Source organism: Neolamprologus brichardi, chromosome 1 (genome assembly GCF_056152115.1).
Source record: "Neolamprologus brichardi isolate AB-2024 chromosome 1, ASM5615211v1, whole genome shotgun sequence".
Lineage (NCBI taxonomy): Eukaryota > Metazoa > Chordata > Actinopteri > Cichliformes > Cichlidae > Neolamprologus > Neolamprologus brichardi.
In genome coordinates this window covers 1,022,992-1,126,154 of record NC_142104.1, presented here as the reverse complement: position 1 = coordinate 1,126,154, position 103,163 = coordinate 1,022,992, and the positions used below count along the sequence as shown (strand labels likewise).

The following is a 103,163-nucleotide window of genomic DNA, read 5'->3' as shown; positions in this document are numbered from 1 at the left end:
CGTGGATCAGATACAGGTGGTTGTGGGACATCAGAGTAATCTGGTTTATTTTGGGATTTAAAGCTACACAATATTAGTCATTTCAAAATTACACTCACTAAAAACTGAAAGTTGTTCCTTTAACTGGAATCAGTCTTTCACCGTTTAAGTCACGTGACAATAAGGTTAAAGTGTTCATGAAGAGGTCAGGTGGGGACGGTCCCGTGTTAATCCTCACGTGTGTGAGAAATATCTGGCTGCCATGTTTGTTCTGTCTAAACTGAGCGTAGCCATGGCGATCCAGGGTTTACGTCGGGGCGTTCAACACCACCAACAGTAAGGTGGAGATCCCAGGAACTCTCTGGGTGATCAAGCGTGCATGAAGGCTTCACGTGGAGAGCAGCTCAGACTCGCTTCCATTTGCTCTCACAGGTTTGTCTGCATGCAGAGAGCTTCTTTACTGACATGAATGTTTCACAGCCGTTAACATGGTTTTAACGAAGGCGACATCATCAGCACTGCAGGTTCCTCGTTTCACCCTGATGGAGTAAATCCCAATAACTGCTTCAAACACACGATGCTGCTCATTTCTACATGCACTGATGACGTCTCTGCTGATGCTTCCTGCTCGCTGATGCTTGGACTGCAGAGGCGGCTCGCGTCCCCACGGCTCAGAGCTCGAGCTTACATGATGTTTATCACCCATCATAAACTCAGGTGTTGTCAGGTGCACGTCCTGTTCTGAGCTCTGCTTTACAAAAACATGAAGCATTTAAAAATTAAAGCTCGTGGAGAAACTAAACAAAGCTCTGCGTTCGGTTTCTGAGGTGGAACCTGACATCCGGAGGTCGTTTCATCTTGACCTTTGACCTTTCTGTTGTGGTGCTCTCACGCTCATTAGCCTGTGGCGCTTTCATGACAGGCTGTTAATCTGTTAATCTGTCTTTTGAGCTCAGCAAAGACGTCTCCATCATGGACTGTACATAAAAGATGGAAGCAAGGCAAAGTCCTGTTTTAAAGTCTTAAAATGGGCGTGGCTGAACTGAATGACCACAGATCAGAGACACAACGTGGCCGCGTCCTAAAAATGTGTCTCAATGTGTCCATAATTTACTAAATGAATGTCACGCTGTGTTAAAGAAGCCTTGAAACGACTGAGGGGGGGGGGGGGGGGGGGGGGGGGGGGGGTGCTGCTGAACACAGCCAGGCTTCCTCGGTCTGCAGCTCAAGAAGTTATCAACTTCCTGTTAAATCTGTTCTTGGCTTCTTTGTGTGGGTCATGTGACTCTTCTACCATCAGAGACGTTATCTGATGATGATGTTGATTAAAAATCTCTAAAACATATAAAAATCTGTGCGTAAACTCTGCACGGAGATTAAATCTAAAGATTTCTTCCCAGAGCGGTGAAAGAGAGCCGAGGCTACAAGCAGCCGATGATAGAATCAGTTAATCACCTTTGGGGGAAAATAAATAATGTGACAGGTTTCTTTCATTCAGGTTATCTAAAAATAATCTTGTTTTTCATCTCAGGAGGGCAAAAGAAATACGATGAATACAAAGTGAAGATTACTGTTATCAGGATTCTGTGTTAGCCGCAGGCCAAAGATGTAAACTGATGTTACAGGTTGGGCCACATACAGCACACTCTGGTACCAACGTTTAATCCCTGAGATGTGCGAACACGTCTCAGATACACGATGAAGAATCTGACAGCCCGACTCTTTGGGATGAAATAAGAAATGAAACAAACGTGTGGTCAGAGCTGCGATAGTAGAAAACGTCTGTTTGTGTGGAATTAACTGTTTATGTATTACTTCATTAGTAATGGTCATAGTGAGTCTTTGGCAGCAAGAAAAGCTTAATAACCTTTTAAAATACATTTAAAGGTCCAAACTTTTCCTGAAGCTGTCCGGTGGGCCGGGCTGGACGAGCTGATTTTGGGCCCTGAGCCTTATTTTTGACCCCCTGTGTGGGCTGATGTAGCTGGATCAGATCAATAATCTCAGAGGTGCAGACTCCAGCGACTTCATCCATGTGATTTGACCCAAATTTAACAGAAACGCCAGTTTCCCCTGTTGTCCATCACTATTTACAGTGTTTTCGTGTCTCCGTGTGACGTAACTGTGACGCTCGCGCTCCAGGTGAGTTTATCTGTGTGGATTAATGAACTTTACGCGGAGAACCGGACTTTCGTTGCTGGCTTCCTGCTCCGGCAGCTCTGAGCACGTGACTGTGCTGTGGGTGGAGCTTGACGGGCGCAGCAGGAGGAGGAGGAGGACTTCCTCCCGTCGCTGCTTTCTGTTTGAGCGCCTTCTTGTTGTTGTTCTGAAGTTTGGACGGACTCGACACTCTGACCTGAGCCGTCATGGAGACGGACAGCCTGCTGTCCGGCAGCCTGGACGGAGCCTCCGGGGATTATGGCTCCAGGACCGGCTCGGAGCGCGGAGGGGCCCCGGGCAGCAGGAGGATGTCGTACTCGGCGTGCGGGGACTCGAGCAGCGTGGACAGGGAGCCAGGTGAGCGGCTTTAAGTTTGCAGGTGTGGCAGTGAGCTGGGAAAAGTTGTCATGTTGTGAGTACCGGGAGTCACCGGATCAGCTGATTTACTCAGGTGAGCGCAGGCAGGTAGTTTTAGGCTCAGGTTAAACACGCCCACAGCTGCAGAGTCACACACAGCAGTTTACAGCAGGGCTGTGAAACATGAGGCTCGGGGGCCAGAGCTGGTCCACTAGATGTCTCTGAAAGTGCGCTGCTGATGACTTTTCTTTATTATTTTAGTCCAATCTTATTCGTTTGGATTCGCAGCGTTACTGATGAGAAAGGAAAGCTCAAAGATTGAAATGCTGTCGTTCCAGACGATGAACAACTGAAACTTTTTAAAGTACACCGCTGTGCAAAAGTCCTGAGCCACTGCTCTTCTTAAAATTGATTGAATTTATTGAAACATGTGCAGACAAACATATAAGACAGAAACAGAGTTTTTCTAAAAAGGCATATTTGGTGAGAGCAGCTTCCTCCTTCAGCTCTCGGCCGTCTCTGTGAGGACGTCCAGGCTGAAGGACGCTCACAGCTCTCCTTTGGATGTTTCCAACACGAGTCAGTAATGCTGAGGTCTGAATGTGGATCAGACCTGATCCTGTGAGCTTCCTCCGGTCCTCGTGTCATTTTCATTCCTCAGCCTTTCCTCCCGTTTCCCTTCATTAAGAACGTTTCCTGATAGCTGCCGTCCACCGAGACGTCCTGGCGAGGCTCCAGTGAGCAGCAGATAGACTTTATTAGGCCCACACTTCACAGTTCTCCACGGTGCAGTTTTCTTAAAGTTTTCAGTGTTTAGTGACTTAACAAGTGAATAAAAACAGTACAAGGACTGAGGATGAGGATGAGGATGAGTGAAGAAGCAGCCCGTGTCCAAAGAAAGACTTTCAGAAATCTGCAGAGCTGTTGCTTACAGGATCGTCCGGCTGCTTATAAGGAAGAAGGGAGAGGTGGCTCAAGACTTTTGCACAGTACTGCAGGGTTTTATTGGTTCAGATTGTGCTGTATGAGTCGGGCACGCCTGGTTGAAAGGCTTAAAGTCTGTCCTGTGTTCCCGTCTGTGGTTATTCCCTATGAGTGGAGACTGCTGATGGTGTCTGAACGAGCAGCCTGTGTCTGAGGCTCACGTGTTATTAGAGCTACCATAGAAACTAATGATGTATTTACACAGATCTTTAGTTATTGTAATAATTAGGCAGCACAAGTTTTCACCAGTTATTAACTACTTCTCTGGCTTGCTGGTTAGTCGGTGTTTGGTGACTGTGCGTGCTGGAGGGAAACAGGTCGTCAGTGAGTGACTCTGAACTGTGACGTGTTTGAGGAAAACTCAGAAACACCAAAGAAGAAGAAGCTAAATGACTCAGTGGACTCACTGATGGAGGAAGCATCAGATTTTACATTTAAACTCAGACTTGACAGCAAAGCAGTCAGAGGGTGGAGTTCTCCGTCAGTGTGACGTGGAGGACGTTTCCTAGGAAACACGCCTGACTCAGTCTCAGCCTCGTTAAACTCAATAAAATCAGGAGGGTTTTTCTGAACCAAACCTGCAGACACTTCCTGTTTTTATTTTTATTTCACTACAAATGTTCAAAATATTCTTTTTTTTTCTTTTTTCTAGATTCAAATTTATATTTTCAAATTACTTCAAATCAAAAACTAAATTTCACAGAAACTGAAATGACTTCAGTGGAGTTTTTTTTTTTTTTTTTTTTTTTACACCTTGCTGCTGCTGCAGTGTGTGTGTGTGTGTGTGTGTGTGTGTGTGTGTGATTACTGGAACATGTGTTCATATGAAACACACACACAGGGTGTGTGTGAGAGAGAGAGCAACCGTTTAAAGTGTTGTCCTGTCAGTGACACCCACCACAACCACCCCAGTGACACATTCTGCTGTGATGCATCGATCAGCAGCACTCGGTGTGTGTGTGTGTCTGTGTGTGTGTGTGAGTCATCATGTCTCTGGATGGAAAGGTCAGAGTGGTTAAACTTGATCACCTGACAGCTGCTAAACCGTCGACTCTCTGCGTCTCCACATTGTTTCTGAGCTTCTGTCCAAACCTGCAGGTTCAGCACGTGAGTGAAACGTGTCGCAGGTTTGAGTCCAGAAGCTCCACACAAACCTGAACCACGTCTGACTGAGGCTCTCACGGGGCCGGACACTTTGTTTCTGTTGATTTTTGTCCACAGGAAGTAAAAGTTTCTCTGTGTTGTATTACACATAGACTGTATATAAAAGAAGGACACAGGGCCTTACTGACACCTGTTGGTTTGCGTTGGCACCATGTTTGTTGGTTAAAGGTGCACGTTTTCACTCTGGTATTAAATACGAAGCTCCTGTGCTTTCTGTTGTGGTCCAGCTGCCCTCCCCTCCCCTCCCCCGGCCCAAACGTTTCCTTCCTACTCTTCAGGTCGTTGTATTTCACTCTTTTCTCACCATCCACAGGTGACGAGGAACTCTACATCCAGCAGGCTGTTGTGTTCATCGAGGACGCCATAAAGGTGAGAGAACAGATCAAATCCTCCACTCTCATCCTGCACTGTGAGAGCTTCTGCAGAGCCTGCAGAGCATTGTCCCGACACTTCTAGACAGAATAAAACAGATTATTATTGTACTGAAGTATCTTCCTGGTTACAGTACCGCTCCATCAACCACCGAGTGGATGCAGGCTCCCTCCGCCTGTATCGATGGTACTACTCTGGGATAATCCAGTGGTGAGTAACTCAAACTCTGCTGGAGTTCAGAGCTCGGCAACATATTTACATATGAAAATTCTGACCTTTCACCTCTGACCTCTGTCCCTGCTGCATGCAGTCGTGGAGCTCCAGACATTTACCATTTCAGTTATTTCCACACAGTAAATGCAAACTGTACCTTTCTGATTCAGGTCAGCTGAGACACTCACTGGAAACACCTGCTCAACTGCTCGTTAACAGTGATCTAATCAGCCAATCACGTCGCACCAACTCAGTGCGTTTAGGCGTGTTCGACACGGTGAAGACGACCTGCTGAAGTTCAAACTGAGCATCACAATGATGCAGAGATTAAAGGTCCAGTTTAATGTCAGATAATATTTTCACGGCCTTTAAGATGTGGCGGATAAATACAACAAAATAAACGACCGAGACATAAATATATAATAATAAATATGAATTCACTGTAATTGTGTAACTTTATCAGCAGCGTCCTCCTGAAACGCACCAACAACATTGAGAGTAACATCCTCCTCTCTGCCCCTTAATGCTCTCTGGTCACTATGGTAACACATAAATATTTCTTTCAAAATAAGACACAACTACAAAGATCCCAGGAAACCGAGGTAACGATAAAAACCTCAACTCTCGCGGCCCGGTACCGATCAGAGGCCCGGGGGTTGGGGACCGCTGGTTTAAGGCACTTTGAGACGGTGCAGAGTTCACCGAACACACGAGTCCTGCTTCTGCTGCATCGCTGTGACTGCACGAAACTGAACATGTGCACGTGATCTTACGTGTTGGCTACAAGAAGCCCAAATTAAGAGAAGTAAGGAGAACGGTCGTAGTGCTCAATTATCCTCTGATATCTGTTTATATAGATGATGTTTCACAGCAGGTTCACCAGGCCTGGGTCGCTCATTCAAAAACAAGAATGTGGCCTCCGCTCGACCCCTGCAGGCGTGCTGTGGTATCTGCAGCAGGTCCTGTCAGTCCTGTAAGCTGTGAGGGGGCTCGGTGGATCGGACTGTGTGTCCAGCACATCCCGTTCCTTCCCTGGATCACTCTGACAGATCCCGCCCCCCGCAGGCCGGGAACACAGAGCTGCAGGTTTGCAGATGCTCTGACCCAAACTGTCAAAGCGTAACAATCGCACGTTTGTCTTCCTCTAACATCAACTTTGAGGACAAGCTGTTCACCTGCTGCCTGATAGATCCCGCCCACCAACAGGTGGGAGGTTGACTCTCTTCACCTGTCAGTGCTCAGAATGTGTGATCAGTGTGTTTTTGAACAAAGTCTCTACATGTGTGAAAACTAAAATATCACTGACACGAAACAGTCGACTTAGATGCTGCATCAGCTTCTCTTCACTTCCTGTTTTTCTGCACTCAGTAACTTTGGCGCTGAGACAAAACAAAGAGGCTGAAAAAACATGTTCCGCTCTGTCGGCATTAAAATGACTTAACAATTATTAACAGAAATAACAGAGTTCATTGTGGTGCCTTATAACCAGCTGCAGTTCTGCCCACAGTAAAACCTGCTCCTTATTTACAGTGTCACAGACATGTCCCACGGTGTCCCACGGTGTCACAGACATGTCCCACGGTGTCACAGACATGTGTCACAGTGTCACAGACATGTCCCATAGTGTCCCACGGTGTCACAGACATGTCCCACGGTGTCACAGACATGTCGCACAGTGTCCCACGGTGTCACAGACATGTCCCATAGTGTCCCACGGTGTCACAGACATGTCCCACGGTGTCACAGACATGTCGCACAGTGTCCCACGGTGTCCCACGGTGTCACAGACATGTCCCACGGTGTCACAGACATGTCCCATAGTGTCCCACAGACATGTCCCATAGTGTCACAGACATGTCCCATAGTGTTCCACGGTGTCACAGACATGTCCCACAGTGTCACAGACATGTCCCATAGTGTTCCACGGTGTCACAGAAATGTCCCACAGTGTCACAGACATGTCCCACCATATCACAGACATGTCCCACGGTGTCCCATGGTGTCACAGACATGTCCCACGGTGTCCCATGCTGTCAGAGACATGTCCCACGGTGTCCCACAGTGTCCCACCGTGTCACAGACATGTCCTACAGTGTCCCACAGTGTCACAGACATGTCCCACAGTGTTCCACGGTGTCCCATGGTGTCACAGACATGTCCCACAGTGTCCCACTGTGTCACAGACATGTCCCACGGTGTCCCACAGTGTCACAGACATGTCCCACAGTGTTCCACGGTGTCCCATGGTGTCACAGACATGTCCCACAGTGTCCCACTGTGTCACAGACATGTCCCACGGTGTCCCACAGTGTCACAGACATGTCCCACAGTGTCCCACGGTGTCCCACGGTGTCACAGACATGTCCCACAGTGTCCCACGGTGTCACAGACATGTCCCACGGTGTCACAGACATGTCCCACGGTGTCACAGACATGTCCCAGACATGTCCCACAGTGTCCCAGACATGTCCCACAGTGTCACAGACATGTCCCACAGTGTCACAGACATGTGTCACAGACATGTCCCAGACATGTCCCAGACATGTCCCACAGTGTCACAGACATGTGTCACAGACATGTGTCACAGTGTCACAGACATGTCCCACAGTGTCCCACGGTGTCACAGACATGTCCCACGGTGTCACAGACATGTGTCACAGACATGTGTCACAGTGTCACAGACATGTCCCATAGTGTCCCACGGTGTCACAGACATGTCCCACGGTGTCACAGACATGTCCCATGGTGTCACAGACATGTCCCGTTGGCTCTGAGTGTCCTGGCTCTTTCCGTGGACGCTGCTTTAAAAATAGCTGGTCCTATTCTGAGCTGTGAGCGAGAGCGTCGAGACCTCAGATCAGTTTTCTGTGAGACGCTTTAAAGAGTCACAGTGACCCCAGCGGGGGGAGGGGGGGGTTCATGTTTACAGGCGAAGCTGAAACAACAGAAGTGTTCACATGTGGTCTCCTTACCAAATGTTAAAATAGAAAGTTAATCCAAAAAAGGGAAAAAAGAGTAAATCTCCCAGTGAATGAGGCCGTGTGGGAACCTGAGAACAGCTGCTGATTGGTTAGCAGCCAACAAGCTTTTTATTAAAAGTCATGTTTCTGCTTCTCTCAGCCACAAATGAAGAACTTGTTGCCTGTAGTGCGACAGGCTGATTGTAAAGCATGCTGATCACGTATGACCTGCAGCCCTGCCTGATGGTGCAGGAGGAGCTGAGGATCCGTGTTTGTGCTCTAAAGCTACACTGATGATGGTTAAAGGTCGCCCTGAGAGCGCTCGCGGTGTTTCTGTGAGTTTAAAGAGCCCTCCTTTCTCGCCTTCAGGGGTTTGGGTCTGACCATAGCGGCGGTGCTGCTGCTGGCCTTCATGGAGCGCCCGTCCTCCTTCTCCATCTCCTCGGACCCCCGGCATCGCTCTCCAGCCTGGCAGCCTCCCTGCGGCCTCACCGAGAGCATCGAGATGATCTGCCTCATCATCCTCTCTGTAGACGTCGCTGTTAAGGTGAGCGGGGAAAACCCGGGAGAACCCGTTTAATCAGAGTGAACTTTCCCATCGATCCGGTTCTGGATGTGTGTTTTTTTCCCACAGAGCTATTTGATTGGCTGGGAGGAGTTCAGGAAGAGCAAGTGGCTGATTGGCTACACGGTGGTCATTTTGATCTCTGTCATGGACTGGGTGCTGTCCGTCAGCATGGTGTGTGACGAGGTGAGGATCAGTCCAGGTTTGATGTTTCTGCTATACAGAAAATACACAAAGGTCAAAGGTCAGGGGACATAAACCAGTCAAAATAAAGTCCCGGGTTGATGTTCCTTCCTTCTTCAGAAACTGAGGGTGCGGCGGCTCCTGCGGCCGTTCTTCCTCCTGCAGAACTCCTCGCTCATGAAGAAGACGCTGAAGTGCATCAAGAGGACGCTGCCGGAGATCGCCAGGTATCCCAAACATGTCAGCCTGTTTTACGTGCTCTGCTGTTCAGGAAGCACAGCTCACACATCCTTTGTGTCGCCGCGTTAAATCCAAACGCCAGCGGTGAGATGGAGAGAGCGTGAGCAGATCTCAGAGTCTGACCATCGCAGAACAAATGAAAGATTCAAAGAGGGTTTGTTGCTGGGTGTCAGCTGACTGTCAGGAATGAACCTCGCCTGCTTCACCTGCGAGCTCTCAGACCGCCACAGCTGTGTGGTGAGGTCAGCCAGCACAGAGCGGCACGCTGGTCGGTATTTTCTGTGATCTGTGCTGAAACTAGAACGAAACTCTCACTCGGTTTGTTATTTCTAATTTCACTTCTGACTCGTTGAATAAAAACGCCGCCGCAGACATCAGCGCACTCTCACTTCTGTCGCTGCTTCCTCAGCCTGTGGCCGCGGGCTGCTCATTGAGCGAAGCAGCGACTCTACAACTAATAAATGATTGCTCACCTTTTGCTTTCTAAACTGTTACAGCTTCATTCTTAAAAACCATAAAACTGCTTCAGGATTTTTGCCTCCGTCTTCCTCCTTTGAACATTTGGTGCCGTGTGATTGGCCCACACAGCTGATGATGCTGCTCAGTGGGCACGCAGGGAATCCTCAGTCTCAGACTACGTCTGTTATCATCCTGAAAACAGGATGAACGTGATTAATACTCAGTTTATGATGAGGAAATATTTAAAAGGACGACACTGTGACCACAGGTCAGTGAACGAGACGGCGTTTGAATCGAGGCTGATTCAGTCTACGAGTCAGAGCGTCTCCCAGTATGAGTGTCAGCTGGATGATGATGATGATGATGAGCTTTAATCAGAGTTTAGGAGCAGCTGTGGGTCAAAGGTTAAACATCGTGTGTGTGATGTCTCTGCAGTGTCATCCTGCTGCTGGCTCTCCACCTCTGCCTCTTCACTATGATCGGCATGCTGCTGTTTGCTAAGAATGAGGTGAGTTCAGGTGTTCATGAACACGCTTTGTACAGGTGTGTGTGTGTGTGTGTGTGTGTGTGTGTGTGTGTGTGTGTGTGTGTGTGTGTGTGTGTGTGTGTGTGTGTGTGTGTGTGTGTGTGTGGACACACAAAGTAGTTTAAATGAAACATGACACTAACCTCGCAGCAGCCATAATGCTAACCACATGTGCTCAGGGTTTCTGAAATCATATCCCAAAACTGGAGCTCCGCCTTCTTTAATGGTCTGTTAGTGCAGTGACCTCACAGCAGCCATGTTATTGGTCACATGATGTCATTAAAATGCTCCAAAAGGCTCCAACAGCACAAACACGACGCAGAGGTCCAGCTCAGGTGAAGCTAGCAGCTTCAGCCGCCTGTGTCACCGTCCACCTGCCAGTCAGAGAGGCCACGCCCCTAATAATGCAAAATCAGTTTAAAGAGTTGAGTTACAGAAACGTCCTCCCCCCGTGCAGACGTGATCCACAGACACCAAACAGTTTGTTTCAGGCTGTAAACGTGTTTATTTCTGCTGTGAAGTTTTAACATGGGAGTCTGTGGGGACTGACACTGCTGCCCCTGCTGGACGTCAGAGGAACTGCAGGTTTGGTGTCGGCTCATCGCTCCATGTCTGTTTGTGCTCAGGACCCGAAGAAGAACGGCGAGTGGGAGTTACACTTCAGAAACCTGCCGAGCTCCCTGACGTCTCTGCTGGTGCTGCTCACCACAGCCAACAACCCTGATGGTACACGATCGGTCACGCCATGATCACGCCACGGTCACGCCACGGTCACGCCACGGTCACAGACAGTTTAATGCTAATGCCATCATCTTTTTCTGCCACAGTGATGATCCCCGCCTACTCCCTAAACAGATGCTACGCCATCTTCTTCGTGGCGTTCAGCGTCATCGGTAAGCAGCCGTTAGTTACGACCAGCATTGACGTGTTCGACAGTCAGGCTCAATGTTTGTCGTCCCGCAGGAACCTACTGTCTGATGAACCTGCTGACCGCCATCATCTACAACCAGTTCAGGGGATATTTGCTGGTGAGTCACACATGACTGAGCTCTTCCACTCTTTGCTTCAGGGATTTATTCTGACTCAAGACGCGGCGGCGGCTGCGCCCAGCTGGAAAAGTGGGCGTGTCCATGAGCTGTGATGTAGGTTTTGTGTTGGAAACGGGGAAAAACAAGCCCGGAGTGTGGGAAGTAGTCACGAGGAATGGGCTGAGGCTTCATCCTGTGAGGTAATGCTCTCGTTACGAGAGGCGGCTCGCGACCTCAGGCTGCCGACGCCTACATTTCCCACAATGCACAGCACAGTCTCACTGTGGATTGTCAAGCACTTTTTAATCTGCTGATTCATGCTCTTGGATTTTGCTTTTGATTCACAGAAAGGTCTCGTTTGTACTTTTCACACTTCACTCGTGTTTTCTTCCACTGCTTCCTTTCGTGTTTACTCATTTGTGCAGCAAACGGGACTCTGTAGGTTTGGGTCGGTGGTTCAAACTCAGTTTCAGTGACGACCACACAGGAAGCGAGAATCAAGGGCTGCGCAGATCCATCGTTTATTCATTTGTCACGTCGAGTGTGGCTTTAACGGCCTTCACAGGTCTGCATGTGGACCGCTGCACGCCCACAACCACGTCAGCTCGGTAGCTGCAGGACGTTTGATCTAAACTGTGAAACTTCCTCCAACACCTGGAGATTTGATTTCCTCCTCAGCCTGACAGGTTTGCAGTTCTGTTGTCACCTCATCGGGCAGCTGGTGGGCAGACGTCTCCTATGATTTTCAAACTGCGTCTCCTAAAAACTCTCGGACCAGTTTAGTAATTCTGTGTTGTAGAACTTGTTCTTCTGGATTTGTCCCAGCTGAAGGTTCTGCTGCAGCGGCAGCGCTGAGCCACATCACACGGACTAAACTCCAAAAGCAGGATTTGTTTTATTGTGAATACGCGGCTCTGTCTTTACAGGTGCTGCAGGTGCGCCTGTGCAGACCAAAGCTCAAAGCTTGATCAGCAAGCCAGACTCAAAAACTCCAAAACTGTCCTCCTGCTGAATCACATGCATGTCAGCAGCTGACTCTAATGCAGAACAATGCATTGTAACCAGCAGGCCCTGCTGCACGCTGCAGAGCGCCATTCCCCACATCTGTAAGGTGACCTTACAGATGTTTGCAGTTTACATCCTGCAGAATCACGTGTTTACTCATCAGTTTGTAAAGTAATCCTGACTCGCTCGCTGTGAGTCACACGTCTGACTCCAGCGTCACACAGAAACAGCAGGAGGATGATCGCCCTCACAGCCCCACACGAGGCTCTTGAAACACTGCTTTTTACAGGTGAGTCAGTGCTGCCACCTGCTGGAGGATCAGAGGCGTCTCAGTGGACTTTAAAGCTGCAGCGTTCAGGCCGTTAAGTCGCCTCATTGCAGAAACAAAGAGTGGCAGAAAAACCCCACAGACGACCTCAGACATCCAGGGAAGTCTGCACGTTTGCGTTTTGATAGCGAGCGTCCACGTTTGTCTAACGCGCTCTGAGCTTTGTGCCGTTAAGCTGCAGCAGAGTCGCCGTCAGAGAGCTTCACAAAATCTTTCCGCTGCTGCTTTTGTCCAGATGTCGGTCCAGACCTCATTCCTCAGGAGGCGACTCGGGATCCGGGCAGCTTTCCAGGTCCTCACCTGCCGGGGACGGGCTGCTGGGTAAGACTCGCACAAGCCGGCGCAGTTTTGTCATCGATTCAGAGGAAACGCTTCAATACGAGGAGTCATCTCACACACACACACACACCTGTCTCTGTTGTAGGGAGCGCGCTCGCGTTGACGCCGTGCTGGAGGTGATGTCCAGGGTCAAGATGAAGAGATACTACAGAGCAGCCATCACTACGGTCAGAGCACACTCATACACACAGGCAAACACACACACACACAGGCAGACACACACACACACTCACATACGTCTCCTTCACTACATCCATGAACCTCCTCTGAGGTCTTCCTCTCCTCCTCCTGCCTGCCAGCTCCATCTTCATCTTCCTTTGTCCGATACCTCCATCCTCCCCCCTCTGCACACGTGCAGACCCTCTCAGCCTGTCTCCAGTCGGACCTCCTGAAAGCCTTCAACATGTCTCCATGTCTTCTTCCTCCTCAGGTGGCGCAGCAGTACGAAGACGTCGGCTTCATGGATCGAGAACAGTTCACCAAGATTTTTGATGAACTTGATAAAGACTGCATCAAGGAGGTAGAAGCAGGGCCAGACGTGTTCAGCATTACATCTCAGAGACTGTGTCTGACTGTGTGTGTGTGTGTGTGTGTGTGTGTGTGTGTGTGTATGTGTGTGTGTGTGTGTGTTTCAGCACCCTCCTCTGCCTCAGTACAGCTCTCCCACCCTGCAGAAGCTCCAGCTGATCTTCAGTCACTACTATCTCATTTTGTTTGGAAACGCTGTGGCTCTGGCCAACGTAGTGTGTATATGTGTAAGTAACACACACACACACTCACTGAGCGGGTCGGCCTGTTGTAACATCAACTGTGTGTGTGTTTGTGTCTGTGTGTGTGTGTGTGTTTGTGTGTGTGTGTGTGTGTTTGTGTGTGTGTGTGTGTGTGTTTCAGACGGTCCTGGTGTTGAACTCTGAGAAGTCCACAGCAGAGAGAGACAACTTCATCTTGGAGGTGAAAACAGTCGCACTCACTGTGTAAATGACTCAATGTAAGCGTTGTTAATGGTTGTTAAGCCTTATTAAGGCTTAAAGTTTGCATTATTAGGGGCGTGGCCTCTTTGTGGTCTCTGCTAGCTGTCTGTTAGCTTCACCTGAGCTGGACCTCTGCACCCTGTTTGTGCTGTTGGAGCATTTTAATGACATCATGTGACCAATAATATGGCAGCTGTGAGGTCACTGCACTAACAGACCGCCCGTGAAGGCGGAGCTCCAGTTTGGTGAAATTCTAGGCTTTTATTTTGAAGGTTAATGATTAGCATTAGCAAGTATCTGCTGAGCTGCTCCTGAGGTCCGACTGTCACAAGGAGGTGTGGTTAGGTCTCACTGCAGACTGTTTTGGATGCGTGGCTGCAGTAAACTCACTGACAGACATTTGCTGCCATCGCTTAATAATAATAATAATAATAATAATACATTTTATTTAAAAATAGCGCCTTTCAAAGCACCCAAGGACACTGTACAACAGATAAAAACACAAACTGAAAATATACACAATAATAAAAATAACAGATAACAGATAGCTTAAGTCGACATGTTATCAGCATTAATCTAAATCTGCATTTTTAAGAGACGCTAAGTTAGTAAAGTCACACTGCAGGACTTTGATCACAGCGTCAGAGTTTGGACTTCCTCTGAATGACTTATTCAAACTTGAGCATCAGCAGTGACGTGACTCTCCCTGATCTCCCCTCAGATCATCAACCTGTGCTTCATCCTCTACTACCTGTTTGAAATGTGTGTGAAGATCTTTGCGTTCGGCTGGCGGGGCTACCTGTCCTACAGGAACAACATCTTCGACGGCTTCCTCACCGTCCTGTTGTTGGTAACGTTCAGCATCAAAGCTCAAGTTTTGGCAGTTTGCCGTCTATTCTCCAAATCTATGACATCGCAGTCAGTGATTGGTCACTTTCATTAGTAAGGACGCTGTAGGAGCCACACTGGGAGGGTAATTTGTGTCCCCTGCTTCCTTTCAGGTCCTGCAGATCACCATTTTTATCACCTACAGGCTTCCGTACTCTCAGTGGTGAGTTCATGTCTGTTTCATTTTGTGCCTTCTGTGTTTCTGTGGGAGGAGTCCCAGCGGCGCTCTTCATGTGTGACTTCACACCTGGAGCTTCAGAGACACTCTGATCAAACATACAAAGACGCGTGTTTTAGAATCGCTGACCTCTGACCGCAGGGAACCCTCCGCTCACGGCGTGCTGTCGCTGTGGGAGATGATCCGTCTGGTCAACCTGCTGATTGTTTTCCGCTTCCTGCGCATCATCCCGGACATCAAGGTACGATCCCCGATTCAAACACGGCGTCTGTCTTTGACGAATCACAAACACTGTTTTCAGTTTCACGTGGAAGGTCAGAGAGAAAGATATAAATGCTTTATGTGACAGTCGGGTCAGCAGGTGTCTCGCTGCTTCTCACATCCTTACATCAATGTTTCACCATCGAGCTTCATCGGCTGTTCAAAAAGTGAGAACAATCCAATCATGGGCGCTCGCATAAACTCAGGTTTTATTAACAGCAACACAGAAAACAGAGAAACTAAGAAAACGTCTGTCTGTGCAGCTCCTCAGTCCTCCAGCTCATCGAAGTCCAACGAGCTCGGAAACAAACGCGTCCGGACGTCTTTAACTTTCTTAAATACGTTTCTTCAGCTCAAAGAGCAGCGATTGGTGGAGAGTCCCAGATTTAAGCCCTGTGGGCGTGGCCAAGAAGGCCGTGGACCCCCTGTGGATCCTCCACCTGATCACACGAGCCAAGGTGTGAAAACGGGTGCAGGTCACAATCAGCCAGGGACTGTATCCCTGCAGGGTCTGCAGCCTTAAAGGCCGCATTTTAAGGCCGATTACGTCACAGCGACGCGACGAAGGCTGTCCCAATTCGAAGGCTGCTCGAAATGCGGCCCTCAAACGCGTCCTTCATTTCCCTGAATTTTAAGGACGTGGCGGTGTAGACTTCGTGGCCCAACATATCCCAGAATGCATAGCGCGGCGGTGGGTGTGGATAATATTGCAGAAAAAACGGTGGATGAGGGGCGGCCGAAGAGTAAACTTTAAGTAAGTACTGAATATTATGTCACTTATTTATGTGCAAATGTTTAATAATGAAGAACATTAAAACATTCCTGTTGGCCACATGTCGGCAAAGTCATGTGACATTAGTGACGTTTGTACTAACTTGGTTTTAAAGCCTTTACTTTAAAATATACGCCGTTCAATAGCTGAGCTTAATCAGAGAATGATCAAAGCTCATGTAGAAACAAACAAACAAATGAACAAAAGATTTTCTCCTTCATTTCTGTCAAACAAAGCTGTATGAAACGTGTCCAGCTGTTAGTATCATGGTTGCTAGGCAACCTGGGCAGGCGACGGAGGCTAGACCGTCCCGTTTCACAAGCCTCGCACTTCCGGCCTTAGTGGTCTTTGAGTACCCTTGAGGATCGTTGAGGCTGCGTACTTGAAGGCTGCAGACCCTGAATTGGGACACAGCCAGGGTTTCAGGTGAAACCTAACCACACCCTATCATGTGACTTAGTGAGGTCACACGGCCCAGGATGCGAGTGGGCGTTGCCACATCTGGGAAGGATCTCAGACTAGTTTCAGATGGCACACACGTGTGAAGAAACACCAACATATCACTGCCGTGTTTGCTTCCCTTCATCGGCTTCCAGCACGTTTAGAATTAAATTCAAAATCTTTGCCTTATAAAGGTCACCGGACTATTCGTCTGACCTGTTGCAGCTGTAGACGCCCTCCAGAGCCCCTCGATCAAGCGATCAGCTGCTCCTCACATGAGTCTCGGCTGGTTCATAGAGGAGCTGTGATCTACCTCTCCACGTTAGAAAGACCCGACTGTCACTCTTTTTAAATCACATCTTAAAACATATTTTTTACTCTGACTTTCGAAACTGTGAGAGTTAAAACTTCTTTTATCCTAATTTTCTTTTAATTTTCTTACCTGTTGTTGTTGTTAATGTCGTTGTTTAACTGTGACTCTGTGCAGGTCTTTGGTCAGCTGCCTTGTTATTAAACGTGCTTTAGAAATAAATGAAAGCATCTGTCGTCTCTGTCCAACATGTGGACATCGGTGTGAGGACGCCACATGTTGGACAGAGAGGACAGATCACCGTGTGCGCTGTGAACGACAGCAGAGAATCAACAACAGTTTTTATTGATTTCAAATAATCGTTCTGCACGCGGCAGCTTTAAAACATGAACTTCCTGCACAGAGGAAACAGCAAACGCAGTGACTCCTCCCACTCAGTCTGCACGTTGCTCTGTCCTGCAGCTCATGGCGCTGGTTGCCAGCACGCTGTTGGACCTGGTGAAGAACCTGCGAGCGTTCGCGGGCATCCTGGTGGTGAGTGATGTCAGCGCGGGCGGGTCAGCTGATGTGCTGTGACTCTAAAAGCTGCTGACGTGCTGTTTGCGTGCAGGTGGTGTACTACGTGTTCGCCGTGTTTGGGATCTGGCTCTTCGAGGGCGCCATTAAACCTCCTGAGTCGAGGTAAGAAGTCTTGTCGTGAGCTCTGAGCTGAGACGTAAACTCGGACGTGTCGATGAATAAATCCTAATGTTCAGTTTCCTGTCGTTCTGCGTCAGCGTGCTGACCAACGCCTCCATGGAGAACATCACCTCCAACTTCAGCGTGGCGTGCGGCACCTACGAGCAGCTCGAGTATTGGCCCAACAACTTCGACGACTTTGGCGTGAGTCACACCTGGATGATGTTTTCTTTCAGTGCGCCGCCTCACGGCTCCGTTAGAGGCTCGGGGTTAAAATGTGCTGAAGCGTCTGTCCTTCCTCTCGCAGGCTGCCGTCATCTTACTCTACGACGTCATGATCGTCAACAACTGGCAGGCCTTCATCGACGCCTACAGCAGATACACCACAGAGTAAGAAACATCAGCCCAGCGGCGTAATGATGGTTACCAGGGTGATGATGATGATGATGATGATGATTTGTTTCCCAGGTGGTCCAAGATCTACTTCGTGTGTTGGTGGCTCATCTCGTCGGTCATGTGGGTCAACTTGTTCGTGGCGCTCATCTTAGAGGTGAGAGACTCGCTCGATGCAGGCGAGTGCAGACAGACGGACGCCGCCTGAAGCAGGTGTCGGATAAGAAGGTCGGCAGGAAGTGAGAGAGCGCCGTTTGTTTGAAACGAGCTTCTCTTCCTGGTGACGATCAGACCGGCCACGTGTCCCGCTGGGATCTGCACACGCCGCTCGTAAACGTTTGTTCGCGGTTTTCCAGTTTTTTGCTTCGAGGCTCTGACGTTTGTCTTTCTGTCCTCTCAGAACTTCATCTACAAGTGGGACCGCAGTCACAGCTGCTCTGTGGTGGATGTGGAGAGGATCAGATATGAAACCTCGGTTCAGCTCATATTCAGGTGGGAATTTATTATTCGTTGAATTTCAGTGCTTGACAAACCCGAGTCGGCGCTCACTGCCCGCCGTGGGTCCCGTGTCTCTGCAGGGAGCAGATCCAGGAGCCCACAGAGGAGGAGCTGGTGTGCCAGCTGCACCAGCATCCACACTTACAGCTGCAGTGGTGACGGCGGCGCCCTGCGAGGCTCTGCCGCCAGTTCGTTTTTAACTTCCTGTAAAATATTAAATGCAAAACGTCCGCTGAGTCAGCGGGAATCCCACTCTGAGTATTTCCAAGTCAAAGCAGCGACGTCCCGTCCTGAGGAACACCTGCGCTCATTTAAACTGAGATCACAAAAAGCTGCGGCTCGCGTTTAAAAAGTGTGAGCAGCTGCAGCTTTTAATTGGCCGACCGGAGCGCCGCTGAGCAGAGCTGGAAGCACAGACCCAACCGCAGCGCGAGTCCGTCAGATTTGCATGCAGACAAACGGCCAATCAAATCCAAGAACACCGATTCATCAAACCGGCGCTGTAGCCTCCAGGAGACGCCCGTCTCCTTCACTGCAGTCGTGTTACGCAGCGCACACATTCACCGCCAGGTTTACTTCAGACTTTAGTGTGAAATCCTCGCAGAGGCGCTCAGGTCAGAGGTCAGAGGTCACTTTAGCGAAACACAAAGGTTTCAAAACTGCACGTTTGCTCTGCAGCGCTGTTCATTCATGGAGTTCAGGGCGGAGCCAGAGGCTGACACCTTTCACGTGTTTGATGATGACATCACAGGTCACTGCAGGGTCACAAACGCACGTCTTTCTACTCTTTCTGAGCCAAACATCAGACGGAGACGTGTCTCCATCGCTGCGAGACGCCGAGCAGATGGTGACGACTTCTGGGCTGATCTGTGCTGTGAGTCCAGCTGTGGAGATGACAGGAAGCCGTGTCCCCACGCGTGGACAGAGACATCAGCGCTCGGGTTTTTGTGAAGGTCCAAGTGTCTCAGATCTGTTCTAAGAAAGAAGGGAGACGTCTGGATGCACAGCAGCTACGGAGCACCTTTATTTAATCTGCACAGAGACACGAGCTGTAGGGCCCGGCTCGTCCCACAGCTCCGTGTTTCCTGACTGTCTTAGCGACGCGTGTGTCGTCCGTGGACACTCGCAGCCTGAGCTGCTGAAGCTTTCCTCACTTCCTGCTCTGACCTCGTCATGAGCAGCGACAAACACATCAGAGGAAAATGTTCCAGATCGAGACGTTTAACGTAGAAGCGCTGCCGTGTGCACAGGAAGGACATCGCTGATGTTTCTGATGCCCGAGCTGCAGCTGCAGCGTCGTTCTTTAGAGGTTTCCGCTTGGTTCGACTCATCGGTGCCACGTTTGTGGGGTTTCCCCTCATGTGAAGGACAAATTGTCCAGAAACCAGGAAACACCTGAAAGCAGTGACCTGTCTGAGACCAGATCTGATCTCTGAGCGTTGCAGAGGTTTCCCTGAAACCTGACGTCAGACAAACACACGGCCGAGCCATGATTTCTGCTGCATGTGGCGTTCAGGGCGTGCTGAGGCTTTAGACGAGCGTGTTCTGAGAGTTTAGTGGTGCAGAGCTGCTACCTCTGAGGGTAAAAAGGGAAAAACTCACTTTTTGTACGAATGTCCCAGAAACAGATTTGAAATAAATATTTTTCTGAAACTCAAAGACGTCTCGTGTTTCACTCCATCAGCTCGCTGTAGTGTGCAGCTCAATGTTTTTATGTATCTCATGACCTTATTCAGTAATAACAATTATTATTGTGATGATCTAATGATCCTGTAAAATGCTCTGTGTCTTTTCTGCATCAGTATAGTCAGCATCTACCTGCAGCTTCCCCAACTCTGTGTTTCTGTAAACGTCCCTCCACCCTCGCTGTGAGCTCCACCCTCTCTGTGAGCTCCACCTGCTCTCACAGAGCTGCATGTAGTAAAATGGGACAAAGAGCCTCTGCTGCTCAGTTCTGTTGTTATTAAATCTGTTTAATGTTTGCACATGAACAACGAGGGCTCCAGTCCGCACAGAGACTGAAGGACAAATGTGTGGAAACGATCCGGCCTCAGGTCTCACAGCAGGAGGCAAACCAGAAGAGTCCCTCAGACGGGGGTTTGTAAAAAAGAAGGACCCACGGGGGGGTACGCAGGCAGCACAGCGCTCGCTTTGAGCTGCTGTGGATGAAACTGTCTGCAAACACTTTTCTAACACAAAGGGAAACTTCATACTGCAGTGTGACTGCAATAAAGTCTGCTGCTCTCCCTGAAGCTCTCAAACATCTGCACCAAACTCAGCAGCTGCTCCACGAAGATCTGCTGCAGGTTCCTGTGGAAGTGTCACAGCAAAGCTCAAGACCGTCACAGCACGGAGCGAGAAGGACGAACGGAGCTTTAACAAACAGGAATAAGAAACAGGAAAAGCCGATGCAGAGGTAAACCGGAGACTGTGACGTCATATGTTCACAATAACGAGCGAGATGATAAAAAACAGGAAATATTTAAGTTTAATAGACAAAATAAATAAAACTGCGATAACCGGAAAAAATGTCCGAGAACTTTTACTGTTGAGCAGCAGGGGGCGCTGTGCGCGCGCCAGCGGCCGCTTCATCCTCTAAATACGTGACGAAGAAGAGCGACGCGGAAGTGAGCCGGGCAGTGCTGAAAACACGCGTGTCGGAGTTTCTTCGTGGATCCTCAGAGGAGATCGGCTCAGGTCTGCGACCATGGAGGGTGAGTGAGCTGCGCGCGTGAGCACACACCTGGACACGCACTCGGTGGGAGGAGGGGCTCTGCTCCGGTCCGAGCTTCGTTTCTGTCCGGTCGGCTGCGTCTCCGGGGGGGGAGGGGGCGCGTTATCGATTATTAATGTGACGTCATCACTTTTGAGTAGCACGTGGAGACCTAAACAACGTGTTTACATCACCATTTCCTCCTTAATGCAGCTGACCACAGAAGCCCCGCCCCCATTTACGTGATCAAAACTTGTTTTTCTCTAATGAAGCTAAAACCGCTCCAGCTGTGACCAGCGGAGGAGGTGGAGGTCAGGAGGCTCTCCACCTGTGTGTGGAGCGGTGTCATCCATCATCCACTCGTCAGCCTCCAGCTGTGACAGGTGTGATTACGTCACAGGCTAAACTTAGACTAAACCTGTTTTAAGTAACTGCAGGGAAGGTAATCAGAGAACAGGTGAGCTCCACCTGAACGTCTCCACCTGTGGATTCATTCAGGTCAAAGGTCACCTTTCCAAACCGAGAAGACAATAAAAATAAAACCCCACGGCACCGTGAGAAAGTGGGCGGGTTCGATGCTCGCGCAGCGCCGAGTTACCTGATTCATGAAGGAATCGAAGGTTCTGCCAAACTGACAGAGAAGCTGCATCTTTTTATTTTAGTCAAACGTTTTTATATGTGTCCCCCCTTTGGACGTGTGCCCCCCACCCTTGAGGCGTGTCCTCTGTCGTTCCCGCCCCTCTGTGTGCTTCAGCGCCTCAGTGACCGTGTCTGTGTCCTCTCCACAGAAGGTCTGGTTCGAGCCCCGATTCCTCGTGAGCTGGTGGACGTTCTTGGTGTTGAGGTAAGCGACGCTTTGCGCTGTCTGAAGAAAGCGAGGAGGTTTTGTAGCTCCGCCCTCAGGGTTTAATGGGACAGCCAGTAACGTCCTTTAGATAAAAGTCAGCAAACAAACTGTCGTTCATGTTCTGTGCTGAGCGATGATGTCACTCGTGCTCTGCCAAACACGCTGTCGTGACTCTTTAATAATCACCTGACGTCCCTTCTTCAAACATCTTTGTCAGCCTCAGAGCAGATTCAAAGCGAAGGCGTTCACCGAGGCGTTCCTGAAGAACAGCCTCCAGCAGCCCAGACGCCACGACCTGCAGAACATGCTGCGCCACAAAGCCGTGATCCTCGGCTACAGCCGGCCCAAGAAGGAGCGGAGGAAGAGCGCCAAGGCCCGAGGGCTGAACGCACGGCAGAAGAGGGAGCTGAAGGTCTTCCAGGTCAAGCCTGAACACCAGAGGTTGGTGAGAAACCCTCCACCTGCTCCTCCACCTGCTCCTCCACCTGCTCCTCCACCTGCATCACTGTCTTTGTCCTCCTCACTGCAGATACGAGCTTTTCCTTCCTCTGCATGAACTCTGGAGACGCTACATCATCGACCTGTGCGGGGGATTGAAGCCGACGAGGTAAATCGGCGTCCTCGACAGCTGTTTGTCCAGATGTTTGTCCAGATGTTTGTCCAGATGTTTGTCCTGCTCTCGCTGAGTCCTCATCCTGATGTTTTCACAGCAATCCACAGGTCGTGCAGCAGAAGCTCCTGAAGGCGGATTTCCACGGAGCCATCCTCACAGGTACTCTTCTTCTTCTTCTTCTTTCATTTGTAGCAGAAACTCAGGAATGTAAAAGGTCAGTGTTCCAGGCGTCCTGTGCCATTCCCAGTCATCGATTTGGTCTGAAATGAAGTTTGTGGTTAAGACGACTTTTGGCCTCGTTCACGTCAGTAAGTCTGCTCCTCTGCAAGCGCCACGAGTCCCAGAGGTGCTGACTGAGCCTCGAGAGGACGTAAGAGTGCTGCCCTCCTCTGAAAGTGCTCTTTAACTCACTGCTTTCCTGAGGACACGAGTCTTCTCAGATGTTCATCTGCATCTCAGTTTTATTCTTTTATTAGGAAATAACCGCGTGAACAGCTGCGAGCACGCTGCGAGCACGCTGCGAGCACGCTGCGAGCACGCTGTGGTACCTGAAGCTCCTGGTTTCCTTCTTTACTCTCCAAACAGGCCGAGTCAGTTTAGATGTTTAGCATGAAAACATCTGGAAGTTTAAATTGATATAATATTTACTGCAGCAGCATGTTTGAACTGTTTGAGCTGCTTGCTGCAAGCCTCTTTGCAGCCCCCCCCTCCTGGTTTTCCTGCTGCTGCAGAGACTGAAGCCTACTGACGCTCGTGCAACATGACCGTCTGTTCTTGTCCCGCTGCAGTGGTGCGGTCCAAGTGTCCGTCGTATGTGGGGACGTCTGGGATTCTGCTGCAAGAGTTCAAACACGTCTTCAAGATCATCAGCAGAGACGACAAACTGAAAGGTGAGGAGTGTGTGAGTCTGTCCGTGTGTTGGTTTGTGTGGATGTGGCGGGCTGACTGTTACAGATGAATACGATGGTGTAATTGTTTGAATGTGGTCTGGAAGAGGATGTGTTACGGCTGAAGACAGGAAGTGAAGGTGCGTGTGCAGCAGTGAATCTGCTTCATCAGATTGAAACGTGGTTTCCTGCTTCGGCCCCTCAGTGATCCCAAAGAGGAACAGCGTGTTTGCGGTGGAGATCAACGGCTTCGTCTCGCACATCTACGGCAGCAAGTTCGAGTATCGAGCCAGCGAACGCGCCGCCAAGAAGTTCAAAGTGAAAGGAACCATCGACCTGTGAGAGCTTACAGCTGCTGCCCCCACAGGCCGTCGCAGGAACTGCAGCCGGCGACAGCCGGAGTAAATGCGCTCGCCTCGGCTCTGCTCCAGCTTCACAGAGCTCGAGGAAAAACTGAGGTTTGGACTGAGGTGTCGTACACAAAGCTGCAGGTGTGCAGTCAGAGAGACGCCCCCCCCCCCCCATCTGCTGTTACATGAACTGTTATGTAAACCCTGCAGCTGGTTTGGCGTCACCATACCTGAGCAGTTGTTCACAGACGCTCCCGCCTGTGCAGAGCGCCGGGGTTAAAGAAATGGAACGCTTCCTGTAAACTGATCCCGGCGTTCCTGCTGCGAGCTGCTCGTCACATCTGAGTTTATGTTTCTGTAACGTTGAGACAAAGTTTTCTTTTTCATTTAAACAGAATAAAATCATCTGCCTGTTATTGGTGTCGACCCTCATTAACCTCGCCAGCTGTTGTCCTGTGGACGCACAGCTGCACACGTCAGTGTCTGCTCTGCTGCTTTCACCAGGGAGGAGATCCCGTGTGGTCGTGGGAAAGATTGGAAGCATTTTGTGTCTGATGTCGTGACGGCTGCACCGGTAACTCGCAGGAAAACCTGCTCGACAGCATTCAGGACAGTTTTTATTCAGCCGTCTGTTTTTCTGTGAACCTGTGGAAAAGTTCATGAGGGGACGTGGACTGACATGATCATTGTTCCTAAAAACCACGGGCTGGATTCTCTCTTAACCTCCTAGGACCTGGCGTCCACGTATGTGCACATCACATTTTGGGTTGTGACTAAAATACAAAATGTTGCTGCTGTTCTATCAAAATTTGAAACAAATGTCCTCTCATGTGGATCTCATTTTTCTCAGAAACAAAAGTCAGGTTAAAAACAAAAAAATGAGGTAATTGTTTGAGACTTGATGAAAGTAAAAACAGCACAAATAGCAAAGAGAAATTAAAAATGCATTCAATGAAAGAGTTCAGGTCTTAGGAGGTTAAAGGATAAAGTTAGGAGGATTTCAAGATGGCGCTGGAGTGACGGCAGCCTTTCCAAGTAGCTCTGCAACACCGAACTTGTTTCTTAACTTTTAACTGTTTTAGACTAGTCTTTCAAACTTTTTTTTACCTTCCTTTAGTCACCTTACTTTCTACCTCTTAGAGATACTATGGATAACACACTTTTTAAAACTGGAACCAGCTCCCTCATCTACTCAAGAGCGGAGCTGCTGGCACTTAACACAAAGGCACTTTATCCATATTTTATATTCTGTATTTATATATGTGTGTATATATGGTGTATTTATGCTTATATCCTTACTCTCATTCCCCTTAATGTATCTGTAACATGCAACTTCTTTCGGTGCTATGCTACTGGAAACTGAATTTCCTGGAGGAACCCACCCGAGGGATTAATAAAGTTTCATCTAATCTAAAGGTGCAGAAAGTTTCCTTCTGCTCGCTGCAGCCAATGATCGTCCCGATGTCGGAGCTGAGCAGGAGTGGAGCTGTTCAAGTTTTCAGGGATTAAATGAATGTAAACATCTGGAATCATCATTTGAAGATTCTGTTTTTAACAGCTGGTGTCTGATTCTTACATCTTCCTTTATAGAGTTAATTTGTTTATTTATAAGGAACCCCATTAGCTTCCACAACAGTGGGTGCTCGTCTTCCTGGGGCCCAAACCATCGAATACCACCAAATAAAATGTTACACAATGAGTTGGATGCAAAATGTCCACATAATTTGGCTGTTACATCCACAATAAGGTTTTACAATTCTGAAAATGTAAACATGTAAATATTAAAAGTTATAAAAAAAACAAAACACTCAAACAAGTGACATCACCCTCTTACAATTTTTACAAATAAATTAAAAACTGCTTAAATTGGCTTTTAGGTGATTTTTAAAATTATGAATAGAAGCCGATTCTCTGATTGCATAAGGCAACTTATCCCACTGATGCTCTAAATATAACAGTTTTTCAAAAAGTTACTTTTAACTCGAGGAGTTACTAAATTGTGGTTAGTTGAGAATCGTGTAGCCTGATTTTATATTTCATCTGGATGCTGCAACTGAGCATAAAGAAGTGTGGTGTGTTTACCAGTGTTGCTTTCTTTAAAAATACAAGTAAGCCATAGTATAATTTAGCTTGTACAGAAAGCCAAGAAAGCTTATCAGAGTACATCAGGTGACGTCTCTGGCAGACGTCTGTACTCGGGTCCTGATCCTAAAATCTCAGCTGAGTGTGACACAAAGACGACAGGCAGGATTTTCACGTTTGTGTCAGGCGTCTGAGGGAAAACGACTAAATCGAGATGCTTTTAAAACATAAAGGCTGAATAATCCAAACAACGTTAGTGGCTCTGTGTTTAGGTCGACTGACCCCTCACCTCCAACCAATCACAGCAGATGGCCCCGCCCCTCCCTGAGCCTGGTTCTGCTGGAGGTTTCTTCCTGTTAAAAGGGAGTTTTTCCTTCCCACTGTCGCCAGGTGCTTGCTGATAGGGAGTCAACAATCATATGACCCCCTATCAGCTAAATGTGAAGCGTGTACATGACAAAAGTTTGAAGACGCTGAAAGATGTTTGAAGGTATAAAAAGAACTTTGATGTTTGTGACTGAAGCGTTTGGCCGTCACGCGTCCTCGCCGCCTTTCAGAGCTGCTCGTGCACGTTTGTGAGCTGCAGCCGTCTCTGCACAGTCAGGCTCGTTTCACTCAGCTCAGATTACTGACCCAGGTCAACACAGTCCAGACCTTCAGGTTTGTGGCACGTCTGTCCTGTTTACAGTAAAATACATTTAAAGTGTTTCTCGCTGGGAGTGACTTTCATTTGAACCCTTGAGCCACAGAACGACTTAGTAAGAAAGCGTGATTATAGACACACATGAGATGAGATTCCACTTCTCTTTAAACACCATCACGTCAGGTTTGAATGACTCAGCTGTTGTGTCACTGATGTGGTGTTTGTGTTGTTGAGCGTCGCTCAGCCGAGTCGATGTCATCAGGAACCTGTTATGTTTCTTTCTGCAAGGACGAGTTAGACATAATTTAATATTGCTCAACAGAAACAAAAGTTTCTTTCACTCTTTGTTGTTGTTCTGTGATATAAATAAAGACAAAACTTTATCACAGCCATCACCTTTAAAAAATGCAAATACCTCCGACTCCTAATAAAAATAATAAAAAAAATAAATAAGATGAATCCACGAAATATTTTAAATGTGTTATATATAAAACTGCACTAGTTCATAAACGTAATATTACAAATTGAACATCCACACACTGGTGATGGCAGCTACATTGTAGCCACAGCCACCCTGGGGCGCACTGACAGAGGCGAGGCTGCCGGACACTGGCGCCACCGGGCCCTCTGACCACCACCAGGTGAAGTGTCTTGCCCAAGGACACAACGACCGAGACTGTCCGAGCCGGGGCTCGAACCGGCGACCTTCCGATTACAAGACGAACTCCCAACTCTTGAGCCACGATCGCCTCTACTGTTATGTTTAGCCGGCTAATCATCAGCTGTCACGTCTAATCTGATCAACTAGTTGTGGCACTATTGGGAATAAATGAGCATGTCTATGATCATATATGGAGAGAATGCCAAGAGTGTGCAAAGCAAAGGGCAGCTATTCTTAAGAACTCTGAGATGTAAAACATGATATTTCACAGGTTTTTGTTTCATTTTATGAACATGAAGAAAAACCCTTGAATGATACGGCGAGTTCAAACCTGGTAGTTTACATAAAACTCATTATTTATTTTTAATGAATTAACTCTAAATTTATGAGTTTGCATCCACTTTGTGAAAGATGTGATTAAACACTACTTGATGTATATCTTTTAATATTAATATGTGTCCCTGAGCGTTTGATCACTTGCAGAGTTGACATTTTTAAATACTACTAATATTTTGTCCGCCTACAGTTTCTTTCCTTTAAGTCGTGCTGTGACGTCGTGCTCGTGCTTCTGCAGACGCTCACTTTGGGGAAAGGATGGAGTCCCCTCATAGAGCTGCAGGGTGCTCTATCACTGACTCCCAGAGAACACGATAACATGCACACGAGGTTCACATGGGCTGGCGTCCTGTGAACTGTAGGTGCAGCTGTTAGAGATGTAAGAGTCTTCAGTCGACGATTTGTTTAACGCACACAGGTCGGCCTCAGCGCACCACGATGCTTTGTGCTTTTGCTTTACGCTCAGTGTTTCATGGATCCTAAAACACACTGCACAGCTTTCCTGTTCTTAGACACCAAAACACAAACTGAGACTTTATTCACCACAAAAGTTGAGAAACTCCTGCGTTAAAGCAGCCGAAACTGGAAAGAAGCCAAGTGACAAAATAAAAGAAGAGCTTCATGAAGTGTGACAGAAAACAAAGCAGGACATGACTCAGCTTCAGATAAACAGCATGAAATAAAAAATAAGTGGAGAATGAGTGAAGGAGGCCTGCAGAGTCGCACACTGTGCAGCTGCAGCTTCTCTGCTCATCTGCTCCTGATGCTGTTGAGACGATGCTGACAAATACTAAAGATTATTAATTATCTCAAATCTCAGGGAAGCAGGAAGATTAAAGGTGGTGTTTTTTAGCTTCTTCGTCTTCTTCAGGCTGCCAAAAATGAAGGCGTCTCTGGAAGTTTGGGAAGGTTTGCCGCTGCTGGCACAGAGTGTTTTGCTCTAACCGTAACTCTGCTGACCTGCATTCGTCTCGCATGCTGGAAGGAAGAATAATTAAATAGATGAAAAGATAAACAGTGAAGGGGATGATTGACAGCATTTCACCGACGCTCGACCGGTCTGACGGCAACCTGCTGCTGTGCGAGGTGGGCGTGCCCGTCAGCTCACTGGATTTATAGCTTTTAGTGGCAGCAGGCCAGCTACAGGTGGGAAAATACCAAATGTGATGCATGAATGTAAAACTATCCAGTTGTTAAGTGATTACGTGATGAATCCTACTAAAGTAGCTGCGTTTAATATGGCTTTTGTGTTGTTAACATGTTTAATGTTTTGTATTTTCTTCTATTTAATCTCAAAAAGCTCCTAAAACAGTCAGTGATCACTGTTGACCTCCCTCGGCTTTTATTACCGCTAATCATTTATTTAAGCTCAGTTTTTAAAACCTTAGGATGTAACTACAGCCCAGCCCATGCAGCAGTATATGAATGACTAACCTCGTATTGTGGATGGATTATCTCAGTTGTTCTTCTGGCTGAAGTTTGGTCCTTTTACAGCATCCTGCCATGCGATTACATTTGTTCCTGACCACCGAGAACACTCACGTTAACTTTTATCGAGTGGAAAAAAAGTTAGCTTGTTTATATTATGCTAACATAGCTGTGTAGCTAGCGGTCACGTAGCACAACATTATATACCAGCTAGCCAAACTTCAGTAACCCTACAAACGTCACTGCTGTTTAGTTTTCTGTCTTCATTTATGTTGGAAGTGATAACAGAGCTGTACGTTTGAATTTGTTTCCAAAACCCCGCAGTCAGGACATGCTATATTGTATTTAGCTAGAAGCTAGCGAGCTAACTTCCTGCTAACTTCTAACTCCGTTAAATGTCATAAATTCAGTTTTCATGGATGCCTGGATGTTAAACTCAGTTGTTACACCTGGTAGAGCAGAACGCTGATCATTTTATTAAAGATGAAAGACTTTAGACAGTTTTTAACTCTCAGTAATGCCATAGTGATCGTTTGATACAAGGGCGTAGATTTGGTTTTGGCATTGGTGGGGACGGATGATTCAACCACCGAACCAGCGTTGCCAACTCCTCAGTAAGGAAAATCGCTATTGGCTGTCCTAAAAGTCGCTAGAAGTCGCTAAATGACGTCATCACCTAATTTGCATAATTGGTCATGCTAATGTAATTGTAACCTATGCTGCTGGAGAGAGAAATAACATCGTGGACGAGACATAAAGTGAGTAAAAAACGTCCTAAATGCATTTAGAGTTTATTTAGAACTACAAATTAAATTTCTTTTAGCAATTATTGTTTTTTTAATGTCACAATTCCAACCCTGCTCCTTTACCCGGGCTTGGACCGGCAAAAGTGACCCGAAATAGGCACTCTGGTGGAGTTACTGTGTGTGTGTGTGTTTATAAATAGTTTTAAACCTTGTGATCCACAAAACAGCATAAGAGTAAAAGAGTAAAAGAAGAACTGACTGCGTTACAGCACCCGCTGCTTGTTGAGAGTAAAAGCGATATGCGCTTTCACGTCTTTTTTTAGCGACGTTTTTTTTCTAAAAAAAGTCGCTAGGGGGTCTGAAAACTCGCTAAATATAGCGACAAAGTCGCTAAGTTGGCAACACTGGTCACACTCACTTCTTGTTTTTCTCCAAATTCAAGTGAAGCTCCGCCCCCTTTGCTTCTTACACAAGTCTTGTTGTGGAAAGCCCCGTGATGTCACCAGAGCGTTCAAAAGCAGCCTCTGGGATCCTGACCTTATCAGAAACACGAGAAGCCCTTCGAGCTCACACCTACAGAGGCGTGGAGCTGCCGGCACGAACGCTCCGACTGCTGGATTTAACGGCCACTGCTGACATGGATCAACTGTCTGATCAGGAGAACTGGGACCGGGTCCAGGCTGTGGCCACCTCCTTCGGGCCAGCGGGGAAGTTCTTGGTTCAGTCAGGTCGGGTTCTGGTCGGAGAGGGCAAGCTGGTAAAGCAGAGCCGCAAAAAGCGGCAGGCCAAAGCCTTCTTCCTCTTCAACGACGTGCTGGTGTACGGCAGCATCGTCCTGAACGGCCGCTGGCACAAAAAGCTCAAGGTCATCCCTCTAGGTGAGCGACGATCCTCCTCTGCACATCGCTGATGCAGCTGTGTGAAAAGCAGACGGCGTGGCGGGCAGAGACAGGTAGATGCTGCAGGTGGAGCAGGAGGTGCTGCACCGCCTGCAGTCTGTCTCTGACCGCTGCAGCAGCTGCAGGAAACACTTTTCTTTTCCTTCAAAGCGTGCACACCTTTGTTTCCCGCACTAACGTGCCCTTCTTCTTCTTCTTCAGAGGACATCCTGCTGGAGGACCTGGAGGACGGCGTCAGGATGAAGAACCAGTGGCTGATCCGCACGCCCAGGAAGTCTTTCTACGTTTCCGCCGCCTCCTGCGAGGAGAAGCGAGCCTGGATCGAGCACATCGAGGAGTGCAGGGGCAGAGTGACGCAGGCCGGTGACCGCAGGCTGGACTTTGCCAACACCTGGATCCCAGACCAGGCCTCCGCCGTCTGCATGCGCTGCTCCAGCAAGTTCACCAGGACCCACCGCCGACACCACTGCAGGAAATGCGGCTTCCTGGTGTGCGGCCCGTGCTCCAGGAAGCGAGCGCTCATCGCACACATCGACTCCACTAAGCAGCTGAGAGTCTGTAAAACGTGTTACTTGAGTCTGGGGGTCGAGCTCCCCGAGCTGACCCGTCAGAGGTGGGACAGCGGCGGGAAGTCGGACGAAGACGAGCTGGAATGCTACAGCGAGGAAGAGGAGGCGGAGCACAGCCTGGAGGAGGAGGACCCCGGCAGGTGGATGGACTCCTGGTCCCCTTACATCTACATCAATCCAGAGCACATCAGGCCCCGAACATAGAGCCACGCAGAGGCTCGGCGCCGGACTCTTTGTGTCACACGTGGACTCAGTGCTGCGCCGCTGCGTGTGACACGCTCTGCACATGCTCTGTTTATGACACCATGTTTATGTTTCATGGAACATCTGCTGCTCTTCTCTTTGTGCACAAACACTACTGTGAAGCTGTTCTCGTCTCTGCGCCAGCACTCGAGGCATCGTCGCTCTGACCTGCTGCGTTTCCCTCAGCCGTCCAGTGTGTGTGTGTGTGTGTGTGTGTGTGTGTGTGTGTGTGTGTGTGTGTGAACCACTGAAATAACAACGAACAATAAAGAATTCAATAAGAGAATCTTTGTCTGTGGTTTTCTCTCAGGATGGTTAAACGACTCTGAAATACTTGAAGACGTTTGAACTTGACACTTATTCTCGTCCCAATCAGCACATTTACACACGACTTCCTGTCAGTCAAACTCTCCCTGTGCCACAGATTGATCTATACAAACATCTATAGACAGATTATTCATGAGAATATTATTTTGTATCTCCAGGTTGATCATTTGACCCTAAACCATGAAAACATCCTTTGACTTCAATTCAGTTTTACTCATTCAGCACCGAATCACAACAACAGTCGCCTCAGCGTGCTTCATGTGCTGAGGTAACAACCCGACAATCATGCAGGGAAACTCAACAACCATCGAACCGGCAACCTTCTGGTTAAAAGATGAGCTTCCCAACATTAGGTATTAATTATGTGTCCCCTGAGTCAGGGTTTAATGGCGTTTTATGATTACAGTGTACTTATATTTACCTACAAGTATTTAAAGTACTTTGTGGGAAAACAATATTTCCCCGTCTTACATCATAAGCTGTACTTTTTCACAACAATGGCCGCATTATAAGTTCAACCTTGTCGAGCTTCCAGGTAGTTTAGACGCTCTTCCTGAAAGTTATGTTTGAACGGTGATTATGAAAGAAACAAACGAGTTTGACAATGACGTGTTTATAGTTTCCTTGTAAGCTGATAAGGGAGAACAGTCCTTATCACATTGTGTTGTTCATTCACATCAACATAATCAATTAAAGATGTAACAATGAATCAATAAATAAAGATATAAAAATGCAGGATTAATATGGCCCACACCCTGACAGGTACAGCATAGTTACAAAGTAACTTGTTTCTCTGCAACATCACTTAGAATTACTCAAGCAGTATCTAAAGTTACTTATGATATAATTACTTTTACTTTCCTGTATAAACCTCACTTGTTTCCCTTTTCCGGTTTACACACTGTTATATATATGTAGGTAAATATAATTACACACTAATTTAAGGACATAACAAAATCTAAATAATATAATTTCAGATAAAAAACACACTGAAAGTCGATTTAATTGCACAGTGATCACAGCTGCAGTCACAGAGTTTAAGTCTTATTGTAGTGTTTGTAGTTTTGGACGCAGCAGATAATAAAAGCTCGGACGATGCTTCACACGTTTTATGGAGGAAAAAGGGTGAAAACAAACAAACAAACAGCTCCATGGTCAAAGAGACTTTTTTGAAGTTTAGTGTAGCAGCTTTGTTAGACAGCGCAGTGAGCAGACAGGGGGAGGGAGCTGGCCCCCACACCGCCATACTTTAGGCGGTGCAGTCGTTTTACCCAGAGGTGGGCACACCTGTACCTGAGCTCCTAATGCTCGTCATGAAAAACCGGTTGAACAACAGTTTTCTACAGTGCTGCCCATGCACGCCGCCGGCGTTTGCTTTGTAGAAAACATGTTTGCAGGCACGACCATAATCGAAGGTTTTTTTATTTCAGTACATCTCAAAGTCGATGAGATTTCAGGGAAATACCAGGATGTTAAGAGGAACTGCTGACCCGGTGAAACCACCAAACCAATCGACTGTGAATAACGACAACAACCTTTCACCTACAATACAAACAGCTGACTGCCGAGGGCTCACATTACCTGCAGGACCTTCACTCTTCACTGCTTTGTGTTGCTTTTATTTTACCTGCATGGTTTCAGGCAAAGTTAGCATTACATCTAACAGATGGCCCCGCCCCTCCCTGAACCTGGTTCTTCCTGTTAAGAGGGAGTTTTCCCTTCCCACTGTCGCTCATATAATTAGTGATGGTAAATTTGATTCTTTTTACTGAATCGAGTTGTAATGAGTCACTCACCAAAGTGAATCGGGTTTTTTGAGTCATTTGATTCACTGAGCCAGTTAACCAGAGAGTGCAAAAAATTTACATTTTCACTCAAACTTAATTTTTTTCTCTTTTCATGTAAATCCTACTGCTAAGATGAATGATTCTAAAAAAACAACTATTTTATAGAGCAAAAAAGAGCAAAAACATTTCTAAAATTAAGCAATTTCCTATCAAAATTGCTTAATAAACATTTATTTTGTTTATTTGTATTTTAGTAGTATTTTCCTTAAGTGTGTCAAATATATATTTTCTCATCTAAATGTCCACTGAGCTGTGAGCCAGGGGGCGGTAATGCGCCTTAACATTGGTTGCCAACCAAGAAGAAGAAGAAGCTATGAGCCAGGAGGGAGGGGGTGAGTAGCTCAAATGTGCTGTTAGCATGTTAGCTGTTAGCATGTTAGCAGAGCGATGCTACTGTGAACCGAGGAGCTATTTTCTTGATGTGAGCTTCTACTCAGGGTTTTTTCTTCCAGTTCAGAGCAGAAATGCTTTTGTTAAGAAACTGGCTGTTGTTTTTACCCCCCCACAATTTTAATTATAAGCTAGATATATTTTTACTAATGGAACTAGTTTGCTAACAGCAACAGGGATGAGTCAGTGAGTCAGTTGGGCTTGTGAATCATGATTCACGAGTCAGTAAAGTGATTCACGAGTATTGAACGATTCGTTCACGAATCGAACATCACTACATATGATTGTCGGGTCGTTTGTCGGGACTGTTGTTGTGATTCGGTGCTGAATGAGTAAAACTGAATTGAAGTCAAAGGATGTTTTCATGGTTTAGGGTCAAATGATCAACCTGGAGATACAAAATAATATTCTCATGAATAATCTGTCTATAGATGCTTGTATAGATCAATCTGTGGCACAGTGAGAGTTTGACTGACAGGAAGTCGTGTGTAAATGTGCTGATTGGGACGAGAATAAGTGTCAAGTTCAAACGTCTTCAGTATTTCAGAGTCGTTTAACCATCCTGAGAGAAAACCACAGACAAAGATTCTCTTATTGAATTCTTTATTGTTCGTTGTTATTTCACACACACACACACACACACACACACACACACACACACTGGACGGCTGAGGGAAACGCAGCAGGTCAGAGCGACGTCTGCCTCGAGTGCTGGCGCAGAGACGAGAACAGCTTCACAGTAGTGTTTGTGCACAAAGAGAAGAGCAGCAGATGTTCCATGAAACATAAACATGGTGTCATAAACAGAGCATGTGCAGAGCGTGTCACACGCAGCGGCGCAGCACTGAGTCCACGTGTGACACAAAGAGTCCGGCGCCGAGCCTCTGCGTGGCTCTATGTTCGGGGCCTGATGTGCTCTGGATTGATGTAGATGTAAGGGGACCAGGAGTCCATCCACCTGCCGGGGTCCTCCTCCTCCAGGCTGTGCTCCGCCTCCTCTTCCTCGCTGTAGCATTCCAGCTCGTCTTCGTCCGACTTCCCGCCGCTGTCCCACCTCTGACGGGTCAGCTCGGGGAGCTCGACCCCCAGACTCAAGTAACACGTTTTACAGACTCTCAGCTGCTTAGTGGAGTCGATGTGTGCGATGAGCGCTCGCTTCCTGGAGCACGGGCCGCACACCAGGAAGCCGCATTTCCTGCAGTGGTGTCGGCGGTGGGTCCTGGTGAACTTGCTGGAGCAGCGCATGCAGACGGCGGAGGCCTGGTCTGGGATCCAGGTGTTGGCAAAGTCCAGCCTGCGGTCACCGGCCTGCGTCACTCTGCCCCTGCACTCCTCGATGTGCTCGATCCAGGCTCGCTTCTCCTCGCAGGAGGCGGCGGAAACGTAGAAAGACTTCCTGGGCGTGCGGATCAGCCACTGGTTCTTCATCCTGACGCCGTCCTCCAGGTCCTCCAGCAGGATGTCCTCTGAAGAAGAAGAAGAAGGGCACGTTAGTGCGGGAAACAAAGGTGTGCACGCTTTGAAGGAAAAGAAAAGTGTTTCCTGCAGCTGCTGCAGCGGTCAGAGACAGACTGCAGGCGGTGCAGCACCTCCTGCTCCACCTGCAGCATCTACCTGTCTCTGCCCGCCACGCCGTCTGCTTTTCACACAGCTGCATTCAGCGATGTGCAGAGGAGGATCGTCGCTCACCTAGAGGGATGACCTTGAGCTTTTTGTGCCAGCGGCCGTTCAGGACGATGCTGCCGTACACCAGCACGTCGTTGAAGAGGAAGAAGGCTTTGGCCTGCCGCTTTTTGCGGCTCTGCTTTACCAGCTTGCCCTCTCCGACCAGAACCCGACCTGACTGAACCAAGAACTTCCCCGCTGGCCCGAAGGAGGTGGCCACAGCCTGGACCCGGTCCCAGTTCTCCTGATCAGACAGTTGATCCATGTCAGCAGTCGCGTTAAATCCAGCAGTCGGAGCGTTCGTGCCGGCAGCTCCACGCCTCTGTAGGTGTGAGCTCGAAGGGCTTCTCGTGTTTCTGATGAGGTCAGGAGCCCAGAGGCTGCTTTTGAACGCTCTGGTGACATCACGGGGCTTTCCACAACAAGACTTGTGTAAGAAGCAAAGGGGGCGGAGCTTCACTTGAATTTGGAGAAAAACAAGAATTTGTACAAGAGGAAGTGAGTGTGACTGATCGCAGATGTGTTTGTAAAAGTGCTGCAATCACTGCAGTAACCTGTAAACACAGTTTAAAGGCTGCAGCTCTGAGGTTTGTCTGAGCAAAGTGAGGACGTGCTGCTGTTGGCAGCTTCATAGCTCAGACCCACAGAGACATGGAGAGCGCTAACACGGGGAACAGACTGAGGCCTGTGTGGGCCCTCATTCAACCATTCACACACTCACACACATACACACTCCTGGTGCCTATGGTACGACAACTTTTCTCCGTGCCCCTGGTACACTGCGCAGAAAAACCTTGCCACACACACACACACAGTTTCTAATATGCTCGTTAAATATTTGGGTGAAACCTGCTATCGCTCCGTCAGGTTATTCCCGAACATTTCTGTGTTCGGTTTTTGATCCAAACGGCTCTTGTGCTGCAATCAAAGCCTGAACTCGTTGTTAAACCGGTTAAACAAAGCGATAAAGATGCGGAACAGCGGCGTTTACCAAAACAGCTCCAGGCGCTGTCTGTGGGCTGACAGTTGTGTAACATCCACTCTGGGGACTTTTCTGAACCCGGGCACATCTGAAGGAAAGACCAGTTTGTGCCAACAACCTACTTTAATGGTTCCAGTGAAACTATCCACTCTGACCTCCCTGCCTTCTCTGTGCGAGTGTAGGACTCGACCTTATAACCTAAATGCCCTCGAGCTGTCATTTGGCACAATATTAATCAAACTGAATATAACTGAGCTGTTGTCCACAGTTCCCAGCTTCATGGCACAGCTGACATTTATCAGCCGGTTTCAGGAAAATGAAACGTCTCTGAGTTCAGTTCAAACTCGACCGTGTGAAGAGGCGAGCCTCAGCACAGCCTGAGTGTGAATGTTTTAATAGCTCTGAATTTGATCTGTAAGCAGTGAAAATATGCGTTTCTGCAACATTTGTGCAATAAAACTGTAAAACTTTATAACACAGCTGCAGTGAAACTGAATTATAGTGTTTTTTTATTTACCTACAAATACATAAATGTAGAATTTTTTTATTTATCACATTTAGATCAGTGAAATAAAACATTTGAATTAAGGAACATCATCATAAAACATAACGAACGATGTAAAAATATAATGAAAAATATGTAAAAAGTTAAAATCCCCATAATACAAAAATACAACATAAGACGGGAAATATTGATTTTCCATGAAATTAAAAAACAACATTATTTAAAATGACTTACAGACTCCTTCAGTGTACTTACAATTAGAGATGGCACGATACCACTTTTTTATGTCCAATACCGATATCATAAATTTGGATATTGGCCGATACCGACACGTGATATCAGATCGTCCATCTCTACTTACAATATCATGATCAGTTTCTATAGTAATCTGATTGATTCCACTGTGTCTCCCTGTAAGTATGTGTAGGTGAATTTATCAAATACAGTTGTGTTTAATAAGGCTTTACTGAAACTAAGAGCATCCAGCCTCTGACATGTGGTTAAAACTACAGTTTGTAAAAATCCAGAAACACTAAAACAGCCGTACACGTAACATGAACTCTGACCTCCTGCAGAGTCACACTTGCACTGATCCTCCCCATGTGAATAGATCAGAATAGATCTTTGTTACAAACTGGTATTCCCCTGAGACTTTGTAGTGAGAAATAAAAATAGTTGTGAGTCTGACGAGCGGTAAAGTCGGAGCTGCGGCTGCGATCGAACCCACAAACCGGTTTGTCTGTTTCTGGAACAGCTGGATGACTAAACGCTGCAAAGCTGGAAGGAACCAGGAGGAAGAATGAGCTGCAGATTTACTCGACAGTCTAACTGTGCTTTATTGAAACCAATTAAACCTTTCACACGTTAAACTGGGCCAAACTGGGAGCCAGGGGTGTCAAACATAAGGCCCGGGGACCAAAACTGTCCGCCAAGTAATCAACTAACGATTCAGTTCATTTGTCTGCTGCACGTGGCCCCCCCTGCTCTGCACAGCTGTACAGATGCAGATGATGATGTTACAAACAAATAAAAATAATTCCTGCATGTGGGAAACGGACGACATGGCAACACGCCATCAAAGGTAACGGGAGTGGGTTTACCGCCATGGACAACTTTAAAACAGGAAATGACGGATATTCAACCTCAGCTTATAAAGTTTACATGAATTTAGTTTTTATAGCAGTTACGCCTGTGCTGTAAACGTTTACACATGAGCTCAGTGTTATTGCTGCGCAGCACCAAAGGTGAACAGCGGCTCTGTGCACGCGGCTGAAAACACGAGCACGTATAATAAGCACTGAGATTTCTGATAAACAAGAAGGAAACGACGATGCAACAGTTTTACAAACATGTGGTCAGCAGCTTTCATGCTCCTTCACTTCTTCTTTCCCAAAGAAGATTTCAACAGAAAGGAAATCAAACATGTAACTTTGTTCCAGAGAAAAACGAGCTTTTCCTTCATTGCAGCGTCGCTTTCTTTCTTTGGAACGAGCATATTTGCAGTCATATATATTTATGAGACACTGCAGGCGGCAGCAGCAACACTTTTACTGACGACCATCATCAGTAAACTTCTGTCAACAAAATTCTACTTTTCTACAGAAAGCCTTTTATTCTGAAAGGCAGGGACAGACAGGGCGTAAAGCGTCGCGGGTCAGCCCACTGTGATCTGAAGGGAAAGCGGCGTGCTGTCAGTGTGACAGTTTCACCACACGTTTGATTCCTGAGTGTCAGAACAAGACAAACAAGTTTCCAACATTTCTCCGCAGTAAAGAAATCTGTCAGCACGACTGCAGGAAGCAGCTGATTGGCCGGGCTGTCCTCTAAACATAAAGTTTGTTTCATTTACACATGTATGGATGTTTTCTTTATGTGGATAGATTGGTAAAAACAGACATTTCTCATGTGACCTATGCGTGACCTGACGTCCTGATAAATCTGTAACTACATGATGGCTCGACGGAGCCGCAGCGCTTGACGGGGCGGTTCCTCCTCAGGGTGTAAATAAAACTATATGATCCAGAGTCCTGTGATAATAATGGGGGCGATCGTGGCTCAAGAGTTGGGAGTTCGCCTTGTAGTCGGAAGGTCGCCGGCTCCGACAGTCGGGCGTTGTGTCCTTGGGTAAGACACTTCACCCGTTGCCTACTGGTGGTGGTCAGAGGGCCCGGTGGCGCCAGTGTCCAGCAGCCTCGCCTCTGTCAGTGCGCCCCAGGGTGGCTGTGGCTACAATGTAGCTGCATCACCAGTGTGTAAAGCGCTACAGACCATTTACCAATCCTCAAAGTTCTCGTACTAATGAGGGGTCATATATACAGCTGATTCACTGCTATGTTACTTCAAATTGGATGTGAGCCACTGTTTATTCGCCTCCTAATGTCAGTCTGTGTTTTTATTTCTGGGAGAACTTTCTGATTGAAACCGGCTGCTGAGCAGCACGAGGACGTCCTGATGTCTGAGAGGCTGACAGTAGGAACAGAGGCTCGGTGAAGTTTTGCAGCTGCACCAGGTGACGTGCAGATCACTGCTGGATGCAGTCGCGCCTTTGAAGCAATCCTGCAGGGATGTTGCACCAACAGGCTGATGAAGTTTCTGCCTGATTCTCTGGAAAGTGGAGCAATGCTGTGTGCAAACACGATTTCAACAGGTGGCATTTACAATAACGGCTCCCAGCTGGTGATTTATTTCTCTGCTGAGCGACCGAGGCCACAACGTCTCAGAACGAACACTCGGCCTGCGTGAGTCTCTGCAGGTGGACGGACGTCTAAACGCTCCTATTGGTGGAGCCGTTCTGCTGTGTCAGTGTCTGATCCTCCCGTAAACTGTAAACAGGCTGTGACTCACAAGTGAAGGACGTCCTGCCCTAAACAGAACTATGACAACAAGCCCTTCAATCAAAAACACGTTGAAGGTTTTCAGGAGAAAAGTGTTCACATCCTGAAACAGTTTTGTTCTTTGTTCATTCGCTGTGGGCGAGCTCGAGGGCGCAGGGGTGAAACCCACGCCATGTGTGAAAATGCTTCTGTAGGTGAGACTGGTTATGTTTGCTAATGCTAATAATCACTGGTTTATATCAGCTGCACGCAGAGTGAAGCAGCAGGGCTGAGACGCAGTAAACAGCGCCACCTGTGGGTGGTGTCAGGAAACGACACATAAACACGCCCTCTGTGTGTGATGTGGAGCACTTACATGAGTCACTTTAGCAGCATAATGTTTCCATCTCTTATTCCACTGTGGGTGGTCTCAGAGTGGACAGCTCCCACGCTCCTGTGCTGGAGGTTCATACATGACCTGCTGGGGAAACACGATCGCAGATGTTTCTCACGGCGGGAATGAGGCGAGGCTGCGTTCTCTGGCCACACCTCCTCAAAAACAATGTTTGCAGCTTCTAACACGGCCAATAAGAAGCATCCAAAGACCTTCTGTTAATGCACAGTATTTATTGACAGTTTAGAAACATCCACGCATTTGATCGTTGATGGTTCACAAACCAACCAATCAGCAATCGTTGTTAATCTTCATTTCAGATACAGGAGTTAAAGTATTCACTTCAGTTTTATTACCTTTTATTAACAGTTATCGTTAGAAAATGTTCCTACACACAAGATCATCACGTCTACATTTCGACTCTCTGAGCTTCTCTTTAACTCAACTCACACCTCTGCTGTGAAAAGCAGAAGTTGCAGAAATCGGTGAGCAAACCGCGCGAGATCTGCTCGCGACGCGAGATCTGCTCGCGACGCGAGATCTGCTCGCAGCTTTCCGACAAAGTCATCCCAACAGCCGTCGCCCACGGAAACAAGTCAGGCTAAACTAAACCGAATCATCCTTTAACCTCTAAGCACGCCCCAGGTCGCCGCTCACCTGCCAGAACGCACCTGTGAGACGTCGTTAGAGTCTGAAGATCTGACCTCTGACCTTTGGATTAAAAAAGTAATGAGTGAGTGGTGACCTGCAGGTCTTCAACGGTGTGTTCACAACAAACGTGGAGTGATTACATACAAACTTCATGCAATGAGTTCATGTTGGGCGATACAAATGGCGGCGAATCTGCCTTCACGAGCCAAAATCCTCCAGCAGGAACCGCAGAGCCGGGATTCTCCTCCAGCGCCACGTGGACGCCGATGCTCCGGTTTCCACGGTGACTGCAGTCACATGAGGTGAACCCTTCATGTTTGATGTGAACACACCCTAAAATATGTGCATCAATATTTACAACGGTAAGTGAACGCATCGGCAACCAAAGCTAAACTCTACGAGCACCGCACGTAACGCGAACACGTCCAAGGAGTCGGACTCTGACGTGTGTCCGTGTCGGAAAACACGCGAGCTTCCCATCAGACTCTCTGCAGCTGAGCGAACGCACAGCTGCCAAACGCCACGTGTGTTTGCACGTCTCCGGGTCACTATCGCCTTCCTGGAAGTCGGTCGCAGTCACATAACGGGTTCGTCAACTTCGTCTTGGTCCCGAGGTCGAACGCTGAGCCTAGAAGGATCCGTCTGCGAAGTCTCGTTTGCCGAATCCTTTCTGAAAAAAGACACAAACAGAAACTCATCAAGTGTCCCACAGAGCGACTCGACCGTCATCATCATCATCATCATCATCATCATCATCATCGTTCGTAATACAAAAAACGTCCCAGTTTTACTGTTTACATGATTTCACCCGCTGCCCCCTGCTGGACACCAGCCTTCATGTGTTTGTCTCACACTCAGCTCACTTTTATTTACACAGCAGCAGTCGCCTAAGGAGCTGTAAGGCCGACCCTACAATAATACATACAGAGAAACCCCCAACAATCATACGACCCCCTATGAGCAGCACTTTGGCGACCAGCCTCAGGGAGGGGCGGGGCCATCTGCTGCGACCGGCTGGTGTTTGAGGCGCAGCCTCGCCCTCCTTTCTTTGAACCTCAGCAGCGTCTCTGACCAAAGGGCGCTCCCGGTCTGCAGGATCTTCCTCAGCATACTCCAGTCTGTGTTTTAGTCTCGTGCTTCCTGGTGTGCAGCCTCTGTGCAGTGATGTCACTACATCGGCTCAGTGAAGTTATTGGTTTTCTCTCCAAGCCTCTGAAATCTCTGCTTCCTGTCTCTGCAGGCGTCTTCTGTGAGACTGTTTCTCTCAAGTCTGGACTTTTGTTTTTAGCCTGATGTTCTCAGTGACAGCTCGATCCCTGCTGAAGTCTTTTATTCTGGAGACCCTCAGCTTTCACTGGAGCATTACAGAGTGAAAGCACATCCCTGCACAGCAGTGGTTTGAGCTGTGCTCCAATAGAAGCTCAGTGTCTCAGAGGATAACAGTAATAATAAACTGACTCTGTAATTTGTGCTAAAACAAAATGATTTATGTTTGATGAAGAAAACTGTGATTACAAGAATCTTTGGAGGGTAAAACATGTCCTGCTCTGCCCTCTAGTGGGCGACTACGTGCCCACACCGACCCACCCAACACAGCTGATGTTGCAACAGAGACGCACCCACAGTTTACAGCGTGAATTCCTCTTTTTTTTTACCGCGTACGAGTACAAATACTTAAAGTACTTCAGTGTAGGGTGAGCAGGACACGCGAGTACTACAGGAGCTTTTAGAGGAAATGAAGAATAAGCAGCAGGTCCAGAGTAGAGTACGACTAACACTGAGCCGATCAGGTGGTAAGATCCTTAAAAGCTTAAAAATCATCAAAGGTTGATGAAAGATTTGGTTTCAGCAACGACGAGCAGAGATCGTTCAGGCTGCAACCGTGAATCGTTAACAGATGAACAGCTCAGTGGAAGTACAGCCTGTAGCTCACTCCACAGGCCGTCGCTCCACTGCTGCAGCGCCGTGCAGGCGGGTTCCTGCGTCGCCCACAGATGGACGCCCGCACGAAGCCTCGCTGTGTGATGGTGAAATGTCCCTCGGACCTCAGAACTCACAGACCGACAAACGTCAGCCCACAGCAGCTTCAGCCCACAGCAGCTTCAGTCCACAGCAGCTTCAGTCCACAGCAGCTTCAGTCCACAGCAGCTTCAGTCCACAGCAGCTTCAGTCCACAGCAGCTTCAGTCCACAGCAGCTTCAGCCCACAGCAGCTTCAGCCCACAGCAGCTTCAGTCCACAGCAGCTTCAGTCCACAGCAGCTTCAGTCCACAGCAGCTTCAGCCCACAGCAGCTTCAGTCCACAGCAGCACTATTATGAGCGATGTGGAGAGGAGCAGCTTCTGAAGGCTCTGTGATCTATCAGGAATTTTGAGCGTTATCCTGATGTGGACATCAGCAGCTGCAGGAATGCCACGCAGCCGTGCACGGTGTACTTTTGAAGGACTGGAAGTTTAGATTTTCTGTCATAAACTAAAGTGTCTGTGTGTGTCCCTGTGTGTCCCTGTGTGTCCCTGTGTGTGTGTCCCTGTGTGTGTCTCTGTGTGTGTGTCCCTGTGTGTGTCCCTGTGTGTGTCCCTGAACTTGCTCCAGGTTGCTCTGCATCGTCTCCTGGTCGCCTGCTGCAGGCTCAGAAGAATGAAGGAGCCCATCTATCTGTCAGCCTCCATCAGGCGCCCGGAGCCGTTTCCACGGCGCAGCAACATAAACTCAGAGAAGTTGCACAATAAACGAAGCTGGGCCGCCACACTCAGCGTTACCTAACAAAGCTGTTTGTCGACAGTTTGCAGAGAAGAAGTTTCACCATCTGTAAACCAGAAATATTCCTCCTGTCATTTTGTTTCTGCACAGCTGTGTTCCAGATGTGTTATCTGCACAACTGGGTCTGTGTGAAAGTGCAGGGAGATAAAGGCCTGGGTTTGTTTGTGCTGGGCGGGTTTACGGGAGGAGGATCGCCAAGTTCACCTCAGCAGAGACACAGCGGCGAACCCAAAACGTCTGAGCCAGATTCTCCACATTCCTGCTGCAGCTCAGCGGACACGAGGAAAGGATTCTCACAGCAGGAGGGGGCGGGGGGTCTGCTAATGCCTCCACAGAAGGAGGGGGGGCTACAGACAGACTCGCATTTAGCTTTTCATCATCATCATCATCATCATCATCATCATCATGTGGTGTTCTGGGCAGAGTGAGCCCCTGTCAGCCCGATCATTAAGTTTAATTTCATTTTCAGTGGTTTTAAACACACGTGCACGAGGACAGCGCGAGCAGCTGCTCGAACGAGTCTTTCCTCGCTACGGACGCAGCCCTGGATCCTTCGACTCTGCTGTTCACGCGTTCTTTCACTTCTGCTGACGGTTTAAAGCATTTTTCAGCAGAAATGACCAAAACGCACTTTTAGACAAACGTGGAGCCGCAGAGACGGAGTTTAGCAAGTCTCCAGTCTGACTGCTGCTTACTTCAGAGAAAATATTTGCTTTTGCAGAACTTCCAGATAAGCACGTCCATGGACTAATGAGGGCCAGGCTCGGGGGCAGAACAGAGGAGGGAGGCAGCGAGGAAGAGGAGTTACGAGAAGTGGAGGTCAAGTGAGATAAAAAGCAGATGCAGGCGTGAAAACCATCTGGTGCAAACAAGCGCAGCACAATGACAGCCCACGCCCATAGCTTCTCCCCAGCTCAGGCTGCAGGAAATAAAAGAGCAGGACGGGTTCAGGCTCTTTGACTTAAACATAGCTGCAACCAAAAATGTAACAAAGGCTCCCAAAGTGAGCACAAGCACGCCGCCTCCGTCTTCGCCTCGACGACACGTTTGAGACCCATCCTGTTCGCCCTCGCTCTGCTGCTTCAGCCTTTGAGGATGAAGTCGCAGAGAGAAACCTGGTGAATGTGGTGCTGGTTTGTTTTTGGCACAGCGGCTCGCCGTCCCGCTGCAGCGTCCTCACACACACATGATCCTGATGCGTTATTGTCACACTCGTAAGCGGTGCACGCTTGATGTCTCTGCATCATCGCTCAATCATCCAGGTAAGGAAATCCAAACAGGTTGATTCTGGATGTTTGCAGTGGGAGAAACGTCAGCTGACTGCAGGTTTCCAACCTTATAAACAGCACATTTACACAATGACTCAAACAATGGCGATGAGGTCATGACCATTAACATGTAAATTGACCACCGATCAGTGGCCATGAGTTCACAGAGAGTTGGGGAACGGCTGCAACCCCTCCTCCATTCAGAGATGGTCTCCTTGACTCCGCCCTCAAACCACTGCCTTCTGATTTGTCACAGGAGCTACCGTCGTACGCAGTGAGGAGGTCAAATGATTAACTAGATAAGATGATAACAGCAGGTGATTTATATCCTCAAGCTCAGTTGCGGCACTTTCAGAAAAACATCTACTGTGACGAAATCGACTCCCCGCTGCTGGAAATAATTAGCGGGTGAATCAACAGAGAGTGTTCTGGATGAAGCGTGTGAAGATTCCACATGAACTCACCAGTCTGTAGTCTCTGTGCAGCTTCTTGTACTGGAACATGTTGCAGAGGACGGTCGAGGCTGCTCGGGCAGCTTTCTGACTCCCGGAGCTAAAAGTGAAGGACAGCAGAGAGCGAGAGAGGACAGGAGGACTAATGAGGCGGAAATACCAGAGCAGCAGGGACTTCATCACAAACATGTCCCGCAGTGTGAAGGAGAGGTTATAACAGACATGTGAAGTCCTAAACAGGACACAAAGGTCGCAGAGGGGTCACAGCTTTGTTTCAGCGGAAACATGAAGAGTCTGAAGAGAAACGGCGGCAGAGCCGGCGACATGAGCGCGACTACACGTACCTGCTGTCGTGGGACGTCTTGATGCCCACCAGTTTGGGGATGCCGTTGAAGTGACAGACGTCGCGGGCTGCCGAGGAGCTGCAGGTGACCAGGTGGTTGAGGGCTCCGCAGAGATTGACCACCACGTCGCTGGATGGCGTTGTCTGCAGGCCGTCTGCGGGAAGCTTGGACACCAGAAGCCCCACCATGTTCTTAGCTGCCACGACACAGAAGAAGGACTTGAATAAGAAAGACTCTGGAGCGGACCTGGACGGATGCACTGACACCCTTGAAAGCAGAGCTGCACCTGTCCCAGCAGGGCTCTTACCCATGTGCTGTTTGTCGGTGGCGTGCCGGGTCAGATTCCTCAGCAGGCCGCTCAGAGGCCTGAGCTCCGTGTCGCTGTTGGTGTCCAGCCGGTCCAGGAGGATGGGAAGCATCCGCTCCTTCTCTATAATCACCATGCTCAGCACGGACGCCCACTAACAGAGAGGAGCAAAGGTCACGTGAGCCTGCAGAGACCGCACCTTGCATTAAAGCTGACGATCGGGACGAGGCGTTACCCTGGCATCTCCCGCGGTGATGTTCTGCAGGGCTCCGATGGCGGCCTCGCGGCTGCAGGAGCTGTAGTCGCTGTTCTGCAGGATGAGCTTGTAGAGCCCCACCACCTTCGGGTGCCACAGCCACTCGGACCCTTTAGGCTGAGACAGGGTGGGCAGGTTCTGGTGATTCTGCTGCGGACGGAGAGAGAAATCAAGTACAAATACAGAATTTGGGGTCAAAAGTAGCAAAAATATATAAAACAAAAAGTTTATTTATTCAAATAATTCATAATTGAAGAAAATCTGCTGAGTGTAAACTCAAAGTAAAACTAAACTAAACCAAACCATGCTAAACTAAACCATGCTAAACTAAACAAAGCTAAACTAAGCTAAGCCAAGCTAAACCAAACTAAACCAAAAGAAACTAAACCAAACTAAGCTTAACCAAGCTAAACTAAACTAAACCAAAAGAAACTAAACCAAGCTAAGCTAAACCAAGCTAAACCAAAAAAAACTAAACTAAACCAGACTAAGCTAAACCAAGCTAAGCTAAACCAAGCTAAACTAAGCTAAACTAAACCAAAAGAAACTAAACCAAGCTAAGCTAAACCAAGCTAAACTAAGCTAAGCTAAACCAAGCTAAACTAAACTAAACCAAAAGAAAAGAAACTAAACCAAGCTAAACTAAACTAAACCAAAAGAAACTAAACCAAACTAAGCTTAACCAAGCTAAACTAAACTAAACTAAACCAAAAGAAACTAAACCAAGCTAAGCTAAACCAAGCTAAACTAAACTAAACTAAACCAAAAGAAACTAAACCAAGCTAAGCTAAACCAAGCTAAACTAAGCTAAACTAAACCATGCTAAACTAAACCAAGCTAAACTAAGCTAAGCCAAGCTAAACTAAACTAAGCTAAACCAAACTAAACCAAAAGAAACTAAACCAAGCTAAGCTAAACCAAGCTAAACTAAACCATGCTAAATTAAACCAAGCTAAACTAAGCTAAGCCAAGCTAAACTAAACTAAACTAAGCTAAACCAAACTAAACCAAAAGAAACTAAACCAAGCTAAGCTAAACCAAGCTAAACCAAAAAAAAAACTAAACTAAACCAGACTAAGCTAAACCAAGCTAAGCTAAACCAAGCTAATTAAACCAAGCTAAGCTAAACTAAACTAAGCTAAACCAAGCTAATTAAACCAAGCTAAACCAAGCTAAGCTAAACTAAGCTAAACAAAAGAAACTAAACTAAACCAGACTAAACAAACCTAAAATTAAACTAAACTACTTTCATGAGTTACAGTAGCACTTGTTTGCAGACTTTGTACTAAACTGATAAACTGTGAGAATCAAGTTGAGTCATTCAATAAAAACAAAGACTGTTATGAATTTATCTTTTAGGCGCTCGTGTGATTAAACTGCTTACGTCTGTCTGCTGCTTAGTTTTCCAGTTTCACATTTAAGTTAGATTTTAAACAAACACATTACTATGAAATCTAGCAGACCGTAGCTACTCTAATGGTTTTTGGAGGTGATGGGGATCCAGCCACAGAGCACCACACGGGTGGATAACACCAGCACCCTCTCCTCCTGCTCGTACCTCCACGTTCTTCTTGCTGTACAGAGTGAAGCAGCCGATGGTCTCGATCTCTCTGTTGGCAGAAGCTCTCGACGGGCCCTCAAGGCGGAGCTGGACTGAGGGGGGAAGCTCCGAGTACAGCTGATAGGACAGATTTCTCATCACGCACAGGGAGTTCTCCAAACCCTGAACACGCAGACAGGAAAGAAAAAATAGATATCAGTTAAAAGAGCGACCGAAACAAACGGGCTCAGCGAGTCTTAGTCACCATGCCGACTCTGATGAGCTTTAGACACTAAAAGCACATTACAGCGAACATCTGCATCCACACAGAAAGAAGTCTGAACCCTTTTCACACTCGACCCAAACCACTGCACCATTAACAACGTGGAGAGTCGGCCACCATGGAAAACTGGGAATGACTGAGGATTCCGTCGCCCTCGTCCTTTAAGCTCGCACATCACGATATCCCGTTTCAGTTGCTCCCGCCTCCGCTCTGACCCGAGGACAGATCAAATCTATTTTTATTAACAAGCTGTTTTCTTTCTCCCAGCCTTCTTTATGATGCACTGCTGCCGTTTTACATCTCTGCACTTTTTAACAACAGCACAGAGATGATCTCAGAGGAACAACTGGAATAACTGGAATACTGGCCACAATAAAAATAGAACAAAGACACGCAGGAAATGTCTTCAGTTTTATTCATTTAGTGACACATTCCAGCACAACCCCCCCGAGGAGACTTTGGGAAATCCGTTGAGTGGGACGGCAGTGAGTCAGCGACTTCCTGACAAACACCAGTCCAGACTGCACCAGACCCACTCGTCACTTTAGTGGGTTTTCACACAGAAACGCTACTAAAGAAACTAAGAGCTGAGAGTAAAATCAGCCTGATAGTAACGCAGCAGCAAACACGATGAAGACGAGCAGATGATCTCGATGATGATCGACCGGTTCTCAGATCTGTGGGATCCTCGTTTATACAAGTTCAGAAGTAAAGCCTCTACAGTCGTGCAGTTTACTGGAGTCCTGATGCTGAAACTGTGACGTGAGGCAGCGATGAATCAGAGCAAACGTGCACTTCTTTACACTCCAGGTTAACCTCACTGAGCCGGTTACTGTTCTGCTGTAAATGACAAACCCCGTCTCCGGCGTCTGTGGTTTGTGCTCACGGCTCCAGACGCTTTAAAGCGCCTGCGCTCAGACATCATTATCCACGCGCCTCTGTGGCTCACCTTCTCGTCGCCCTGTTCTTCCTGCTGGATGTAGGTCACCAGAGAGTCCACGAGGCCGGGCATTTCTCTCATCTTCTGCCTCGTTCTCTCGTTCACGGAGCTCAGGTTCCTGTCGGAGCAACACAGACGGAGACATTCAACCCGACCAAATCCTTCACTTACATCAAACATTACTACAATGAAACAGCAGCTGCTGCTCTGTGAGACTGCATTATGTGACGTTACTTTAAATAAACATCCATTCAGTTCATCTTTTATTTCCTTGAAATGACGCATCAGAGCCTAATTGAGGTTAAAATCCAGTCTCACTGTCATTAAACAGCTCTGGGCAGTTATTTTGAAGCATTATCTAAATTTACTTTAATTTCCATGTGCACAAAACCATCCAGTCTGAGTGGAACCTCTGAAAGGTTTGCAGACTTTGTACTAAAAGGATGAAAGAAGCAGCTTTCTCCCTCCAGTGAAGCGTCTTCCACCTTCTTTGCTGTTGCTGATCTCTTCACTCTCAGTGAAAGAGCGTCTCTGAGACGTCTGCTGAGACGGCCCAAATCCTGGCATGCCTGAGCTCTGCAGCAGGGTTTGTGGTTATTAAGGTAACACCAGGTCCAAGCCTGTGGTTCACATCTTATATCTGAGCAGATTATGTTCCAGATGAGAGATCACCACACACTAAACCTTTTATTATTGACCAATCAGTCCCTGGAAAAGCCTCAGAGTGCACATCGCACGAAGGTCTGAAAATGTGTAAATGTATGCTATGTCTTCTAATGATGCTGGATGAGGGAAGCATGTATAATGTAAACAGAATTGGTCCTAGCACTGAACCCTGTGGAACTCCATAATTAACCTCAGTGTGTGAAGAGGACTCTCCATTTACATGCACAAACTGGAGTCTATTAGACAGATATGATACAAACCACTGCAGCACAGTACCTGTAACACCTGTGTACAGATTTATCAAGCTGATAATCAGCTGATGATGGTAAATGAAGAGAAGCCAGATAAATAAAAGGTATCCTGGACATGTTGAGCTTCTTTTCTAGTCTCCATCAGATGATTTAGTTTTTAAAACTAAAACACAGAGCAGCCCATCACTGACTGACGGTACCTGAGGCAGCCGGTGGTGCTGTTAAAGATGTCTCTCTCTGATGGACTTAGCGGGACGCTCCTGCACAGAGGAATCAGAACTTTCTGTGTCAGCACAGGTAACGCCTCCCGGGACAGCTTCTCCTTCAGGTTATCTCTGGAGGAGAGATTCCACAGGACGCCTGCGGACGGCCACAGTGAGTTTGTGAGACGGGTTCACGTCGCTAACATCTCACACTAGTGCAGAGCAGAGGGTTCCCACCTGTGATGGTCTTTCGCAGCTCCTCGTCGGGTTCGTTCAGGAGGCTAATGAGAGGTGTCAGCCCGCCGGCGTCGATGAGAGCCACCTTGTTCTCGGCGCTCTCGTAGATGAGGTTCCTCGTGGCGGCGGTAGCGTAACGCTTCACTTCCTGGTTGTCGCTGGAAAAAAGTTGCACCAGAGCTGGAACACCTTGCAGAACTCGGACCTGAGAAAGAGAGCGAGTCACCAACCACCTTCACCTCATGACCTTCTCTTCCTCGTTCCCCCGCAAACACGGGGAGGACACGCAAACGCCACAGGGAGAGGCCCCGCCTGCGAGGTGGAGTCAAACTCAAGACCTTGTTGCTGTGAGGCTAACAGCGCTAACCGCCGTCACCGGTCTGCCCTTTATGAGTCTTCATGTTTGTCATTCATTGGACAAAGAAGAAGAAGAGTTCCTGCAGACACGCTGACGTCACAGTGCTGTGTGTGTGTGTGTCTGTGTGTGTGTGTCTGTGTGTGTGTGTCTGTGTGTGTGTGTGTGTCTGTGTGTGTGTGTGTCTGTGTGTGTGTGTGTGTCTGTGTGTGTCTGTCTGAGTGTGTGTCTGTGTGTGTGTGTCTGTGTGTGTCTGAGTCTGTGTGTCTGTGTCTGTGTGTGTGTCTGTGTCTGTGTGTGTCTGTCTGAGTGTGTGTCTGTGTGTGTGTGTCTGTGTGTGTCTGAGTCTGTGTGTCTGTGTCTGTTTGTGTGTCTGTCTGTGTGTGTGTGTCTGTGTGTGTGTCTGTGTGTGTGTGTCTGTGTGTGTCTGAGTGTGTGTGTCTGTGTGTGTGTCTGTGTGTGTGTCTGTGTGTGTGTGTGTGTCTGTCTGTGTGTGTGTCTGTGTGTGTGTGTGTCTGTGTCTGTTTGTGTGTCTGTCTGTGTGTGTGTCTGTGTGTGTGTGTCTGTGTGTGTCTGAGTGTGTGTGTCTGTGTGTGTGTCTGTGTGTGTGTCTGTGTGTGTGTGTGTCTGTGTCTGTTTGTGTGTGTGTGTGTGTGTGTGTCTGAGTGTGTGTGTCTGTCTGTGTGTGTGTCTGTGTGTGTGTCTGTGTGTGTGTGTGTGTGTGTCTGAGTGTGTGTGTCTGTCTGTGTGTGTCTGAGTGTGTGTGTCTGTCTGTGTGTGTCTGTGTCTGTGTGTGTGTGTCTGTGTGTGTGTCTGTGTGTGTGTGTCTGTGTCTGTTTGTGTGTCTGTCTGAGTGTGTGTCTGTGTGTGTGTGTCTGTGTGTGTCTGTGTGTGTGTGTGTCTGTGTCTGTTTGTGTGTCTGTCTGTGTGTGTGTCTGAGTGTGTGTCTGTGTGTGTGTGTGTGTGTGTCTGAGTGTGTGTGTCTGTCTGTGTGTGTCTGTGTGTGTGTGTCTGTGTCTGTGTGTGTCTGAGTGTGTGTGTCTGTCTGTGTGTGTCTGTGTGTGTGTCTGTGTGTGTGTGTGTCTGTGTCTGTTTGTGTGTCTGTCTGAGTGTGTGTCTGTGTGTGTGTCTGTGTGTGTGTGTGTCTGTGTCTGTTTGTGTGTCTGTCTGAGTGTGTGTCTGTGTGTGTGTGTGTGTGTGTCTGTGTCTGTGTGTGTGTCTGTGTGTGTGTGTGTCTGTGTCTGTTTGTGTGTCTGTCTGTGTGTGTGTCTGTGTGTGTGTGTGTGTGTGTGTCTGAGTGTGTGTGTCTGTCTGTGTGTGTCTGTGTGTGTGTGTGTGTCTGTGTGTGTCTGTCTGTGTGTGTGTCTGAGTGTGTGTCTGTGTGTGTGTCTGTCTGTGTGTGTCTGTGTGTGTCTGTGTGTCTGTCTGTGTGTGTGTCTGAGTGTGTGTCTGTGTGTGTGTGTGTGTGTCTGTGTGTGTGTGTGTGTCTGTGTGTGTGTGAGTGTGTGTGTGTGTGTGTGTGTGTGTCATGCCATTTTCTGTCGTCACTTCCTGTTTTATTTTGGTAAGTCATTTCCCCCCCGCCTGCTCCACTCTAACTGCTTCCATGTGTCCCTCCTGAGGTCGTACCTGGTGTTTGGCGTCCCTGCTGTGGTAGCACTGATGCTGGATGAACGCAGCTCCAACAACCTGCAAGTGAGCGTCTGACTCGGACAGATACTTGACAGCCGTGGGCATGTCCAGATTTTGCATCCTGCACACACACACACACACACACGCACGCACACACACACACACACACACACACACACACAGTTGCATTAAAAGGCTTCCTACCAGCAGCTCAGCCTGCAACGATCTAATGCTGCTCTCTTCATTCTTTTTTTGCTTTATCAGAATTTTTACCGATTTGTTTTAAGATCAAATAAAGACTCTTTACTGTCGCCGTCTTTGGGCGTTGGACAGAAAGCTCGCTGAAAGATCTTCAGATATTAAACTCCTCCCACGCCCCGGGTCACCTGTATGTGATCCCGCCCACTTTAACACTTTGCTGCAGCGAGTCAGACAGCAGTATGCTCTTCATGCTATTTCCAGGTTACCCCTCAGTGTAGCGGCAGCTAGCTAAGCTCAGCCAATCAAAATTCACCTTGCACATGATTGGTTGTTCCTATGACAACGGTGTATTGCCCTGATCACATATGAAGTGATCGACACGTGTCCTCTGAGGCTTATGGTTGGTCACGAGTAGTAGTAGGGCTGGGCCTCTGGTTGCCTAGGTAACCCTTTAATTACTGCCCCTCACATGTGAGTCGCATGGTCACCTCTATTAACCTTAATTCTGGCCCCGCCCACTTCACATCTCTAAAGCTGCGTACATACTGGCAGCGATTCGCTCACGCCGACGGCTGGTGGCTCTGGTTGCCTAGGTAACCCTCTAACATATGTACTAGCAGGTCATCTGTCAGTCGTGGTATTCTTTACTCGATCGGCGCACTTCCTGTCGCTCACAGTGTCACAGAATGCTGTTCACCTACTGCGGTCATGGGTCGCCACTTCCTGTGTGTAGTTTAATGGTTATTGTCCCGTCTGTTTCGTTTAAGTGAGCTAAAGATAAATCTGATGAAGGCTAAGCTAACTAGCTAAATAGAGGAAGGTGTCTCACTCTCCCAGCGGGTCGTTGCTGTGGATCGACGCTCCGTCGAAGACGTCCACTCCCTTCCCGACACTCCTCAGGCTGCGGAGCGAGGCGGCGCGGTGCATGGTCCCGGAGGTCCTGGACACGTGCTGCTGCTGCTGTTGCTGCCACTGTGTTCCCCAGGTGTCCCCCCCAGGGGGGACGCCCCTGCCGTTCCCCACCCAGCCCTCCTGGCCTAGGCTGGAGCTCTGCTGCTGCTGGTAGTGCTGCTGTCTGTTGGTGATGCGGCTGATGGTGCGGTGGGAGGGGCCTTTATAGGTGTACTGCTGTGGAAGCTCCTCCTCCTGCCAGCAACCTTTCTCCTGGGCCAGAATCCCACTGAGGCTGCGCCTCAGGGTACCTGGTGGCGGCGCAGGGAGAGGAAGCAAAGGGTTCTCTAGACGGCCGGAGGAAGTGACAGGAAGCGCCTCGTGCTCGCCCTGGGTCAGCGACTTAGAGCGTCTGCTTCGGCTGTACACCTGGGAGGTCTGAGAGCTGCTGTGGACCACAGCCGCACCTTTGTGGGTCAGCCGGGAAGTGGTGTCCACAGAAGAGCGAGACGAGAAGCCCGAGGCAGGAAGAGGCACAGCGGGCACCTGGAGACAGAAGGCGTGGGGAGAAAAAAGGTTAGAGGACGGACTGCTTTCAGATCAATAATCAGTCAGATCAATCATTTGTTAACAGCTCATTAAGTGTTCAGTGAGATTTGTTCCCGGTTGGTTTTGGACTGCGCCCGGTCCTTCCACTTCAGAGGGGGAGGAGCAACGATCACGGCTGCTTGTTGTGGACGACGTCCTCCTGTTGGCGATGGAGCTGATTGCAGCTCGCCGAGAGCTGTGAGGCCTCACAGGGCAGAGATCCTTCTCTGGAGTTCAGAGGAGCCTCAAGTTTAAGTATCTCCGGGTCTTATTCCCGGGGGAGGCGCGAGAGGAAGGCGTGATTGATTGGCGTGACACCGAAGCTGCTGATTTACTGGTGGATCTACGTTCCCACCCTCACCTATGACCACGAGCTGTGAGTGGGACTGAAAGAATGTGACTGAGGATGCGAGCAGCTTCCTCTGAAGGATGTCGGTGCTCTTCCTTAGAGATAAGGTGAAGATCTCGGTCGTTCAGGAGGAACTCAGATGTGCTTCAGGATGGGACCTGGATGCTTTTCAGGTGCGTCCGACTGGGAGGAGACTCCGAGCAGAGGAGGTGGCCTGGAGCGAGTTTGGCTGTGGAGATGTGTGGCGGCGTGTAACACAGCTAACAGGAATGTGTAACAATACAAATGTCTAAACTCTGCTGCGAGCAGAACTATTTTCGTTCCCCAGAGTCGTATCAAAGCTGCTCACAGCAACCAAGGTTTGTGCAGATATCACTGCACGCCAGAGCGAGGGAGTGACACGGAGCTGTGCGGGCGCAGGGAGGAGCATTTTACGGCTCTTCCTCTCCTTCGTTATAATCTACAGGAAACGCCGTGCAGCCTCTGCATTGTTAAGCTGCAGAGGTGCAGCAGCGGGTCGATGTCCTGTTTGTGTTTTTCTTTTCTTTACATTGTTCTGACACACAGAGGAAACAGTCCGACACAATGGCTGCTCAGTGTGAGCACCGTGCTCGCAGCACACGCAGGTCGAGTGTGGCACATTTCCAGACGGCACAGGGCAGATGTGACCTGATGAAAAATCATTTCTTCATAACGTTTCTCTTCACGGTTTCATGAGTCCCGCCCCCATCAACTTTGAAAGGTCGTCTGAGCCGTTGGTGGCGTCCTGCAGAACAATGCTCTTTGCTTCTGTTGGAGGTCAGAGGGAGAAACGCCGCGGGGCACTGCTGTGGGTGGGGCTGATGAAGAGTTGAATTTGAACAGAAATCATCGTCAGTCTCATCTTTGCGCCGTTTTGTGCCTGACGTGGTCAGCTACCGACCTCCCTTTACAGTCTTTTCACCCTCTGCTCCTGTTTCGCCACTAAAAGCTACTCGGCGATGGAAAAGATGGCGGCTTTGGCTAAAATACACACTGCACACCTGTGGTCCTGTTTTTAAATAATAATGTGCGAGGAGCGACAGCAGCGTCTCATTAACACGGAGCGTCACGCTCCAAACGACAGCTTGTGTGTAACTGGGAATTATTTCAAATCCCAGGAATGAGGAGAAGCAGCTCAGCTGAAGCTTTGTGCTGCTTCAGGATTCCTGAAAGATCACATTTAGTAATAATAAGAAAAACATTTTATTATTATTATTTTCCTCTGAGCACGAGGCTCATTTCCTCATAGGCTTCTATCCAATGGACGTCTTTAAAAGTCGCCCCCTGCTGGATGTTACAGAAATGTCAGGAAAACAACTTTTATATTTATTTACATTCAAATTCTAATTATTGACGTCCCTTCTGTGTTGCAGTGGAGCTGCTCCCACCACAGTGACTCACGATGTGTGTTTAAAGCTCTTCATCGTGTGTGTGGCGTGTACTCACAGCCATGACGCGACTCGGCGTGTTTATCATGGATCTGGAGCTGAAACCCTGAGCGTGGCTGTAGCTCTTCATCTCAGGAGGCTCTGCAGAGAGAAGGAAGACAGTCACTCTTACAACTGATGCATGTTCTTACTAGAGCTGCCACAAACGATTATTTTGATAGTCGACTAATCAGATCATCATCCATTAGACATACAGCTTATTGCACCAGCAGCATCTGCTCTTATATAACTATCATTAGCTTACAGCTTTAAGTGTTTAAGGTCTGTGCTAACTAAAAATAAAGACAAGATGATAGTTTATTAAATTTTAATGAAATCTGCAGATTGTTTCGGTGAAGTTTAATAAACTCCTTGCTATCTAAAATATAACAGGACACCGGAGTAAATTCTCGAGCATCTCACACTTCTGATAATCAGCTGTCTGCTTGACGTTTATTCAGCTGTGTAAAAACTATAACTTTAATCTCAGCCAAACCGATTTACTCAGGAACAAATAAAATACTGAAAAAAGCCAAACAATAACATTTTTAAGTTATCTAAGTGACTTATATATCATGTTTAACCTGAGTAGCGAAAGACGGCGGTGGGTTTGAAAACGATTTGCGGGAGTCCGGTGTTCTCGCGGCTCTAGTTAGCCTAGCCCCCGGCTAGCTATCGAGCTAGTGGGTAACAGACGTCTCCGAAAACGTCGGAGCGCTTTTGAAAATATGTGGTGTCTTGATAAACTGAGCAGATATTTGAGGTTTACACAGCTACATTCTCGCCTGAAAATATGTTAAACGTTTATTTTGTGACCCAGAAAGAATAATAAGAGTAATATTAAAACTAACTAGCTGCCGCCATTGTTGGAAACTGAGCTGGGCTGCGCTATGAATTCTGGGACAGAGCTTCTTCTTCTTCGGGGTTTAACGGCAGCTGGCATCCTTGTACCTGCAGTGCTGCCATCTTCTGTTTCAGTCCGTTATTACACTCTTAAATCCTACTACTTATTCCTGCGTCTTTTGTGATCTTACAAAGCTTCAAATGATGCGTCGACTATTAAATCAGTCGTCGACGATTTTGATAGTCGACGTAATCGTGACTAGTTGACTAATCATGGCAGCCCTAGTTCTCACCATCACCTTCACACACACTCCAGCCACTTTATTAGGAACACATGTACATCTGCTTATCCAATCAGCCAATCATATGGCAGTGCATAATATCAGCTGCAGATTACCGAGCACCAATCACAGTCAGAGGAACCGCCTCTGGGACCAATTCAGTCCAGAGCTCATGAAATGCTGGAGAGGCTGAGAAGAATTTTGGGCACTCAGAGAATAAGAGGAGGCACTCAGGCCACAAATACACTCAGTGTGACATCATTTAACAAGAGGAAGAAGCACCGGGAACGTCCCCAACTCGGGCCAAAGGTGGACCAGCGTCGCCACTGAAAGACCGTCTGTGTGCAGGAATATGCCGTCCAACAAACACACCGCACGCCTCAAACACAAGCTTCAGCTGCCGCCACGCGAACCCCGAGCAAAGGCCATTTATCCTAACACGTGATGCAAGCTGCTGGACGCAGTGAAACAGCGAACAGAAAAACATCACACACCATCGAGCAGAGCAGGAAGGAGGGAGGAAATGCTGCTGGGCGGGCCACGGGGCATGCAAGCATCAACACGTCAGAGACGAGGGAGCGGCGGTCACGCACGGCGTACAAACGGGACTCAAACCAGATCAAAGCAGAAAGCATCGACCTGCAGGTCAGCGAAGGTCGTCTGTACCCGACACACACGACGCCTGCAAAGACCCAAAGTTTTTATGGGTTTGTGTAAATGTCATAAATGATGACACAGCAACAGACACATGAAACTGAGGTGAGCTCATACCTGCACCCACCTGCAGAAGATCATCAAAGCAAAAAGATGGAAATAAACTCGACCAGCTGAGACTTCAGGATTGAAACTTATTAATCCCAAAATGAATCTTATTCTCGTTTTGGCAGCAGCAGCACAGCCTGAACTGGGGCTCATTTTAACTCTGTAATTTTTGACTGAAAGGACAAATAAACCTTTCTTCAGATTAAATGCAGTTTAGTTATTTCATAAAGCTAACAAACAGAAAGATATGACATCGTGTGTGCAGCGACTGCGGCTCAGGAGGTGGTGGATCCATCCAGACTCCAGTCTGCTGAACCCGAGCTGTGCGCGATGCATCCATGTGTGAATGCTTGTGATTGGCTGAAAAAGGCTTGCAATAAAAAAAGTGCTTTGAGTGCTCAGAGCAGAAAAAGCTCCATCGGTACCAGAAACACCACGAAAACGAGGAGCTGGGGTGGAGGTGGGTTACAAAGCAGCTTGCAGAATGCAGCAACTGCAAGGAGCTAGAGCAGGGCACTATGACCAAAAATATTTATCACGATATACATTTGAAAATTTGCAATATAATTGACACGAGACAAAATACTTTACGACTTTATTAGTGCAAAAAAACCCCATCAATGTATTTTCACTTAAACAAGCAGCTGTTTTTTATCTGCATTAACATTATATAAAAATGTAACAGTGCAAATGCAGATTCGTTGCTGACAGTTTAACCAAAAGGCATTTCCAGTGGAAACTGGCCGACATATCCTCAGCATAACCATGTATAATATCCACAACACTTAAAAAGAGGTTATACACACACAATACGGTAATATTATGTTGAAGCACAGTACGTATCACTCCGCGAGGCTCCGCCTACGATAGCCGTAATGCTCCGACAATCCATCAAGCGGTGCGGCTTCGTAGCTTAGCAAAGTCGTACTGAAACATTTGACAGATTTTCGAGCGCCGTGCACATAAAATCGTTTCGAGGTCAGTAAACACAACCAGAGTTCATACATAAGGCGCACGGGATTATAAGGGGCTCTGTCGACTTTCAGAAAAATCAAAGGATTGATTTTAAGTGTCGTATTTTCCAAACAACACGGTAATAACGACGGCCCGCTAGCATGCGCTACCAAAAATAGTGCTTTGTTGTGTATCTGACGGACGAAAGCTAAACCAGTTCCACACCAGTGAAGCTGCAGCATTTTTACAAACCAGTTCAGGTTCATCTGTTTCATTCAACGATCCGCTTTCGCTCTTCTCGTTCTGCGTCGCCGCCATGCTTTTTCCGCCATGTGCGTATGAAAACAAAGGCACTGCGCATGCGCGTTTTACCCATATTCTATCGCCATATTTCATTTTCTTATCGTTGCCCAACATCATACCGGTGTTACCGTGAACGGTATGATATGGCCCAGCCCTAGTATGGAGGCAAATGCAGCTTCAATAATTTATACTGTGAAAGGTTTGAGCCATCAGCTGATTGGCTGCAATCTGCAGGCTTCCTGCGCTGATGACAGAAATAAAAACTTGGTGCCGCCAACAGAATTTATGCTAAAACTCAAATTACAAACTCAAACTGAAGATGAATGAAAACAGAGAAAATCAGCCTTGCTGTTGTGTTGGTTTGAATGTGTGTGGAAAGTTCACACAGTGAGAAATACCAGCCACACTGTGGAAGAGCAGCAGCCGACCAACAGTCTAAAATAGGCTGTGATAACACGCTGAGCTGATTGGAGAGGAATGTTCCCCACAGGAGGTGGTCCATGAGCTTACACAGGACCCTTACTTTCATTTCTTTGGCCTGACTGCGTGAAGGTCGTCAAACTTCATGAACGTTTTACCTCAAACCGTCCGGATCGCTGCTTTCCACTTCGCTCAGGCTGAATCTGGCAGCACCTGTCAGAGACACAGCTGTGCCTCCAGCTTCCAGCAGAACATTGCTGAGTAAGCAGCACAGTGATAATAGGAAACATGACATCAGAGCTTTCTCACAGAGTGAAGCTGCTCTGCATGTTTCTTTCTATTTCATCTGAACCAGGATTCAGAGCCGCACGATCGATACATCAGAAAAGGTCGGAGGTCAGGAGAGTCGAGGACCGACCCTCAACACCTTTATAGCTGTTGCATGTTGAAACTATGGAAGGCAAACTCGTGAAAAGATTCAAGGTTCGAGCTTCAGAGCAGAGTTTGGATAAAGAGGACGAGACTCTGTTGGGACTCACTGATCTGTAAATATCTGCTGAAGGCTTTATTTGATATGTCGCTCTGAGCTTCCAGTGAATCAGATGCTTTAAATCTCAAATTCTCCAACAGGTCAGAGACTCGAACAACACCGGCTCTTTGCCAAAGTGTAAGGTTAGTCCTGCTCCCTGCAGGACGAGCTCCGGGTCATGTGTCAGTGTTGTTATAGGACAGAGAGCGCGAGTAATTCTGAATATTGAAGATAACAGTTTTCTCCAAGCCTGCAAACATGAAGTCGTGTGGCTCCTCGCTGTCCACGGGCTCAGACCCCCGTGCTGCTGCAGCAAGAGTCCTGACAGGGACTAGAAAGAGAGAGCAGATTTCTCCTGTTTTGGCTTCCTGTTAAATCCAGAATTCAAAATCCTGCTCCTCACATACAAGGTCTTAAATAATCAGGCCCCATCTTATCTTAATGACCTTGTAGTACCATATCACCCTATTAGAGCACTTCGCTCTCGCTCTGCAGGCCTACTTGTTGTTCCTAGAGTATTTAAAAGTAGAATGGGAGGGAGAGCCTTCAGTTTTCAGGCCCCTCTTCTGTGGAACCAGCTTCCAGTTTGGATTCAGGAGACAGACACTATCTCTACTTTCAAGATTAGGCTTCAAACTTTCCTTTTTGCTAAAGCATATAGTTAGGGCTGGACCAGGTGACCCTGAATCCTCCCTTAGTGATGCTGCAATAGACGTAGGCTGCCGGGGGATTGACCCTGAGCCTGGTTCTGCTGTAGCTGCTAGCTGTGTTAGCTTCACCTCAGCTAACTGGAGTCCCTGAACTGGACCATGAAGACAGCATGTCTTCATCCTGTCTTCCTTCTCTCACCCCAACCAATCACAGCAGATGGCCCCGCCCCTCCCTGAGCCTGGTTCTGCCGGAGGTTTCTTCCTGTTAAAAGGGAGTTTTTCCTTCCCACTGTCGCCAAAGTGCTGCTCATAGGGGGTCATATGATAGTTGGGTTTTTCTCTGTGTGTATTATTGTAGGGTCGACCTGACAGTATAAAGCAGCTTGAGGCGACTGTTGTTGTGTTTTGGTTAAACAAAGAAGGAGCAAAGGAGGCTTCAGCTGCAGACTCCTCTCACTTGTTTTTAAGGGACTAAAAATATTGACTTTAGTCATTTTCGTTTATCCTGAGATGATTTTGTTATCATGTACAAACTGAGATCACTGATCCTTTACACTGATGACAATTCCTCCCTCTTAAAAGAGCACTTGGAAGAATTTAGACTAAACTTTGAATTTCATTGGTGGGCTAATAATTGTTTCCTCATCTGTGGCCTTTGCAGCATTAGCTTTAGCTTCCTTGTTCTTGTTTCCTCTTCCTGATCAACCAGGGTGTGCAACAAATGTGCTGAGTGACCTTAATTACACCGAAGGGTTTTTCCCAGAGTTCGAAGCTTGTTGATGAATCTGGGTTCGAGCGTGGCTGCAGGGAGAAGCATCAGTCCGGCCTCCAGTTTGATCTTTACGCAGGAGGAAACTGAAGCAAAGCAAACACTCCTCAATATCTGAAGAACAAAGAGGATTTCCAGCACAGACCCCTGACCCGAACCCCACGGAGCTTTTCTCCGAAACAAAAACAGAGGCTCTGCGAACGCCGCCAGATCACGTCAGGGTCAGGTGAGAAAGAGGCGATGAATCGCTCACGCTGGTCGTGAACGAGGCCCGCTGTGTTTGCGTGCTCCTTGAAGCAGTGCTCAAAATACCAACGGAGCAGGAAGGGGGAGGGGCTCCGTCATCAGTCAAATCCCATTGGCTTACTGAATACTGAGCTCGGACCAGGCGCCGTTATTTCATTGCTGATATTAAATATGAGGAGATTCGCCTCTTTTTACTAATAAGAGAATATTTGCTTCCACGCAGACACATCCTGACTCTGAGGGTCAGACGAGGGGTCTCTTATCAGCCGAGAGACGGAGCAGTGAGGGGGGGTCTCCTTCCTCTCCCAGACCTCCTTTGTGAAAACAGATGTGGATCATCACAGTTCCCCTCCTCACCGACTGCTGATGTCCAAACAGACACCACGCCGTTCTTCTTCTTCTGTGTTATCAACGTTCTGGGGTCGAACGTCCATGTTTAACTTTTTATCCGGGAATCTGTGATGTCACACTGCACTTTTCCGTAAAGAGGGAAAAAAACAGGAAGTGGTGGAAATAACACCCACACGGCTTCACACACATTCACATCTGTGTGAACAATAAACCGGCTGATGTTCGGCTCACAGCATTGAGCTTTGCTCTCATCGTGCAGGGTTGCTGCTGCATTTGACCACAACTCACCATCGAGCTTCTTCTCGTTTTTACCCGAACCAGAGAGTCAAAAACGAAAAGCATCCAACGTGACAGAGGCGAGCTTCGCCCACCTCCACCCCTGTGAACACCCAGCACGGACTGGTCGTCTCTAAAGCAACAGTGTTATCTGCTGCACCCATCAGTTTCATCACGGCTGCTGCTTCTTTCTACAAAGACGCACACATGTTAAACTTTGTTCACTGCAAACTGTCAGATTAGCCTCGATCTGTCTGCACAGGCTCGACTAAATCCTGAGAAAAACTTTCAAAGAAGTAGAAGAAATGTTCAATTTCCCCAAAGCCAGCTGGATCCCGTCTTTCATTATTCCCTCTGTGCCTCCTAAACATCACTTTTAAACTCCAGTTGTGACATTTTCTGCTGATGACCCTGATAAGAAGGTCGAGTCTGTTAAAGCTCTGCGGTCTCTTCTAACACGCAGCTCATCATTTCTGGATACAAAGTGAAAGCTGAGCTCGCGCTGGGACTCAGATCTCAGACTCAGTAAAACTGGCTCGTGTGAACATCTGGAATAAAGCTCCAGCAGACACACGGAGGAGGCCATTAGAGGCTGAAGGAGCCGTTTGGCACAAAGATTCAAACGTGTTGGGAAGAGCTCAGAGACGCAGGATCTCTAAAGAAGCGCCGCGGCCTCCGCTGGGTCCAGAACGACACCGTTAGAAGCAAACGTCACAGATTTTTGGGACATGAGCTCACAGTCCAGATGTTTCACACTGGATTAAACAAACCTGCCAAACCTTCAGCTTGGAAGAAGAACATGAACATTCACCATGTTTGTTTGCATCATACAGAGGGGCGGGGCCGGGGGCGGGGCTATATTAATGTGCTGCTGCAGCTCATGAGCTGCGGTGTAACTGAAAGTGGGCGAGTACTGACTCAGAGTACAGCTGGTATCGGGGTTCAGCACCTCACCCACAGACAGCGCACGGACCCGGGTATCAAACCACGACCTTCTGGTAACCAGATCGCCCGCTCTACTTCCTGAGCCACAGCAGGAAGCAGATTTCTGCGTCCGTTTCTTTGAACACGTGCAGATACTGAGGTGGGAAGACGATGCGTCCACACTGAACGAGCTTCTGGTGTCTCTGCAGAACGATGATCTACAGCCCAAAGTATTTAGACAGTCACGCCTCTTTACGGCTGCCATGTTTTATATGCTTGATACTGACTTCTCGGTAACGCTGACAGGAAGCAGTGTGTTTGCCATCTGCTCTGTACAGACGTAACAAAGGGACGGAGCTGCAGGAGTTTCAGGCTCTGTCTAAGCTGCCAAACAGCCTCGCTCAGCAGGTCCAAACACACCAGCTGACCTTTCACGTCACCGCACACGTCTCAGAGAAACTACACGTTTCACCGGGGCTCGAGTACCAGGTGGCATCAGCTCACCTTCAGACATGATTTACCCCCAAAGCTCCTGGATTACAGCTCTGGAGGATTTGAGCATGTGGTCATTTATTCCCACAGATCAGATAATGGAGGAAAATCCCACAATTAGGGCTGGGCCATATCATACTGTTCACGGTAACACCGGTGTAATTTTGGGCAACGATAAGAAAATGAAATATGGCGATAGAATATGGGTAAAACGCGCATGTGCAGTGCCTTTGTTTACATGCGCACATGGCGGCGACGCAGAATGAGGAGAGCAAAAGTGGATCGTTGAATGAAACCAATGAACCAGAACTGGTTTGTTAAAATGCTGCAGCTTCACTGGTGTGGAACTGGTTTAGCTTTCGTCCGTCAGACACACAACAAAGCACTATTTTTGGTAGAGGATGCTACCAAAAATAGCGACTTCGTAGCTTAGACTTTGCTAAGCTACGAAGCCGCACCGCTTGATGGATTGTCGGAGCATTACGGCTATTGTGGGCGGAGCCTCGCGGAGGGATACGTACTGTGCTTCAACATAATGTTACCGTATTGTGTGTGTATAACCTCTTTTTAAGTGTTGTGGATATTATACATGGTTATGCTGAGGTTATGTTGGCCAGTTTCCACTGGAAATGCCTTTTGGTTAAACTGTCAGCGAGGAATTTACATTTGCACTTTTAAATGTTTATATAACTTTAATGCAGATAAAAAACAGCTGCTTGTTTAAGTGAAAATACATTGATGTTTTTTTGCACCAATAAAGTTGTGGAGTTGTAAAGTATTTTGTCTCGTGTCAATTATATCGTCAGTTATATCGTTATCGCAAATTTTCAAATGTATATCGTGATAAATATTTTTGGTCATATCGCCCTGCTCTAGCCACAATCACAGGTGTGGAGCAACCAGCTGGACGCCGTGACCTCTGACCTGGACAACAACTGGAGCTCTCCCTGATGTTTCAGGTGAAGCAGCGGTACGAGGATGAGTGTGAGGCTGACTCAGAGTATGTTGAGCTTCTGATGGTGAAACAGGAAGAACGAGATTTAGCCCCCACGGAGGATAAAGCTCCCCTGTGGGGGGAAGTCACCTCAAACTCAGAGTATGGAAGTCAAGCCCGGTGCTAATACATGGTAATGTGTTACTGTACGTACAGCATCGGCACATGCGTCACTAAAAGCAGCTGTAACATTAAAGCGACTGAACATAAATAATGGAGCATAAACCCACAGAGATAAATGTAACATGAAACCAGTTCTTTGGTGTCAGTCTGATCGTCACTGTCAGAGGAAGTTATCATCTGTGAACTCAAACCACATTTTCCTTCCTTAAGTTTGGAAAAGTTCAGAATAAAAGTGAGCAGAGACTCACATGACAGTTAAAGCAGGTTAAAGCCTGACGATCATCATGACTCTGATGTGGGAGGTTACTGTGAAGCTCACACTGGCTGCAACAACTATTTTCCAGTGAGTGCACATTTTTAACCCCTCAGCACCAAGCGAGTCACAGCTCACACATCACACTCCCCCAGAACCACCTGACCAAATGATCCGATCACTACATCACTCCTCGTTTTTACTTCCATGCACTCACCGACCGTGGACAGAAGGGTGTGAAGCATTAAATCTGTGGCTTGTTGTGCTGCATCGCTGCTTCAGTTCTGCCCCCCCCCTTCAATAACAGACAGACTTTAAATGGCTCTCTGTGTTTATCATCGTTACCTCTGCTCTTATGCTCGCTGCTCTTTTTAAAACTAAAGCCAACTCATTACATGTTTCTGTGGGGACCCCTGTGGCCCCAGTGAAAAGAAATCCTGGAAACGCCCCTGATCGCTACTTTCGGGTGGGGGCAATGAGCTCAGGGAGGTGTTGGTTAATTCCAGGAGGAGGTAACAGATACTCCACTGTCCACTGTGGACTTTACTGACTTTACCGTTACTCTGCGCTGCTTTCAAGCTCTCACCTGTTGATCCTTCCAGCCTGCTCAGGGAGGACGACTTCCTCTCAGCCAGCCGCATCCGGACCTGCTCCCGGACCCTCCGAGCTTTCGCCACCGGGTCCGGAGACGGGCCGTCCGAGGGGACCACGTAAGCAGTGCAGGAGGAGTTGGGCTGCAGGGCGGACAGAAAGCAGCCCTCCGGGATCCCCACATTCATCCTGACGCTTCACCGAGCGAACAAAGAAAAAAGGCTCCAGGCGAACTCCGGCGAACAGCGGACCGTCCGGTGCGCAGCGCAGCTCCGAGTGTCTGCAAAGAAACGGCGCTCCGTCAGCCCAGCGTCTGTGGGCGGGGCCCAAGAGTGGGGGGCGGGGGGTCTAAAATCCACCTGCTGTCAAGACAACCAGTACACAGGAGGTCTGACCTCACACGCTTACGTCACCGCACCCCCCGTGACCTCTCATACTTGAAATGTGCAATTCACTTGTATTTTTATCTTTATTCCTATTTATTCTATTTATCCCCTTTGTATATTTTATCTATATATGTCTTTGTATTTATATATGTGTGTATATATATATATATATATATATATATATATATATATATATATATATAATATTCTGTAACTTCTGTCGGTACTGTGCTTTTTTGGAAACCAAATTTCAGGGAGGAACCCACCCGAGGGTTTAATAAAGTTTTATCTTATCTCTTATCTTATCTCTCCGTTCCCGCAAATATTAATAAACATGAACCAAATAAAAACAGATTAGTGTTCAGCAGTGTAGAGACCACATACCTGCTTCACGTCAAACTCCGGTGAAGCCATCCACCTACCAGTCAAAGAGGCCACGCCCCTTTCCTACTCTGAGGCTCAAAGCTTTATACAGCTTGGACATTTCACTGACACGAGCACATTTGTCTGTGCTGTTTCTAACACACACATTCATGCGCCGATGGATGCGTCTGACAGCAGCTTGGGGTTAATACCTTTCTCAAGGACACTTGGCATGCAGACTGGGATCGAACCACCAACCCTCCAGTTAGTCGGTGACCTGCTACCACCTGAGCTCATAACCCCCCTACAGCTGTTATGAAGGACTAAATTACCTATAGAGACCAAACGTGTCCCAAACGTGTCGGCTGCATCCTTCGGAGGACCGGGCCTTCGCGGTCTACGTGGGCCGGGTCCTTCAAAGACCGAGGTCGGTGTTGTGCCAAAAACTGATTTCCAATGTTTGCGTGTATTTTTTATGTGTAATATCTTTACCTATGTTAGTAAATAGACTTCGGTGAACAGCGTTTACAAAGGGGCTATATATGGAATTAAAATATTTGCTGTTTTTTCAAGCATCTTTACAACTCTGTGTTATTGTACTTACATTATAACCAATCCGGTCCTTTATCCCCACTTTAAATATTTTTACAGAACTATTGTAATATTTGAGCCATTTCTGCTGTCCAACTACTTCTTACAAAAGACATTTTTAATGTTAATTAGACTTTTTTTTAACGGCATAAATAAAGGTTATATAAAAGTCACCGCCAAAAACTGATTGCGGCTTCTACCTTGTTACACTAATGTTGTTTGTAGCTCAATATGACTTTATGTCATCCATGAGGGATGCATTTGACATATGTTTCACATATTATAGCCCAACAAGTTACTTATAGCAGTTTGAATACGAGCAATCACTTTTTGGCACAACAGGTGAGTGCGAGGCTGTGAAATGTGACGGTCTAGCCTTCTGATCTGCGTCACCGCTGTCTTGGTGGAGTTTAATAAACTCGGCCGTCTGCTCCTTGCTATCTAAAATATAACAGGACACTGGAGTAAACTCTCGACGTCTCACACTTCTGTTTAATCAGTTTTCTGTTTAACGTTTATTCAGCTGTGTAAAAATCCCGGAGGAAACCACCCGATGGATTAATAAAGTTTTATTTAATCTAATAATCTAATAACTTTGATCTCAGCCAAACCGATTTACTCCGGAACAAATAAAACACTGAAAAAAGCCCAACAATAACATTTTTAAGTTATCCGAGTGACTTATATCATGTTTAACCTGAGTAGTGAAAGAGCGGGGGTCTGAAAACGATGAAGCCGGGAGTCCGCTGCTCTCGCCGGCTGGAGTGACCATTGAACCCCCCGGCTTGCTATCGAGCTGGTGGATAACAGACGTCTCCGAAAACGTCGGCACACTTTTGCAAATATGCGACGTCTTGATAAACCGAGCAGATATTTGAGGTTTACACAGCTACTTTCTCGCCTGAAAATATGTTAAAAGTTTATTTTGTGACCCAGAAAGATTAACAAGGATAATTTTAAAACTCAGTAGCGGCCGCCATTGTTGGCAGCTGAAATTTGGCTGGGCCGCGCTATGAATTCTGGGATATGGTGGGCCACGAGGGACACACCCGACTTTCCTTCAAATTCGGGGAAATGAAGGACGCATTTGTCGGCCGCATTTGAAGGAGTCGACGAATTGGGACAGCCTTCCTCGCCTGGCTGTGACGTAATCGGCCTTCAAATGCGGCTTCAGGAGGATGCAGCCGACGTTTTGGGACACAGTTGTATCAGGCTGTAAACATGTTTGTTTTAACATTGGAGTCTATGGGGACTGACTCACTGCTGCCTCTGCTGGACGCCAGAAGAACTGCAGGCTTCGAGTTTCAGAGTTGGCTTCATCTCTCAGGTCGAGGAGTGGAAACAACCTGATAAACTGAGTGTTGTTTAATATGAACATCCACTAGTGGAACGGGAGATACGTGAGTGGAAACAAAGAGTAGGTTTGAGTTTAACCGCCTTCAAGAGCGGCTGTAAATGACTCATGAAGAAAAATGGTCACTTTGAACTTTGGTGCCGTGAACATGAGTAGAAGTTAGAAAACATGTCTGTCATCAGTTTTGGTGAAGCATGATGTCAGGCTTACACATCTGTACGTTATGCAAGCCGATGAAAATAACCCTTCTTACCCAATCGAGGAGCCGACAGAAGGGCCGAGCCGGGGTCAGAGGTTCAGCTCCAAACTCGACTGTCGATTCACAAAAACAACGAGCTCACACTCGGACGTGTGTTTCTAATGTGTACCGACAGAAAGTTAGCTGGCTTCTGCGCTTCTTTAGCAACTTTTGAACAGGGGTACGAGCGGGATTGTGAAATAAGACGAGAGATTGTGATTGTTTAAGGGTCCAGGAATGTGGAAATGGTTGGGGGAGGTCTGGGAAGGCGAGAGTGAGGAGCAGCAATACGTCAGGAGGGAGCAGGGAGGGATCCTGCTGCAGAAACCACGGACTTTCACACAAACCACCCCATCTGGGTTTGGATGCACACAGGACTGCATTTAGCAACACACACACACACACACACACACACACACACACACACACACACAGGTCACGACCTCCTTGTGTGACTTTCACAAACCCAGAAATATGTGCAGAGAGACCTGCGGTGTGCAGCAGAGGACACGCTGCTCTGATTTTGTTTAGAGGCAACAAAGCTACAGACAAGTTTCAGCCCAGAAGAAGTTTCACTCGTTAGATTCTTTCCAGTTTGTTTTCTTACTGTTTGTGATGAATCTCAGCTAAAGAAAACAGATAAAGAGCGAGACCGCCTCCCTAAAAAGACCCCTTTGGACGAGGACTGGATCACAGAGCATCTCAGGACAGGAAATTGGAAAACCGGCAGGAATATGAGGACAGGCTCAGCTCATGGTCTGACAGTCCTCGTGATTAGTAAACGACCTCACACATCCTGTGGAAACAAATGAAGATGGTGTGGGGCGAAAGAACAAAAAGGATGGTGGGGGAGGAGGAGGAGGACGCCACAAATCAACCTCCCAGCCAAGCGAGTGTAGGAGAGAGGCCGTTTGTCAGCGCTGCCCAAAGACCTCGACTCCTGTAACAGGGAAACGTCTCCGCCGTGATCAGACGCGATGCTGAACACGATCGTCCATCGACTGAAACAGTTACAGAACTTTAAAATAGGTTTTTAACTTTAAACACTGAAATGAAAAATGAATACATGGTGGAGAAAGGGTGGAGGAGGTGGGGGGCACGGGGGCCATAAAGCGTGTTTGGCGAGCGTTTCAGCGCTCCCTGCTGATCTGCAGCATCCATCACAGGATGTTTACAACAAGCAGGCTGCAGACGAAGAGCCAGCAAGAAAAGAACTATTGATACATTTTTGTTAAGGTCTGAAATTCACAGCCAGCTCTGACATGGAGACGTCAATCTTTGAGCGCTGAAAAAGCAGCAGTGCAGAAAACACATTATACGCTGCAATAAATGCAGAGTGTCCCCTCTCACACGGCCTTTCAGCGGCAGCAGCAAACAGGTCGTCAGAGGCCGATGTGATGATTAAGTTTAACATTGTCTACAATATTGCCAAAGCACTTTAAGCTCGAGCAGTTTTTCAGTAACTTTCTGGTAGAAATGTGCTTCAAATAAAGGACTTTGTTAGTTCATCATTTACAGATGAATATTGTCTGCATGGACTGAATTTCCCCTCCTTAAAGGTGCGCATGTAAAACTGCGTGTTGAGCGATGCGGCTGAAAAATTTGGGCGCGCCTAAGAAAAAAACATTAGTGCAACCGTGACAAACGTGACAAACGTGAGTCTGTAGCCCTGCCAGGTGTTTTTTGCAATATGAAGTTTTTTCTTAGCGCTTCCTCAAATGTGGGAGTTTATCCGAGTGCTGACCAACACTCACTGCACCAGTTTACACCCTGACCCACTTTTATGGTAAAGGTCAGTGAAACTTTCAGACTTTAATATTCAAACGTGTAAAAAGGTCCTGAAAGGTCAAAACACAGTTTTCCAAAACTATTGATGTTCAAAAATATTTGATATCTGAAGCCAAAAACTTCCAGAAATAATCCGACTTGTTCAAACTTTGTACCATGTTGATGCTGATCAGAGATGGAGCAGAAAATACTGTAAAAACTGCTGATGTGAGATGAAATGTGTGACTTATGTTGAAGTATAAAAGTTTGACTTTAATACGAGGCTGAAACAGAACACGCAGCAATCGTTTACTTCCTGTTTGTAAAGCAGGACACATCTGACTGTGTGACTGCATGAGACAAAGAACCTTCAACCTTTAGATGAGGCGCCACGATAACTCAGTTTCTCTGAAAAACAGGATTTTTGATTTTGTGACGTTGAGATGAAGAAGATTTGGTGCCATCGCTGAGACGTTTGAAGCAGCTGCTGGTCTTCTACGGTTGCCGGGGATCATCAGCAGGTTCATCCGTGTGTCAGCGTGGCCGTGAAACTCTTAGCGGGAGGAAAAGTGACAGAAGATCAAACAGGACCTACCAAAAACCCTGCAGGAGGCCACAGGTAACGCAGGCTGCACCAAAAAGGTTACACAACTGAAGCTGCAGTCCTCGAGGCCGCTTCGCTGAAACGTTTCTATGCGTCGCTGCTGCAACACACCTGAATAAAACCGGCTGCACGCTGAGGTGCCCGCCCCCACTTTAAATAAGTGTTTAGAAAACTGTACTTTTACTGCACCACGTTCACTCGAGCTGCTGTAGCATGAATCAAACGGCTGAATCACCTCAGCATCGAGAAGCGACCCTCTTACAACGGTCACCTCCTCAAACAAAAGACACGAAGAGCTGAAAGGTTATTTGTAAAATACATTTATTCCCTTTATATTTGGGCCAAAGTCTACAGAGCAGAGAGGAGATTTATGCAGCGGTTATTCAAAAGGCAGCATCAACGCTTCATCGGCGCTGTCACAACATCTTCCTCTTCCTCCTGCGATGACGTACCAGACACAGATATTACGATACAAAGAGAAGAAAGGCATACACTGTTTCTACAGCCTTCATTATTTTCATTAGTACGATACATCAGAGCTGTACGTCGCGCTGTCGAGCGCCGCTTAGTTAACAAGGCAAAGTTTTAATTGGTTGAGAAAAGCTACGGTTATATGGAGGGTTACACGAGACGCTATGAGTGAAAGGAGAGGGTGGAGGGCCGCGGGGCTGCAGCTAGCGTCGGCCGATGAGGCGGGAACACGGGAACTGCGCGTGCACGGGTCAGCTCGGACGGCGCTGATAGAGCCGCGCTCGTTACCATGACGACGAACAAATAAACATGTCAGATTAGACCGACGAGGCTCAACCGGACGAGGCTGCTGCAGTCTTTTCAAAATAAGGGCACGATGCACAAAATGACTCAAATATGACATGAATTTAAGATGCAACATTAATTATTATTGGTGGGCTTTTAAATTTCTGCTTTTAATCGTTTTTAGTTTTATTTGTGAGCAAACACAACCAGCTCAGGACGACCGGGTTGCTGGGAAACACGTGACCAGTACACGACTGCAGGAATGAGCGAACATTAAACTCTGAGGCGTGTTCTGATGATCATCATTTACCAGCGCACGGGGTCAGAGGTCACCGACTTTGGTTACAGCTTCAGATTAAACATTTCATTCCCTGACAACATCCCACAGTATGACCAGAGGGGTGTGTGTGTGTCTCTGTGTGTGTCTGTGTGTGTCTGTCTGTGTGTGTGTGAGAGCGCCGGTCATGCACGCCTTCAGTCTGGATCCACAGCATGTTTGTGAACAAAGCTCGTGATAAACAACATCCATGCTCAGGCAGACGTGGACATATACGTCCACATATTTATATACAGTTTATACAGGAAACGGGGATAACATCGAGAAAAGGCCGATATGAGAGCGTGGACGTAGGCAGGAAAGCAGTAAACTAATCAGATTACAGCACCTCGACGGTGTGACAGTGTGACAGCATATCTACATTAAACACTGCTCTAATATGCAAAACAGCATCTGTGACTAACAAAAATAACAATAAAAAATGATCTTTGACAGTGTAAGAAAAACAGGATATTGTCTTTAACAGCTGACTAAAATCCAGCAAGCAATACATGTGGCATTTCCTGGTTATAAAAAACAAACAAACGAAGGAGACGGCGAGGTCGTCCTCTCCTCGTTCGTTGGCCGGAGCCCCGGCGCTTTAGTACACGGGGCTGTTGCGGATCCCGCAGCACAACACCATGCTGAAGATCATCTCGAAGATCTGAGGAGGAGGAGGAAGCTGTCAGGGCTGCGTCACAACATTACATCATTACAGCAGCTACGATTTCCACTCGGCAACAGCATTTGTGCGCTCGCGCCGCCTCCTGATTATCACTGAGACTCTTGTAGGTGGGATGGTCATCTTTGACCGAGGGAGCAGCCGTGCATCAGCTTCACTAACGCACCAGGAAAGACTTCAGTGCTGTCCTACATAAAGCTACAAAAACCAAAAGACGACCCAATAAAATATGATTTTTCCTGCTCATGAGCTAAAAAGGGCCAATGGTGCTTGAGGAAAGGTCAGGGGTCACCTTCATCTTCAAGGGGGTCTATCCCGCTCATATTCTAGCTTCATATTTGCAGCCGTGCGTTCGCAGTTTGTAATAATCTTTACTTTACACTGAGCTCAGTTCAGTCATCCTTCTGATTGGCTGCCCCTCACACAGGAGGTTTAAATAGCAAGTGGGTGGGGCTTCTACGTGGCTGAGGATGACTGTATAAGGACGTATCCTCTGTTACTTGTACACACACTGTATGCATGAAATAAGCAGAAACGCAGCCTTCAGCACATTTACGAACAGCAGCGCTGTGTGATGTTCTCACCATAATGACGGCGACCACCAGCGCGGCGATGCCGATCAGGTAAATCTTATCGTGGAACAGCTCGTTGATTCTGTCGTGGCAGTTCTGCAAAGCAAAAACAAAACATTCAAACACGCCATCTACTGGAGGTCAGAGAGAATGCATCCTGCTCTCCTGCTGCTGCTTCACATTTTTACAAACACATTTTTTCTTTATTCTCTTAAATTTCATTTGAGGAATCTTTGATTTTAAGTTTTGGAAAGATGGAGGAAAAAATTATTTTTTTAATGTTTAGGAATTTCACTTCCTGTTTGTGGACCAGTCTAAGGCTACGTTCACTCTGCAGGTCTTGATGCTCAATTCAAATTATTTGATCAAATCCGATTGTTTTGTCTGCTCGTTCACACTACAAATAAAATGTGACAGCAAACGCACTCTAGTGTGAACGCTCAAAGCGGCAAAAGAAGACGTCACACACAACGCGCTCTGTTTAGACCCAGAGCAAACAGTATTGTTTGACTGATGGTCTTAATATAAAGACTTCAGACTTTACGTTAAGTTATAAAGTTATTGTGTTATCTACATTTGGCCTAATAATGATCCTTATTGTTGTTTTAGAGGAGCGCTGCTTCTAGCTGCAGATTTCTGTCAGAATCTGCAGATTATATAGTACAAATAAAATGTTCACGTTTCTCCAACGTTGTCTTCCCAACAGTTTCACTGACATCTACACGGGACGGACAGGAAGCGTTCACGATGCCTTCTCTGGCGCTGATAATTAGCGTCTGTCTTGTGTCAGTGACGTAAAAGACGGATTTAATGCGACATGACCATCAAACAGCAGCTTTCTAAATGTATCGGATTCAGCACCACATACGAAAGTGACCCAGATCGGATTTGAAAATATCGGATTTGTGCCGTTCACACTGTCACACCATGATTGGATAGATGGTCGCAGAGGCTCAAAAAGCCGTATTTGATGCGCTTTCGCCTGCAGTGTGGACGCCGCCTTAGAGACAGCTGATCACACATCATCTGTGAGCTTCTCTCTTACAGCCACCTCAGCTAACACACACTCATTTATTTATCAGTCATTAATATTTCAGCTCATTTATTCTGTAACACTGCTTTCATTTATTCATGCTAACGCTACTTTAGCTTCCTGCTGTGTCCACGTGTTCAGCGCGTTAGGCTCCACCTCCTCCTGATGAGTTTACTCTCACAGAAATCAGCAACAGACAAAGTAAAAAGTGCTTCTTTTAAACACTTCTGTGTCCTGGCAGCCGCGCAGCTCTGCACCGACCTTGGGTCACCTCAGTGACGTGACTGCGCTGCAGGAGGTGGAGTTCAGCCTCGCGTGAAGCTGCAGGCTGCATACAGAACAGCCTCCTGCAGATCTTTGGACTCTCAGGTTTTTGGTGTCTCGATGTTCTCTAAATCTTTTATCCAGCGAGTCTTTATTTACTCTGCTGGCTATGTGGTAAAAAAAACGTGTGACACAAACTGAAAATGGAGAAGATCTACCTTCAAAGTAAAAGTCTCAAAAGATGTGACTTTTACTTTGAATTGAAATGTTCTCGGTTTGTGGAGAGCAGCTGCACAGACTCAACCACTTCCATTCATTTAACTGAAACTAAAATATACGTTTTTATCTCAGAGTAGCTCCATTCACTTCTGCTCAGTGGACTAAAAGCGCCCCCTGCTGTGCTCTCGGGTGAACTGCAACTACTTTTGATACAATGGTTTAACAGGAAGTGGAACAGCCCCCCGTGACTGGTTACCAAGAGGAGATTATTTTACAGCAGCACAGGAGAACCCGCCAACGCTATCAATGCACCGAGTCGTGACGAGAGGCTCGTGTTCCTGATGGTGAGACAGGACGCAAACATGAATGACCCCGCCCCCTGCACACCTGTGTTTGCCTGGTGCAAGTATACAGCCGAGAGAAAATGTCTCACAGCAAAGTTTCTGGAGCTTTTCTGACTAACTTCATGATTTCTGCAGAGAGCTAAATGATGGTCCTGCTTTTTCTCCCCGTGAGCCAGAAGCACGCGAGCAAAGATTAAACCACTGAGATAAATGATTGTACTTACCGTGAATGTATTACTGGGGCAAATATCGGTCCCTCCAAACTGTGTAAGGAGGTTCGTGACTGTGCCTTTACCGCAGCAGCTCAGCTGAAACACAAAGACAACACAGTAAAGACCTGGAAGCCTCCGACAGGGCCAAACAAGCACCACAGCTGCAGTTCCCCTGATGTCCAGCAGAGGCAGCAGTCATGCGTCTGCGCATCTGAGCGTTCCAACAAAGGTGGACATCGAAGCTAATATTTACCTGCTGCTCGGTCTGCAGGTGTTCGTCACACTCGGGGGATCACGGCGTTGTTTTGCAGCCGAGTTTCAAAAATGGCAGTTTTGATTTTTGTGAACGAGACGCTCTCGTGACTCGTCGAGTGACGCTACTGACCAGCCAATCGGTTGCGTGCAGTCTGACGACATCACATTTTAGTACCTGTCTGGATCACGTAGAACCCCGGCCGAGCAGGTACTAAAAGAATACCTGGTTTTTAGTTTGTAGTACCTGATACCAGGTACCACAAACTAACGGAAAACGTGGCAAACTGTGCCAAGTCAGTCCGAGGAGGTACTCTAGGAAAAGGGGGCGGCAGATTCTTTATAGCAGAAACAAACATGTTTACAACCTGATACACAAACTGTTTGGTCTCTGTTTCCTGTACAGAGGAGGATGTTTCTATAGCTCACCTGTTTAAATCCTATTAAGGTTTAAAGTTTGCATTATTAGGGGCGTGGCCTCTGTGACGAACAGGTGGATGTAGCCGCTAGGTGTCTGCTGCTAGCTGCACCTCAGCTAACTGCACCGTGTTTGTGCTGTTGGAGCATTAATGACATCATGTGACCAAAAACAGGACTGCTGTGAGGTCAGTGTACTAACAGGCCGTCACAGAGGGCGGAGCTCCGGTTTGCTGAGTGAAGTGTGAAGATTCGGACTTAATGTTTGTGATTAGCAGGTTTCTGAGGGTCTCGTGTTAGCTAGCGTTAGCTGATAACTCAGGGCTCCACCCTCTTGTGAAAACGCGGTGACAGACGAGACGCTCCCGAGGGCGTGGTGCAGACCCGACGTCTGCCTGCATGTCTCTGATTTGGAGTTTAGTTTCTGCTAATTCCAAAGTCAGCCCACCTGGTATTCCCAACTTTTATTCCCAAATTCAACACGTCCAAGTTGTACGTGACCTTCAAAGCATGCGTGTGATTATCACAGCTCTGCCGTTTTTCATGCATTACGCCGTGTTTGCTGTACTTTAAGGTGACGAGGTTCAGGACGCCTCAGAAAAACCTTTCTAAGAAAATATTCACACGATCATTTTGTTATATATCTGCATTGTACCGTCTCATGGAAGGCCTTCAGGACAAGGGAGGCGGCGGTCTTCTTTTCCTGCGTATCGCTGTTCATTGCGCTGTCGTAGGCGTTGTCGTAGAAGTTTTTCATCTCCTTTGTAACCTGCAAAAGTTTAAATAAAGTTATTAGTTGTTGCCTGGTGACAGAAGCACACTAATGACTAATAACTCACACAAGGTAAAGAATATGGAGACATGAATTTTGGGTCATATCCTAAGTACAGTCTGAGGCTGCTGATTATATGAAGCATGTTTAATCCAGGTGTCAACCAGGACCACACGCTTCCCGATCTGAGAGGTCGTACTTTGGCCGATTTAACCTGCAGTGTCAGCGTGCACACTCACCGTGTCCCTGTTCATGTAGCCCCAGATTCCAGCTGCAACCTCACAGGCGAACAGGATGACGAGGCAGGCGAAGAACTGCGGGACGGGCCAGAAACACAGCAGGTGAGCGCGAGCATCCTTCTACCTGAGCTCCGACTCAGAGAAACGTGCAGGTAACTGTGCAGCTGCTGCGTTTAACTTTTTTAACTCAATTTTTATTCTAATTTACAACCTTGCAACTTACACTTGTCAATGTTCACAAGTTGAACAAACACAGGCAACGTTAAAAAAAACTTCAGATAATATTAAATAAGATGTGACGATGTTAGCAGCAGTAAAAAGTGAACCTCTGCTGGATTAACAGCACGTGTGGGCTGAACGATCCTCTGCATCCACAGAGCAGATGTTATTCCTCCATCTGATCAATCTTACTTTATCAATCCACATATTACATGAAGGTGATGATTTAATGGTGATACACTTTAGTGCTGCTGTAAGCAAGTCTTAAGAGAGACTTTGTTTTGCTGTTGGTGAGACTCACTAACTGCTGGTCCTTTGTTAACGGTTGCTGGGAAACTGTAGTGAGCTTTATTCCAAACTGAGCTAATGTTTGGACACGACCAGGATGTGTGAGTGGGTTCCACAATTTCACCAGCGAGTGTCGGGAGTTGGTTCATTTTAGCAACGATGTCTGGGGGTCTAAAATATCTCATGACCACCTTCCCTTTAAATTCTCTCCACAGCCCAGAATTAGTCACCAGGTGAGCTTCACCTCTCCCCAGGTGTCCTCTGAGACTTGAGTGCCAGTCTCAGCTTCCCACCTCGCCTTAATATCCAAAGTTGCACTTGTATTGAAACTCATAAATGCGTTATAGAAATGACTGATCAGTTTTGGGGAGGAATTACTTTGAAATATTTTAGAGATATTTCCTCGATGGCTGAGGCTCCAAACTTGCCTCCAGTCGTTATGTTTTGTCAAAAAATCTAAAACAGTCTGAAGAAGGAAGCTGAAGCCGACGTCTCAGCTGTTCAAATGAGCTCCGGTCGTCACAACATGACGACGTTTATGAAGCCTGTTATTTGACCTGCTCTGAAGAAGAAAACCCTGCAGGGAGGAGAGGCTTGATAACATTTTGGAAAACGAAATGTTTGTTTGATTCTGCGCCAAATCTTTAGTGTGACCTCGTCCGTTCCCCCGTACGCACATGTTTAAGTTAGAAAAAAGCAGGGAGCCAATGATCTTTCACATATCGTCTTCTCAACGTTTAGCCACTGAGTTTCAGACCGATCCCGTACAGTCAGGAGTCTCATAGAACAGCCGACCCCCCCCTGCAGTTTAGTTTTAATGTTTAAAACTTGATCCTTGGCGTTTGCCTCGCCATATCAAAATCTAAATGATCAAATGTACAGTTGGGAATGTTTATAGGGAGCATCTGAAAAAGGTCTAAAAGTCTCAGTAATACATTCGTTCTATACTCTCGATGCGACGCAGCAGAGACGGAGGCAGGACTGTCCATCGCTCTGAATCTGTTTTTATTTACTTTAAACAAGTCTGAGAATAAGTGAAGGATTTGAATTCATAAATACTTCGTTTGGCCATTTAAAACCACTTTGACTTGAATGTTCGTGAGATATTTTCTCCTGTATCCATCCCCAATATTAACTTTACCCGTATCTGTAATGTTCCTGAATCGGTTCATCTCTTTTGCTGCTGATTCCAGCAGTGTTTTTAAAATGATCTTTCCTAAGAGATCAGACAGTGTACTGTCATCCTCGCATGTATCAGAATTTTTATATAATGACTGAAAGAAATTGGCAAAGCGATTTGGTTTGGTTTAGTAATCAGGCTTTGATTGGATCTCAACCTTTGGACCACTACGACCGTGCTCAGAATACTTTTGTTTAATGAATCTTAAATTGCCCTCAATTTTTTCGTTAATGAAATTAATTAAAATTAATAAATTAACAGATCTGTGTGCGGCCATGAGGGTGCGAGCGCCCTCTGCGGTTTCAGGTGTGAGTCCACCTCAGGTCAGCTCAGCACTGATGACATACTGTGAGGTTCAGTGGGGATGTGTGTGGGGGGGTTTACGTTTCTCTTGCTTATGTTTTTGGATTTTACAGTTTCCCAAAACGTTGATTCTGTTCATCAGGACGCAGCGTTTTTTCTCTGAATATGTCCGGATGAACAGATCCAACTGTTTGGGATTTGCCTGGATGCTTGAGCATCCTGATATCTTACAGTTTATTTCGTGGGCCTGCAGATGGAAACGAGTCGGGAGCTAAACCTGGTGCGAGGCATCTTTTCACGTCATTATTCGTGCACCGTCTCACACATAGAAATATTAAAACTATTAGCAGGTGTGAACGTCCACAGGGAAGCTTCAGAGTGACTCACAGTTCCCAGCAGGCACTGCGACTCCTGGATGGCGCCGTAACAGCCGAGGAAGCCGACCACCATCATCACCGCGCCGACCGCGATCAGAATGTGGACACCTGGAAACACAGACGGACGGTCGTTAGGAGAGGGGTGGAAGTCATGCAGGACCACAGACTCACAACATTTTATAACACGTGTAGTGACGCGTGGCGGACAGCAGGTGGCGCACTTTTGTTTTCATGCCAGGGTGGTGAGTCATGTTCCTGTTATGTTCACACTTTTCTCGGTTTCTAACACAAAGCTGCAGCTCTGTAATGTAACACGGATCCATCATCGGGGCACCAGACAGATTTTTCCACAGAATTCCTGGTAAAGACGGAAGACGATGGGAACAAACGCGTGAACGTGCTGCAGTCTGTGAGTGTGTCTGTCATCAGTGAAAGTTTTTACAGCGTCAGAGAAAGTCTGCATGTTAGAATCAACAGCTTGTACTAAAGAACAGCAGGATCCCAGCTCACAGGAGCAATTTCACTGGAAAAATCTGGAGACGCACAAATCTGCCGCCATCACTCATTTCCTGCAGATTCTCACTTTCACGCTTTAAGGCCAACAAATACGTTTGACACCATTCAGCTCAGAACAAACACAAAGAAGAAGAAGAGTCGCTGAAGTGACAACAGACGACAGACCCTCGGAGCAGCTTCGGACACAAACAGGAAGTCGAACCCAAACAGATTCCAAATTGTCGTCCCGGCAAATGTAATCAAACACTGAGCGAGACCGCCGCAGCGGGGACGGCGGTGTCGCCATCACCGGCGACAGCAAGAGGCCGATAGATCAGTGACAGCAAAGTTCAACACGCACAACGTTTACAGTGGCACAACACAAACGCTGCTTTTCACAATAAAAGCCTAAAGAACTACATTCATGTTTATTCTCAACAGCTGTGGAACCCACAGACTGTACGTAGATGATGGAGCGCCACATTTAGACCCACCTTACAGTTAATGACATCAACGATAAACAATAAAAAACTAAAATGTAATGTATAATGTAATTTATTAAAATAACACGCACGCTCAACTCGGATGCTTTTATTTGGGAGGCGTTCATCCCGCCCTCCTTCCTGCTTGTCGGCTCACACATTATTGAATTATTGGACCACTAACTGCTGCTCTACCCCCCTCCCCCCCTCGGAGCCACAAAACTACAGGTAATTTATAAATCGATATCTTGGCAAGTGCTCCCTCCATCTCCTCCATTACGGCTCTCCGGTGTCAAACTCCTCCCGGCGGTTTGCCGCTCTTCATCCCTCGCTCTCCTGGCGCTCGGCCATCAGTGCGTCCTCTCTGCGTAATGCATTCTCTCATTCAGATTTATGCTCTCAACCGTGCATTTACTTAAATGTCTCTTCCTGTCTCTCCTTATTTAATCCTCTTATGGCTTTGCTTCCATTACAGCCTCTCTGCTCCGTCCTTCAGCCCGCTGCTCCGCAGGAAGAGGAGCTGATGGAATGTGAGATCCTCGGCTTTGTGCCGAGATCTTCTCAGATGTCACAGACGAACGTCCGCAGGAAGAATCCGTGGTTTCTCATTTTTATTTGTCTGGAGAAAACATATAAAACTGCATCTGTACAGGCCGCTCGCTCTCAGCTCCACTCCTTCCTCGCCAATCAGATTGCCGCTATCCTCGACGTCATTCGTCGAGGATAGACTCCACCACCTCTGCGAGCTGCAGCAGGTGGAGAGGTGGTTGTTGAGCCACTACGCTGAGCAGAACCAGAACCTGGACCAACAGAAGGACGTGGAACCCGCCAAAGAGGGAGCGCTGTCTCTAATCCCACGGGAATGACTCGTGGCTGGTCAGAGTGAAAGCCAAACCCGACACTAGGGCTGTGCGATATGACCAAACTCTCAGACATTTCTCATCCCGATAACGATATAAATCACACAATAATGCATTTTCTGTAAATTCTGTGAATCTCGAGCAGCTCGACTGGCGTGAAGTGTTTCCAGCTGCGCGTCGTGTAGCTGGAGTCGAGTGTTTTGACACTCGAAACGATACATTTTTAGACATAAGTTGTAACGGCCGCCGTTTTCTTTGTGAGTATTTATTACACGGCGTGCTGCGGGGAAAAGCCTGTTCTAACGTTTGAGTCTAAGGTTTATTTTGAACTCTTTTTGCTTCTCATCCATAAACTCTGCACACTCTGTCATGTGATTCTTGCGCAGGTGGTTGTAGAGGTTTGCAGTGTTTGAGTCTGTGGTGGGGGCCGGTTTCCTGCATAATTTGCATAGTATCAGTTTTCTGGTCCGTGTTTCATAACCAAACCATGTCCAGAATAGGGCTGCCACGGTTACGTCGACTATCAAAATCGTCGACGCCTAATTTAATAGTCGACGCGTCGTTTGAAGCTTTGTAAGATCACAAAAGTCGCAGGAATAAGTAGTAGGATTTAAGAGTGTAATAACGGACTGAAACAGAAGATGGCAGCACTGCATGTACAAGGATGCCAGCTGCCGTTAAACCCCGAAGAAGAAGAAGAAGAAGCAACCTCCGGCATCGTAGCTGTGTCCAAATTCAGGAGCCGCATCCTCCAGAGGGCACATTTGTAGGCTGATTACAGGACACGACGAAGACTGTCCAAATTCAAAGACTCCTCCAAATCCTTTTCCCCAGATTTGAAGGATGCTGGTGTAAAACCTTCGTGGCCCTACATATCCCAGGATTCATAGCGCAGCCCAGCCAATTCCAGTTTCCAACAATGGCGGCAGCTACTTAGTTTTAAAATTACTCTTATTATTCTTTCTGGGTCACAAAATAAACTTTTAACATGTTTTCAGGCGAGAATGTAGCTGTGTAAACCTCAAATATCTGCTCAGTTTATCAAGACACCACATATTTTCAAAAGCGCTCCGACGTTTTCGGAGACGTCTGCTACCCACCAGCTCGATAGCTAGCCGGGAGCTCGAGGGTCACTGAAGCCGCAGAGAACCGCAAACTCCCGGCAAATCGTTTTCAGATCACCGCGGAGTTTCGCTACTCAGGTTAAACGTAATATATAAGTCACTTAGACAACCTAAAAATGTTATTGTTGGGCTTTTTTAGTGTTTTATTTGTTCGTGAGTAAATCGGTTTGGCTGAGATTAAAGTTATTAGATTAAATAAAACTTTATTAATCCCCCGGGTGGTTTTCACACAGCTGAATAAACGTCAAACAGAAAAGTGTGAGACGGTCGAGAGTTTACTCCAGTGTCCTGTTATATTTTAGATAGCAAGGAGCAGACGGCGAGTTTATTAAACTCCACCGAGACAATCTGGACATTTAATTAAAAGTTTGATAAACTATCATCTGCTCTTTATTTTTAGTTAGCATACACTGAAACACTTCAATGCTGGCTGTAATCAGCTGTTTCATGTCTGATGGATGCATCATCTGATTAGTCGACGAATTGCAAAAACAATCGTTTGTGGCAGCCCTGGTCCAGAACCAGAACAGCCTGTGGACTCTGTCTCAGGACGTTGGCCTTTTGGAGCTTCGGGACTTTGGTTCCTTTACATTCGTTTCGTTCCTTCATCCAGTTAAAAATGTAACCGTGGTTCAACTTTCAGACTGATGGGTTCCTCTCCTGGAAACCTTTACTTTGTCTGCTCCAACAATTTTGATTCAACCGTCCAGAAAACAGACGGTACTGTTGTGAGTCCACAGACGTCACCCTCACAGTCACTGTGTCAGTAGCTCTGCTCTGCCTCAGTTTGATTACAGCAGCACGACCGGCTTCTCCCCTGTGAGCAGGACTTGGTGGTGGTGGGTGGAGATCTGCCTCCACCCGGCTCTCTGTGGGTTAGCCTCAGATTTATTATCATTTGTCTTTTCTGATGAGCACAGAGTCGCCGCTTCCACCATCGTCCGTTTGTTTCTCCGCTCGCTGCTGAAAATAACCTCGGAATTTCCCTCTGACGATCCAGCCTTTATAACCCGACCTCCAAATATTTTACCCATGTGTGAGGTCATCAGGGGATTGTTCCTCGTACGGTGGAAACCTTCCCTTCTGCTGCTTCCTGTTACTTTTTCCTTTTATTACAGTTATTGTTGATACAGTAGTCCAGCCTCGGGAGGAAACTCCACAATGGAACAAGCGATAAAGACCTTTAAGGTGGAACTTTAAGGTGGAACTTCAAGGTTGATGCTAAAACACAGACATGGCGGTGCCCGCGCTTCCTGCCTGAACCCTTTCCCCCATAAATACGACCTCAATGACAAATTGTGAAACCTCAGCGTGCATCAATAAAGTCGTGCTTTGGCGACCATTAGAGCGGTTTGTGCGTTTTTCTCGGGGTATCTGCAGAGAGCGCTCACTCAAGCAGCCTCAGCAGAGCGTCAACGGTTACTGAAGCCAGTCTTCACGAGTCCATGACAGTCGACGGCATTTTAAAACCTGCCTGCGTTAACCAGCTACAGGAAGCGCCTCCACTCGCTCAGTGAAACCGAAATGACACAAACAGCTGCGATAAGCAGACGCGGTTTCTTTGGTTGGAAAAGGAAGTCGAACAAAAAACCAAAAGGGGAATTTCTGATGTAATATTTGATTTCGTGTAATTTAAGAAAACTTCTGTATTCCTAAGAAACGACAAACATTTTTAAACAGCAATGACGTGATGCGTGGGCATCAGCGAGTCTCCATAAATAAATCTGCACGTCTTTGGATGTGGATGTGCGTTCCCGGGAACGTTTGATCTGGAGGTTTCTGCATCAGAGCGACGAGGCTCCTGCAGATCCACCTGGAAAGGTTGGATGCTCTCTGATAGGAACCACAGTGAACCCACATATGACGCAGTCACATGACTAACCAGGTGGTGGTTTCATTTCTTTATTCCCAGTTCATGATGCACCATTTTTGTACCTTTGAGCACAAACCCAGAAAGGCACTAAAAATAAATGTGGATGTGACTCAGCTGTTGTCAGGGGAGTTTTCCAGTAAAAGAATCCCCCACGTAGTGGAATATTTACTGCTCCATTTTGGTCCCTCCTGTGAATGTGGCCGACTGTCGGGACTCTTTGGGACTTCCTGACACGTCGGTGTCATTTCAACTCTTGTGGGAGTCAACGTGAAACCGGGGGGCTCAGTTTACTCATCTGGGTGCTGGAGGTGTCGCTGTGTGAGTGAGCTGCTGCTGAACAGGAAACTGAGTCAAGTGGAGTCAAGTGATCTGAGAGCACGAAACTTCCTGAAGCCCCCGTGTCCTCAGACATTTACTGGAGATTTAAAAAAAAAATAGTTTAGAGGCTTTTATTGTGAAAAAGGTGCATTTCACCTGGTACAGCTCAACTAGGCCCCGCCCTACACGTCCAGCATTTTTAAATTCATAAAGTTTACTGCAAATATGAAATGTTATGTTTAAGATAAAGGAGAATATTTGGTTCCGAGTCATAATTTAAAACATCTGTTTCCACAGGATGTAATCAGAGTACGTCAGAGTCACCTGTCGACAGGTCGTCGTGTACACGGCTGGTTTCTGAGACTGTAGTGCTCACAGAGGGCTGCTCATCTTCCACATCAGTGTCTTGTAAGAGTCGCAGAGGACGTTTGTGCTGAATGACAAACGAAGTGTGAAGATCTGCGAGAGCTTCAGAGCTCGATGGAGCCCGTGAGAGAGAAGTTCAGACCAAAACTTGAGCCGTCTCTGACCCAACGTTCGCCACGAGCTCGTGAATAAATGAAGACTGATGATCTGATGGATGCGAGCCTCTGCCGCTGACAGCATTCACTCGCACTGAGTTATTACAATGATTATTACATCATACACGGGCCTTGCAGAGTAACTGAGAGTAAGTGGGTAAGTAGCTTACTCTTGAACTGAAGCATATTCATACCGTTCTTCTACACGTGCGTCACAGCGCCATTAACGCCTCGCTCCAGAGCTCCGAGCGAGCGCCATGCTAACTTTCCATCAGCAGCAGCTGAGCTCTCAAAGACGACTTATGCAAAGAGGAATTATTCTGATCTTACAGAGCAGCTTTGCATGATTAACAGTTTGAAATATTCAAAATAATCCTCTGACACTGGGCCTCAGCTCATCCTCCGCAACACGCCATTTTAGCTCCTCCCTCTTTGAGACAACTTTCTTTTAATTGGCTACAACTCACAAAGAAAAAAGGGTGTGGCTTTTATCCCGGTTCTGTGACATCATTCAGATCCAAGAGTAGAAAAAACACCATCAGAAACTTTATGTTTAATTGGAACATCTGCCACTGGAACAGGAAGTACATGACAGGAAGTCATTTCAAAATAAAGTTCTCAACGTTCCACTTTGTGACAAAGACAGAAGAGCTGTTGGGAACGATCCAGAGCAAGGTTTACAAGATGAATCTACGTCTGACTCATCAGGTTACACTTCTTTATTCTTTCCAAGAAGTCTGATTTTTAAAAAGCATTTGTGAGGTCAGATAAAATTCTTACTAACTGTGCAACAAAAGATTATGCAACCTGCAGGAAACCAAACCCCTGACTCCTCAATCACTGAGAAATCTGCAGCACGGCAGCGGAGGAAGTGAGAAATCGTGTTTGAGCAACATTAGTTTCTCCAGAATTAATTTTTAGAATCACGAGCACATTTCACGGCGACTGTTCAGGCGTCTGTCGCTGCTTCAGAACACAGTTTAAAGTGTGTGCGTGTGTTTAATCGTGTAGAACGGCGAGAGGAGGGTCACTGTGTCTGTGAGCGCCGGGAGAAAGCAGAGAAACAGATGTAGGGGGAAAGATGGCGATGGAGCCGCGGAAAAATAAGTTGAGTTGAACGCTAAACACAACCAGATGGGGACGGAAAGCAGGAGCAAAGGAGACTCTCACAGAGGAGGGGGGAGGAGGGGTGGGGCCACTGAGGAGGAGGAGGAGGAGCAAGTGAGGAATTTTTTCCTATCCCGACAGTGTTTTTTCCTCCCCTCCTCGGGAATGAGAGGGAGGCTTTATGTAATGTGAGGGTGCAATCATCGAGGCCGCTGCAGAGAAAGTCCCTGAGTGGATCCTCTCTAATGAGCGCAGCTTTTCCCCTTTAACAACCGCAGCCCGACGGCGCCGTCCAAACAGCCACGCCTTTATTTTCCCTGCGAGACTCTTCCTCACTTTTCTTTCGCTAAATCACACCAGTTCTGCTTTTCCTGTAACGCCAGCTTTCATCTCTCCCTGAGGTGACTCACAGACGGGGGAACGACTCGCATCTCGTCACAGCCGTTTTTAAACGGGGTCACGTGGCGGCCTGTGTGCGCTCCATCAGCGCTGATCACAAGTAGCTGTTGGTTTGGGCGCGGCGGGCTGAGCTCTCAAAACAGCCTCTGACCTACAAGTCACGAATACCACGAGAAGTTGAGAGCGTTCAGCTTCACTTCCTCCTGACTGTGTCACATGACGACCGCATTCATGCTGCGAATCCCACGCTCCACCCGAGTTGCAACATGGCGGCGTTACAAAACCTATTCGTGTCGTCCTCTGACGGTTCTGTCAGACAGCAGCATGGCGCCAGGACCGGCCATGATACCTGCACCAGCACACACCTGGCCCCCTCCTCTGGATGACCACACTGACTAAGTTACAATGAAAAGGAGGAGCTGTTGGGTTGCAAAGCAGCTTGCAGAGGAAGCTGAAGCAGCTTAAAAGTGGGCTCTGAATGCTCCACCAACAGCAGCTTCCATACTGTGTGTTTGTGACAGAACTGCACAGCACGAATGGCCCCGCCTCTCTGCACTGGACTCACTGGGATGTTCAAAAACCAGTCTGGCTTTCGCTGCGTGAGCGTTTTCCTGCAGCCATTAGAGAACGGAAAGCCGTGTCCATGAAGTGATGCACATCATGGTGAGCAGCAACACTCTGCCTCTCCCTGTGGTATTCAAACCATGATTGATTGGTACAAAGAGGCCTGCAGTGGGCCAAGAACCCCCCCCCCCATCACTGCAGCAGCTGCAGGCGGGATCGACATGCTCTGGCTTCACAGATCGGGCACGCCAAACCCTGAATCTGTGGGACTCAGCAGGAAATAACATTCATCATATCAACTTTTTCCATCCTCAAACTGTCCAGCGTTTCCTGAGCCCGTTCCCAGCTGACGCCCGACACGATACCATCATCCTCGCGCTGCAGCAGCCTCTCTCTCGTCTACAAGGCGTGGTGGCCGCTCAGAGCCGCCGCTCATGATTTCAGTCAGAGAAAATCCACGACTGCAATTAAAGAAGCCGAACATTTGGAGGACGAGGATGTTTTAGTCGTGTGTCGGGAGGATTTAAAGTTCTGGTCAGGTTCCTTTGTTGGTTCTTGGTCCAGGAAAGAACCACAGGAGTTGATCCAGGAATCCAGGAGAACTCCACACAGCGGGACCCCACCGGCGTTCAAACCCAGGCCCCTCCTACCACGCTACAACCTCATCTGTTCGTTCTTCAGAACATCTGTTGGACGGCGTTTTAAACCCATTTGATTTCATCTCAGCTTTAATAAGAGCGAGGAGGACGGTGAGCTTTCATCGCAGCGAGCTGATGTGTTTCCTCTGATAGATCCACATCAACTATTTATGCCCTGATAAGTGGAACTACTTCAGTCCGTGAGGCAGATGCACGATTGATTCATTATTAATGTTAAAATAATAACGTTAAACTATGATAGTGTCTAATAAATAGGTATAAACTAAGTGTTAGGGACATGAAGGCTTCACTCACTAATATATTTAATCATGAGCTCAGTAAAACTGACCAGGTGAGCAGGTGCTCACAGAGGACAGTCCTAACCAGCAGGGGCAGCAGTGAGTCAGTCCCCATAAACATGTTTGGTCTCTGTGGATCATTTCCTTCCTCATGACACCTGCTTCTATAACTCACCTGTTTAAATTGTATTAAAGTTTGCATTATTAGGGGCGTGGCCTCTTTGACGGACAGGTGGCTGTAGCTGCTAGCTGTTTGCTAGCTTCACCTGGACCGTGTTTGTGCTGTTGGAGCATTTTCAATGACATCATGTGACCAATAATATGGCTGCTGTGAGGTCACTGCACGAACAGGCCGATTTTGACTGGAAGTTACTGAGCTGCTAAACACGAGGACGTTTTCACGCCTGTAGTTGAACTCTGGCTCGAGTCCCGTGAACTCCAAGCGAACCAAAAATGCAAGAATTATCCTTCATCTCAAGGCTAGCTGCTAGCTAGCATCTGTAGTTCACACGGGATGTTTTTCAGCTCCAATGTCTAGCTGCACGCTACACAACCAGGTGCATCCTGGTTCAGATCGGTGCGAATCACACCTGCACCGAGCTAATGTTTCACATACATATGATTGTAGCACTAAATGAATCCTTCTGCTTTCATATCTAACAATGACTGACGGCAGGAAAGTCCGCTGCATTTGTTTTTAACCGTTTCGACCTTTGCTGCCATGAACCAGGGCCGTGACATGTTACCTGGATAAATAAAAGGTTCATAAACAGACAGGAGCATGACGTGGTGACGTGATATGAAGCAGACACAGATGAGTACGTACTGATGTAGAAGGTGCTGGGGGCGTGGTTTCCATCATATTCGAGACCCAGCAGGGTGGAGATCTTGGGGTCGTGTCTCAACCACAGGGCCACTCCCAGGATTACACCTCCGGTGAGCTGCAACGCAGAACACGGCACATGTAGTCATCCACGTGAAAGCTGTTTGTATGCATCCACACTGAAACACCAAAGTCACACAGCTGCACAAATCAGGGTGGAAGAGCAACGAGTTAAATTAAGATAAAATAAAACAGAGTCTGGTGGAAAGTAATGGTTTCACTTCCTGTCTGACTGCAGGTGAAGCACTAAAAGTTCTCAGCATCCACTTATACTCCAACTAATTCTTTCAGGGGTGTAAAATCACAGTAGTCTACTTAGGGGGCGTGACTTACCACCACCTGTTGCAGGTAAAACACAGACTGTAGATATGAGGCTCCTCAGAGAGACTGAACCATCAAAACTGAGAGAAAAGTTGAACACATCTTCATATCTCATATTTCTGTATAGTTTTTCATATTTATATCCTGTTCATAGCCTGTACATACTTATAGTTATAGCACATTCATAACATACTTCATACCGTGACCATATAACATACCATAATAGACCCATTTCTGTAATATACTTACATATATATATATTATTGCTAATATATATTGTAATATATCTATATCACTAAAAGCACTTCTGGATGGATGCAAACTGCATTTCGTTGCCTTGTACCTGTGCATGTGCAATGACAATAAAGTTGAATTCTATTCTATTCTATTCTATTCTATTCTATTCAGCCCATCAATGTGAGATTCTGGTGTATGCTCCACCATCGGTCTGAGAAACATCTGCAACCGATCTGAAGCGACACGTTCCCCCAGTCACATGGTCACATGGTTCCCCCAGTCAGAGGAAATCTCTGTGAGCGCCTGATAACAACAAGCCGGCAAAACACACGTTTCCACTTCAAATTAAACACACAGACGAAGACGACTGCAGGAAGAAGTCAGAGTGAGGAGGAAAGTTCAATGACTGCTTTCCCTCCTGTATCCATGACAGCATGTTGGGCTGATGTAATCTCCAAAATCATCCTGTTGGTCTGATTTCTATAAATGCAGCTGTGATCTAAACGAGCACAATAAGACCGAGCTGCTGAAGCTGTGAAGCTGAAAAATGACGCTCATCATCTCCATTTTAAACTCAAGCTTCACTGAAACCAAAACAACCCCCATCTTCCTCCTCCTCCTCCTCCTCCATTATCGAGGTCCATTCCAGCTCTACAGCATGCTGCTGCCTAGCAACCAGATCAACACCACGACACACGCACTTGGAGCATGACTCAGGGAGGCCGAACAGCCTCTCAGAGCGGTTTCCTGAGGAGCACTTAACTCTTTACCCCCGACAGCAGCAACCCCACCAACAAGACCAGTTTACATAACGGGTCAGCATCAGAAGTGGGCGAGGGAGGTCTGAGGGTACGAGCACGCCGTCGTTACGGGGTCAGAGTGTTTTTATTCGTTCTGACTGAAGTTTGTTTAAAATCAGGTGGGAGACGGCGGTCGGATTCGTCACTTCATTTTTCCGCTGCTGTTCCTTTTCTGATGGTGACATGTCCTCATCTTTCACAACACGGGAGTGAAACTGTGCAGAGCGTTCACATGCAGCCGTGTTTAGATGGCGAGCAGCTGTTTGACTCATTTACTGTTCAGTGGAAACTGTCGGTGTGACGTTTGCAAAGACGGCAGACGCTCCGAGTGTGGAAAAAGTTACGCATATTGATGAGAGTCGCTGGACGCGCCCACCGCATCCTCATCGCAGTGTCACAAGTGCTTGTTGCTAGGTTACAAAAACCATCACTTCTGCAAGTCTGACCCCATCACTTATCCAGGAAGTGAGGGAGAAAACAAAAACATGTCCGCCAGAGACGCCAGACAGAGATCAGGTGAAGACAAACCGAGAACAGGCTTCAGGTTTCCGACTGAACAGGATCCAGAAAGTCCTGCTCAGGACGCGGCCTCTGACAGGATCGAAGAAAAGCACGAGTCAAGCCTCGTCCAGAATAAACGTCTTCAGACGAGATCGTCACGCGTCCCCGTGAGACATAACGCACACCTGTCAAACTGATGATCTAATCCTGATTGGAGGAACAGATTCTTGGCACGTTTACACAAAGCATTTTTACTCCAGTCAGGCTTTGAGTCCATGTGTCCAGGTAAACATAGATTGTGTCATAAGCCCCGCCCCTTTTGAAGCGCAGCAGATTTTCACAAATTGAACATTTATCAGCGAGCAGAGCCGGGAGAGCACCGAGGACTCGGACTGCGCTCAGGGCGTCTTTCATTCTGACTCCTGCGGTCATTAGTTTGACCAACAGTCCCGCCTCTTGTTGCCAAGTAACCTTTTAAGGTGTTTACTACCTTTGTCATTTAAAAGTACGAACGCAGCTTTATACTCGTGGCGAGGCGACGGGGAGTTCCAGCGATCATCGTGTGGAACGTGAGCTAAATGTACGATGATGGAGTCTCAATGAGCTGGATGCGGCTCAAAGGGAGCCAGCTCGACCGGGGTGCTGGTGAGCACGTGAACCATGATTATGGTACCTGGGATCATTTCAGGACAGGTTGAAGGTCGAGATTGCAGAAGTCACAGCTCAGTAAGTCGTTTGCTTTTTGGAGTCCGAGTCTCATCAGCAGAAGAAACTCTTTCCTGTTTCAGAAACGAGCTCAGGCCTCACTTTCACTGAGCCGAGCCGCCTTCTCCTCTCTCTCCATCACGCTACACAGTTGTTTAGAGAAAAAAACATTATTCTAACAGCAGATTGGAGGCTTTTATAAAATATATAATTTCAGCCAGTCCTGCTGAGACATTCCACTTCCTGTTGGTCCCATTGTGCAGACACTGCAGGAGCTCTGCCAGGAAAAACACTTCGTGATAAGATGTTAGCTGACTGACTCAACCGTACTTCATAATAAATAAATGATCCAAGTCGGACTTCCTTCCAAAGATCAAAGTTTGCTTAAACAGGTTCTTCCTGCTCTGAAACGAGCAGATCTGGACTCGGTGGGTCTCTCGCAGAGACGCACCGAGACAGACCCATCTCAGCCTTTATCGGCCTGCAGGTTACCGTCGAACGCAGGGAGGGCTGCGTGTCTGACTCTACATTCAGTTCAACTTTATTTATACAGCATCAAAGCACAACAACAGTCACATTCAGGTGCTTTACATCGCAGGTCACTACAGTAATGTCACTAAGTGATGCAGGAGGTCTCAGTATCACTGGAGCTGAACCAGATGTGTCACATAAATGACAGAAGCCTGCAGTTGGACTCTACGTGATCACAAACACAGCCGGACTCTGAGCTCTTACCTGCAGCAGCTCCTCCAGGCTGACCTGGATGAATGTGGAAATGACCGATGGTTATTCATTTACATTTTAATTTGTATTTATGAGGCGATATCGTTGATGTTATCACTGCTGTCTGTGGGTTAAAGTGCTCGCCTTAAACTCGCTCGTTTACACAAACAGGCCTTCGCAGCAGCTGCAGCGCCACAATCACGGCTTCTCCTCTCGCATACTTGCTCCACGTTGTTGCAAAGAAGAAGAACATCTTCATTATTTTAGCTGCACCCGAATATGCACTGCAGGAATCACATGTGGTGCAATGTGCTGGGAGACTCCTGACAGGCTGGAAAGGCTCAGGTTTGCACGATGATGTGCACTTACTCCAGCGCCGAGTTACACCACCCAGACTCCACCCACCTGTAGCTGGTGGTCACACTAACTGCTCCGGGCTGTTCCAGCATCAGTGAACACGCTGCGTGTCCACAGTGAGGTGGTTTACATGCCTCCACGCCACTGTGGGAAGCCCCACTGTGGCGAGGTCTTTAAGCACTTATCAACATTTGTTTGCTTCTTTATTCGTTTCCTGAAACTTGTGCAGAAACTGATTCGTAGCTTTTCTTAAATGTCAAACGCCGTCAGCGCTGAAGGACAATAAAAGGCAGCGACTGGCGAACCGTTACTGGTTTGGTGCTCTGGCCAGTTGGCCTGCTGGGATTACGAAGTTGCTTGGCTGTGTTTGACCAATCCCATCACAGTTTAATCAAACCCAACGTGACTCACAGCTGCTGCTGGAGGATCCTGACACTCTTTGTTGTCCAAAAACAATTAAAGGCGTTAATGACGACGATTTCACAGGAAGTCAGGCGGGACTCGAGCTCGTCGGTGAAGACGATTCCAGTTTGAGAAATCCGGCGGGCAGACGTCCCGTTTGAGCGAGAGCGGGAAGAAACCTGCAGCAGAACCAGGCTCAGGGAGGGGCGGGGCTCATTCACCTCAAAGTAGTGTCAAGTTAATCTTAGGACACGCCCACTTTGCTTCCATTTTTTTCACCCGCAGTTGTCTGACATCATCGACTTTCTCTGGTCACTTCCTGTGTTGACGCAGCTTTATGATATGTAGAGCTGGGCGATAGAACGATAACGATGTGTATCGCAAAATAACTTTTTCTCGATAGAAAAATTAAACTATTGCGATAGACCTCACCGTTTATGAACCTTCTCAAAAAAGAAGAACAGCCAATCCAGATTAAGTAGCGCAGAGCCGAACCAATCACAGCCACAGCGTCACGTCATGTGACTTGTTACGTACAGCACAAGTGCCAAGCCGCACCGCCCGGGTAATGGAGGAAATGAGTGTGCCGACTAGAGAAAAACCAACCGAGAGCGTGAGCGAAGGTTACCGAAGAGAAAACAGATGATGGTGATGATGCCGGAGAGATTGTTGAACGGAAGAGCCACAGAAGTTCTGTAGTGTGAAGGTATTTCTGCTATTTCAAGTCTGACAAAAACAGAGTAGCGCACTGTAAATGTGCCGAAAGCAAGTCTGGAAACACAATAAAGCGGTGCATGCTCAATCTCTGACTGGAAGCGCTGATTCATCATTCGGCTTCTGTCAGACTAAAGTAACTGTTAAACTGTTTGAAAAGCTCAGCTATACAACAAGGAGAGATCGAGAATTTCCTTTTAGTTCTCAGTTTATTTGATGTTGACACAAGTTAGTCAATTTTGTTCTTCTGTAAAACAAACTAAGATTTATTTTTAGAATTAATATTTTGTTTCTAAGTGGAATTGACAGTTTAGTCTGTTTTGTTTGTTCTGTTTTGAAACTTAAACGCTTTAGCGGCTGCCTTTTGTGTAGTTTGCAATATTTGCCTTTATTTATCTGAAAAAGTCTCATGTTCCTTAAGTACATCTACCCTGTTGAACTTATTATGGGAAAGAAATATTTAAATCAAAACAAGCTGCTGATTAGTTCACATTTTACTTGTGAGCAACGGCACCTTTAAATCTTACAAATATCGTTATTTGGCTTATATCGTGATATATATCGTGATATATATCGTGATATATATCACGATATATATCGTGATATATATCACAATATATATCGTTATCGCCTGAGATGAAAAAAACATATCGCCCAGCTCTATGATAAAGCCCCAAACCTCGGTTCAGTTCAAGCACACCTGGCACACAGGTACACCTCAGACCTCTGAAGGATCTATATCAGATATGATGCCATGTTACCTAGCAACCAGCTACCAATGGACTAAAAGGACCTGGCTTTGGATTTTATGCACCTATAACACTTTATAAAAGCTTTGTTTTCATGTCATTAACATTTAATGAAGCCTTCGTCATCATCGTCATTATTGTTATGCACATGTGTGAAGGCAACAAAGAACAGACTCCCAGACCAGCTCCAGCCACACGGGCACCAGTTTATTAGACTGTGGAAAAGCAGATGTGAGCAGATGTGCCAGACTGCTGTGACCAGACACAAAGGAAGCCCGGCAGGTATCGGGATATTTAAGGAAGCCGGGTGTGGTTTTTGGTGGCGGGTGCTCTCCTATTTCAGGGGAATGCCGCGACCTGACGGGGCAGCCGTGAGAGGACGGGGCAGCCGTGAGAGGACGGGGCAGCTGGAAAGCTGCACAAGAAGAAGAAATCTTGTCACTGAAAGCATCCACGTGCGTTTTGTACCACGCCGCGGCTTCAGGATAACTGGAACAGCAGCTCCATCGTAGCTGCTGCTCAGCTCGTAGTTCACAGGCAGAGAAAACACGGCTGCTCCGCCCGAGTCCTCGCAGCTCGAGTTTCCCTCCCACCGCCGTCTATTTCTGCCCGCCGCACAAGCGCGAGGCAGAATGTCGGGCATGCTGGGGGTGGGTTGGAGGAAGGGTGGGGGTCGGGACATGCGGCTCCTTTCCAAACTACCCCCACCCCCACATCCTGTTTGACGCAGCAAGTCACGGCGTTACTTTGGTTTGACTGTTTTTATTGTTTTCGTTTCAGCGATGATCCAGATGTTCTCAGCTCGGCTTATTTCACACGTTTGTTCCTCGCCGCCTTAAAACCAGAAACTGATGATTAATCGAGTCACGATTAAACCCAGAGTTGAACTGTTTAACCGTTTAAAGTTCGATTAATAGAAACAATCTTTACTTTTAAAGACTACGTTTAGTCAAAAAGGGAGAAAAGTAAACTGGGACGTCTGAAGAGCTCAAACCTTCAAACTCAAAGCTCAGCTGGCTTCTTCTCCACGCTCTTCATGCGACCGTGACCCGGCTGCCTGAGACACAAACTCAGACGTCACTTCTTTGATTTCACTCGCTTTTTTGGCGTCCTGCTCACTTCCAGCTGCTGCGAGGTCAGCTGCACTAACAGAGCGTCCAAGAACCTGAGGGAAGATCAGCACTAATTAGCAGGTATCTGTGCTAACTCAGCACGCCGCCCTGTCATCCAAACGAGGTCGCTTCTGGCGCCTGAAAACATGGCGGCAAACAGAACGCTAAGGCCGAGTCCAGAAGCGCCGCCGGGCTGTCTCTTCAGTCCAGCTTCATGCGCTCGTATTTTCCTGCCTGTTTTTCCGATCAGTCGGTCCCACATTCCTCTGCTCCGGCTACACTTTTACTCAGAAGGTCAAAGTTCAGGGTGCGCCGCTATGATGGAGTGGTATGCCTCAGTGCTGCGCGCACACTTTGCACGAGCAGCTGCGGCACACTGTGAAAGTAAGGTTTGGTAACGTGTGTGTGTCCTTAAACGCGGCGCTCTGACCATCTGCTGCACGCCTCCTCGCTCCCCGTGGACTGTAGTGTTCCTGCCGCACGCCGCGGCCTGACAGGACAGGAGGCTGCGCTCACGCGTGTGCGCTACCCTGAACGTTGGCGAGCTATTCTCTGATATTTCTGGGCAGCATTTGGCCGTTTTCCACGTGGAGACCTAAAAATGCTCCCGCTAAACGAGCACGATCCACGAACACGCGAGCAAAGTCACCTGACCGACCACACCGACTGTTCACGGGAAACGAGCAGCTGCTGTGACGCTCAGACCAAATAAAAAGACTCATTCAAGCACAAAGAGAATCAGCACCGATTCCTGATACATGATCCAGGTTTGATCGTTTCTACCTGAAAGTCTGAAGGTGTGAGAATCATTAACAGCTGCTCGCCAGCCGCCACCACCGGGTTTGAAAGAGGGCGTGGCAGACCAAATCAAAGGTGACTATGAAGATAAGAGCTGCAGCGGGCTGCCCAGCTGACCAGGACGAGTCAAACAGATTCGTGCTCAGCATGAGAACGTTTATTTCACGCGCACAAACAAAAGGAAGTGGCGGGTCGGCTCCGGACCATCACGCCGCTGCGCAGGCTGTGGGGTCGAGCTGATCTTTGACTTGTTTCTTTCTCAGAGCTCTGGCTGTCTCTCCTTTACAGCGAGAGCTCTGAGCCACGCTGACAGGAAGAGGCTGCAGCCAACAACACGTGTTGTTGGCAGCAGGAGGGTTTTACAGGTGAGCGGCTTCTTCTCTCCGGCGCACAGCTGACTGCTCGGCTGTGGCCCTGCGAGTCGGGCCTTTCAGTCAGAATCAGGGGCCATTGTGGGCCGGGCTCCAGACAGGATGACCCTGCATCATCATCATCACCACCATCATCACCACCACCTGTATTTTTACTCATTTCTTGCTAATTATATTCACAGCCCGTGGAAATCCCCTTTAAACAGTTAGAGTTGAGCTGCTGCATGGCGCTTGATGATTAGAGGAGCTGATAAGATAATGAAGCCGCCGCACGCTTGGTTGAATATGTTCAGGCTTCTTCTCATCCGCACATGGACAAAACAGGAAAGATGACATTTCCAACATTTTCCTGGGGGAGACATTAAATCCAGAGACCCCGACTCAGACTGAGCTCTAAGACTTTACTGTGTGTGTGTGTGTGTGTGTGTTCCTGTCTAGCTATCTCTGTGAGGACCAACAGTCACTTGTGACACACACAACCGGGTCCTCACAAATTTAAAGGCATTTTTGAGGCTGTGGTTTTAGTGTCAGAGTTACAATTAGGTTCTGGTTAGCTTTAGGGTGAGGCATTCATTTTTGATGGTTAGGGGCAGGGGTCGGCAACCTGCGGCTCTTTAGTCCTTATACTGCGGCTCCGCGTGGTTTGGAAAAGAATTATAAGTATTTAATGGAAGGAATTTAATTTTGTTAGTCCTTTTTAACTTGTTGTTCTAAATTGGAAGATTATTGTGATCTGTGACACGCTTTTTTCTTTATTGACCACTCTTCACACACAGCCAGCTGTAGCTTTGCAGCTCACAGCCCAACACACACCAACAACAGCAGAGAGAGCGCAGACGTTAAACCGGCAAGGCGTGATTGCAGATGCTGCTGAGGTGCGTCCGCCTCCCCTACAGCAGCGCTGCAGACCACGCCCCGCCACACACATTAACCACGTAAAATGAATATTTATGCAGATATTTTGCAAATACTTGTTTTTCATTTTTAGCAGCATAGAGCTTTTTTCCAATTGTTTTTAAAATTCAGGTCAAGGCTGCGCTACAGGCTGCGAAATCCCAAAGGTGATACAAGGATGACGGCTCACCACAGTTTGTTATATTTTTAGTTTAGTTCAAAATGTTCGTTCCAGAAATAAAATGACATTTTCTCTGTAGCACTTCATGGATTTCATAAGCAAAACACTTCAGTTGTTTATACAAAGCATGAAGGTAAAAATAATAACAGTGTTATCTTCATTTTAGATGTCAGGGAGTATTTGTGGCTCCCAGTGTTTTCTTTTCCATGGAAACTTTGTGTGTTAAAGCTGAGCTCTGGGTAGGGAACGCATTATGTCAATGTAGGTCCTCACGAAGATAACTGAACAGGGTTTTGTGTGTGTGTGTGTGTGTGTACATGGCGTGCAAACACACACTGTCATGCTTCGAGGTGACGACTGCACACGGAGAACTTCGGGGTAAGCCCGTTGTTTCAGACGTTTCCATTGCAGCAACGCTTTAAAAGGCGCAGACTTCCTGTTAGCGCTGGAGCGTGGACACGCCAGATGTGTGTGAGCGGTGGAAAGCTCACAGGCTGCTGAGCTGCAGCTGCTTCCTCAGCTCCACTGACACTGATCAGCACTTCCATGTAAAAGTTCACACATTTTTAACTCTGCGGCTTCCTGAGAGGCAACAACACTTCCTGTGACTTCTATTAAAGCGGCTGAAATCGAACGATACAGCAGACCCAGCAGTGTGACACACAGAGTTTCTTTTATTTATCAGACATTTATTAAAGTCTTGAAGCTCGTCAAAGGGCCACTAAGGGTCCCCTGAACACCGCGTTTTAATGAGAACATAAAACATGCGGCGGGGGTGGTGGGGGTCACGGGGAGATCAGCTGTGTTGTTTCCAGGACTCGACGCGACTTTTTTAAAACAATAAAATCTAATTTTTGCCTTTAAAAAGGTTTTAGATATTCCAACACTGTTACACTGTAACCGGGGTTAACAGGTTCCACACTCGCTCACAAACGTGTTTGTTTACCGTAAACAGCTGATAAGAAAATAGATGTGTAAACAAACTGTTTCTATGACAACAGCTTATCCAACGACCGACGGTGATGATAAAGTCGCTGATTTCTAAGTGAGTTTGTCATCATCTAACAGCTGCAGGTCGGCCATCAAAGGAGTGTCAAACATAAGGTCCAGGGGCCAGAATTGGCCGGGCAAACACTCTAATTGGGCCACTGGACAGCTGAAAAATGAAGGAGGGTTAAAGTTTGGACTGTAGTTTTGTTAGTGTCACAGATTTTCCTGCCGATTCAGCGCTCGACCGATGACACAAAGAACCAACGACCATCGCGGGATTGAGGTGTTGTTAACCCGGCTCACACAAACAGAGCCGGGCTGTGCCGAACCTGCTTCAGAGGTTGGTGCTGTGTTTGGAGAGCGGCTACCTGCCTGCTGCTGCTCGTGTGGTTCGACACTAAGAGCGCCTCGGTCAGTTTTAGGAGATGTTTGGGGGTAAAAGGCAACAACGCCGCTCGCTGACAAGGAGCGAGCTGGGAGTGGCCATCACCGATACCTGCAAGAAACGGCAGAAGCCGAGGAAGAGCCCCGCCTTCCTCGGCTTCTTGCTCTGGAGACACTCCCGCAGGTCTATGGATGCGTACGGTGGGACGACTCCTCTGTGGCGGCGTGTGGACTCCGCCCATGAAATGGTGCAGAGCCTCTGTTTGCTATGGAGGGCTGCTTCACTTTCATTTTTAGTAAGGATGTAAAACAGGGATCTCTGACTTTCAGCTTTCCAGGACGGCAGCTCGGCGCTCCTGGACTTTCCACAGAGAGAGAGAAGAAAGCAGCAGCAGGGGGAGGAGGAGATGACAAACTGCCCACAAATGTTTCCACCATCCATTACCCAACACAGCTTTGACTCATCCAGTGGAAACCCCTCCACCCACCCTACCCACACACACACACACACACACACACACACACACACAGGAGGATGTGATCCACACAAAGCCCGCACACCAAACACACCAAACTTCCAGCTCTGACTTTTCCTGCCACACAAACCGAGCAGTGAACGTCGCCCGCGGTCACACACCTGATCTGTCCCCACCTGTGCACGTCGGCGCGCAGTACCCACACTTTGCCTCGGAGGTACAATGTGGTTACGTAAGCAGAGCGCGCGCACGACTCCCCCACGACTCCCGCGCTGACCGTGATTTCCCCACCGCGAGTCCCTGCTGCCGACAATGTGCGCGCGCGTCCCGGAGCAGGCCTCGCGGTAATGGGTGGGGGACGTGACGATGTCCAGCAGCTAGGGGACACACACAGACACACACACACGCGCTCGTGCTCACCCAGAAGATGAAGTTGAAGAAGAAGAGCAGGTATTTGATGCATTTGGTGCAGCCTTCCACTCCCATGATGCTCCGGGACTCGGTCTGTTCGGCGCAGAGAGGCACAGCAAGAGGAAGAGCAGCAGACGGACGGAGCGACGGTTCCGGAGAGAGCTCAACACTGGAATGAAGCTCGCACACCGAGGCAACACCCAACCCCTCCCTCCTCCCTCCGCCTGGCAGCCAAACAGCGGCCAATCGGAGAGGAGCAAAGCGCGGGCGCAGCCAATCAGAACGCAGGGTGGTGAGCGCGAGCCAAACTAACCCATTGTGTTAATGAGTCGCAATTTAGTTACATTTTATTTACAAACACAGAAACAGACGGTAAACACACCCTCCTGATTACGTCATCGCCGAAGGCTCTCTCTTTCTCACTCACTGGAGGAAGACGGGGGGGGGGGGGGGGCACAGGGGCTCTCCCGGGGAGAGGAGGGGGCTTTCAGGGGGACTGCAGGGGGGAGGGGGGCGTTACGGCTGAAGATAACAGAACAAAAAGTAATCAAACGAAACCAAAAGCATTTTTTAAACTATTCGATTATTTCTGCCTCGTTTATGTTCATGTTTGTCTCTTTCTCCAAATTTATCTGGAAACACATTTAAAACAACAACACTGACCAAAGAGCTGCGCATGAACCACAGGGTTACACAATATAACACACACACACACAAGCAGCCTGAATATTGAAACTCTCACTCAAAAGCCCAAAAAGGCGAACATGGCTGTAACACAGGGGGACGCCGGGGTTCAGAGGTCATGGAGCCAACCACATTAAAGGATTTAAACACACACACACACACGTATTGTTTTTAAGTTTTACGTTACGTTACGTTCTAAAAATAAGCCGCGATAACTGAAATCCGCGAAGTAGCCAACTTTATTTTTTACAACTATTACAGATGTTGTAAAACCCGTCACTACACACTTTATACATTTTTCTCAGACAGGCATGAACAGTTTCAGTTTTCTCTTGTTTATGCGCTCAAAGTTCAAACCTGCGTAAAAAACAAACAAACAAGTCCAGTATTACAGGAGGAAACCAAAGACACCCGCAGTGACGACGTCTCGTCAACATTGTTGTTTGTTGGGGAGAACAAACAGTCCAGCACTTATGAGTCACACAGCTAAGATAGAAGATTTATGTAAATGTGACGAGCTGAACGCGCTCTGTGCTGTACACGAGACACGAGACTGAGTGACAATGGTCTACAGCCAATCAGGACGCAGAACACAATGCGCTGTATAAAAAAGGGAAAAAAGGGGGAAAGTATGCAAAATTGCACAAAAAAAATCAGCGAAACAGCGAGACTGCGAAAGATGAACCGCGATACAGCGGGAGACCGCCGGGGCTGGACTGGGGCAAAACATCGGCCCGGGCATTTTGACTGGTGACCGGCCCCCCAGGTGTTATAGGAAAAAACATAAATAATTTGAGTGAAAACAAACGCTGTTGTCACAGTGATGGACACTGTCCTGTTGGTATATATGCATCAGTCTAATAAACTTAACCTACACCATCCTCCCTATTCTTGGTATTCTAAACCAGCGGTCCCCAACCCCCGGGCCTCGGACCGGTATCAGTCCGCGAGAGCTGAGGCTCAGGTGTGAAATGTATAGTTTTCAGGGTTTTTATCGGTTTTCAGCGTTATTTTGTTATCGTTTTGATCGTTTACTTTTTTCCCTGGGTCTTTTCACGTGTGTTATGAATAAATCTTCTTTTTTTTCGGCACCGGTACTAGTTTTATTTTGCGCTACAGACCAGTTTATGCCCGACAATATTTTCACAGACTGGTTCTAAACAGTACCTGAAAGTAGACTGATGGTCGAGTTAACCTCCTGAACCTCTACAACACTTGGTGAAAACCTGAAATTAAGACAGAGAAGACTAGAGGTGAGACATGATCATTACTGATTACTGATGACAGATTTAGATTTATTTTCATAAACCGTTTATTTACCACATCAATAAACAGCATGGCAGCGCAAAATATGTTTTCTAACATGGTAACCTTTAAAAAGTGAGAGGAGACAGAAAGACAGGTGAGAAAGAAGAAAACTTAACTGACTTTTTACACACAGTACTGGTGCAGGATCTAGAAAATGTGGGAAAATACTGGCATCATGTACAGTACTTAGTTACTTCTGAATAAATTATGATGGGACCCTAAAAAAAATTACTATGTACAATAATGGATTTCTATACATCTCCCAGCATCGGCCCATAAAAACGAAAAATCACCATTGGGCAGACCGGCCAGTCCATTTATGGGGACCGCTGTGTGTGTGTATATATATAAGTGTGTGTGTGATACAACCACGTTCTACAGTTGTCGTGAGTCCTGTCTGAGAAATCTCTTTACATTGTTTAAATGTTCATCCCTGATTTATTTTGTCTTTTACTTCCTCTGTTTGTCTCCTTGTTTCTGGATTTTGTTTTTTTGGTTCATCCTGTTGAATTTTTGCCGTCAGCCTAATGAAAGCTTATCTTTCATACTTTGTCTGGCTAGTGTCCTGTTTCGTGTCCTCTCGTCGTTCCCTACAGATACTGAGACCACGAGGTGCTTCAAAACAAGTAAAAGGATTTCGAGTCATTGACAGTGAGAGGTCTGACTCAGCCCTGAGTCCAAGTTTTACGTACATTTTGAGGTGCGTCACAGCTGGATATGACGGCATCAGTTTGTCTCTGATTCAGTTCCCACTTGACTCATGAGCAACTTAAACTGTGAGTCAAACATTATTCCCGGGTTCCGGCTGGAAGGTTTGGGGTCCAGGGGGATTTCTTTCTGGTCGCTGAGCTTCAGCTTCCAGTTTCATGTTGATTGAGCTGTACGTGTCACATCCACACGTGCGCATCTAAAATACACCCACTGTGGATTTCAGGTTTGTGCGGTTCATGAACAAAGTGAGGTGAGCTCTGAAAGTGTAAAGAGTGTTTTTCATGATTGTTTACAAAAACGAGTCACATGGATGATGCTCCAGATCCTGCACATGCACAGACGTGGTGGAAATGACACAACCTGCAGTTCTTCTTGCACACGTGGCTTCAAACCTCCAGTGAAGCAGCCGTGGCTCTGTCGTTTATGCACATGTATGAAAAGAAAAGCCT

The 103,163-nt window shown here is 47.4% G+C and overlaps 6 protein-coding genes across 7 annotated transcripts; 3 read left to right on the top strand and 3 right to left on the bottom strand.

The window, feature by feature from the left end:
* Window positions 1-2,242: 2,242 nt before the first annotated feature.
* Window positions 2,243-19,350, top strand: tpcn2 (two pore segment channel 2). Its single transcript, XM_087847146.1, has 25 exons — window positions 2,243-2,496; window positions 4,958-5,013; window positions 5,150-5,226; window positions 8,559-8,736; window positions 8,824-8,940; window positions 9,058-9,164; window positions 10,072-10,144; window positions 10,789-10,888; window positions 10,990-11,055; window positions 11,126-11,190; window positions 12,759-12,844; window positions 12,948-13,029; window positions 13,293-13,382; window positions 13,498-13,617; window positions 13,754-13,813; window positions 14,555-14,683; window positions 14,835-14,884; window positions 15,041-15,140; window positions 17,146-17,217; window positions 17,294-17,364; window positions 17,460-17,565; window positions 17,669-17,751; window positions 17,830-17,911; window positions 18,155-18,246; window positions 18,333-19,350. The coding sequence occupies exons 1-25, from the start codon at window positions 2,346-2,348 to the stop codon at window positions 18,409-18,411; spliced, it is 2,292 nt and encodes a 763-aa protein (XP_087703272.1). The 5' UTR covers window positions 2,243-2,345; the 3' UTR covers window positions 18,412-19,350.
* A 1,513-nt stretch (window positions 19,351-20,863) lies between these two features.
* pop4 (POP4 homolog, ribonuclease P/MRP subunit) lies at window positions 20,864-23,699 on the top strand. The gene is made up of 7 exons (XM_087843698.1): window positions 20,864-20,966; window positions 21,754-21,809; window positions 22,030-22,253; window positions 22,342-22,419; window positions 22,523-22,584; window positions 23,214-23,315; window positions 23,518-23,699. The coding sequence occupies exons 1-7, from the start codon at window positions 20,960-20,962 to the stop codon at window positions 23,652-23,654; spliced, it is 666 nt and encodes a 221-aa protein (XP_087699824.1). The 5' UTR covers window positions 20,864-20,959; the 3' UTR covers window positions 23,655-23,699.
* Window positions 23,700-28,516: 4,817 nt separating this feature from the next.
* On the top strand, window positions 28,517-31,505 carry plekhf1 (pleckstrin homology and FYVE domain containing 1). The gene is made up of 3 exons (XM_087843697.1): window positions 28,517-28,530; window positions 30,001-30,436; window positions 30,659-31,505. The coding sequence occupies exons 2-3, from the start codon at window positions 30,055-30,057 to the stop codon at window positions 31,228-31,230; spliced, it is 954 nt and encodes a 317-aa protein (XP_087699823.1). The 5' UTR covers window positions 28,517-28,530; window positions 30,001-30,054; the 3' UTR covers window positions 31,231-31,505.
* A 2,956-nt stretch (window positions 31,506-34,461) lies between these two features.
* Window positions 34,462-35,957, bottom strand: LOC148106231 (pleckstrin homology domain-containing family F member 2-like). The gene is made up of 2 exons (XM_087843693.1): window positions 35,523-35,957; window positions 34,462-35,299 (listed from the first exon to the last, which is right to left on the bottom strand). Exons 1-2 carry the CDS (start codon window positions 35,761-35,763, stop codon window positions 34,728-34,730), a joined length of 813 nt encoding a protein of 270 aa, XP_087699819.1. The 5' UTR covers window positions 35,764-35,957; the 3' UTR covers window positions 34,462-34,727.
* Window positions 35,958-40,712: 4,755 nt separating this feature from the next.
* Window positions 40,713-65,866, bottom strand: LOC102777012 (plakophilin-3-like). Of its 2 annotated transcripts, none has more exons than XM_087846051.1 (13): window positions 65,570-65,866; window positions 55,833-55,915; window positions 53,367-53,974; window positions 52,334-52,457; window positions 50,350-50,554; window positions 50,110-50,269; window positions 49,002-49,110; window positions 47,788-47,952; window positions 46,209-46,379; window positions 45,974-46,127; window positions 45,667-45,862; window positions 45,335-45,422; window positions 40,713-41,513 (listed from the first exon to the last, which is right to left on the bottom strand). In XM_087846051.1, the coding sequence occupies exons 1-13, from the start codon at window positions 65,760-65,762 to the stop codon at window positions 41,472-41,474; spliced, it is 2,298 nt and encodes a 765-aa protein (XP_087702177.1). In that variant the 5' UTR covers window positions 65,763-65,866; the 3' UTR covers window positions 40,713-41,471. The 2 variants fall into 2 exon arrangements, with proteins under 2 accessions (XP_087702177.1, XP_087702593.1); XM_087846467.1 differs by having other exon boundaries at window positions 46,209-46,376.
* A 5,315-nt stretch (window positions 65,867-71,181) lies between these two features.
* On the bottom strand, window positions 71,182-100,207 carry LOC102777304 (CD81 antigen-like). The gene is made up of 8 exons (XM_087845443.1): window positions 100,021-100,207; window positions 88,829-88,943; window positions 79,333-79,430; window positions 76,956-77,030; window positions 76,600-76,713; window positions 75,288-75,371; window positions 73,216-73,299; window positions 71,182-72,613 (listed from the first exon to the last, which is right to left on the bottom strand). Exons 1-8 carry the CDS (start codon window positions 100,084-100,086, stop codon window positions 72,551-72,553), a joined length of 699 nt encoding a protein of 232 aa, XP_087701569.1. The 5' UTR covers window positions 100,087-100,207; the 3' UTR covers window positions 71,182-72,550.
* Between the last annotated feature and the right edge of the window lie 2,956 nt (window positions 100,208-103,163).

Bases quoted from the DNA above. Each gene is read 5' to 3' on its own strand.
- tpcn2 (XM_087847146.1), top strand. From the start codon at position 2,346: ATGGAGACGGACAGCCTGCTGTCCGGCAGCCTGGACGGAGCCTCCGGG. The intron at 9,165-10,071 runs GTATCCCAAACA...ATGTCTCTGCAG, and splicing joins ACGCTGCCGGAGATCGCCAG to TGTCATCCTGCTGCTGGCTC. The intron at 18,247-18,332 runs GTGGGAATTTAT...GTGTCTCTGCAG, and splicing joins TCGGTTCAGCTCATATTCAG to GGAGCAGATCCAGGAGCCCA.
- plekhf1 (XM_087843697.1), top strand. From the start codon at position 30,055: ATGTCACCAGAGCGTTCAAAAGCAGCCTCTGGGATCCTGACCTTATCA. The intron at 30,437-30,658 runs GTGAGCGACGAT...CTTCTTCTTCAG, and splicing joins GCTCAAGGTCATCCCTCTAG to AGGACATCCTGCTGGAGGAC.
- pop4 (XM_087843698.1), top strand. The intron at 21,810-22,029 runs GTAAGCGACGCT...CATCTTTGTCAG, and splicing joins TGGACGTTCTTGGTGTTGAG to CCTCAGAGCAGATTCAAAGC. The intron at 22,585-23,213 runs GTACTCTTCTTC...GTCCCGCTGCAG, and splicing joins CCACGGAGCCATCCTCACAG to TGGTGCGGTCCAAGTGTCCG.
- LOC102777304 (XM_087845443.1), bottom strand. From the start codon at position 100,086: ATGGGAGTGGAAGGCTGCACCAAATGCATCAAATACCTGCTCTTCTTC. The intron at 77,031-79,332 runs GTGAGTCACTCT...CCCGTCCCGCAG, and splicing joins CGCAGTGCCTGCTGGGAACT to TTCTTCGCCTGCCTCGTCAT. The intron at 73,300-75,287 runs GTAAGTACAATC...TTTGCTTTGCAG, and splicing joins GCCCCAGTAATACATTCACG to AACTGCCACGACAGAATCAA.
- LOC102777012 (XM_087846051.1), bottom strand. From the start codon at position 65,762: ATGAATGTGGGGATCCCGGAGGGCTGCTTTCTGTCCGCCCTGCAGCCC. The intron at 47,953-49,001 runs GTGAGCCACAGA...CTGCGTGTTCAG, and splicing joins AAGAACAGGGCGACGAGAAG to GGTTTGGAGAACTCCCTGTG. The intron at 41,514-45,334 runs GTGAGTTCATGT...GTCTTTTTTCAG, and splicing joins TGCACAGAGACTACAGACTG to AAAGGATTCGGCAAACGAGA.
- LOC148106231 (XM_087843693.1), bottom strand. From the start codon at position 35,763: ATGGATCAACTGTCTGATCAGGAGAACTGGGACCGGGTCCAGGCTGTG. The intron at 35,300-35,522 runs GTGAGCGACGAT...CTTCTTCTTCAG, and splicing joins GCTCAAGGTCATCCCTCTAG to AGGACATCCTGCTGGAGGAC.